Source organism: Dendrobates tinctorius, unplaced genomic scaffold (assembly GCF_039654945.1).
Source record: "Dendrobates tinctorius isolate UK_male_01 unplaced genomic scaffold, ASM3965494v1 ptg000157l, whole genome shotgun sequence".
NCBI classification, from domain to species: domain Eukaryota; kingdom Metazoa; phylum Chordata; class Amphibia; order Anura; family Dendrobatidae; genus Dendrobates; species Dendrobates tinctorius.
In genome coordinates, this window is record NW_027361824.1 from 3,014,560 (window position 1) to 3,158,738 (window position 144,179).

A 144,179-nucleotide genomic window follows, 5' to 3' on the forward strand; every position below is an offset into this window, starting at 1 on the left:
CCCTCATTATACCCAAGACACCCCCCAAATCCCACCAGTGACCCCCTCATACCCCACAAGACACCCCCCAAATCCCACCAGTGACCCCCTCATTATACCCCACAAGACACCCCCCAAATCCCACCAGTGACCCCCTCATTATACCCCACAAGACACCCCCCAAATCCCACCAGTGACCCCCTCATTATACCCCACAAGACACCCCCCAAATCCCACCAGTGACCCCCTCATTATACCCCACACACGGTACAGAAAACTCTTCCTGTGGGCGGGGTCCCGGTGCAGAGTCCAGACATACATAGACTACGCCGCGCCTGCAAAGCGACCACGTGACCATAGACGTCACACCTGCCATCCTTTCCAGCATTGCCGGAGAGCGCGGCGCTGACGGCTGGCAGCACTGAGGCGGGAGCCGCAGAGGATGCTGGGAGTCGTAGTTTACAGAGGACAGGAAATGCTGCTCCAGGACTGAGGAGAATGGAGGCGACAAATCTCATCACAGCCCCCGGAACCTTCCCCCGGAGCTCGGAGGAGACGCAGTGACCGCAGCGCCGGTATATGTGTGTTTCCTCCTCTGTCCGCGCACAGTCCTGACTTGCGCTCCGCTCCTCTTATGCTGGCGCTATGGAGCTGCGTGTATGAAGAGGGCGACGGGCTGTGTGTATGTATATATATATATATCTAGCTGTGATGTCATCTGTGTGTATAATATATATAGATATATACTAGCTGAAGAGCCCGGCGCTGCCCGAGCATAGTAACTAACTGCGGTTATAACAAATGAGATATATATATATATATATAGCTGAGTGTAGAGCCCCGCCCACTCCGCATAGCCACACCCACTATAATATCCCACATCATCCCGTCAGCCAGAGCCACCGGACTACTACCCCTAATATCCCACATCATCCCGTCAGCCAGAGCCACCGGACTACTACCCCTAATATCCCACATCATCCCGTCAGCCAGAGCCACCGGACTACTACCCCTAATATCCCACATCATCCCGTCAGCCAGAGCTACCAGACTACTACCCCTAATATCCCACATCATCCCACCAGCCAGAGCCACCGGACTACTACCACTAATATCCCACATCATTCCACCAGCCAGAGCCACCGGACTACTACCCCTAATATCCCACATCATCCCGTCAGCCAGAGCCACCGGACTACTACCCCTAATATCCCACATCATCCCGTCAGCCAGAGCCACCGGACTACTACCACTAATATCCCACATCATCCCTTCAGCCAGAGCCACCGGACTACTACCCCTAATATCCCACATCATCCCTTCAGCCAGAGCCACCGGACTACTACCCCTAATATCCCACATCATCCCGTCAGCCAGAGCCACCGGACTACTACCACTAATATCCCACATCATCCCTTCAGCCAGAGCCACCGGACTACTACCCCTAATATCCCACATCATCCCTTCAGCCAGAGCCACCGGACTACTACCCCTAATATCCCACATCATCCCGTCAGCCAGAGCTACCAGACTACTACCCCTAATATCCCACATCATCCCACCAGCCAGAGCCACCGGACTACTACCACTAATATCCCACATCATTCCACCAGCCAGAGTCACCGGACTACTACCCCTAATATCCCACATCATCCCGTCAGCCAGAGCCACCGGACTACTACCCCTAATATCCCACATCATCCCGTCAGCCAGAGCCACCGGACTACTACCCCTAATATCCCACATCATCCCTTCAGCCAGAGCCACCGGACTACTACCCCTAATATCCCACATCATCCCTTCAGCCAGAGCCACCGGACTACTACCCCTAATATCCCACATCATCCCGTCAGCCAGAGCCACCGGACTACTACCACTAATATCCCACATCATCCCGTCAGCCAGAGCCACCGGACTACTACCACTAATATCCCACATCATCCCGTCAGCCAGAGCCACCGGACTACTACCCCTAATATCCCACATCATCCCGTCAGCCAGAGCCACCGGACTACTACCCCTAATATCCCACATCATCCCGTCAGCCAGAGCCACCGGACTACTACCACTAATATCCCACATCATCCCGTCAGCCAGAGCCACCGGACTACTACCCCTAATATCCCACATCATCCCGTCAGCCAGAGCCACCGGACTACTACCACTAATATCCCACATCATCCCGTCAGCCAGAGCCACCGGACTACTACCCCTAATATCCCACATCATCCCGTCAGCCAGAGCCACCGGACTACTACCCCTAATATCCCACATCATCCCCTCAGCCAGAGCCACCGGACTACTACACCTAATATCCCACATCATCCCGTCAGCCAGAGCCACCGGACTACTACCCCTAATATCCCACATCATCCCGTCAGCCAGAGCCACCGGACTACTACCCCTAATATCCCACATCATCCCGTCAGCCAGAGCCACCGGACTACTACCCCTAATATCCCACATCATCCCGTCAGCCAGAGCTACCGGACTACTACCCCTAATATCCTGCATCATCCCGTCAGCCAGAGCCACCGGACTACTACCCCTAATATCCCACATCATCCCGTCAGCCAGAGCCACCGGACTACTACCCCTAATATCCCACATCATCCCGTCAGCCAGAGCCACCGGACTACTACCACTAATATCCCGTCAGCCAGAGCCACCGGACTACTACCCCTAATATCCCACATCATCCCCTCAGCCAGAGCTACCGGACTACTACCCCTAATATCCCACATCATCCCGTCAGCCAGAGCCACCGGACTACTACCCCTAATATCCCCCATCATCCCGTCAGCCAGAGCCACCGGACTACTACCCCTAATATACCACATCATCCCGTCAGCCAGAGCCACCGGACTACTACCCCTAATATCCCACATCATCCCGTCAGCCAGAGCCACCGGACTACTACCCCTAATATCCCTCATCATCCCGTCAGCCAGAGCCACCGGACTACTACCCCTAATATCCCTCATCATCCCGTCAGCCAGAGCCACCGGACTACTACCCCTAATATCCCACATCATCCCGTCAGCCAGAGCCACTGGACTACTACCCCTAATATCCCACATCATCCCGTCAGCCAGAGCCACCGGACTACTACCCCTAATATCCCTCATCATCCCGTCAGCCAGAGCCACCGGACTACTACCCCTAATAAACCACATCATCCCGTCAGCCAGAGCCACCGGACTACTACCCCTAATATCCCTCATCATCCCGTCAGCCAGAGCCACCGGACTACTACCCCTAATATCCCTCATCATCCCGTCAGCCAGAGCCACCGGACTACTACCCCTAATATCCCTCATCATCCCGTCAGCCAGAGCCACCGGACTACTACCCCTAATATCCCTCATCATCCCGTCAGCCAGAGCCACCGGACTACTACCCCTAATATCCCTCATCATCCCGTCAGCCAGAGCCACCGGACTACTACCCCTAATATCCCACATCATCCCGTCAGCCAGAGCCACCGGACTACTACCCCTAATATCCCTCATCATCCCGTCAGCCAGAGCCACCGGACTACTACCCCTAATATCCCTCATCATCCCGTCAGCCAGAGCCACCGGACTACTACCCCTAATATCCCTCATCATCCCGTCAGCCAGAGCCACCGGACTACTACCCCTAATATCCCACATCATCCCGTCAGCCAGAGCCACCGGACTACTACCCCTAATATCCCACATCATCCCGTCAGCCAGAGCCACCGGACTACTACCCCTAATATCCCTCATCATCCCGTCAGCCAGAGCCACCGGACTACTACCCCTAATATCCCTCATCATCCCGTCAGCCAGAGCCACCGGACTACTACCCCTAATATCCCTCATCATCCCGTCAGCCAGAGCCACCGGACTACTACCCCTAATATCCCTCATCATCCCGTCAGCCAGAGCCACCGGACTACTACCCCTAATATCCCACATCATCCCGTCAGCCAGAGCCACCGGACTACTACCCCTAATATCCCACATCATCCCGTCAGCCAGAGCCACCGGAATACTACCCCTAATATCCCACATCATCCCGTCAGCCAGACCCACCGGACTACTACCCCTAATATCCCACATCATCCCGTCAGCCAGAGCTACCGGACTACTACCACTAATATCCCACATCATCCCGTCAGCCAGAGCCACCGGACTACTACCCCTAATATCCCACATCATCCCGTCAGCCAGAGCCACCGGACTACTACCCCTAATATCCCACATCATCCCGTCAGCCAGAGCCACCGGACTACTACCCCTAATATCCCACATCATCCCGTCAGCCAGAGCCACCGGACTACTACCCCTAATATCCCTCATCATCCCGTCAGCCAGAGCCACCGGACTACTACCCCTAATATCCCACATCATCCCGTCAGCCAGAGACACCGGACTACTACCCCTAATATCCCACATCATCCCGTCAGCCAGAGACACCGGACTACTACCACTAATATCCCACATCATCCCGTCAGCCAGAGCCACCGGACTACTACCCCTAATATCCCTCATCATCCCGTCAGCCAGAGCCACCGGACTACTACCCCTAATATCCCACATCATCCCGTCAGCCAGAGACACCGGACTACTACCCCTAATATCCCACATCATCCCGTCAGCCAGAGCCACCGGACTACTACCACTAATATCCCTCATCATCCCGTCAGCCAGAGCCACCGGACTACTACCCCTAATATCCCACATCATCCCGTCAGCCAGAGACACCGGACTACTACCACTAATATCCCACATCATCCCGTCAGCCAGAGCCACCGGACTACTACCACTAATATCCCACATCATCCCGTCAGCCAGAGCCACCGGACTACTACCCCTAATATCCCTCATCATCCCGTCAGCCAGAGACACCGGACTACTACCACTAATATCCCACATCATCCCGTCAGCCAGAGCCACCGGACTACTACCACTAATATCCCACATCATCCCGTCAGCCAGAGCCACCGGACTACTACCCCTAATATCCCACATCATCCCGTCAGCCAGAGCCACCGGACTACTACCACTAATATCCCACATCATCCCGTCAGCCAGAGCCACCGGACTACTACCCCTAATATCCCTCATCATCCCGTCAGCCAGAGCCACCGGACTACTACCCCTAATATCCCACATCATCCCGTCAGCCAGAGCCACCGGACTACTACCCCTAATATCCCACATCATCCCGTCAGCCAGAGCCACCGGACTACTACCCCTAATATCCCTCATCATCCCGTCAGCCAGAGCCACCGGACTACTACCCCTAATATCCCACATCATCCCGTCAGCCAGAGACACCGGACTACTACCACTAATATCCCACATCATCCCGTCAGCCAGAGCCACCGGACTACTACCCCTAATATCCCACATCATCCCGTCAGCCAGAGACACCGGACTACTACCACTAATATCCCACATCATCCCGTCAGCCAGAGCCACCGGACTACTACCCCTAATATCCCTCATCATCCCGTCAGCCAGAGCCACCGGACTACTACCCCTAATATCCCACATCATCCCGTCAGCCAGAGCCACCGGACTACTACCCCTAATATCCCACATCATCCCGTCAGCCAGAGCCACCGGACTACTACCCCTAATATCCCTCATCATCCCGTCAGTCAGAGCCACCGGACTACTACCCCTAATATCCCACATCATCCCGTCAGCCAGAGCCACCGGACTACTACCACTAATATCCCACATCATCCCGTCAGCCAGAGCCACCGGACTACTACCCCTAATATCCCACATCATCCCGTCAGCCAGAGCCACCGGACTACTACCCCTAATATCCCACATCATCCCGTCAGCCAGAGCCACCGGACTACTACCCCTAATATCCCACATCATCCCGTCAGCCAGAGCCACCGGACTACTACCCCTAATATCCCACATCATCCCGTCAGCCAGAGCCACCGGACTACTACCCCTAATATCCCACATCATCCCTTCAGCCAGAGCCACCGGACTAATACCCCTAATATCCCTCATCATCCCGTCAGCCAGAGCTACCGGACTACTACCCCTAATATCCCACATCATCCCGTCACCCAGAGCCACCGGACTACTACCCCTAATATCCCACATCATCCCGTCAGCCAGAGCCACCGGACTACTACCCCTAATATCCCACATCATCCCGTCAGCCAGAGACACCGGACTACTACCCCTAATATCCCACATCATCCCGTCAGCCAGAGACACCGGACTACTAACCCTAATATCCCACATCATCCCTTCAGCCAGAGACACCGGACTACTATCACTAATATCCCACATCATCCCTTCAGCCAGAGACACCGGACTACTACCCCTAATATCCCACATCATCCCGTCAGCCAGAGCCACCGGACTACTACCCCTAATATCCCACATCATCCCGTCAGCCAGAGACACCGGACTACTAACCCTAATATCCCACATCATCCCTTCAGCCAGAGACAGCGGACTACTATCACTAATATCCCACATCATCCCTTCAGCCAGAGACACCGGACTACTACCCCTAATATCCCACATCATCCCGTCAGCCAGAGCCACCGGACTACTACCCCTAATATCCCACATCATCCCGTCAGCCAGAGCCACCGGACTACTACCCCTAATATCCCACATCATCCCGTCAGCCAGAGACACCGGACTACTACCCCTAATATCCCACATCATCCCGTCAGCCAGAGACACCGGACTACTACCCCTAATATCCCACATCATCCCGTCAGCCAGAGACACCGGACTACTACCCCTAATATCCCACATCATCCCGTCAGCCAGAGACACCGGACTACTACCCCTAATATCCCACATCATCCCTTCAGCCAGAGACACCGGACTACTAACCCTAATATCACACATCATCCCGTCAGCCAGAGACACCGGACTACTACCACTAATATCCCACATCATCCCTTCAGCCAGAGACACCGGACTACTATCACTAATATCCCACATCATCCCTTCAGCCAGAGACACCGGACTACTACCCCTAATATCCCACATCATCCCGTCAGCCAGAGCCACCGGACTACTACCCCTAATATCCCACATCATCCCGTCAGCCAGAGCCACCGGACTACTACCCCTAATATCCCCCATCATCCCGTCAGCCAGAGACACCGGACTACTACCCCTAATATCCCACATCATCCCGTCAGCCAGAGACACCGGACTACTACCCCTAATATCCCACATCATCCCGTCAGCCAGAGACACCGGACTACTACCCCTAATATCCCACATCATCCCTTCAGCCAGAGACACCGGACTACTACCCCTAATATCCCACATCATCCCGTCAGCCAGAGACACCGGACTACTACCCCTAATATCCCACATCATCCCGTCAGCCAGAGCCACCGGACTACTACCCCTAATATCCCACATCATCCCGTCAGCCAGAGCCACCGGACTACTACCCCTAATATCCCACATCATCCCGTCAGCCAGAGCCACCGGACTACTACCCCTAATATCCCACATCATCCCGTCAGCCAGAGCCACCGGACTACTACCCCTAATATCCCACATCATCCCGTCAGCCAGAGCCACCGGACTACTACCCCTAATATCCCACATCATCCCGTCAGCCAGAGCCACCGGACTACTACCCCTAATATCCCACATCATCCCGTCAGCCAGAGCCACCGGACTACTACCCCTAATATCCCACATCATCCCGTCAGCCAGAGCTACCGGACTACTACCCCTAATATCCCACATCATCCCGTCAGCCAGAGCCACCGGACTACTACCCCTAATATCCCACATCTTCCCGTCAGACAGAGCCACCGGACTACTACCACTAATATCCCGTCAGCCAGAGCCACCGGACTACTACCCCTAATATCCCACATCATCCCGTCAGCCAGAGCCACCGGACTACTACCACTAATATCCCACATCATCCCATCAGCCAGAACCACCGGACTACTTCCCCTAATATCCCACATCATCCCGTCAGCCGGAGCCACTGGACTACTACCCCTAATATCCCACATCATCCCGTCAGCCAGAGCCACCGGACTACTACCCCTAGTATCACACATCATCCCGTCAGCCAGAGCCACCGGACTACTGCCCAAAATATCCCACATCATCCCGTCAGCCAGAGCCACCGGACTACTACCACTAATATCCCACATCATCCCGTCAGCCAGAACCACCGGACTACTTCCCCTAATATCACACATCATCCCGTCAGCCGGAGCCACCGGACTACTACCCCTAATATCCCCCATCATCCCGTCAGCCAGAGACACCGGACTACTACCCCTAATATCCCACATCATCCCGTCAGCCAGAGACACCGGACTACTACCCCTAATATCCCACATCATCCCGTCAGCCAGAGACACCGGACTACTACCCCTAATATCCCACATCATCCCTTCAGCCAGAGACACCGGACTACTACCCCTAATATCCCACATCATCCCGTCAGCCAGAGACACCGGACTACTACCCCTAATATCCCACATCATCCCGTCAGCCAGAGACACCGGACTACTACCCCTAATATCCCACATCATCCCTTCAGCCAGAGACACCGGACTACTACCCCTAATATCCCACATCATCCCGTCAGCCAGAGACACCGGACTACTACCCCTAATATCCCACATCATCCCGTCAGCCAGAGACACCGGACTACTACCCCTAATATCCCACATCATCCCTTCAGCCAGAGACACCGGACTACTACCCCTAATATCCCACATCATCCCGTCAGCCAGAGACACCGGACTACTACCCCTAATATCCCACATCATCCCTTCAGCCAGAGACACCGGACTACTACCCCTAATATCCCACATCATCCCGTCAGCCAGAGACACCGGACTACTACCCCTAATATCCCACATCATCCCGTCAGCCAGAGACACCGGACTACTACCCCTAATATCCCACATCATCCCTTCAGCCAGAGACACCGGACTACTACCCCTAATATCCCACATCATCCCGTCAGCCAGAGACACCGGACTACTACCCCTAATATCCCACATCATCCCGTCAGCCAGAGCCACCGGACTACTACCCCTAATATCCCACATCATCCCGTCAGCCAGAGCCACCGGACTACTACCCCTAATATCCCACATCATCCCGTCAGCCAGAGCCACCGGACTACTACCCCTAATATCCCACATCATCCCGTCAGCCAGAGCCACCGGACTACTACCCCTAATATCCCACATCATCCCGTCAGCCAGAGCCACCGGACTACTACCACTAATATCCCACATCATCCCGTCAGCCAGAGACACCGGACTACTACCACTAATATCCCACATCATCCCGTCAGCCAGAGACACCGGACTACTACCACTAATATCCCACATCATCCCGTCAGCCAGAGACACCGGACTACTACCACTAATATCCCACATCCTGTCAGCCAGAGCCACCGGACTACTACCCCTAATATCCCACATCATCCCTTCAGCCAGAGCCACCGGACTACTACCCCTAATATCCCACATCATCCCGTCAGCCAGAGCCACCGGACTACTACCCCTAATATCCCACATCATCCCGTCAGAGCCATCGGACTACTACCCCTAATATCCCACATCATCCCGTCAGCCAGAGCCACCGGACTACTACCCCTAATATCCCACATCATCCCGTCAGCCAGAGTCACCGGACTACTACCACTAATATCCCACATCATCCCGTCAGCCAGAGACACAGGACTACTACCACTAATATCCCACATCATCCCGTCAGCCAGAGACACCGGACTACTACCACTAATATCCCACATCCTGTCAGCCAGAGCCACCGGACTACTACCCCTAATATCCCACATCATCCCTTCAGCCAGAGCCACCGGACTACTACCCCTAATATCCCACATCATCCCGTCAGCCAGAGCCACCGGACTACTACCCCTAATATCCCACATCATCCCGTCAGAGCCATCGGACTACTACCACTAATATCCCACATCATCCCGTCAGCCAGAGCCACCGGACTACTACCCCTAATATCCCACATCATCCCGTCAGCCAGAGTCACCGGACTACTACCACTAATATCCCACATCATCCCGTCAGCCAGAGACACAGGACTACTACCACTAATATCCCACATCATCCCGTCAGCCAGAGACACCGGACTACTACCACTAATATCCCACATCATCCCGTCAGCCAGAGCCACCGGACTACTACCCCTAATATCCCACATCATCCCTTCAGCCAGAGCCACCGGACTACTACCACTAATATCCCACATCATCCCGTCAGCCAGAGACACCGGACTACTACCCCTAATATCCCACATCATCCCGTCAGCCAGAGACACCGGACTACTACCCCTAATATCCCACATCATCCCGTCAGCCAGAGCCACCGGACTACTACCCCTAATATCACACATCATCCCGTCAGCCAGAGACACCGGACTACTACCACTAATATCCCACATCATCCCTTCAGCCAGAGCCACCGGACTACTACCTCTAATATCCCACATCATCCCGTCAGCCAGAGCCATCGGACTACTACCCCTAATATCACACATCATCCCGTCAGCCAGAGACACCGGACTACTACCACTAATATCCCACATCATCCCTTCAGCCAGAGACACCGGACTACTACCACTAATATCCCACATTATCCCGTCAGCCAGAGCCACCGGACTACTACCACTAATATCCCACATCATCCCGTCAGCCAGAGACACCGGACTACTACCTCTAATATCCCACATCATCCCGTCAGCCAGAGCCATCGGACTACTACCCCTAATATCACACATCATCCCGTCAGCCAGAGACACCGGACTACTACCACTAATATCCCACATCATCCCTTCAGCCAGAGACACCGGACTACTACCACTAATATCCCACATTATCCCGTCAGCCAGAGCCACCGGACTACTACCACTAATATCCCACATCATCCCGTCAGCCAGAGCCACCGGACTACTACCCCTAATATCACACATCATCCCGTCAGCCAGAGACACCGGACTACTACCACTAATATCCCACATCATCCCTTCAGCCAGAGACACCGGACTACTATCACTAATATCCCACATCATCCCTTCAGCCAGAGACACCGGACTACTACCCCTAATATCCCACATCATCCCTTCAGCCAGAGACACCGGACTACTACCCCTAATATCCCACATCATCCCGTCAGCCAGAGACACCCGACTACTACCCCTAATATCCCACATCATCCCGTCAGCCAGAGACACCGGACTACTACCCCTAATATCCCACATCATCCCGTCAGCCAGAGACACCGGACTACTACCCCTAATATCCCACATCATCCCGTCAGCCAGAGCCACCGGACTACTACCCCTAATATCACACATCATCCCGTCAGCCAGAGACACCGGACTACTACCACTAATATCCCACATCATCCCTTCAGCCAGAGACACCGGACTACTACCACTAATATCCCACATCATCCCGTCAGCCAGAGACACCGGACTACTACCACTAATATCCCACATCATCCCGTCAGCCAGAGCCACCGGACTACTACCCCTAATATCACACATCATCCCGTCAGCCAGAGACACCGGACTACTACCACTAATATCCCACATCATCCCTTCAGCCAGAGACACCGGACTACTATCACTAATATCCCACATCATCCCTTCAGCCAGAGACACCGGACTACTACCCCTAATATCCCACATCATCCCGTCAGCCAGAGCCACCGGACTACTACCCCTAATATCCCACATCATCCCGTCAGCCAGAGCCACCGGACTACTACCCCTAATATCCCCCATCATCCCGTCAGCCAGAGACACCGGACTACTACCCCTAATATCCCCCATCATCCCGTCAGCCAGAGACACCGGACTACTACCCCTAATATCCCACATCATCCCGTCAGCCAGAGACACCGGACTACTACCCCTAATATCCCACATCATCCCGTCAGCCAGAGACACCGGACTACTACCCCTAATATCCCACATCATCCCTTCAGCCAGAGCCACCGGACTACTACCCCTAATATCCCACATCATCCCGTCAGCCAGAGCCACCGGACTACTACCCCTAATATCCCACATCATCCCGTCAGCCAGAGCCACCGGACTACTACCCCTAATATCCCACATCATCCCGTCAGCCAGAGCCACCGGACTACTACCCCTAATATCCCACATCATCCCGTCAGCCAGAGCCACCGGACTACTACCCCTAATATCCCACATCATCCCGTCAGCCAGAGCCACCGGACTACTACCCCTAATATCCCACATCATCCCGTCAGCCAGAGCCACCGGACTACTACCCCTAATATCCCACATCATCCCGTCAGCCAGAGCCACCGGACTACTACCCCTAATATCCCACATCATCCCGTCAGCCAGAGCCACCGGACTACTACCCCTAATATCCCACATCATCCCGTCAGCCAGAGCCACCGGACTACTACCCCTAATATCCCACATCATCCCGTCAGCCAGAGCCACCGGACTACTACCCCTAATATCCCACATCATCCCGTCAGCCAGAGTCACCGGACTACTACCACTAATATCCCACATCATCCCGTCAGCCAGAGACACAGGACTACTACCACTAATATCCCACATCATCCCGTCAGCCAGAGACACCGGACTACTACCACTAATATCCCACATCCTGTCAGCCAGAGCTACCGGACTACTACCCCTAATATCCCACATCATCCCGTCAGCCAGAGCCACCGGACTACTACCCCTAATATCCCACATCTTCCCGTCAGACAGAGCCACCGGACTACTACCACTAATATCCCGTCAGCCAGAGCCACCGGACTACTACCCCTAATATCCCACATCATCCCGTCAGCCAGAGCCACCGGACTACTACCACTAATATCCCACATCATCCCATCAGCCAGAACCACCGGACTACTTCCCCTAATATCCCACATCATCCCGTCAGCCGGAGCCACTGGACTACTACCACTAATATCCCACATCATCCCGTCAGCCAGAGCCACCGGACTACTACCCCTAATATCCCACATCATCCCGTCAGCCAGAGCCACCGGACTACTACCCCTAGTATCACACATCATCCCGTCAGCCAGAGCCACCGGACTACTGCCCAAAATATCCCACATCATCCCGTCAGCCAGAGCCACCGGACTACTACCACTAATATCCCACATCATCCCGTCAGCCAGAACCACCGGACTACTTCCCCTAATATCACACATCATCCCGTCAGCCGGAGCCACCGGACTACTACCACTAATATCCCACATCATCCCGTCAGCCAGAGCCACCGGACTACTACCCCTAATATCCCACATCATCCCGTCAGCCAGAGCCACCGGACTACTACCCCTAATATCCCACATCATCCCGTCAGCCAGAGCCACCGGACTACTACCCCTAATATCCCACATCATCCCGTCAGCCAGAGCCACCGGACTACTACCCCTAATATCCCACATCATCCCGTCAGCCAGAGCCACCGGACTACTACCCCTAATATCCCACATCATCCCGTCAGCCAGAGCCACCGGACTACTACCCCTAATATCCCACATCATCCCGTCAGCCAGAGCCACCGGACTACTACCCCTAATATCCCACATCATCCCGTCAGCCAGAGCCACCGGACTACTACCCCTAATATCCCACATCATCCCGTCAGAGCCACAGGACTACTACCCCTATTATCCCACATCATCCCTTCAGCCAGAGCCACCGGACTACTACCCCTAATATCCCACATCATCCCGTCAGAGCCACCGGACTACTACCCCTAATATCCCACATCATCCCGTCAGCCAGAGCCACCGGACTACTAACCCTAATATCCCACATCATCCCGTCAGAGCCACCGGACTACTACCCCTAATATCCCACATCATCCCGTCACCCAGAGCCACCGGACTACTACCCCTAATATCCCACATCATCCCGTCAGCCAGAGCCACCGGACTACTACCACTAATATCCCGTCAGCCAGAGCCACCGGACTACTACCACTAATATCCCACATCATCCCATCAGCCAGAGCCACCGGACTACTACCCCATATATCACACATCATCCCGTCAGCCAGAGTCACCGGACTACTACCACTAATATCCCACATCATCCCATCAGCCAGAGACACCGGACTACTACCCCTAATATCCCACATCATCCCGTCAGCCAGAGTCACCGGACTACTACCACTAATATCCCACATCATCCCATCAGCCAGAGACACCGGACTACTACCCCTAATATCCCACATCATCCCGTCAGCCAGAGTCACCGGACTACTACCACTAATATCCCACATCATCCCGTCAGCCAGAGACACCGGACTACTACCACTAATATCCCACATCATCCCGTCAGCCAGAGACACCGGACTACTACCACTAATATCCCACATCCTGTCAGCCAGAGCCACCGGACTACTACCCCTAATATCCCACATCATCCCTTCAGCCAGAGCCACCGGACTACTACCCCTAATATCCCACATCATCCCGTCAGCCAGAGCCACCGGACTACTACCCCTAATATCCCACATCATCCCGTCAGAGCCATCGGACTACTACCCCTAATATCCCACATCATCCCGTCAGCCAGAGCCACCGGACTACTACCCCTAATATCCCACATCATCCCGTCAGCCAGAGTCACCGGACTACTACCACTAATATCCCACATCATCCCGTCAGCCAGAGACACAGGACTACTACCACTAATATCCCACATCATCCCGTCAGCCAGAGACACCGGACTACTACCACTAATATCCCACATCCTGTCAGCCAGAGCCACCGGACTACTACCCCTAATATCCCACATCATCCCTTCAGCCAGAGCCACCGGACTACTACCCCTAATATCCCACATCATCCCGTCAGCCAGAGCCACCGGACTACTACCCCTAATATCCCACATCATCCCGTCAGAGCCATCGGACTACTACCACTAATATCCCACATCATCCCGTCAGCCAGAGCCACCGGACTACTACCCCTAATATCCCACATCATCCCGTCAGCCAGAGTCACCGGACTACTACCACTAATATCCCACATCATCCCGTCAGCCAGAGACACAGGACTACTACCACTAATATCCCACATCATCCCGTCAGCCAGAGACACCGGACTACTACCACTAATATCCCACATCATCCCGTCAGCCAGAGCCACCGGACTACTACCCCTAATATCCCACATCATCCCTTCAGCCAGAGCCACCGGACTACTACCACTAATATCCCACATCATCCCGTCAGCCAGAGACACCGGACTACTACCCCTAATATCCCACATCATCCCGTCAGCCAGAGACACCGGACTACTACCCCTAATATCCCACATCATCCCGTCAGCCAGAGACACCGGACTACTACCTCTAATATCCCACATCATCCCGTCAGCCAGAGCCATCGGACTACTACCCCTAATATCACACATCATCCCGTCAGCCAGAGACACCGGACTACTACCACTAATATCCCACATCATCCCTTCAGCCAGAGACACCGGACTACTACCACTAATATCCCACATTATCCCGTCAGCCAGAGCCACCGGACTACTACCACTAATATCCCACATCATCCCGTCAGCCAGAGCCACCGGACTACTACCCCTAATATCACACATCATCCCGTCAGCCAGAGACACCGGACTACTACCACTAATATCCCACATCATCCCTTCAGCCAGAGACACCGGACTACTATCACTAATATCCCACATCATCCCTTCAGCCAGAGACACCGGACTACTATCACTAATATCCCACATCATCCCTTCAGCCAGAGACACCGGACTACTACCCCTAATATCCCACATCATCCCTTCAGCCAGAGACACCGGACTACTACCCCTAATATCCCACATCATCCCGTCAGCCAGAGACACCCGACTACTACCCCTAATATCCCACATCATCCCGTCAGCCAGAGACACCGGACTACTACCCCTAATATCCCACATCATCCCGTCAGCCAGAGACACCGGACTACTACCCCTAATATCCCACATCATCCCGTCAGCCAGAGCCACCGGACTACTACCCCTAATATCACACATCATCCCGTCAGCCAGAGACACCGGACTACTACCACTAATATCCCACATCATCCCTTCAGCCAGAGACACCGGACTACTACCACTAATATCCCACATCATCCCGTCAGCCAGAGACACCGGACTACTACCACTAATATCCCACATCATCCCGTCAGCCAGAGCCACCGGACTACTACCCCTAATATCACACATCATCCCGTCAGCCAGAGACACCGGACTACTACCACTAATATCCCACATCATCCCTTCAGCCAGAGACACCGGACTACTATCACTAATATCCCACATCATCCCTTCAGCCAGAGACACCGGACTACTACCCCTAATATCCCACATCATCCCGTCAGCCAGAGCCACCGGACTACTACCCCTAATATCCCACATCATCCCGTCAGCCAGAGCCACCGGACTACTACCCCTAATATCCCCCATCATCCCGTCAGCCAGAGACACCGGACTACTACCCCTAATATCCCCCATCATCCCGTCAGCCAGAGACACCGGACTACTACCCCTAATATCCCACATCATCCCGTCAGCCAGAGACACCGGACTACTACCCCTAATATCCCACATCATCCCGTCAGCCAGAGACACCGGACTACTACCCCTAATATCCCACATCATCCCTTCAGCCAGAGCCACCGGACTACTACCCCTAATATCCCACATCATCCCGTCAGCCAGAGCCACCGGACTACTACCCCTAATATCCCACATCATCCCGTCAGCCAGAGCCACCGGACTACTACCCCTAATATCCCACATCATCCCGTCAGCCAGAGCCACCGGACTACTACCCCTAATATCCCACATCATCCCGTCAGCCAGAGCCACCGGACTACTACCCCTAATATCCCACATCATCCCGTCAGCCAGAGCCACCGGACTACTACCCCTAATATCCCACATCATCTCGTCAGCCAGAGCCACCGGACTACTACCCCTAATATCCCACATCATCCCGTCAGCCAGAGCCACCGGACTACTACCCCTAATATCCCACATCATCCTGTCAGCCAGAGCTACCGGACTACTACCCCTAATATCCCACATCATCCCGTCAGCCAGAGCCACCGGACTACTACCCCTAATATCCCACATCTTCCCGTCAGCCAGAGCCACCGGACTATTACCACTAATATCCCGTCAGCCAGAGCCACCGGACTACTACCCCTAATATCCCACATCATCCCGTCAGCCAGAGCCACCGGACTACTACCACTAATATCCCACATCATCCCATCAGCCAGAACCACCGGACTACTTCCCTTAATATCACACATCTTCCCGTCAGCCGGAGCCACCGGACTACTACCACTAATATCCCACATCATCCCGTCAGCCAGAGCCACCGGACTACTACCCCTAATATCCCACATCATCCCGTCAGCCAGAGCCACCGGACTACTACCCCTAGTATCACACATCATCCCGTCAGCCAGAGCCACCGTACTACTGCCCAAAATATCCCACATCATCCCGTCAGCCAGAGCCACCGGACTACTACCACTAATATCCCACATCATCCCGTCAGCCAGAGCCACCGGACTACTACCCCTAATATCCCACATCATCCCGTCAGCCAGAGCCACCGGACTACTACCCCTAATATCCCACATCATCCCGTCAGCCAGAGCCACCGGACTACTAACCCTAATATCCCACATCATCCCGTCAGAGCCACCGGACTACTACCCCTAATATCCCACATCATCCCGTCAGCCAGAGCCACCGGACTACTACCACTAATATCCCGTCAGCCAGAGCCACCGGACTACTACCACTAATATCCCACATCATCCCATCAGCCAGAGCCACCGGACTACTACCCCATATATCACACATCATCCCGTCAGCCAGAGACACCGGACTACTTCCACTAATATCCCACATCATCCCTTCAGCCAGAGCCACCGGACTACTACCACTAATATCCCACATCATCCCGTCAGCCAGAGCCACCGGACTACTACCACTAATATCCCGTCAGCCAGAGCCACCGGACTACTACCCCTAATATCCCCCATCATCCCGTCAGCCAGAGACACCGGACTACTACCCCTAATATCCCACATCATCCCGTCAGCCAGAGTCACCGGACTACTACCACTAATATCCCACATCATCCCGTCAGCCAGAGACACAGGACTACTACCACTAATATCCCACATCATCCCATCAGCCAGAGACACCGGACTACTACCACTAATATCCCACATCATCCCGTCAGCCAGAGCCACCGGACTACTACCCCTAATATCCCACATCATCCCTTCAGCCAGAGCCACCGGACTACTACCCCTAATATCCCACATCATCCCGTCAGCCAGAGCCACCGGACTACTACCCCTAATATCCCACATCATCCCGTCAGAGCCACCGGACTACTACCCCTAATATCCCACATCATCCCGTCAGCCAGAGCCACCGGACTACTACCCCTAATATCCCACATCATCCCGTCAGCCAGAGCCACCGGACTACTACCCCTAATATCCCACATCATCCCGTCAGCCAGAGCTACCGGACTACTACCCCTAATATCCCACATCATCCCGTCAGCCAGAGCCACCGGACTACTACCCCTAATATCCCACATCATCCTGTGAGCCAGAGCCACCGGACTACTACCCCTAATATCCCGCATCATCCCGTCAGCCAGAGCCACCGGACTACTACCCCTAATATCCCACATCATCCCGTCAGCCAGAGCCACCGGACTACTACCACTAATATCCCGTCAGCCAGAGCCACCGGACTACTACCCCTAATATCACACATCATCCCGTCAGCCAGAGACACCGGACTACTACCACTAATATCCCACATCATCCCTTCAGCCAGAGCCACCGGACTACTACCACTAATATCCCACATCATCCCGTCAGCCAGAGCCACCGGACTACTACCCCTAATATCCCACATCATCCCGTCAGCCACAGCCACCGGACTACTACCACTAATATCCCGTCAGCCAGAGCCACCGGACTACTACCCCTAATATCCCACATCATCCCGTCAGCCAGAGACACCGGACTACTACCCCTAATATCCCACATCATCCCGTCAGCCAGAGACACCGGACTACTACCACTAATATCCCGTCAGCCAGAGCCACCGGACTACTACCCCTAATATCCCACATCATCCCATCAGCCAGAGACACCGGACTACTACCACTAATATCCCACATCATCCCGTCAGCCAGAGCCACCGGACTACTACCCCTAATATCCCACATCATCCCGTCAGCCAGAGCCACCGGACTACTACCCCTAATATCCCACATCATCCCGTCAGCCAGAGCCACCGGACTACTACCCCTAATATCCCCCATCATCCCGTCAGCCAGAGACACCGGACTACTACCCCTAATATCCCCCATCATGCCGTCAGCCAGAGACACCGGACTACTACCCCTAATATCCCACATCATCCCGTCAGCCAGAGCCACCGGACTACTACCCCTAATATCCCCCATCATCCCGTCAGCCAGAGACACCGGACTACTACCCCTAATATCCCACATCATCCCGTCAGCCAGAGCCACCGGACTACTACCCCTAATATCCCACATCAGCCAGTCAGCCAGAGCCACCGGACTACTACCCCTAATATCCCACATCATCCCGTCAGCCTGGCGTCAGAACCAGAGCGCTGAGGGGATTTGCCCTGACTTCCATACCAATGATCCCTTTAAAGGCAATCTGTCACCTATTTTTTCGCATATAAGCTGCGGACACCGCCATCAGGGGCTTATCTCCAGCGTTCTGTAATGCACTCATTAATGCTGTAGATAAGCCCCCGATGTAACCTGAAAGATAAGAAAAACGAGTTAGATTATACTCACCTAGGGCCGTCCGGGTCCGGCGCCTCCCATCTTCTAGCGATGATGTCCTCCTCCTCACTTTTGCTGCGGCTCCGGCGCAGGCATATTATGTCTGCCTTGTTGAGGGCAGAGCAGAGTACTGCAGTGCGCAGGCGCCGGACCAGGTCAGAGATGAGCCGCAACGGGAAGGAAAGAAGAGGACTTCATCGCTAGAAGATGGAAATCGCCGTACCGCGACACCCATCGGACCGGACAGGACCCCCGGGTGAGTATAAGGCTAGTTTCACATTTGCGCTTTTGAGCGCAGCGACTGCCTGCGCACGGCCGCCGCTAAGCCCCGCCCCCTGCTGCGCCTCTGTCGGTAGCTCCGCCTATCGGCGCATGACGCTGCATGCGTCCTGCATCCCTTATCTTTATCACTGGGGGGCGCAGGCCGTGCGCAGTATGCGTTTGGCGGCGCATACGTCCTTTTCATGGTGCGCCGAGCGCAACCAAACTGCAGCAGGTTGCGTTTGGCGCCTGTCGGCGCACCGTGAAAAGGACGCATGCGCCGCCAAACGCATATTGCGCACGGCCTGCGCCCCAGTGATAAAGATAGGGGACGCATGCAGCGTCATGCGCCGGTAGGCTGAGCTACCAGTGGAGGCGCGGCAGGGGGCGGGGCTTAGCGGCGGCCGTGCGCAGGCCGTCGCTACGCTCAAAAGCGCAAATGTGAAGCTAGCCTTATATAACTCGTTTTTCTTCTCTTTCAGGTTACATCGGGGGCTTATCTGTAGATAAGCCCCTGATGGCAGTGGCCGCATCTTATATGCCAAAAAATAGGTGACAGATTCCCTTTAATAGAAGCCTGGGGTGAGAATCAGAGCGCTGAGGGATTTACCCTAATTTCCATACCGGAGATCCCTTTAACAGAGGCCTGGGGTCAGTACCAAAGCGCAGTTTGGATTTGCCCTCACTTCCATATCGGGGATCCCTTTAAGAGGGGCCTGGGGTCAGAACCAGAGCACTTCGTGGAATTGCCCTAACTTCCATACCAATGATCCCTTTAAGAGACCCTGGGGGTAAGAACCACAGCGCTGAGTGGAACGGTCCTCACATACCGGGGATCCCTTTAAGAGAGGCATGGGGTCAAAACCAAAGCGCTGGATGGATTTGCCCTGACTTCCATACCAATGATCCCTATAATAGAAGCCTGGGGTCAGAATCAGAGCGCTGAAGGATTTGATCTAACTTCCATACCGGAGATCCTTTAAGAGGGAAGATGTGCCTATGGGATGGAAAATGTGTGATGGGTATATGGGCACGGGCCTATGGGATGGAAAATGTGTGATGGGTATATGGGCACGGGACTATGGGATGGAGGATGTGTGATGGGTATATGGGCACGGGACTATGGGATGGAGGATATGTATGATGGGTATATGGGCACGGGACTATGGGATGGAGGATGTGTGATGGGTATATGGGCATGGGACTATGGTATGGAGGATATGTATGATGGGTATATGGGCACTGGACTATGGGATGGAGGATATGTATGATGGGTATATGGGCACTGGACTATGGGATGGAGGATATGTATGATGGGTATATGGGCACTGGACTATGGGATGGAGGATATGTATGATGGGTATATGGGCACGGGACTATGGGATGGAGGATATGTATGATGGGTATATGGGCACGGGACTATGGGATGGAGGATATGTATGATGGGTATATGGGCACGGGACTATGGGATGGAGGATGGGTATATGGGCACGGGACTATGGGATGGAGGATGTGTGATGGGTATATGGGCAGGGAGGGGGTGATTCATTTCTGTCATGTGCTCTCTGCTCCTTTCTGGGGGGGTAGACAATGGCTGGGAGCTTATGTTCCCGGGGATGCTAGATTTCTCCCACCCGGTCAGTGTCTGCAGAGGTTTTGTCGTGTAGTGGGAAAACTGTTGCTCATAGCAACCAATCACAGCTCAGCTTCTATTAAACCGCTCTGATGAAATGAAAGATGCTTCGAGATTGGTTGGTGATACACACATACATTCAATTTTATATGTGTGTGTATATATATATATATATATATATATATATATATATATATATATATATATATATATATATATATATATATATATATATATATGTATATATATATATGTATATATATATAGCTGTGATGTTGTGTGTATAATATATATATATACACACACACACACACACACACACTGGTGTTCAAAAGTCCTGCATAGGATAAATTGATTTTTCAAGTTTTAAACGTTTTCGGTCAAATATCTTCGATGCTAATATGACATATTATATATGGTTTTGTTCAGAATACAATTTTGCATTCTCTCCCTGTAATAATTTTAGCTTTTGAAGCAGTTTTGCCTGAAATTATTGCAACAATATGGGAATTGAAATCTGGTCGGCCCAGAAAGTCAACCAAAAGGGAGGATAGAGTACTGATAAGAACATCCCTTGCCAATCGAAAGCTCACCTCTCCTCAGCTTCTGCGAGAATGGCAAGAAAAGTGCAATATTAAGGTAGCAACATCAACTGTTAGGAAGAGATCTTTGGAAGCAGGATTGAGAGGGTGCAAGGCCCGAAAGAAGCCATTGATGACAGCCATACAAAGACAAAGGCGAAAACTGTGGGCATTGAAATATTTAAAATGGAGGAAGGAGGAGTGGGAAAAAGTGCTATTTAGTGATGAAAGCACTTTTTGCATTTTAGGATATGATGGCAAGTCTTATGTGAGAAGGTTCCCACATGAAGAGTACAAGCCAGAGTGTTTGAGCTTCTCTGTGAAACATCCGATGAAAGTAATGGTCTGGGGCTGTATGGCAGCCAATGGTGTTGGAAGGCTTCATATTGTGGAGGGTATATATGGTTAATGCAAAAAAATACGTAGACATCCTTAATAAGAAAATGCTGCCTTCTGCTCAACACCTGTTTTCAGGGGATTATATCTTCCAGGATGATAATGCTCCTTGTCACAGAGCTAAGACAGTATCGGAATGGAAAAAAAGAACAAGGTGGCTACTATTGACTGGCCAGCTCAGTCCCCGGACCTCAATACAATTGAAAATTTGTGGCACAAGTTATCATTAGAGATATCTAGAAAACAGCCAAGGACCAAGAGTGAGCAGATTGAGGCTCTGATACAGGCCTGGAACCACATCATCACTCCTGAACATCTGCAGAAGCTTGTGCACTCAATGCCACAGAGATGCAAGCTGGTGCTCAAGTGCAAAGGCTGGCCAATAAAGTATTAGAAGATAAAGATGCACTCAAAAGGCCCTTTTCAGGACTCTGAATTAAATAGAAAATAATAAATCTTAAAAAGTAAAATTTAAGTCTGTGTGAACTTGCATTGGAAGTTAATGAACTTAGAAACCTGTTCATCATTCTACACACTGTACTGGTGTAGGTATGGTTATGCTGTAAAAAAAAGAATAAAAAGGTGCATACCATAACAATTTATACACTTGGGACATTCAAAAATGAATATGGCATACAATGAGGGATTACAAAAACATATATGTTCCACCAGTTTCACTGTAGAGATGCAGAAGTATGAAACATAGTTTTCTTCACGCCTATGCAGGACTTTTGAACAACACTGTGTAATATATATATATATATATATATATATATATATATATATATATATATATATATATATATATATACACTGCTCAAAAAAATAACGGGAACACTTAAACAACAGAATATAGCTCCCAGTAAATCAAACTCCTGTGAATTCAAACTGTCCACTTAGGAAGCAACACTTATTGCCAATCAATTTCACATGCTGTTGTGCAAATGGAATAGATAACAGATGGAAATTATTGGCAATTATCAAGACACCCTCAATAAAGGAGTGGTTCTGCAGGTGGGGACCACAGACCACATCTCAGTACCAATGCTTTCTGGCTGATTTTTTTGGACACTTTTGCTTTCTGGCTGATTTTTTGGTCATGTTTGAATGTTGATTGTGTTTTCACACTTGTGGTAGCATGAGACGGACTCTACAACCCACACAAGTGGCTCAGGTAGTGCAACTCATCCAGGATGGCACATCAGTGCAAGCTTTGGCAAGAAGGTTTGCTGTGTCTGTCAGCGTAGTGTCCAGAGGCTGGAGGCGCTACCAGGAGACGTGGAGGGGGCTGTAGGAGGGCAACAACCCAGCAGCCGGACCGCTACCTCAGCCTTTGCGCAAGGAGGAACAGGAAGAGCACTGCCAGAGCCCTGCAAAATGACCTCCAGCAGGCCACAAATGTGCATGTGTCTGCACAAACTGTTAGAAACCGACTCCATTAGGATGCGCGACATGGTGGATAGTTTGATTGTCACTGTTAATGAGACTCTTAACACTAAAGACTCTGAATTTTCTCCTTCTGAACAGACCGTGTCTTTCAGGAAAGAGAATCATCCTTCCCAGGTTTTTGCCAACCACGACGAGTTCAACAGGACCTTCGTGGTAGAATGGCAGCACCCAGACAAGGGTTTCCAGAGAAAAAAAATGCATGAGCGTCCTGTATCCTTTTCAGCCTGACCTACTTAACAAGTGGGCAGCGGCTCCTTCGGTAGACCCTCCGGTCTCCTGCCTGACTACAAGACCTTGCTTCCTCTGTCTGACAGTTCCTCTTTAACGGAACCCTCCGACAGACACATCGAGTCTCTGGCCAAGGCCGCGGGCTCTTCCCTCTGCCCATCCTTCACCGCTACCTGGGTGACCAAGGCAGTCTCCGCCTGGGCGAAGCATCTCCACCAAGGTATCGTCGCTGGGTCCCCGGACGGCGAGCTGGCAGATCTAGCTGACCAGATCGGCCACGAGGGAAAATATCTTTTAACCGCCTCTCTTGATGCAGCCGCCTGCTCGGCCATAGCATCCGGCAATATCATCTCTATCCGCAGGGTCATGTGGCTTAAAGACTGGAACGTGGACTCCGCATCAAAGAAGTCCCACACAGGTCTTCCCTTCCACGGTTCCCACCTATTTGGAGAAGCCGTGGACAAGATAATTGCCAATGCCACGGGAGGAAAGAGTACGCTTTTACCACAACAGAGGGTTAAACGTACACCCCGTCGCACTGCTCCTTTTCGCTCCTTTCTGAGGTTTCAACCACAGGGTAACCCCAGACAGGATAAGGCGTCAGCGCGTCGGCAAAGGAAAAGCCCTACCCAACGCCGGTCTTCCAGGTCAGGCAACAACAGATTTTCTTCAGCATGACGGGTTGCCACCACCTGGGAAGCCTCTCAGGTTGGGCGGTCTTCTCCTTCAGTTTCGGGACGAGTGGCTATCCGTAGCCAACGACGCCTGGGTCCGAGCCGTAGTCGACGACACCTGGGTCCAAGACGTTGTCTCCTACGGTTACAAGATAGCATTTTCTACTTTTCCTCCAACCTGCTTTTTCGAGTCCAGTCCACCAAAAAATACCTCTCTTGTTCCGGAGTTTTTCAAGGCTATCGATTCCCTCCTCAAGACCGGCGTCATCGTCTCCGTCTCCACATGAGCGCTTCTCAGGTTTTTATTCCAACCTGTTCGCCATTCCAAAGAAGGACTGCTCAGTTCGTCCCATCCTGGACCTCAAGCTCCTGAACAGATATGTACAACTGCGTCACTTCAAGATGGAATCCGTTAGATCTGTGATAACCTCCATGGAACCAGAGGAATTCCTATGCTCGGTGGATATTCAAGATGCCTACCTGCACGTTCCCATCTTTCATGCGTACCAGAGATTCCTTCGTTTTGCCATTCAGGGGCTTCACTTCCAATTCACGGTGCTACCGTTCGGCTTAGCCACTGCCCCCAGGGTTTTTACCAAAATCATCGCAACAGCGATGGCCATTTTACGCAGCAGGGGCATCCTCATCATTCCCTATTTAGACGACATTTTCATAAAGGCCGCAACCCCCACGGCATGTCAGGAAAGGCTACAGATCACCCTGGACACTCGCACCACGAAGTCCTCTCTAATCCCGGTCCAACCTCTTGTGTTTCTTGGAATGCTCTTCGACACCGCCCAAGCAAAGGTCTTCCTTCCCAAGGAAAAATCCTAGCTCTCCTGTGCACAGTACAGTCTCTCAGAGGTTACTCTCCCCGCTCCCTACGTTTTTGCATGAGTGTACTAGGCAATTTGTTGCTTCAATGGAAGCAGTTCCATTTGCTCAGTTTCACACGCGCCCTCTCCAACTTTTCCTTCTGGCGCGATGTGACAAATCGATTCATTCCCTGGAACGGGTGGTCTCGATTCCACTGTGGATAAAACAGTCTCTGCTATGATGGGAGCGTTCTCGGTTGGTCCAACTCGGGAGGTCCTTTCTTCCCATTCATTGGAAGATAATAACAACGGATGCCAGCCTCCTCGGCTGGGGAGCAGTGTTCCAAGACTTGACGGTCCAGGGTCGGTGGTCAGCTCAGGAATCTTCCTTTACCATCAACATTCTAGAGCTTCGAGCAATATTTCTTTCCCTGCTACATTGGCAGGAGATCCTTCACAGTTGTCCGATTCGAGTCCAGTCGGACAACGCCATGGCGGTGGCGTACATCAACCACCAAGGGGGGACTCTAAGTCGGGCAGTGATGTCAGAAGTCACTCGGATCTTGTCCTGGGCCGAGCAGCATGTTCCAGCAATCTCCGCAGTGCTCATACCAGGAGTCAAAAACTGGGCGGCAGATTTTCTCAGCCGAGAAGGCCTTGCCACAAGCGAATGGTCTCTGAATCCGTCAGTCTTTCACAGGATCTGCCTCAGATGGGGAATTCCTGATGTCGATCTAATTGGTGTCCAGACTCAATCACAAAGTTCCGCAGTTCATGTCCATATCTTACGACATGCTAGCAATCGGATGCGATGCGCTAGCTACTTCTTGGGCACAGTACTCCCTTCCATACCTGTTTCCACCTCTACCGCTGATTCCCAGGGTAGTCAATAAGATCCAAGCAGAGGGAATTCCCGTCATCCTCATCGCCCCGGACTGGCCAAGAAGACCCTTGTACGCGGAGTTGGTCAACCTTCTAGCGGACACTACATAGAGACTTCCGGATCGCACGGACCTTTTGTCGCAGGGGCCCCTCTTCCAGTTCTCAGTCGCTTAATTTAACGGCATGGCTGTTGAAGCCACATTTTTGAAATCAGCTGGTTTCTCCGATCATGTCATCCAAACTATGATTAAAGCAAGGAAGTGTTCGTCTTCCCGAATTTACCACCGAACATGGAAAGTTTACTTCCGCTGGTGGGAAGCCCACCTAACTGCTCCAATGGAGTTTCATCTTCCTCCAATCTTGTCCTCTCTACAGTCGGGTCTGGAGTCCGGACTGTCCCTTAGTACTATTAAGAGACATGTTTCGGCTCTGTCTGTTTTGCTCCAGAGGAATTTGGCCATTCGCCGACAGCTCAAAACATTCATCCAGGGAGTTGCTCACTCCGTTCCCACTTACCAGCAACCAGTGGATCCCTGGGATCTTAATCTGGTACTTGACGTCTTACAGGAGTCTCAGTTTGTACCACTGCGTGAGATTTCTCCCAGATTCCTTTCCTGGAAGGTCACTTTCTTGGTCGCTATCACTTGGATTAGACGGGTCTCCGAGCTTGCAGCACTCTCTTGTCGTTCTCCTTACATGATCTTTCGCCAGGACAAGGTGGTCCTATGCCTGGTCCCATCCTTTCTTCCCAAGGTGGTTTCCGGTTTTCATCTGAATGAGTACATTGTGCTTCCATCTTTTTGTTCGTCTGTCTCACCCCCGAGAACGGTCTTTGCACAAACTGGATCTAGTAAGAGCTCTACGAGTTTATCTGTCCAGGACTGAGCCTTTTTGGTGCTCAGATTCCCTGTTCATTATCCCAGAGGGTTCACGAAGGGGTTTCCCTGCGACCCGATCTACCATTGCTCGATGGATCCGTTCCACCGTTATGGAAGCTTACCGTCTAAGAGGTAGAGCACGTCCACCGAGGATTACGGCACACTTCATCCTTTTGGTGGGGGCCTCCTGGGGCAGTTCACCATCAGGCATCGACCTCGCAGCTCTGCAAAGCTGCCACCTGGGCTTCCATTCATAGTTTCACCAAATTCTAGAAGGTTCACACTCATGTGCTTCATCTGTTTCTCGGAGCCTTCATTGGGGGACACAGCACCCACCCTTGTTTACTGTTTGTTTTTATCAGGTTCTGCTGTTAACTGTTACGTTCATTCTGTTATGTTCTCTGCTTTCTCACTAACTGAATAGCTTTCTGCCAGTTGGTGGGCATATACTGCTGCGGAGGAGCTAACCCTTTTTTTTGCATAGTGTCAACCTCCTAGTGGCAGCAGCATACACCCATGGTTTCCTGTGTCCCCCAATGAAGGCCCCGAGAAACAGATTTTACGGTGAATACCCAAAATCTTGTTTTCCGTGTGTGGTTCCACTTTTACTCCCCAGCAACTTGCCCACTGTCTTGGGGTCATACTCCGAGCTTTCATTCGCCCCCCCCACATCCGATCACTGGCTCGCTCTTGTTATCTACACTTCAAAAACATTTCTAGAATTCGATCTTTTCTTACTTTCAACTCTGCAATAACTCTTACTGTTTCTCGTATTCATTCTCGTCTGGATTATTGTAACTCTCTACTAATCGGCCTCTCTCTAACCAAACCCTCCCCCCTCCAATCTGTCTTGAATGCTGCAGCCGGAATCATATTCCTCACCAATCGTTACACCGATTCCTCTACCTTGCACCAATCATATATACATGTTGTGTGTAATGTGCATATATGTCTGATTTATATTTGAGTGTAATGTCTGTATATATGATATTGGGCAACTCTCCCAGAATATTCTGGAGCCTCCTGGAGAAGAGATGCCTCCAGGTGTTTTGGTAAATATCCCGGAATTGTCTGAGTATTTACGTTGTCTGATGCCAGGTCGCTTCGTCATTGGGAGGAGGCTCGTAGCTCTCCCCAGGGGGTGTAGAAGGAGCACTGATGGACCGTGGTCCAGATGTTGTAGAATGAGCGTGGTCATGGCGTGGTCCAGGGGGTTTAGAAGGCGCATGGGCGGGCCGTGGTCCAGGGGGTGTAGGAGTGTGGAAGAACCGCGGTCCAGGGGATGTAGAAGGCGCGTAGTCAGACCGTAATACAGGGGGTGTGGAAGGAACTTGGTCAGGCCGCAGTACAAGGGGGTGTAGAAGGAGTGTGGTCGTGCCGCGGTCCAGGGCGTGTAGAAGTAAAGTAGGCGGACCATGGTCCAGCAGGGGTATAGAAGGAGCTTGGGCGGGTTGTGGTCCAGGGGGGTGTAGAAAGAGCTTGGGCGGGCCACGGTCCAGGGGTGTACAAGGAGCGTAGTCGGACCTTGTTCTCGGAGCTTCTGGTGATCTATATCTCACATCAATGCCCGGCCCATACAAGATAAGAAACAATTGCACTAACCATGAGTGAGAGACGTCCAGGAGAGCGGCCCCACAGGAGCTGACAATCTACCAGGGAAGGGTAGAGCTGTCAGGTGAAAGGGAGAAGCTGCATCTGGTGGTTGTCGGCTTTTCTGAAGAGGAGAGATGTCAGGTCACTTTTGAAGGTGGGAGAAAGTCTGACGGGATGAGTGAGATTCTGAGTACAAGGGAAGCACAGGAGAAACCTTGTAGATGTTCATGTGAGGAGAGCGAAGAGGGAGATCTTATGATCATGCATGGGGAGGTATCAGGAGATCATGGAGGGATCAGGTTGAGGGTTATCTGGTATGAATTGAATTCTCTGAGTAGTGGAGGGACCTGTATAAGAGGTGGATTAACTGGGCAGCAGGATGGATCTGAGGGGCGCAAAAATTTGCAAGCTACAGAACAAACAAACTCATGGGCGAGGTGGATTTTCTAAGCCGTGCGTCAGTGTGAGCAGCACAGAACCGGGAACGGTGATACAGCAGAGCTGGACTATTGGGCAGCTGGATATGTAGGAAGCTCCAGATGTAGCAGAGCCAAATGTGCCTAATGCACTAGAATAGCAGAGTAGAAGATGCGGCAGCACCAGAGTAACTGAAGCAAGTTTGTTATTGGGTAACTAGACACTGCAGAGTTGTAGGTGCGGCAGGAAAGCAGAGATGAGTTTACCTACAGCTGCCCGATGAGGGTGTTACGCTAGAGGTATCAGGACTGAGCTTGGTAATATTAGATGGTTGCAAGATAGCAATCTGGAGCAGCTGAGCCAATAATCGTGGGCCCGGCTGGAGCTGAACACAGTGGAGCAAAGCCCGGCGCTGGAGTCTGGACAGGTGAGTAGCAGAAATATCGTAGTGATGAGCAGATCTACCAAAGCTATAAAAAGTCAAATTCGCCAAATCGCACAGATTTTCCTGTGAAACTTTTTTGCCGCAAAGTTATTCTCTGCAAATGAAATGTCTGGAGAGACACCAGACACAAGATGTGAAAACACAACAACTTATACTTGCTTGTCTAGCCCCTCTGTTGTTGGGTCCTCAGAGCCGCCTCATCCTTCCGCAGTCACAATCTGCATCTCCTGGCCTGTTCACTCTAAGGTTGGGACTTCCGGGCCTTGGTGGTCGCTGCACGTCACACTTTGGGATGTCGTAGACTTGTGATGCACAGTAACATCTAACACCTGCTCAAAAGTGAAAAGTTTGTAGCCATGACAGCAGAAAGAAGAGGCCCTGAGGACTGTACGGTGAGCCGTGTGCTTGAATATAAGGCTTTATTTTTAACACTTTTGCTGATTGTCTATGGTTTATGCAATTAAAGAGGAAAGTGGAGTAACCATAAACCACAATAGAATGTAGAAAAGATAAAAAATAGATCTTTATTATCACACATTAAAACAATATCAAACATTTATAAACACATAGTAGAGGTAGATATAGAAGGAATAATCCCAGTGTAGCGCAAGGTAAGCATCCCTACATATAAGGTGACAGCAAGCAGAAGAACCATGTGCTGCAAATAAAATTAAGGCTTAATCTAGACACCAAAATGTACTGTGCAACTTATCCAGAGACAATGTCTCTATATTTATACCTAAAACATCCGGGTGCTATATATAACATAATGCCAAGATAATGTAAGCAGTTTCTGGCTCAAAGAGATATATCAATCAATTCTGGGATCATACCCAATATCCATAATGCTTATGCCACTTACCCATAGGGGAATAATAATGCAGGGAGGATACCGCGCTCAACCCCGACGCGCGTTTCTCCTCGGCTTTCTCAAGGGGAGGTGCCTATCTATCCTCAAGCACCCATATATAAATGCGGCGTTCCAGGTGTTGCTGATCAAAAGCGGCGCATGCCCGGTGTAGCCGCATGGTGCGTGTGTGGTGAAAAAGCACCACTAGACGTCATCAACACGCGCGCAACCCACAGTGTGATGACCGGAGCATTGCGACCAGTGACGGGCACACCGCACATGCGCTCAAGATCAGCGCCATTTTCTCAGAGACACGCTGCAGGCGGTCATAATGGTGGGGTCTGAACAAATCATCAGGCTGCTCACAAGCAAGATAATAGAGGGAGAGAGGGGAACGTCATATTAGGATAACAATCCATAATTACTAAGACAAGAAGGTCCAGAAAGTCCCCCAATATATAATTATAACAATATGCATCCAATCAAAAAAATGAAGTACCATAGTATGACGCCATATACAGAGGGACGATAATCTGGGTAAGCTCGCTAAAAAAGTGGTATTGAACATGGATCATAAGAAAATTCCGCCATCATAAAATACACTTTAAAGGGAAAAAACATTCTAAATACATATAAAGTAGAGACAAAATATACCCCAGATCATAAATATAAATGGCATTATGATACATGTATTAAACTTAAAATACAATAGATATCATGATATATAATACTACAGAGCATCATGCAATCGCTATTGAATAGCAATGTTTATGGTTTAGCAAAATTTACCTGAATCTGTTGAAAGCGAATTTTCAAAAGTCCATATAGGCAAAAAAGGCAGACTTTTTTTTGCATTCTAGTAGAATTAATTCCCACTCGTCTCTAATCGTTCTTCATGTTCTTCCATATATAATTTTCCATTCACTTCTTGTTTTTCTCTAATTCCTCAGGTTCACGACTTTCAAGGTTAAAGATTTCTTTGGAGGACAATGGTTCTTCTCATCGATGACCCCCTGAAGATGGAGCAGGACAGAAGCCACATGGCTGCTCGGATATTAGACCTCACCCTGGAGATGATCTACTGGATCACTGGAGAGGTGAGAGCTTGACATCACATCACTAGGAATAAAGCAGGGAAATGACAGGAAAGGTGAAGGATCCTTAGAATAGATGTAGTGATCGGCGTCTCCCCATACACAGGATCACACAGTAGTGAAGACGTCGTCTGGGGAGTGTGTGACCCCTCGTGTGTCAGGAGGACGGAGCAGGACCCCGAGTGACCTCACCGAGCCTCCACCTCATTCACTGATACATGAGCAGAAGATCCTAGAACTGACCCACAGGATCACTGAGCTGCTGAGCGGAGAGGTGAGCGCTGCCGGGAATGCTGGGACATTATATAATAACGCCGGGGGAGGGGTCTGCTAATGGCGGATTATTGTGTGTGTCAGGTTCCTATAAGGTGTCAGGACGTCACCGTCTATTTCTCCATGGAGGAGTGGGAGTATTTAGAAGGACACAAGGAAATGTACAAGGACGTCATGATGGAGGATCACCGGCACCTCACATCTCCGGGTAAGAGGAGACTACTGATCGTAGAGGAGAGGCCGGGTCTGAGGTCACCTGGACTCCCCCATCATCTGATCATCACATGTAGATGATGTATTTAGGCCTCTGTGTATTTTCTGTAGATGGGTCCAGTCCGAGAAATCCACCAGAGAGAAGTCCCAGTCCTCTGTATTCCGAGGAATGTGCAGAGGAGAAGCCGAATGTCCTGGATTATCAGGTAGATGGAGCTGAGGTTTCTGGAAATCCTCTATATATCGATGTAATGAAGTTTTCTACTAACCTCCAGCAGCAGTGGAGTGTAGGCGCGTGTTGGCTAGGGTCAGTAGGGTCTGAAAATATTTTCTGGTTTAGGAATGTCCACGTTAAAACTATATGTTTAAAAAAACATTGACGATGTCATAAAGTCGAAGACGCTGTCGTGGTAAAAAGAACTCGTCTTTCAAGTTGCAAAGTATAGTTGTTCTGTTTATTGTTCAGAGATCCAAAAACCTGACGACGTTCTGCTCCAATTATGACCTTTCCCAAACATCGCATGGCAGGAGCTGATAACAGTGCAGAAAAAAAGCGGAGTGAGTGGCGGTGTAATATAGTTATAGGATACGCCAGTATCAGAACATTTTCTAAGTCTTTGATTAGGATTAAATCTGTGTCGGCGACTTCCTGAAAAATTTTTTTTTCTGTTCTGTAAAAGATCATTTTATGCTGCACACTAAAACTCTTATGATGGTGCGTAGGATATTTGGTGGATTCTTGATCCCCGTCTGATCCCCACATGACGAGATTCTTCTTCTTTTAGGGTAGATTGATTGTTGACTCCTGGGGAATTTTGACCTTTTACTGGATATGATATTCTTTCTTTCTTTTTTTTTCTCTTAGGTCTTTAATATTGTGACCTTGCCGGAATCTCCTGATGGAACGACAGATGGATTCGAAGAACCTGTATCAGAATCCACGAATGGTAAGAGCCTTTCGTAGATCCATGTAAAGCGCCATGAAATAAATGGCGCCATAATAATAAATGACATTAATGTATTTTTGGGATCATTCTTATTCGTTCTGCTGGTTTTCCTACAGATCACATGTCTATGGCAGAGAAACCGGCTGATCTTTTGCTGAATTCCTTGTTTAGTGAGTTGGATTAGTTTATTTCATTTTCTTGTTTTACTACAAAGTTAAGAGAAATATTTATTAAATATTAGAAAATTTATTAAATTTTTATACTGTTACCTGTACAAAGTTATATTATACAGCCGAGGTTTACAAGCTGTGGTACTGAAACCTCATGTACCAGTCTCTAAGCAGTATTGGGGTTTGTAGACTTGTCTTTTAGGTTGTTGGCATCCATGTTCCAATATGTAGAGGTATCGGGATCCATGGATCGGTCTGTAGGAGGTATCGGGGTCTATGGACCGGTCTGTAGGAGGTATCGGGGTCCATGGACCGGTCTGTAGGAGGTATCGGGCTCCATGGACCGGTCTGTAGGCGGTATCTGGGCTCCATGGATCGGTCTGTAGGAGGTATTGGGGTCCATGGACCGGTCTGTAGGAGGTATCGGGGTCCATGGACCGGTCTGTAGGAGGTATCTGGGCACCATGGACCGGTCTGTAGGAGGTATCTGGGCTCCATGGACCGGTCTGTAGGAGGTATCTGGGCTCCATGGACCGGTCTGTAGGAGGTATCTGGGCTCCATGGACCGGTCTGTAGGAGGTATCCGGCTCCATGGACCGGTCTGTAGGAGGTATCGGGCTCCATGGACCGGTCTGTAGGAGGTATCGGGCTCCATGGACCGGTCTGTAGGAGGTCAGATTTGGAGGAGTTCCCAGTAACTATTGAGACACCACAGGATCCAGTTTTGGGCTTTTTATTTTTTGTTACATTCGGAGTGACATACTAGACTGTAGGTCATGTAGAACAAAAAGCTGCCCACTTGTGTGGTTTGTACACGACGAGGCTTATCCACCCTCATTCATCAGAACTGTCTTACAGGAAAACTGTCGGTGATGTTCGTAACAATTACAGATAGACTTTGATTTGTCCAGAGCCGCCAATAGCAGCTCAGCTTTTATTATAGGAGAGCAGTGTAATAAGTCACCGGGGCCCATGGTATCCTCTGAGGGCTATTGTGTGACAGCAGTAACGTTTTAGATGACTGTTTCCATTATGCGCATTAGATTCAATAAAGTCTTGTGATCGCGGAGGTCTCTGAACGCACAGACTCATTCACAGGAACACTCTGCTGTTTTGCTGTTTACATACTTTAATGTGGAAGGTACAGTGATTTGCGAAAGTATTCATCCCCACTCAACCCCTTGGCTTTTTACCTATTTTGTTACATTACAACCTGTGTGTAAATATTTTTGTAGTCCGATTTGTTTGTGATGTATACCCACTAAATAATCCAAGTTAGTGAAGTGAGCAAAATGTAGGCATAAATTAAATTTATGGGATCAAATGCCGAAAAATTGGCATGTGCATGTATATCCACCCTTTTTTCCCCTCAAGCCCTTAAATATTTCTGGTACAAGCCGTTACCTTCATAAGTCTCATTCTTAGTGACAGGACGTCCCCATGTGTGCAATCTAAGTGTCACATGTCTTTCAGTATATACACTTTACCTTCTCTGAAAGGCCACAGAGGCTCCAACACCATTTTCAAGAGGCACCTTCAAACATCACCATGAAGACCAAGGAGATCTCCAGAAAAAAACATGAAGACCAAGGAGATCTCCAAACAATACCATGAAGGCCAAGGAGATCTCCAAACAACACCATGAAGACCAAGTAGATGTCGAAACAACACCATGAAGACCAAGTAGATGTCGAAACAACACCATGAAGGCCAAGGAGATCTCCAAACAACACCATGAAGGCCAAGGAGATCTCCAAACAACACCATGAAGGCCAAGGAGATCTCCAAACAACACCATAAAGACCAAAGAGATCTCCAAACAACACCATGAAGACCAAGGATATCTCCAAACAACTCCATGAAGAGGAGATCTCCAAACAACACCATGAAGACCAAGGAGATCTCCAAACAAGTCAGGGACAAAGTTGTTGAAAAGTAAAATTCAGGGGTTGAGTTTTAAAAAACAAATCTCCCAATTTCTGATGATTCCCTGGAGCACAATCATATCCATTATCATCACATGGAAAGAACATGGTACCACAACAAACCTGCCAAGAGTGGGTCGCCCACAAAAACTCGCAGCCTGGGCAAGGAGGACATTAATCAGAGTGGAAGCACAAAGACCAAAGGTAACCCTGAAGGAGCTGCAGAGTTCCCAAACAGAGACTGGAGTGTCTGTCCCATATTTTTTTGGCACCAGGAACAGGGAAAATGGTTCATGTTGAGGGGTAGATGGATGGTGCGAAATACAGGGATATTCTTGAGAAAAACCTGTTTCAGTCTGTCAGTGATTTGAGACTGGGACGTAGGTTCACCTTCTAACAAGACAATGACCCAAAGCATACTGCTAAAGCAATAGAAGTTGTGGAGCGGCCGAGTCACAGCCCAGACCTTAATCCAATGGAGAATCTGTGGTCAGATTTGAAGATCGCTGTTCACCAGAGGGAATCCTCTAGTGAGTAGGAGCTTGAGCAGTTTTACCTTGCGGAAAGGGCAAAAATAACAGTGGCAAGATGTGGAAACTTCAGAGACTTATCCCAAGCGACTTGCAACTGTAATTGTCACAAAAGGAGGCTCTACAAAGTACTGACTTTAGGGAGGTGAATAGTTATGCACACTGAAGTTTACGGTAATTTTGTCCCATTTGTTGTTTGCTTCACACTCAAAAGAAAATCAAATGTTCACAGTTGTGGAACATATTCTTTACATGAACTAATGCAAAACCTCAAAAAAAAAAAAAAAAAAAAGATTCCAGGTTGTAGGAGGTGTGTGTGAATACTTTCACAAGCCACTGTACGTAACCAAGGTTCCATAGTTGCTGGGGGAAAAAGAATAAATACCATGTATTTGGACACTTCGTTGTTGTAGGCATCTAGGTGAGGAGATTCTGAGAAGCTCGAGGAAATCAACTTAAAAAATTATCACAACGGGAGGGCGTCAGCAGAATGACATGCCGCCATGTAGTGAAATCGCCTCACCTGAAGCTGCCGAGTGTCAGCAGTGAAGGGGTTAAAGGAGGGGGATGCACAGCAGCGAGCGGCGGATGGTGTCTAAAAGATAAGGTTGAAGATGGTCATTTGGACCTCTTGAAAAACATCTTTTCTGAGAACAGCTCCGTATGACCGGATGTGTTAATTCCTGGAACAATGGGCACTGGCAGGCAGATTATTCCCATGAGCTGATCCAAAAGTCCCAGCATAGCCACAAGTTTTGGTGCTTGGGTATGATGTAGATGTGAATACAGCCGTGCGCGGGACGGATTCTGTGCCCAGTTAAATAATCACAAGCGTGAGAATTTTTTTTTTTTTAGTAAGAAACTAGTTTAAGTTTTTCGAGACCCGCGCTGTAGAATTTCAGTGTTTGCCGATGTAAACTCAGAAGTGATCAACACCGAGGAGGATAATCTAATATTACAGACCAACTTGGGAATTATAAGCCTCTGTTAGGCAGGGAATAGAGCTAGGGAAGCAGAGGCTTGGGAAGTACTTCGGCACCCCCATAGCACTTAAGCGTAATTTTGAATATTAATTTTTCAGTCAAGGAGCAATATGTGCATGACAATCTTTCAGAGAGCTACATGACCATGTAAATGTTTGGGGAGGTAGATTGGTGGTGAAGGATTCTCTTTAAGCAGAAATGTGGTGTTGATTGAGTATGGGAAGGGTAGGACTCGCTTTCCAAGACCCTTTTTTGAGTTTATCATGAAAACAACCATTATTCATATGGTTTATCATGGGCAAAGATCTCTTAGATTGGAGTCATTGCTTGGGCCCCTGTCTATCAGCTTGAACATAAAGACTTTCACCCAGTGGAAAAAGCGGATCTTCAAAGAAACCGCCAAACCATGCTCTGTGAAATCAAAAACGCCCAGCTCGCTTCACGAAAAGAAAGACCTCCCCAAAAAAAGAGCGTTTCCCAAAGCAGTTTCCACTTGAAAAACCTGTGGTTTAGTTAAACTCTGTGTGAACACGGCCTTAGACTATGTGCACACAACGTCTTCTAAACGCCGTTGTTTGCCACGAGTGCTCGGCACCGCCTAAGGCTATGTTTTCACATATGAGTTCTAAGGCTAAGTTCACACGTTGCGGAAAATTTCTACTGCCGATTTGGTTATAAATCCACAACAAAATCCCCAAGTAACACATGCAGATTTAGTTGTGGGTTTGGCTGCGGTTTTCTCCCTGCTCCATTTACTAAATATTGATTAGGGTGAAAACCGCAATGAAAATCCCCATAATTGGTGCCGAAGATTTACTCGTAGTGTAAATTGCTGCGAATTCTCGGTGCAGAATCCGCACGGTAAATCCGTGAAATTGGCGTTCAAAAACCACAAGTGTAAACTTTAGGAAATTCTAATTTTTTGGGGAAGTCTTTCTTTTCCTGAAGCATTGACGTTACCTAGTTTTCAGAGGTTTGTTTCAGGATTCGCATCAGAGAAGAGCCTTGTACTTTGTTTTTGCACCGTGCGACTTTCAAAAACTTTTTAGGAAAAATAACTCGTATGAACCGCAAAGTGGATTTACTGGAGAAATACCCTGTGTGAACACAGCCTAGATTGCATCTACTGGCATGTCGCAGCCGTTAAGCAGTCGGCTTAGCCGATCGCCAGTCGTTTAGAAAGGCCGACTGCACTTTCATGCCCACAAAATGATTGTCATTGTGTGCTCATATAAAAATCTCATTGTTCTCGGTAGCACGTCTTCTTTACACTGGATAATGTGGTGCCGAGAATGACCCCTTAACCCCATCAGCCCTCAAGTCTGTTTTCATCTTCATGACAAGCTCAAATTTTTCAATTCTGACCGGTGTCACTTCATGATGTAATAACTCTAGAACGCTCGAACAGATTGCAGTCATTCTGAGAAATGTTTTTTCATGACATATTGTACTTTATGGTAGAGGTATATTTTGATCGATATCACTTGTTTATTTCTGAAAATATCGGAAATTTGGCAAAAATGTTGAATATTTTTTTAATTTTTAAGACCTTAAACCAGAGTCGTGCCACATAAAATACTTAATAAATAACATTTTCCACATGTCTACTTCACATCAGCACAATTTTCAAAACCAATTTTTTTAGGGACCGCATCACAGTTGGTGACTTTGATGTCCCTATGTAATAGAAAATGCCCACAAGTGACTCCATTTTGGAAACTAGACTCCTCGAGGAATTTATGTAGACTTGTGGTGAGCACCTTGAGCCCAAAGGTTTTTCACAGAATTTTTCAACATTGAACTGTGAAAATTACATTTTTTATTTTTCCCACAAAAATGTTGTTAGCCTTGCGATCTTTGGAAGGCAGGATGAACAAATCAACAGCAAGTAAAGAATTGGTTTCATTTATTTTCTACGCCATTCCTCGTGCGGTATAATTGATTAGGCGACTTTTGTCTGAGTCGTTGCGATTACATTGATAACAGATTTATATTTGGTTTTTATGTTTGGCACCTGTTACACACTAAAAGATGCTTTTTATTGCAAAAACTAGTTTTTGCATTGCCATATTTTGAGAGCTATAATGTTTCCGTATTTCTGCCGACAGTCATGTGAGGTCTTGTTTTTTGCGGGACGAGTTGACGTATTTATTGGTCCCATTTTCGTGCACGTGACAATTTTGGATCTCCCTTTCTATTCAGATTTTTGGGAGGCAGAATAAACAAGACCCAGCAATTCAATAATAGTTTTTTGTGTTTTTTCTATGTCGTTCCATGTGTGGTAAAATTGATAAGGCAGATTTATTCTTCTGGTCAGTACGACTACAGCGATACCTCATTTGTATTGATTTTTTTTTTTTTTTTTTTAATATTTTGGTGCTTTTACACTAACTTTTTTATAGAAAAAATTTTTGCAAAAAAAAAAAATCTCAAAAAAAAAAAAAAGAAATAATCTATTTTAAATCTTCTGTCTGAGAGTGTGAACGAGCTTAGTGTGATCTGAGCGTTAGTGCTAACTGTGGTAAGTGTGTGACTTGTGATTCAGTGACTTTGGATTCAGGGAGTTTCCAAGGGAGGTATTACTGAATTGCTGTAATATTTTATTAATACTTTTTATTTTTGCTTATCTTTTCTGTCTGGTGCAATCCCCATTAGGATGTGCTCCACTATTGCCAATGCCATCCAGTGCACGTCTTGCCGCATGTATGAAATCCTTTAACAGCCGGTCGAGGGTGCATACTGCTGTGCGAGATGTGAGCACGTTGTGCATTTGGAAGCCCAGATACTGGATCTAAATGTGCAGCTGGCAACACTGAGATCCATTGACAATATGGAAAGGAGTCTTCTGCTCACTGAGCAGACGCTCAATGGGATAGATGAGGGGGGGGATGCTAGGTTGGAGCTGCAGGACAATGAAGCAGCTAGCTGGGTGACAGTTAGAAGGCGGGGTAGAGGGAAGAGCACCAGGGAGGCTAGTCCTGATCTGGCACACCCCAATAAGTTTGCTAAGTTGGCAGATGAGGGGAGTGTTAGTGCAGGAGTAGCACTGCTGCAGCAAGGCATGTCCTCTGAAAGCCGGAGGAGTGTCTGCTCCAGTATGGGGGGAAATAGGAGAGCAGGGCAGGCCAGACAGGTTCTGGTAGTGGGAGACTCAATTATTAGGGGAACAGATAGGGCAATCTGTCACAAAGACAGGGATCGTCAAACGGTGTGCTGCCTACCTGGCGCTCGAGTCCGACACATCGCTGATCGGGTTGACAGATTACTGGGAGGGACTGGTGAGGATCCAGCGGTCATGGTGCACATTGGCACAAATGACAAAGTTAGAGGTAGGTGGTCCTTAAAGATGATTTCAGGGAATTAGGCTGCAAGCTTAAAGCAAGGACCTCCAAGGTGGTATTTTCGGAAATACTTCCTGTACCACGTGCCACGCCAGAGAGGCAACGGGAGATTAGGGAGATGCATAAGTGGGTCAGGAATTGGTGTAGGAAGGAGGGGTTTGGGTTCCTGCAGAACTGGGCCGACTTCTCAGTTGGCTACAGGTTCTACGCTAGGGACGGGCTGCACCTCAATGGGGAGGGTGCAGCTGTGCGGGGGGGAGAAAATGGCTAGGAGGTTGGAGGAGTGTTTAAACTAGGGACGGGGGGGGGAGGGTATTCCTTTTATAGGAGGGGAAGACAGTGCAGATAGAGACCTGGGCACAAATAATGACATTGGGGGTGGGGGTGGCATGGGGGGTGGGGTTAGAACACTTAATAATTTAAGAAAGAATAGAGGTACAGAGAGATACATAAAGTGCATGTATACTAATGCCAGAAGTCTCGCCAACAAGATGGAGGAACTGGAGTTAATGTTGTTGGAACATAATTATGACATGGTGGGGATATCTGAGACATGGCTGGATGAGAGCCATGACTGGGAAGATAATTTACAGGGCTATAGTCTGTTCAGAAATGACCGTACATATAAGCGAGGGGGAGGCGTGTGTTTATATGTAAAATCATCCTTAAAACCCATCCTTCGTGATAATATATATGAATCTAATGAGAATGTAGAGTCCCTGTGGGTAGAGATAAGGGGAGGGGGGGGGGAAAATAATAAATTACTGATAGGGATTTGTTATAAGTCTCCAAAGATAATGGAAGCAACAGAGAATATCCTCATAAAGCAAATAGATGAAGCAACGACTCAAGGAGAAGTCATTATTATGGGGGACTTCAACTACCCTGAAATACATTGGGGAACCGAAACCTGCAGTTCCAGCAAAGGTAATAGGTGTCTGACCGCTATGAGAGACAATTACCTTTCACAACTGGTTCAGGACCCAACAAGAGGGGGGGCACTGCTAGACCTAATATTAACCAACAGGCCAGACCGCATATCAAATGTAAGGGTTGAGGGTCACTTGGGTAATAGTGATCACAAGATAAGTTTTCATGTGTCCTGTAATAAGATGTGTAGTGGAGGGGTTACAAGGACACTAAACTTCAGGAAGGCAAATTTCCAACGGATGAGAGATGATCTTGGTGCAATTAACTGGGACGATATCCTGAGACATAAAAATACACAAAGACAATGGGAGACGTTTATTATCCTCCTGAATAGGACCTGTGCACAATATATACCGTATGGGAATAAACATGCGAGAAATAGGAGGAAACCACTATGGCTAAATAGAGCTGTAAGGGGCGCAATAAGGGACAAAAAGAAAGCAGAGAATTACAGCAAGTAGGTAGTGATGAGGCATTAACTAAATACAGAAGATTAAATAAATTCTGTAAAAAGCAAATCAAGACAGCAAAGTTTGAGACAGAGACTCATTGCCAGAGAAAGTAAAAATAATCCCAAAATATTCTTTAACTACATAAATAGTAAGAAGCTAAAAAATGATAGTGTTGGTCCCCTTAAAAATAGTCTGGGTGAAATGGTGGATGAGGAAAAAGCCAATGTGCTAAATGAATTTTTTTCAACAGTATTTACACAAGAAAATCCCATGACGGATAACATGATCAGGGATAAAAATTCTCCATTAAAGGTCACCTGCTTAACCCAGCAGAAAGTACGGCGGCGTCTAAAAATCACAAATTGACAAATCCCCGGGCCCGGATGGGATACACCCCGAGTACTGCAGGAATTAAGCACAGTCATAGACCATTATTTTTAATCTTTAAAGATTCCATAATAACAGGGTCTGTACCACAGGACTGGCGTATAGCAAATGTGGTGCCAATATTCAAAAAGGGGACAAAAACTGAACTCGGAAATTATAGGCCAGTAAGTTTAACCTCAACTGTGGGTAAAATCCTGGAGGATTTTCTAAGAGATACTATACTGGAGTATCTGAAGAAGAATAACCTCATGACCCAATATCGACATGGGTTTACAAGGGACCGTTCCTGACAGACTAATCTGATAAGCTTTTATGAAGAGGTAAGTTCCGGACTGGACCAAGGGAATGCAGTGGACATGGTGTACATGGACTTTTCAAAAGCTTTTGATACGGTGCCACATAAAAGGTTGATACATAAAATGAGAACAATGGGGATAGGGGAAGATATGTGTAGGTGGGTTAAGAGCTGGCTCAGGGATAGGAAACAAAGTGTGGTTATTAATGGAGCACACTCGGACTGGGTCACGGTTAGCAGTGGGGTACCACAGGGGTCAGTTTTGGGCCCGCTTCTTTTTAACATATTAATGACCTTGTAGGGGGCATAGAGAGTAGAATTTCAATATTTGCAGATGACACTATACTCTGCAGGGTAATCAATACAGAGGAGGACAATGTTATATTACAGGAGGATTTATGTAAACTAGAAGCTTGGGCTGATAAATGGCAAATGAGCTTTAATGGGGATAAATGTAAGGTCATGCACTTGGGTAGAACGAACAAGATGTATAATTATGTGCTTAATTGTAAAACACTGGGCAAAACTGTCACTGAAAAAGACCTGGGTGTATGGGTGGACGACAAACTCACATTTAGTGGCCAGAGTCAAGCAGCTGCTGCAAAGGCAAATAAAATAATGGGATGCATTAAAAGAGGCATAGATGCTCATGAGGAGAACATAATTTTACCTCTATATAAGTCACAAGTGCGATCACATTTAGAATACTGTGTACAGTTCTGGTCTCCGGTGTATAGGAAAGACATAGCTGAACTGGAGCGGGTGCAGAGAAGAGCGACCAAGGTTATTAGGGAACTAGGGGGTCTGCAATACCAAGACAGGTTATTACACTTGGGGTTATTTAGTTTGGAGAATCGAAGGCTTAGGGGTGATCTTATTACAATGTATAAATATATGCGGGGACAGTACAAAGACCTAATGATCTTTTTACTCTTAGACCTGTGACGGGGACAAGGGGGCATCCTCTACGTCTGGAGGAAAGAAGGTTTAAGCATACTCAGACGTGGATTCTTTACTGTAAGAGCAGTGAGCCTATGGAACTCTCTGCCATATGATGTTGTAATGTGTGATTCACTACTAACATTTAAGAAGGTACTGGATGCCTTTCTTGAAAAGTATAATATTACAGGGTATATACACTAGTTTCCTTAATATTGCGTTGATCCAGGGAGCTAGTCTGATTGCCGTATGTGGAGTCGGGAAGGAATTTTTTTCCCCAATGTGAAGCTTACTGTTTGCCACATGGGTTTTTTTTTTGCCTTCCTCTGGATCAACATGTTAGGGCAAGTTAGGATAGGATATGGGTTGAACTAGATGGACTTAGTCTCCCTTCAACCTTAATAAATGTTATTTTGATAGCTGTAACTTTTTAATTTTTTCTTCTGACAGCGGTATTAAGGCTTGTCGTTTTGCGGGACAAGATGACATTTTCAGCGGTACCATTATAATTTACTTTCAGCTTTCTGATCAGGTTTTATTCCACTTTTTTGTTCTGTGGTATGATTAAAAAGCATTGTTTCTTGGCCCCTTTTTTTAAAAAATTTTTTTTACGGCTTTCACTGAAGGGTTAACTAGCGTGACCGTTTCTGCTTCTTAGATTATGCAGTGCGCGCGGTCCAACTATCTTGTTAATGCCTGGTGATTCGGATGTTGTCTTGACGACCTCGGGTCACCATGGCAACGATTGGGCCCTCGTGATGACGTCATGCGGGCTCCGGTTGGAGAGGAGAGAGAACCTCCTCCCTCTCCCTGCCTTCTAAATGCTGCAATTGATAACAATTGCAGAATTTATGGGGTTAAAGTGCCGGGAGCGGTGCGGGCACTGTTCCTGCCAATGAGTGTCGGGTGGTAGCTGTTATGTTCTCTGAATACCTGGTGGCGATTGCGCATGCAAAATTGCCATGACATATCAATACGCCCAAGGTCGAGAAGTCCTTCTCAACGAGGATGTATGGATACGTCCAAGGTCGACAATGGGTTAAAGCAAATTTTGAAATAATTACACCCAATGAATGAGCGTTCTGCTCGTTTAGTGGGTGATTGGCGACCTTTTTAGACAGGCCAATAATTGCGGAAACAAGTTATTATCAGCGAGTGGCCAATTTTTAAGGACTTAGGGCTCCATAATTGACACTGATGGTTTAATCAATGTTTTTGGTAATTTCTATTAGTTTGAAGAAAAATAATTCTAGTGTGATTTCTTGACTGTACTCTGATACATCTTGCTCATTATATAGACATTTTTTATGGAATAAAAAAAAATACTAAAAATATTTAGTTTGGGCAAAATGTTATTTCTTTTTCCAGGTACCGACAAGATTAGTGCTGAGAGTCCAACCTTTTATGAATATAATCAATCACGGATCAGCAATAAAAGTTCTAAACATGGAAAACAATGTCAAAAGGAATCCAAAGATGACGGCCCATTTTCATGCTTAGAATGTGGGAAATGTTTTACCCTTAAATCAAATTTTGTTAATCATTTACGATATCACACAGGAGAGACGCGGTTTTCATGCTCAGAATGTGGAAAAAGTTTCACCCGTATATCCTATTTGGTTGATCATGTAAGAATTCATACAGGGGAGAAGCCATTTTCATGTTTGGAATGTGGAAAATGTTTTAGCCAGAAAAGGTCTCTTACTGTACACCAAAGAAGCCACACAGGGGAGAAGCCATATTCCTGTCCTGAATGTGGGAAACACTTTATGCATAAAGATTCCGTTGGACGACATCGGAGACTTCACACAGGAGAGAAGCCTTTTTCATGTCCTGAATGTGGCAAAAGTTTTATCCAGTACTCGGCTCTTGTTGAACATCTGAGAATTCACACAGGGGAGAAGCCATTTTTATGCTCAGAATGTGGAAAATGTTTTAGCCAAAGTTCAGGACTTTTGGAACATCAAAGAATTCACACAGGGGAGAAGCCATTTTCATGCTCAGAATGTGGGAAATGTTTTTCTCATAAAAATGGTTTTATTAGACATAAGAGAAACCACACTGGCGAGAAGCCATTTTTATGCTCAGAATGTGGGAAATGTTTTACCCTGAAATCAGATCTTGCTATACATCAAAAAACTCACACAGGTCAGCAGCCATTTCCATGTTCAGAATGTGGAAAGTATTTTACCAATAAAACAAGTTTTATTAGACATCAGAGAAAAAAACACAGGGGGGAGAAGCCATTTGCATGCTGTGAATGTGGCAAATGTTTTACTTTGAAATCAGATTTTGTCACACATAAGAGAACTCACACAGGAGAGAAACTGTATTCACACTCAGATTCTGGGAAAGAGGAAAACCCCGTAGATCAAAACTTGTTGATCACCTAACTACTCGCTTAGTAGGGAGGACATAAATGTGGAAAATGTCTCACAACCCAAACACATTTTAGATATCAGAGAAGTAACACAGAGCAGAAGCCATCTTTATGCTTAGAACGTGAAAAATGTTTAGGTCAAAGCTCTTGACTTTTGGACCATTGACAAATTCACACAGGGGAGAAGCCATATTCGTGTGCAGAATGTGGGAAATGTTTTTCTCACAAAAATGGTTTTGTTAGTTTCTGATGTCTAACAAAGCCATTTTTGGGAGAAAAACATTTCCCACGTTCTGAACACGAATATGGCTTCTCCCCTGTGTGAATTCGTCAATGGTCCGAAAGTCAAGAGCTTTGACCTAAACATTTTTCATATTCTAAACATAAAAATTGTTTCTGCCTTTTGTGAATCCTCTGATGTCTATTTTTATGTTTAGAATGTGAGAAATATTTTACCAATAAAGCAAGTTTTATTAGACATCAGAGAAATCACAGAGGGGAGAAGCTGTTTTCATGCTCTGAATATGGCAAATATTTTACTTTGAAATCAGATCTGGTCACAGATCCCAGAACTCGCAAGGAGAGAAACCATATTTCCGCTCAGATTCTGAGAAAGGGGAAAACCCCGTAGATCAAAAGTTGTTGATCACCCAAGTATTCCCTTAAGAGGGAAGATAAGAATGTGGAAAAACCTTACAGGTGAAACACATTTTAGATATCAGAAGCCACACAGGGGAAAAGCCGTTTTCACGCTCATTCAGAACTTATTCAATGTTTATAAAATATCACTTGTGTTTATTTGGGACAGCAACTGAAGTTTCACTTTGCAGTGGTACGGCCGAGCCCTGGGAAGGTCGTGGTAATATACAGCAGTGGTCACGGGGAGCACACAGCAGCACCACAATGTTGTGTTCACATCCTAGACCAATAGCAACCACACAACATTTAGGTGGTTATGGCAGCGGGAGGTCAAAACAAAAAAAGTCCCCCCCCCCCCAGGCCTTCCATGGCTGTATGCCTTAATAGACCATGCCAAGGATACAAACTGCCTTTTTATTTCTGACAAAGAATAATGGATTAGTATAAACTTTATTAAAAAAAAAAAAGACATTATTTTCCATCAATAAGTGCTTTTATTTTGCAATAATAAAAATAAAAAAGGTATATATTGTATTACTGCAACTGTAATGATGTGTTATTTAATCCACATAATAATAATCTTTTTATATAGCGCTAACATATTCCGCTGCGCTTTACAGTTTGCACACATTATCATCACTGTCCCCGATGGGGCTCACAATCTACATTCCCTATCAGTATGTCTTTGGAATGTGGGAGGAAACCGGAGTACCCGGAGGAAACCCACGCAAACACTGGGAGAACATACAAACTCCTTGCAGATGTCGTCCTTGGTGGGATTCAAACCCAGGACTCCAGTGCTGCAAGGCCGCAGCGCTAACCACTGAGCCACCGTGCTGCCCCATAGTGAATGACTTACATGTAGAGTCGTTGCAGATCACTTCACACGTCCCATTTCATCAGCCACAACAAAAGTGGTTTATGGCCCCTGCTCGTTGGAGGAAGCAGCGCCTCTTACCGGCTGACGTTCGCGATTCTTCTTTTGATCAGCCGGCCTTTGGTTGTAAGCGTGACCCACATGTGACACCGTGGCAAGCCAGCCTGAAGAGTCGCGGATGCCTGCAGGTAAGAGGCGCTACTTCCTCTGACGAGCATTGGCTACAGACGACTGTGGTGGCAGATGGAGTGTGACGTACGAATAAGCACCAACTCGAGAAAACAGAAAATGATGGCCGACGTGGCCTTTTTTCCTCTATTCTCTAACCCACCCCCCAATAATAAAGATAAAGCAAAAACTAAGGCCACCAGTGGTCACGTACGGCACTAGAAGGAATATATTTTTTTTTTTTTCAGTTAAAAAGACCTTTTTGTTTTGCAAAAGTAGTAAAGTATTAAAAGCAATGCAAACATTTGATATCACCATAAGCCAATCGGTAATGGAGGAGTCTGGTAGGTCCCAAGAAAACATTTCAGACCATTAATCGAGCGCCAAATGGCTATTAAAGTCGTTCTGTGCTCGATTCCCGGCCTCTGTCCTAGAGGCTGATGAGGACAGAACAGTTACTCAGATCCTTCTGTCTCCATGCATATCATATCATGTTATCAGCAGCACATCTCCTGGGAACACTCGGCGATGTGCTGCCGAGAACAATGGTTTTTGTTCCTGATGATTAAGCATAATTTTTCTTGTTCTTCGGGTGATTGCTGACATGTTTACATCTACGAACTCTCATATACAGTGCAGGGATTTATAAATGTGAATTCCACACACACACCCACATCTATTCTATGATCAGTATATACAGTGGAATGTAAAAGTTTAGGCACCCCTGGTCAAAATTACTGTTATTGTGAACTTTTTTTTAGGCCAACAAAAAAAAAAATTCATGTTTTACATTTTAAAAATTACAAAAAGGAAAATGGGCTGATGCAAATGTTTGGGCACCCTGCATAGTCTGTCCCTAGTATTGCCCCCTTTTGCAGGTATCACAGCTTGTAAACGCTTTTTGTAGCCAGACAACAGTCTTTCAAATCTTGTCTGAGGGATTTTCCTCCATTCTTCCTTGGAGAATTCCTCCAGTTCTGTGAGATTCCTGGGGCGTCTCGCTTCCTCTGCTATTTTGAGGTCTAGTCACAGATTGTCAGCGATGTTCAGATCCAGGGAACTGTGAGGCCATTGTAAAACTTTCAGCTTGCGCCTTTTGAGGTCGTCTATTGTGGATTGTGACGTGTGTTTAGTATCATTCTCCATGTGTAGCAGCCGTCCTCTTCCTCTTTTCACCTTCAGCTTTTTTACAGATGGTGTTAGGTTTCCATCAAGAATTTGTTGAAATCTCATTGAATCCACTGTTCCCTTTACCCGTGACATGTTGGCTGCAACACAACTCCAAAGCATGGTTGATCCTCCTCCATGCTTAAAGGTTGGCGAGATGTTCTTTTCCTGAAATTCTGTGCCTTTTTTTTCTCCACACATACCTTTGATCATTGTGGTCAGATACTTCTATTTTATCCTCATCGGTGCAAAGGACTTGTTTCCAAAATGCAACAGGCTTTTTTAGATGTTCTTTTGCATACTTCTGCCGCTGAATTTTATGGTGAGTACGCAGTAGAGGTTTTCTTCTGATGACTCTTCCATGAAGGCCATATTTGTGCAGGTGTCTCTGAACAGTAGAACAATGTATCACAACTCCCCAGAGTCTGCTAAGTCTTTTTTTTTTTTTTCAGAAAATATTTATTAAAGTTTTTTAATAACAAAGAAAGGGTACAATACAATAGACCATAAACTACCATTATCTGAGTAATTAAACATTATTTAAGTATGGAAGTAGAGAAAAGAAGAGAAAGACATGAGGGAGAAGACATAGTAGTAAGAGTAAGGAAAAAATAGGTATGGGGATATAGGGTAAGGGAAGGAAGAAGGGGGGGATTATAGCCCATCAGTAAAAAATAATAATTTAACTTATTTAACTCAAATCATCTAAATTACTCGGGAGCTAAATATGTATCCAGTTGGCAAATTCCGGACTCTCTTTGAATGAATGCCAAGGAAACCAAGTGTGTCCCTGTCTAGATGTGGAGCCCCTATCTTGGGACATCAGTGATTCCATACGCTCCAATCTGTCCATCTCCACCACCCATTCCATCACAGAAGGGACCCTCATGGATCTCCAATGCCTGGGTATGATCATTCTTGCTGCTATTAGGCAAAATCTCCAGAGGCCCCTTTTAATTGTTTTTAATGGGCCAGGGATTAAAGAAAGGAGAGCAATCTGAGGAGATGGTTCATACCTGATTCCAGAAATGATATAGAAAATCTGGAAGATCGCCAACCAAAATGGCTTCAGCAGACGACAGGACCACCAGACATGTAGCATGGAGCCCCCGTCCTCTCCGCATCTCCAGCATAAATCAGGGACCCCCGGATAAATCCTGTGAAGCATGTCAGGGCATCTATACCATCTAGTCAAGATCTTGTAGTTCTTCTCCTGTGACTCACAAGAGATAGACAACTTATGAGTCAGGGTGAAGATTTTATGGCGATCCGCATCGGAAAAGTTAATCTGCAGATCTTTCTCCCATGCAGTGATGAAGCGGGGCGTGTCTGTAGATTCCAAATCAGAGATCAGGCCATAGAGGAGTGAGATCACATGAGCAGGGCCCTCCGTTAGCTGCATAAGGGTCTCAAATGGTGTCGGCAGGCCAAGATCTATCTTTGAAAAATAGCTCTTGAGCTGAATAAATTCAAGCCAGGGTATCGATCTCCCCGGGCAGGCCGTCCTCATATCCCCCACCACAGGGAATCCTGCAATCTTGTCTGCAGCCTGGCCCAGACTAACCCGGTCGTCAGAGTCCCAACAAAGAAATGAAGTCCGTGTCGTGGCAGGAGGGAAGTCTATGTTATTAAAGAGGGGGCCTAATCTACTTGGTCTGTTAATGATTTTCATTTTGGTGCTATATTTGTACCAGAAATTTATTACCACTTGTGTGAGCGGTGGGAATTCAGAAACTGTGTAGTTCCGAGGATCATAGGTCCAAGGGAGCCAATACAATGAATGCGGGGACATCAGCTTTTCAATGATCACCCATTGTTTATACAGGTCACCATATCTCCAGTCCACCAGTCTGGAAAGAAGAGCAGACCGGTAATATGTTTTAAAATTAGGAAGACCCATGCCACCCCTCGACTTAGGTCTAATCATAGTGGAGAACCCAAGTCTTGGTTTTCTTGTGCCCCAAACAAAACTGTTAATTGCTGACGGTTAAAGAAATGGTCAGGAACAAAAATAGGGACTGTCTGGAAAAGATAAAGAAAACGGGGAAGAATGTCCATTTTGACTGCATTAATACGGCCAAACCAGGAAAGTTGGGATCTATTGTATTTCTTCAAGTCAGCTAGAGTAGTATGGAGGAGTGGGATATAATTAAGATTGAGTAGATCATTGGAGTTTTTAGGAATCATAACTCCCAGATATTTAAGTGCCCTGTCCTCCCACCTAAAAGGGAAGGAAGATTGGAGTCTATGGGCCTCTTCCTCGGGGAGAGTTATGTTCAAAACTTCTGTTTTGGAGTAATTAACTTTAAAGTTAGATACCTCCCCAAATTTTAGGAACTCTCGCATGAGCACTGGAAACGCAATTGTAGGGTTTGTCACGTATATTAATAAATCATCTGCGTATATTGATAGTTTAAAATTATTATGGCTAATCTGTCAGGGCTGTGGAGTCGGTAAGCCAAACCTGCGACTCCGACTCCTCAATTTCCCTTACACCGACTCCGACTCCCACACATATTGCTTATATTTAAGTGAAAAATTTATTGTAGTACAATGTGAACCTCAGACATTTAATCATTTTTATGATCCAATAATCAAGATATTTAGATAGAACAGAATATATATTGGTGTACTACCCGGTTTTCATTCTTTTTGGTACAGATACGATATGGATAGACAGATATGGATAAATGGATATATAGATAGAGGAGATTTCTAATCTGCTTTTGCTATTGAAAACATTATCTATGAGTTCAAAAACCTTTCAGGTGATGCAGTTTTTTAAAAAGATGATCAGCTTTTGCAGCTGAAAAACGTATCCTCAAAAAACACAGGAAAAACGTTGTGTGTGAATGTAGCCTTAGATCAGGAATATAACAGCCAGTTATAGGACATTTCATAACTTTCCCAAACTCCTATGAAAAAATATTCAGCACATCCTGCATTGAATTACTGTACCCAATTTATTATATATTTTAGGAGTCGGAGTCGGTCCATTTTATACCGACTCCAACTCCGACTCCATCAAAATGAGCACCGACTCCGACTCCACGACTCCGACTCTGACTCCACAGCCCTGCAATCTGTATGCCCTTAATGTCAGGAGCGCTCCGCAGTGCAACTGCCAGGTGCTCCATGGCAATTATATAAAGCAGAGGGGACAATGGACACCCCTGTCTGGTACCATTAGATATGCTCAAACAAGATGAAAGAGTACCGTTGACTCTAATACGAGCCGTGGGGTTTTGGTACAAAGCGAATATTCTCCCCAACATTGTAGACCCCAGTCCCAGTTGTGTCAAAGAAGAACGTAAAAAGGTCCACCCAAGGCGATCAAAAGCCTTCTCGGCGTCAATAGATAAAAGGCAAGCTGGAATCTTGTGTCTGCGTACATAAGATGCGAGCAGTAGTGTTTTAACCGTGTTGTCTTTGGCCTCTCGTTTCTGCACGAATCCGGCCTGATCACCATGGATGGAACCCGGAAGTAGAGGGCTCAACCTGTTAGCCAACGCCTTAGCAAAGACCTTCATATCCACATTAATAAGTGAGATGGGACGATAATTTGAACACATCGAATGGTCCTTACCAGGTTAAGGTATCACCGTAATTGTGGCGGCCAAGGTCTGTCTGGAAAAAGGACAGGTCTCTGAGATAGAATTGAATAGTTTAGTTATAATGGGTACTATATTAGGTGTAAATAATTTATAAAAGGAAGCTGGGAACCCGTCGGGTCCGGGACTCCTACCATTAGCCATAGATTGAATAGTATCTGAGATCTCCTGATCTGTGAATGGTTCCTCCATGGCTGCTGTATCTGCCACTGGAAGAGGAGGGAGCGGGGTGTTGTTAACATAGTCGTCCACCCTGGCCTGGAAGTTAGTCGGGGACATATCAGCTATTGGCCCCCTGAGATTGTATAAGGAATCGTAATATTCTTTGAAGGAAGCCGTGATTTCTTCTGGATGATGTAATAGTTTACCAGTTTTAGATTTTATGGTAGGGATGTAAGTAACAGGAATACGTGGGTGCAGGAATCGTGCTAAAGCCTTACCAGGCTTATTGGAGAATTCATATAAATATCTCCGAAAACGGTCTCTTTGCCATGCTGATGCCGTATCCAACAGGGAGGTAAGGTCTTTCCTGGCCTTTAAGAGGTCAGCCAAGGTTTGAGAATTGTGGGTATGCTTATGATCTAGCTCCAGCTTTTGAATGCGTGTGAGTAGATCGTTGATTGCGAATGCTCTTTCTTTCTTTAACCGCGCTCCCTGTTGGATAAACACTCCTCTAATTACTCCCTTTAAAGCCTCCCACTGATAGGGAAAGGCTGTGTGGTCTGATTTGTGGAAGTCTATGAAGTCAGTGATGGCCGTTCGGATTGCTGTCTGGCATGTGGGGTCTTTAAGGAGGCCAGGGTGTAACGACCACGTCCATTCCGTAGGGGCCAGGTCCGGTAGTCGTATGGACAACAAAACAGAGGCGTGATCTGACCAAATCATCGGTCCAATCTGAGTCTCTGGGTGACATGTTAATAGTTTGTGACTGATCAGGAAGAAGTCTATCCTACTATAGGAGTCATGTATAGCTGAGTAGTAGGTGTAGTCGCGTGTAGTGGGATGAGTCAGTCTCCAAACGTCCACTAGTCTAGACTCCACTAATTTGGTCTTTAGGCTCTCCAGTTGGGACGGGGGTATGGACGACCTACCAGACGATGAGTCCACGGACCTGTCAAGTACAAGATTGAAGTCCCCACCGGCAATCACCAAGCCCTCGGCGAACGTTGCGAGGCAATTCAAATATGCTCTACATGTCCGAGCCTGATCCTGATTAGGAAGATAAAAATTAGAAATAGTGAACACACCAGCAGCCATTTTCAATTTTAGAAATAAGAACCTGCCATGGGGGTCCAATTTAGAATCCAGTACCTGAGCCTGAAGGGATTTATGAAGTGCAATACTGACCCCCTTTGATTTAGATTCTGGGTTGGTACCATGGAACCACTGTGTGTAGTACCTATTCTTAAGGGCCGGTATGCGGTCTGATCTGAAGCGGGTTTCCTGCAGCAGGAGTATATGGATATGTTTCTTATGCATATGGTAGAGCACTTGGGAGCGCTTTTCAGGAGTGTTAAATCCCCTAACATTCAGTGAACACAGATTTAAAGTTGCCATATCAATATGCTATCCGAGCCGAGGGAATAGTAACAGCGGTGGTTGGTAAAAGGTTGGAGGGGGAAGGTTTACACAAGAGGGAAGAAGAAAGATGGGAAGAAGTGGAAAGAAAAAAGAAGTAGTAGATATTAACAGACGAACAGCAAGAAATTTTCAGACAGGAGGAACTTTCCTGTCAAGACAGCTCCCAGGTCACTATGCCTGGGAACTGGAAACTATACAGAGGATACTCTGTAATGTAGTGTCCTTAGACACTCCCTAAAGTGGGGACTGACTGGACCAGGGCACTGAGACTCAGCCAAGCCCCCGCAGCAATTCAATAAGACGTTTAAACATAAACACGATTAACTGTAGACCGGCATAAAGGCAAACTGTGTTAGTAACTGTTCCTATTAACAAATATCAGAGAGCTATGAAACAAAACCACAGTCTAAAGTAAGTAACGGGGCCGCAAGGTGATCTACAGATCATATTAGTATATGGAGACTATATAATAACCAGAAAATATAAAATTGGTAATAAGATAGCATAATAATAATAATTATCAGCTCTTCTCTGGTCACCAGCAGGAACAGAACATCTGTATTGCTCCCGATTTATCAGCCCAGGGTATAATTCCACCAAACAGAGCGTAGTTCGAGATCTTCAGGTAAGGTGGAGAAGAGGGGTCAATGGGGGGAGAATTCCCCTTGAGTCGATCTAAATAAAGTCAAGGGACCCCATCTTGGGCTCCAAAATCGTGCCTCGGGCCACGTCTCCTCTTCCTATTAGGTCCCGATGGTGGTCTCCCCCCTCCCTGTCCTCCCCACAACAATAAAGGTGATGGTCGAGGCCACTCTCCCAGCTGCACCAAGGGTAAATCCAGAGCAGAAGAAAAGGTTGATAAGTCCGCCGGTGTCCTCAATATCACTGGGCCAGCTTCTCCGCGTACTTGTAGTTGAAAGGGGTATCCCCATGAGTAGTTGATGTCTTTAGTGCGAAGAGCCTCCAGGAGTGGCCTGAGCGCCCGTCGTTTGGCCAGGGTCAGGCGAGAGAGATCTGCCATAAGCTGAATGTTAGAGTCATTGAATTCAATAGCCTCTTTCTCCCTGGCCCTTTGCATAATTTCTTCCTTTTGTCGATAGAAGTGGATTCTGCATATCACATCTCTTGGTTTGTTGGAGTCAGGATTTTTGGGGCCAAGGGACCTATGTGCTCTGTCCATTTCAATATGATCGCCTCCAGGTTTGCCTAGAAGCGAATTAAAGATGTTTTGGATGGCAGGGACCAGGTTTCTATTAGTCACTGTTTCCGGAAGTCCACGGATACGAATATTATTCCTCCGGTTCCTATTTTCGGAGTCTTCCATCATATCAAACACCAGCTGGAATGTCTGGGAGTGATGATCTAGGAGTTCATGTTGGTTATGTAGTTGAGATGCAAGATCCTCCACTTTAGATTCCAAGGTAGTGATTGTACCCTTAAGCTGTGACACTTCCTCTTTAAGTGAGCTAATTTCACCTCTATATACTGCTTCAAGGCGCTGGATATAACCCTCCATGTCAGATTTAGTAGGTATAGCATTCAGCCGGGCATATAGAACCTCATAGCTCATGTCACAGGATGGGAGTCCTCGAAGTGTCTCTGGAGTGATTGAGGATAGCACCATCGGGTCCACAGACTGCATATCTGATATGTCGTGGTTAGGGGACTGTAAATTCTGCATCTCAGTGGTGTTTTGCAAATGAGCCAGGGCCCCAATAATGGGCTGAGGAGGCAAAGTTACCTCCTGCTGGACTGGGGAGGAAGGGGTTACACTGCTTGCTTCTTCAATTGCGAAATGGCTGCCTCCTCCCTCCTGCTCTCTGAGACCTGCTGCAGACATTGAATGTTTAAGTGATGAATATGTGGCAAGGGGGGGATGGGAGCCCCCACTCACTTCATGGGGCTGTTGCTTACAAACTTCTCTGGCCTTTCCCGGGGAGAGCCCTGTCAGAAAGGAGGTCTCTGGGGACCCTCGTAGATCTGGGGAGGGTCGGGACATGCCGCTCACCTTTCCCTGCTTATGCTGAGCATTCTCCCTGAGCGATCCATAATGGGTTTCTCCAGTCACGATTGAGGTACGGCTGGTGACTTTTCCAGAGGACTGGCGTCGCTCTGCACTGCTGCGCTCCCCTCCTTTGTCCACAGGAGAGGAGCGGACCCCTCCTGTTTGTCCTGCTTTTAGTGTCGCTCCAGGAGCCATCATGGCCGCACGGGTAGTAGTTTTTCCCGCTCTCCCCGAGGATGCCAGAAAGCGGGTAATATCTCCATTTGTGGTCCCCGTCGGTGGTTCCTGTGATGCCTGGGATCTGAGGCCACCTTTGCCCTTCATTTGGGAAGGTTAATGTGTAAATTAGTGCTAGATTTCAGCTGCAGGGGCTCAGAAACTGAGGAGCTCTCAGAAGGCTCGTCCTCCCAGCACCATGTCCAGGCCACGCCCCCCTGCTAAGTCTTTTTGAAGGTCTTTTGTAGTCAAGCAGGGGTTCTGATTTGCCTCTAGCAATCCTATGAGCAGCTCTCACTGAAATTTTGCTTGGTCTTCCAGAACTTATCTTGACCTCCACTGTTCCTGTTATCTGCCATTTAATTACATTTCAAATTGAGGAAACGGCAACTTGGAAATGCTTTGCTAGCTTCCTATAGCATTCTCCTGCTTTGTGGGCCTCCACCATTTTCCTTTTCAGAGTGCTGTGCAGCTGCTTAGAAGAACCGACGGCTGCTGTGTTTTTGCACAAGGTTAGAGGAGGCTGGGTGTTTATAAAGCTGTGAAATTTTCATCACCTGACCTTTCCTAATGATGATAGGGAACAAGCTGTAGCCCTAACAGGCTAATGGGTGCACAAACTTTTTCCTCGGCCTATTTCTCTTTTTGTAATTTTATAAAATGAAAAATAAAAACTTTTTTTTTTTGCCTAAAACACAAAGGAAATGTGTCCTCTGTAACTTTAGGCCTTTTAGAAGTCATTTCATCTTTAACTTGCTTCACTGTTTACAGTGAGGCTGAGTTCACACGTGGCGTTTTTTTCGCGTGTCCGCGGCGGTTTTAACCGCGCGATTTTGCCGCGAAAAATAAGCATCCCATGCATTCCTATGGGATTCCGCAATGCTGTGCTAATGCTGCGGTTTTTACCGTGGCGGAATCGCTTCGCGGTAAAAACCGCAGCATGCTCATTAATTTTGCGGAATCGCGGCGATCCCGCACCCATAGGAATGCATTGTTCTGCTTACTTCCCGCATGTGGCTGTGCACACCATGCGGAAAGTAAGCAGAACATTTGTGGATGGTACCCACGGTCCGGAGGAGAGAAGACTGTCCTCCGGGCTTTGGGTACCATATCCCTGTAAAAAATAGAATTTAAAATAAAAAATATTGTTATTCTCACCTTCCGGCGTCCCGCTCAGCCTTCCCGCCTCTCTCCACGCTCTCGTTCCCAGTAAGCCTTTGCGAAAATGCCCGCTATGGAGTCCGTTCTCGCGGGATCGCGAAGTCTCGCGGTCATTCGCGCGACGTCATCGCGAATGACCGCGAGACATCGCGATCCCGTGAGAACGGACGTCATCTCGGGCATTTTTGCAAAAGGATTACTGGAAACGGCTGCGTGGGACATCGGAAGGTAAGAATAACACCATTTTTAATTTTTTTTTTTCATTTTATCTTTTACTACTGATGCTGCATAGGCGGCCTCAGTAGTAAAAAGTTGGTCACACTTGTCAAACACTATGTTTGACGAGTGTGACCAACCTGTCAATCAGTTCTCCAAGTGATGCTACAGATCGCTTGGAAAACTCTAGCATTTTGCAAGCTAAATACGCTTGAAAAATGCTAGCTTTTCCGCGGGAAAATCGTGGGAATTTAAAATGTGATTTTCCCGCAGAATGGAATTCCGGAATTCTCGCTGTAATTTCCGCGAGAGTTCCGGTACGTGTGAACTTAGCCGAACAGTCATTTTGACCAGGGGTGTACAAATATTTACATGCCACTGTAACACACACACAAGTCCAGCATACTGCAGTAACAGATGAGTGGAAAAACCAAAGTGCGATTCGCAATAAGAATGATCAGCCCCATGATAGGGTGATGAATCGGAAATATAAAGAAGTGCGATGTAGAGCGTGCATATAGGAGTGTGTGTATAAGGCGAGTCACACTAGCGATGAATACAGACGAGTGCTTTGCGATAAAACATCACATAGCGCTCGGACCAGTATTAATCTAAGGGGCGGCTCCCATCACCGGTTTTTTTTTCTCGGCCGTATTCTACGTGCGAGTGAAATTGCAGTATGTTGCGATTGTCACCGACACTTGGCCGAGTCTCGCCGGACTCGCACCCATATATTTTAGACACACGTACTGAACTCAACAGTAGATGTTCTAACGCAAGTGCAAAAAAAAAAAAAGGAACGTGGTATGGTAATTATATACACCGACAAGTGTCAAACATCTGTTGTATAGAAGGAATGAGCGACCATTCGGAAATTAGCATAAACCTTCAGATAAAACCCCCCCGAACATAAGGTCAGTAAGTAATAGGACAGATAAAGAAATTGTAGTACTATTTAGGTATTTTATTCATTACAAACACATGTAGTGCCCGCACAATATATTAACACGTGATACAAAAATAGAACACAACAATATATATATATATATATATATATATATATATATATATATATATATATATATATATACATATACATACACAGTACAGACCAAAAGTTTGGACACACCTCATTCAAAGAGTTTTCTTTATTTTCATGACTATGCTAAGCATCTCTGGGAACTCCTTCAAGACTGTTGGAAGACCATTTCCGGTGATTACCACTTGAAGCTCATCAAGAGAATGCCAAGAGTGTGCAAAGCGGTAATCAAAGCAAAAGGTGGCTACTTTGAAGAACCTAGAATATAAGACATATGTTCATTTGTTTCACACTTTTTTGTTAATTATATAATTCCACATGTGGTAATTCATAGTTTTGATGCCTTCAGAATGAATCTACAATTTTCATAGTCCTGAAAATAAAGAAAACTCTTTGAATTAGAAGGTGTGTCCAAACACATATGCAGCAGCAGCTACATGGATGAAAACATAGTGAGGAACAATTGTGATAATCAAATGTGCCAAAAATATATAATAAAGGACATTATAATTTCTAAAAGTCAAATGAAATCTAGAGTGACAACCTCAAACAATGTGCCAATCTAAGTGAAGTTGTAAACAATATTGGAAATAGCTGTTTCCAAAATCATATGCAGTCAATCACAGTGCAGCATACTGTTGCATAAAAGTTATATATATGTTAGGCAGGGTCCTGCGAGCTAATAAGGTCAATTTACCTGGGTGTCAGCGGTCAGAATAGTGTGGCACGTGCCCTGATGGGCGTTTCGGAAGTTACTCCTTCATCAGTAACTTCTCTGCCTCCTCCGTAGCGGTGCTCTGATCTGCTCTGTGCGAGAGACTCCAAGCACGGTAGCATGACACTCGGCTCCCGCACACAGCAGAGCAGGAGCCGAGGGTCATTAGCATATTGCATCTGATGCTCTAGTGTGACCCCAGCCTAATGAAGGGGCTGATTGATCAAAAGGCTGGATAGCTGAAAACAACGATCGTGTAGGCGGACCCCTATTTAGGAAAAACATGGCAGTTAATAAGAAGTCGTCACTCTGAATGTTGGCATTGGTGGGTCACTATAGAAAGTCTTGGATGGAATGAATGTCTTTCTCATATGGAATATTGGAATATAAGGATGCCACATCAAGGGTGACCTTTTTATTTTAATATAAGGGTCCAAAACGTCATAGTAGGTGTCATTCTGTTCACATGCAGTCATTAAGCGGGTTGTCCACTACTAGGACAAGCCCTCTGGCCCCATAGAATAACGCTTATACTCCCCTTCCGTGCCGGCGCCGTTCCCATGGGGTCAGCACTCGCTCTCTGCGGAGCTCTCGTGCGGGGTTGTGACACATGACGCCTGTTCCCAATCAGCGCTGGCGTCACTGCCCCCTTCTTCAGAGAAATCGAACATGAAGAGGAAGTCCGGGCTGCGGCTGATCTCTGACTTTCTCTTCGTGTTCAATTTCATTGCAAACATCTTAAAAAGTGGGATAATGTAAAAAAAAACAAAAAACAAAAAACACCTGTATCTCTTACCGTAATTGTAAAATGGTCAATAATATAGTCACATCCAATAGGCCCAAACCTAGGAGTAAACAATACATTATAGAGACTCCATCCTTGCTGCCCTCTCTTCGGGGGAGTTGCCGGTGTAGCCTAAAACCTGCAAGTGCCAATAACAATCTAGCCAACCGTACAGGTACTTTTACCAGCACTTCTACTGGTGAGCTCCTCCAAGGCAAAACCTTCCTCCACCTCTCTACTGCGTCTGCTATATACCTTATAGAGGGCACATGTGGGTCGCCTCATTCAACAACTATGAACTCAAATACCATTCTAATAGTTGCACTAAACATCTCAAGGCTCGCGCTACCGACACATAAGCGGGACTCCTCTGTGTGAACACAGCCACGAGTCCACCATTAATCTTTGTGAAGCGTGAGCTGTGCTGGATACATTATATAGACTGCCTGTGCATTAATGAGGGACTAGAGAGTAACTTTTAATGTAGTTTGTTCTGAGTTTTTTTGTCTAATTTTTCATCCTAAATAGGGGTCCACCACCAAATCCAACAGTCCACCATATGGCTCCATCAGCCTCAACATCATACACGTTCCTATATACGTCCTCTCCATCTCAAGCATTCCTGTATGAAAGCAGTCATATACAGCCTTATCCAGGGGCTGGTCATTCATATCATTAATCGCACTTTGGTTTTTCTCTCATCTGCTACATCAGCACGTGAAGTCATTCATTCCTACACATATCGTTCCCATCACACAACAGGATGGGTTCCAGGCATGCCCGGAGTAGCTTCTCATTGTCTAAACTCTATTACGCATGCTGTAGGCGTCATGTCGCCTAGGATGACGAGTCTCTCGTGTCTCTTCCTATTGTCTCCTTAACCACTGATCTTCAATTTAGTTCTGCGCAGTCGGGAGCTGGGTTGGTGAGTCGCCCTGAAAACAGTAAATGTGCAAGACAGCCTCTCTATAGGGAACCCCATGTCTCATCCTGGTTAGCATCCCACCTCCACCGTGACACGTTAGACGCATTTATGCACTTTACTATATGTTTTGTATAGTTTTATTGTATATCTAAGTATATATGTTATCGGGATATTTTGGTCGAGACTGGTGCCCTTTTTGAAAGTATTTAAAGTCATCCGACATGCTGTGATAATATAGGTGTCTAATACTTGACACAGAGGTCCGTGAGCCACGAAATGCATTATATGCATTGAGACCTTGTCAGTAAAGGAGAAAGAGACAGCGTCCAATTCGGGTGGAAAAAAACTTCAAGGTTCCATTTACTCTGCCGTAGATGCGGTGTTTCGACCAGCGACGATGAAGCATGCTTGAAATAGACCTGGCCAAAATGTTGCATCTATGGCAAAATAAATGTAACCTTGACTTTTTTTTTCACCTGAATTGAATGCTGTCTCGTTCTTGTATTGAATTTTTTCCAAGTGGACTCATTGGAACTTTTTTTGATGGTGCTTCCTTTCTGTGCCTATGTGCCTTTTGTAATTGTCCAATATTTCAGTGCTGCCAGTTAACTTCCTTTTTATGCTTGTCAATAAAAGGAATCTTCCCCAATGTCTTGCATCATTATATAGTCAACTACTCCAATTATAGTTATGAGGGTATTCCTTGTCATGGGGTTTCCATACATATCCTTCCTACTTCTTTGAAGAAAACATTCCCAGCATCATTACTGCACCTTCATCAGGCTGGCAGGAAGGGCTCATTCATCCACAGGTATCAGAGAAGCCACCAGCGTGTGCCAGGAAAACATTCCCAACACCATCAGGCTGGCAGGAAGGGTTCATCCATCCACAGGTAACAGAGGAGCCAGGGTGTACCAGGAAAACATTCCTGACACCATAAGACTGGCAGGAAGGGTTCATCCATCCACAGGTAACAGAGGAACCAGGGTGTGCCAAGAAAAGATTTCCGACACCATCAGGCTGGCAGGAAGGGTTCATCACAGGTATCGGAAGAGCCAGGATGTGCCAAGAAAAGATTCCCAACACCATCAGGCTGGCAGGAAGGGTTCATCACGGGTATCGGAAGAGCCAGGGTGTGCCAAGAAAAGATTCCCGACACCATCAGGCTGGCAGAAGAGCTCATCAATCTGCAGATATCATAGGAGCCAGGGTGTGTCAGGAAAACCTTCCCGACACCATCTGGCTGGCGGGAAGGGCTCATCCATCAACGGGTATCAGGGGAGCCAGGGTGTGCCAAGAAAACATTCCTTAAACCCAAACTCCAACTTTACCAGCTTGCACTGTTGACACTTGAGGGTTCATAGCTTTACGCTGCTTGCTACTGATGCCTTACCATCAGTAGAGTGCAGCAGCACTCTGGATTCATCTGACCAGGCGTTGTTTTTCCACTGCACAGTAATATGAAGTCCTTTGCCCTCTGGAGTCCTGTGTTTCTGTTTTGCTTGACCACACTGAGACTCCGTGCTAAGAAAGGACATGTTCTGCTTTCAAACAAGTTGGAGCACCGGCAGTATTTAGCTGCAATGTTCTCTGTCCACTATTTGTTTGTGAGATTCGTGACATCTAACGCCGACCTCTTTCTTGACTGGTGGTTTATGTCCACAAGATCTTGTGCTGGATGTTTTTCTTGAAGTCATGACCGAAATTTCATTGCACCATTGTAGGAGGAAACCACACAAGGTCAACAGGTTTTCAGCTACTGACCCCACTAGTCTATCATCGATGACTTCTGGAAGAATGAATGCATACACAATAAATCTTTACAGCTGCATATTTCACTAATGCAACTAATGTAAAAAATAGCATGGAAGCAGAAGATACAATGAAGGCTGTTTGCAAAATTGCTTTATTCATTTTGTATAGATGTATTCTAGCAATAAATATTGGTTTAGGAGGTGAATAGAGCCTTTAATTAGACGAACAGATCCTGTAATATTTAAGCATTATATCATATCATCTGTTCAACAAGACTGACCCATAATAAATATGGAGACAAAAAGTGAGCCGGGAAACTACAGGCTCTGCAACTTTCCCTACATCATTGGGGAAATGTGTGGTGTGCAAGAGGGTCTCCTCGATAGAGGCTGATGATAACCTTCTCACCCAGAGTCAGATTGGGCTCAACCAGTGATCAAAACTAATCTGGTTAGCTTCTGTGATGAAGATCAGCAACTTCCTGCACTACAGCTGCTGTCAATCTACAACTCCAAACTTGCCTGGACAGCTGCGTGACAGCCATGGAATGCAGGGAGTCATCGTTTTACAATAGCTAAAGTTTCAGATTTCTTTTCAGTGACGAGGTATGTCCCAGATTAGCCTGGGGTAAAGCTGTCACTGTTGTATTACTGGATTTATCATGGGCGTTGGATACTGCGGCACATAAAATGAGCATGCCGTTCATTTTCTCATGAAGATGACCTGAATCCATGAGGCTTTTAAGGGAAACTGCATCATAGACTTTTGCTCAGGCTCCACATGCTCTTTGGGAGGTTTTCTTGGCACAGATGATTTTTTTGCTAGTAAATAAAGGGGTTATCCACTACTAGGTAAGCCCCTTCTTGATCAAAACGTTTGACACCCATAAAGTGATAAATCCTATGCTCACCTACTGTGTTGACGTTCCAATGGTGTCGGCACTCTCTCTCCTCAGGGCTTTCATGCGGTGTTGTAACACGTGACGCTGGCATGTCCCACCGTCGGACAAATTCAGACATGAAGAGGAAGTCCGGGTAGCAGCTGATCTCGGACTTCTTTTTCCTCCTCAATTTGACAGGAGGCAGAACTGATGCCGGCGTCACGTGTCACCACAACAGCACGGGAGAGCGAGTGTCGGCACCGTGGGAATGTGAAAAATGAGGATGAATGAACTCATGGAGATCAACATCCAACACTGCGGAGAAACCATCACATGTTTCTCAACGCAGTGATTCTAGAGCAATGCCTCCATCCCTTATGGGAAATATGCAAAAACATGCAAAACACAAGCCGCGGAGACACCATCACATGTTTCTCAACGCAAGCATGACTAGCCAGGTCTTTCCCCGGGAAGGAACAACCACGGGAAGGGCAGTCTCCAATGAAGGAAACCACCTATGCCAAAACATGGTATCCATCCACAGACAGCTGTTTCGGGGTATTGCCCCTCATCAGTGTGGAGTAGGAAACTGGCTAGTAGGAGCAATGCCTAGTAAAAGACTGAAAAATGAGGATGAATGAACTCATGGAGATCAACATCCAACACTGCGGAGACACCATCACATGTTTCTCAACGCAGTGATTCTAGAGCACTGCCCCATCCCTTATGGGAAATATGCAAAAACATGCAAAACACAAGCTGCGGAGACACCATCACATGTTTCTCAACGCAGTGATTCTAGAGCAATGCCTCCATCCCTTATGGGAAATATGCAAAAACATGCAAAACACAAGCTGCGGAGACACCATCACATGTTTCTCAACGCAAGCATGACTAGCCAGGTCTTTCCCTGGGAAGGAACAACCATGGGAAGGGCAGTCTCCAATGAAGGAAACCACCTATGCCAAAACATGGTATCCATCCACAGACAGCTGTTTCGGGGTATTGCCCCTCATCAGTGTGGAGTAGGAAACTGGCTAGTAGGAGCAATGCCTAGTAAAAGACTGTGAAAAATGAGGATGAATGAACATGGATACCATGTTTTGGCATAGGTGGTTTCCTTCATTGGAGACTGCCCTTCCCGTGGTTGTTCCTTCCCAGGGAAAGACCTGGCTAGTCATGCTTGCGTTGAGAAACATGTGATGGTGTCTCTGCGGCTTGTGTTTTGGCACCGTGGGAATGTCGCCACCACGGGAGGTGAGTAGAAAGAAGCTTTATTATTTTATGATGGCAAAGTGTGAAGTATGAGAAGAAGTTATCCAAGTAGTGGACAATTCTTTACGGTAAATAAAATAATTGATTTAAGTACATTTAAGGGGGTTTTACACATAGCGATATCGCTAGCAATATCGCTAAAACGTCCCCGATTTTGTGACGTTATAGCGATATCGCTATGTGTGATACTTACCTCTGACCGGCTCTCCCGCTGTCCATCGCTGATCGCGTGAGATCGGGCGGCTCCATTTCTCGTCGGGCGGTTCCTGCTGTGCTTCCTGCTGTGGAGACGAGCGACGCTGGACGCGGGCGGGAGGACGTCAGGATCGTCGCGTCTGAAAGGTAAGTATTGTCCGCTGTATCGCTGCTATGTCGCTGGTGAGATCTGCCTGTGTGACAGCTCACTAGCGACCATTTAGCGATGCACCAGCGATCCTGACGGCGTCATATCACTGGTCGAGATCGCTGGTGCATCGCTAAATGTAAAAGGGCCTTTACTTAGGTATGTATAGATTAGATTTCATTACCTACTGCTTTATTTGATACTTTTGTGTGTAACTAAGAAAAAGAAAAGCCATCTTGATTTGTTAATTACTGATACTTGTTCCCATTCTGGACTTTTTACATAGAAATTAGTAAAGTGTGAAATAATTTAGGAATTGTTTTCTATTTTCAGGTGAAGACAGTAGGAGAGATTCCCAAACAAATGTCCTTTTACCTCTCCGCGATGAAGTGGAAGATAAGGAATCACCGATTGACAAAAAAGGAGCTGAACATGGACTGGATAAATCTTTTACATGTTCTGAGTGTGGACAACATTTTCAAAAGAAGTCTCATCTTTCCAAGCACAAGTGCATTTACAAAGATATAAAGACATTCTCATGTTCAGAATGTGGGAAATGTTTTGCCTATCAATCACTTCTTGCTATACATGAGAGAGTTCACACAGGAGAGAAGCCATTTTCATGCTCGGAATGTGGGAAACGTTTTTCGCAGAAAGCAAGTCTTAGTATGCATCAGAGAACTCATGCGGGGGTGAAGCAGTTTTCTTGTTTACATTGTGGAAAACTGTTTACTCGGAAATCAAAATTAGTTGATCATTTAAGAACGCACACAGGGGAGAAGCCATTTTCATGCTCAGAATGTGAAAAAAGTTTCACCCGGAAATCATATTTGGTTGATCATGTAAGAACTCACACAGGGGAGAAGCCGTTTTCATGTTCAGAATGTGGAAAATGTTTTAGCCAGAAAACGTCTCTTACTCTACATCAAAGACTTCACACTGGGGAGAAGCCATATTTATGTCCTGAACGCAGTAAAGATTTTAGACATAATACCGGTTTAATGGAACATCTAATAAATGAAACACCGGAGAGGCCATTTCCGTGCTCAGAATGTGAGAAAAATTTTACTCAGAAATCAAGTCTTTTGGAACATGTAAAAATTCACACAGGGGAGAAGCCGTATACATGTACAGAATGTGATAAAAGTTTTAGGCACAAATCAAGTCTTGTAAAGCATCTAAGAACTCACACAGGGGAGAAGCCATTCTCATGTCTACAATGTAAGAAATCTTTTGCTTATAGAAAAGGTTTGGTCTTACATCAGAGAACTCACACAGGGGTGAAGCCATTTTCTTGCTCAGAATGTGGAAAATGTTTTACCTACAAATCCAATCTCATTAGACATCAGAGAAGACACACGGAAGAGAAACACTTTTAATGTTTGTTAGAGATGGGGCAAATGCTTAGCTAAAATATAGAAAACCATCACTGCTTAACATCAAGAGATTAGACTGTTAGATTAATACTTTAAGTACCATGATTGGTAGATTAATACTTTAACTACTATGATTGGTAGCAATCACGTCTAAGTGGCTAAATGGGGGAGGTAGTCAAGTCTTGCCATGGCTGTCGGACGGTCTAAGAAAGGCAAAGAGTAAGGCCGGTTTCACACATCCATGAAACATGAACTGTTTTTGAATCTGAAGACCTCCGTCTCGCCCCTCAATCTGAGTGAACTGTTTTATATAGACCTATGAAGCTCAGGTCAGAAGACCCGGCTTTGGGATGAATCTATAAATGCAAGAACTGTTCATGTTTCACAGATGGGTGAAACTGATCCAAAATGTTGTCTGTCAGTTTATCGGTGACTGACAATAATGCTTTGTCATACCAAGCATATCAAAGCATTTTAGAAGAGATCAAGTGATCACATTGTTTGCTGCCCCGAAGGGAAATAAGAGATACAGAATTTAAAAAAAATCACTGTAAAAAAATAAAAATATATATGTTTATCATAAGTAATTTTATATTTCAACAATAAAAAAATATTTATAATATCACTGCACGTGTTATTTAAATTGCACAGTAAACAACTAAAAAAAAGCCTTTTGTAGTTAATGCTGTTTTTATCTCTCGTTAATATCTCCCGCAACCCGAAAAAAATAATGTACTCAAATACGTTTGTAATAAAAATATAACTTTTAAAAAAATGAAACAATTCCGCAGATAGACGAGGACAAAAATTGTTGGCACCTTCTGTTAAAGTAAGAAAATCGCACAATGGTCGCTAATTTTCTATTTAATTTGAATAAATAATGATAATCAGGCATTGTGCCTGAATTGTGGTTCTACAGGAAAATTTTAAAGCGGGCTCTTCAAATTTTTCTTGTTGAACTAAACTCTCCATGTAATAGTGGCGGCAGAGCGGAATAAAAAAGGTTTTTTTTTTGCCTCTCTATTGTAAAGATATTGGCAAATGTTTGGCAACTAATGAGTTAACTTTAGTTAAACAAAGTGGGTTTTATCAGATAGTTTTCAGTGGGGCCGTGTACTTCTTTTCCCAGTATGATGCTGACCAATCATATGCAGGCATCATCACACATCCTGCACTTCTATGTTGCTACCTCCATATGATTGGTCAGCATCACACAGGGAGAAGTAACCACGCCCAGTGATAGCACCCACTTAAATTTAACTAAAGTTAACTCATTAGGTGCCAAATATTTGATAGCTAGGATCTTCACAACAGAGAGGCAAAATCAAAATGATTAAAAAAAAAAAAAAAAAAAAAAATGTTCTGCAGCCCATATTACATGGCTTGTCCAATTCAACATTAAAAAAACTGATGAAAGGTAATCTTTAAAAGAAATGGAAAGAAACTAATAAAAATGCCCTGGAATAAAATGATGGTTCCCCTAGAAAAGAATGAAATTAATTTGACCATGTGGAGAAGGGAAACTTCAGTGTGTCCTGTAGTTATCACAAGTGTCTACAGACTTGCAATCGGTCAGTCGCTTATTTACACGGTAAAAAGTAGTCACTGTGCTGTTTGTTATCATGGTGTTGACAGAACAAGGGGCAAAGAAAACTGAGGAGAGAGTTGTCTCAGGACATTAGGAAGAACATTGTACACAAATATGATACAGATAAAAGGCTATAAGACGTATTTACACAACTGGATGTTACTGCAGCTGCACATATCCAGAAGTGTAAGGTCTATGGGGCTGTAGCCGACTTCTCTGGAGGCAGATACACAAGGAAATAGGTCACAAATTGAAGAGACAGCTAATAAGGAACGTGTACCACAGAGCCCAGAACAAGTTTGAAAGAAATTAGAGGAGAACTCCAAGTCCAACAGTGTCAGGTCGCAACAAGTGGGAAAATTCAACTCAGACGCAGTCACCATAACATTTTTCACCCCCAATTTTTTTAAGAAATGCGAGTTTGCTGTGTTAAAACATTTGCTGCACAAAATACAATAAATTTTGGTTAAAAAAATGTGCTCAAACCTGGTGGAGAAGGCTTTTTGGTACAATAAATAATGGCGGCTATGTATCTTCCATAGAGTCTGAGCACATGGCTGCCACTATGAATTTCAGGGCCCCATTAAGACTCCGCTCCGCCTCCACTCCTCGAACTGTCCACGGTCCCACCGCTCTCTCTTGGAAAATCTCCAATTTTAACCAATCACACATTAACAGTTGCCATCACCAGATCACACATATAGCCAGCAGCTTTTGTTTTGGCCAAAAGATTTTTTAAGCCACCACCACGACAAGGTAGACTCTTTTGGCCGAGCCCTACTCTACTCTATCCTATTATTCATTTGTTAAAATATCCAATACAATTTAGCTATCTTTGTATTTATTTTTCAATTTTTAAAATGACCAATAATATCACATACAAGGAAAAAATACCAAAGCACCATGACCGGACAACATATTACCACTAGTGATGAGTGAATATGCTCCTTACTCAAGATTTCTGCGCATGCTCGGGTGGTCTCTGAGTATTTTTGGCGTGCTCGGAAATTCAACTTGAGTCCCCGCAACTGCATGATTTGCTGCTGCTAGACAGTCTGAATACATCTGGGTATTACCTAACAAACAGGCAATCCCCACATATATTCAGGCTGTCCAGCAGCTGCAAATCATACAGCTGCGGGGACTCAAACTGAATTTCTGAGCACGCCCAAAATACTCGGAGACCACCCGAGCATGCTCGGAAATCTCGCGTAATGAGCATGCTCACTCCACTAATTACCACCACATAGTGACTGAATACTACAATACTGATCATTAATAAAAACAATATTAATATCACCATAAGTGCCATTAGACACGGGAGATCTGTACTTAACATACAGTGTCTGTGTACAGGTAATACAGTAATTACTGGTGGCACTATATACAGGAGCCCTGTATACAGTATCAGTGTACAGGTAATACAGTGACATTATACACACGAGCGCTGTGTATAGTGTACAGGTAATACAGTGATCACCAGTGACACACGAGCGCTGTTTAGTACAGGTAATACAGTAATCAATGACATACACAGGAGCTCTGTATATAGTGCCAGTGTAAACTTAATACAGTGATCATTGGTGACATTGTACACAGGACCTCAGTATACAGTGTATAGTGTCAGTGTACAGGTAACACACTGACTCACCAGTTAAGTCTCTAGGTGAAGTCCTTTATCTTTGCTTTTCATCTTCATCCAGCACAGATCGCCATCACGTCCAGCCAGGGTTCGTCTCTGCAGGAAATAACACAGTTATCTAGAGCTCCGCTTGCAGAACACATTACTTAATTTTTTCCCAACGTCTAAACTACACCAGATGAAGAAAAAAAGGCAACATAGTGTCGCACTGTACAGTAACAGGCCCGCTCTCCATTTAAAACAGTATCCTCAAAAAATAAAATAAATACATCACTGCAGTAATAATAAACCTTAATTAGCCCCTATGGTAATAATATTCCCCATCATGGCCCCCGTGTGTCTCATTACTGGCTCCAGCCATATATTCTCCCATCCTGCCCTCATTAGTATCCATTCTGCCTCCCATGTGATGTCCCATTCTGCCCCATCTGTCCCATGATCCTGCACAATCTGTCCTGTTATCCTGCCCAATCGGTCCTGTTATCCTGCCCCATCTGTCCCGTGATCCTGCCCCATCTGCCCCGTGATCCTGCCCCATGATCCTGCCCCATCTGCCCCGTGATCCTGCACCATCTGCCCCATGATCCCGCACCATCTGCCCCACGATCCTTCCCCATCTGTCTCCATTGTATCCCTCCTGCCCATGATCCTGCACCATATGTCTCCATGCTGCCCCATGTGGCTCCATCCTGCCCCATGATCCTGCACCATGTGGCTCCATCCTGCCCCATCTGGCTCCATCCTGCCCCATCTGTTTCCATCCTGCCACCGTGTCTCCCATCCTGCCCTCGTGTCTGCCATCCTGCCCCCGTGTCTGCCATCCTGCCCCCGTGTCTGCCATCCTGCCCCCATGTCTCCCATCCTGCCCCGTGTCTCTCATCATGCCCCTGTGTCTCCCATCCTGCCCCCATGTCTTCCCTCCCATCATGCCCCCGTGTCGCCCATCCTGCCACTGTGTCTCCCATCATGCCAACGTGCTGCTTTCAATAAGAAAAAAAAAACTTTATCCTTATCTGACTGCGCTCCTGTGCCGATGCTCTCTCCATGCAGTTCAAACGCGCACCCCAGTAAGAACCACATCATTATATCTGCACTACAAGACCCAGCAATCCCTGGCAGCAGGACCCCATCATATCTGCACTACAAGACCCAGAAATCCCTGCCAGCAAGACTCCCCCATCATTATATCTGCACTACAAGACCCAGCAATCCCTGGCAGCAGGACCACATCATTATATCTGCAATACAAGACCCAGCTATCCCTGGCAGCAAGACTCCCATCATTATATCTGCACTACAAGACCCAGCAAACCCTGGCAGCAGGACCCCAATATATCTGCACTACAAGACCCATCAATCTCTGGCAGCAGGACCCCCATCATATCTGCACTACAAGACCCAGCAATCCCTGGCAGCAAGGCCCCCATTATTATATCTGCACTAAAAGACCCGGCAATCCCTGGCAGCAGGACCCCCATTACCATATCTGCATTACATGACCCAGCAATCCCTGGGAGCAGAACCCCCATCATTATATCTGCACTACAAGACCCAGCAAACTCTGGGAGCAGGACCCCTTCATTATAACTGCACTACATGACCCAGCAATCCCTGGCAGCAGGACCCCATCATTATATCTGCACTACATGACCCAGCAATCCCTGGGAGCAGGACCCCTTCAATATAACTGCACTACAAGTCCCAGCAATCCCTGGCAGCAGGAACCCATCATTATATCTCTACTACAAGACCCAGCAATCCCTGGCAGCAGGACCCCCATCATTATATTTGCACTACAAGACCCTGCAATCCCTGGCAGCAGGACCCCCATCATTATATGTGCACTACAAGACCCAGCAATCCCTGGCAGCAGGAACCCCATCAAATCTGCACTACAAGTCCCAGCAATTCCTGGCAGCAGGACCCCATCATTACATCTGCACTACAAGTCCCAGCAATCCCTGGCAGCAGGACCCCCATCATTATATGTGCACTACAAGACCCAGCAATCCCTGGGAGCATGAACCCCATCATTATATCTGCACTACAAGTCCCACAAATCCCTGGCAGCAGGACCCCCATCATTATATCTGCACTAAAAACCTAGCAATCCCTGGCAGTAAGACCATCATCATTATATCTGCACTACAAGACCCAGCAATCCCTGGCAGCAGGACCCCATCATTATATCTGCACTACAAGACCCAGCAAGACCCCCATCATTATATCTGCACTACAAGACCCAGCAATTCCTGGCAGCAGGACCCCATCTTTATATCTGCACTACATGACCCAGCAATCCTTGGCAGGAAGACCCCATCATTATAACTGCACTACAAGACCCAGCAATCCCTGGCAGCAGAACCCCAATCATATCTGCACTACAAGACCCAACCATCCCTGCCAGCAGGACCCACATCATTATATCTGCACTACAAGACCCAACCATCCCAGGCAGCAGGAACCCCATTATTATATCTGCGCTACAAGACCCAACAATCCCTGGGAGCAGGACCCCATCACTATACCTGCACTACAAGACCCAGCAATCCCTGGCAGCAAGACCCACATCATTTTATCTGCACAACAAGACCCAGTAATCACTGGCAGCAGGACTTCTATCATTATATATGCACTACAAGAACAATCAATCTCAGTTTGCAGGACCCCATCATTATATCTGCACTACAAGAACCAGCAATCCCTGGCAGCAGGACACCCATCAATATATCTGCACTACAAGAACCAGCAATGCCTGGGAGCAGGATCCCATCATTATATCTGCACTACAAGACCCAGCAATCCCTGGGAGCAGGACCCCCATCATTATATATGCACTACAAGAACCAGCAATCCCTGGCAGCAGAATCCCTATCATTACATGTGCACTACAAGAACCAGTAATCCCTGGGAGCACGACCCCATCATTATATCTGCACTACAAGACCCAGCAATCCCTGGGAGCAGGACCCCCATCATTATATATGCACTACAAGAACCAGCAATCCCTGGCAGCAGGACTTCTATCATTATATATGCACTACAAGAACAAACAATCTCAGGCAGCAGGACCCCATCATTACATCTGCACTACAAGACCCAGCAATCCCTGGCAGCAGGACACACATCAATATATCTGCACTACAAGAACCAGCAATCCCTGGGAGCAGGACCCCATCATTATATCTGCACTACAAGACCCAGCAATCCCTGGGAGCAGGACCCCATCATTATATATGCACTACAAGAACCAGCAAATCCCTGGCAGCAGGACACCCATCAATATATCTGCACTACAAGAACCAGCAATCCCTGGCAGCAAGACTCTTATTGTATATGCACTACAAGACCAGAAATCCCTGGCAGCGGGACCACATTATTATACCTGCACTACAAGACCCAGGAATCCCTCGGAGCAGGACCCCATTATTATACCTGCACTACAAGACCCAGAAATCCCTGGAAGCAGGACCCTATCATTATATCTGTGCTACAAGACCAAGCAATCCCTGGCAGCAGGACCCCCATCATTATATCTGCACTACAAGAACCAGCAATCCCTGGCAGCAGGACGCTGTCATCACTTCTATCATGGAAATGCCCCTCTGACAAATGTTCTCATCCATCTAATAAACTGTGTGAGGAGATGAGGTCCTGGTGATGGTCGGCCTGGAATCAGAGGATGTCACAAATCCCAGAACGCTGCCCCCTGTCAGTGGAAATGTGAGAAAATCCTATAATGACACCAAATGTTTGAAGCCTTTATCCTGAGCACTAGATGATATAGTTCAATGTATCTTTCTAGAGAGAATGAGAAGATAAAGGAAACTGTCAAAAAAGATGAAATGTGTAATAATGTCATATGATGAGAATTGGAAATAGGAAAAGCTCGGCCAAACCTCTGTATCCACCGGCTGTCATCTATTACCTGCAGAACCGCCAGGATATTATTTCCTTCCTCCCTATTTGTGCCTCCATCATTATCAGCTGCTTTATAAGGGGCAGATAGTGAGAGAAAATGTATTGGTTATTAGGCTGCATTGTGACATCATCACTTACCTTATATGGACGCGAGCAGTGATGTCACACAGGTGATGTCACAATGGAGCGGAACCTAGTAACCCTCCGTTCCGTCTCACTGGCTCAGACTTGGTATTTGTTTGTCTGCTGACTGCACTTACTTAGATCTTTTCCTTGTGAAATAGCGATTTACTTGTGAATTTCTTGTGGATTAGTGAAATATTTCTGTATTTGCGGATATTTCTGTATTACGGATTATTTCTGTAGTTTTTCCTGAAGATCACTGACTGAGGACTTCTCCATCTGGAGGTAAATCTATTGTGTGCTGTTATTTATCAAACTAGAAGCTTTTATCTCATTATTTTTTCATCTGTTCATGAAATTTGTAAGAAAAAACCTTTGTGTTTCTGACCATTTTCGGACACCTGTAGAGTTTTCATTTTTCGTGATTTGGGGCTGGTGATGGATTATTTTTTGCGCCCTGAGCTGATGTTTTCACTGATACCGTGATGGGGCAGACACGATGTTTTCATCGCCTCTTATTGAATATTATTGCAATATTGCAGCGGCCAAAAAAACCAAATTTTGCAGTTAGATTTTTTTTCTTGTTGCGCCGTTACAGGAGATTCACAATGACAGGTATGGGGGTCTTCTGCAGACCCCCGGCTATTATAGCAGCCAATAGGTGCCCCGCAATCACGTAACACGGGCGATGATGGGGGCGTCCAGCTATTTACATGGGGGGCGCTGATGTGCACCCAGTTATTTCCATGGGGAAGGGGGTGATAATGTGTAATATGTGTCCTCCGCTATTTACCGGGGGGATAATGAGGACTATATAAATATATAAACCCTCTACACTTGTGCAGCGCTCCGGAATTAAAGGGGTTGTTTGGTCTTGAGCTACAAGTCTACAGTCCCTCTATGATTCTCCGGCGGTGGGCGTCACCACAATAATGTGACTTGCATACATGAGGTCACGTGCAGACTAGATGGCTGCGGCCTGGACTAATGCAAGTGTATAGAGCAAGGTCAGATACAGTCTAGTCGGAATGTGGCAAATCGCAGACATGGAATCACATGACCCCCTGCTCCCGGCACCGGAGAATCGGCAGAGCGCACAGTGCGTGTGGTGTGAGCATTCATAAGTCTCCATCACATAGAGTGAATGCAAACTTCTAGCTTAAGGGCAGACAACCCATTTAATGGGGCTTTAAAGGGAACCTGTCACCTGATTCCTGCTGCACCAGTCACAGCCAGCATGAATCACAGCTGGCAGCACAATTGCAGGAAGGTATATTATTCTCTGAAACGCTCCAGCTAGCCAGGGACCAAAGCCGGAGACAGGACTAGTCCAGCACCGCACCTGGCCGGCTCTTCCCAGCACCACAGCAGGTGATTATCAGGTCTCTCCTTATGTACACGTGAGGGAGAGACCTGTCAATCACTGGCTGCAGAGCTGGAAGCAGACGGCCCAGTGCGGTGCTGGACTAGTCCTGTCTCCTGTGATGGTTCCGGCTCGCTATTCATACTACATAATGCTCCTTGCTGCAAGTCATGGTCCCGTGGCTCGGGAGCAGGAATCAGGAGACAGGTTCCCTTTATAAATCAGTAATAGTAATAATAATGGCAGCCGGCTCTCTACCTGTATGGGGCATGGCGCGCTGCACCAGGGATTATGGCACCATGTAATATGGCTCCAATGTTCTCTCATCCCCTTCAGATCTCCCTCCTGACTCTGTCTGGTCCAGGACCACAGAGGGGACGTCAGTCACCACCGACATAAGCTGAGAAGAGAACGTCAGCGTGTCCAGGACCCCGCAGAGCCGGACATCTTTAGAGTGAGTATAAAGGCGGAGGTGGCGGCTCCGGGGTCCTTCTTCTTACACTAATTAGATAAGTGGAGGAGGCCGGACCCCGGCTGTCGGCACCGACCACTGAGTTAGGCCAGGATTGCACCTGACAACCTGCCGCATTTAACCACTATCAATCGGCTACTTGTTGGCGGATTGTCGGGGGTCTGATGGCCATTAAGGCATTTCTTACTGCTGTAAAATACTGACCAAATACTGAGCGTGTGAACGTAGCCTAAAGCTGACGATTATTTGGTTTAGATCTGAAATAAACCTGTGTGAATTTCTAGGTTTGTGGTGATCGGGTATACCCAGGGGCAGCCTTGGTGGCAGGCACACTAGGCAGCTGCATTGGGCCCCCACTCACCCAGGGCCCCCAGCCAGTGGTGTGCTATAAATAGAGGCACGCCACGCAGCTGCTATGGGGCCCGTGAGTAAGAGGGACCCGGCCCCTTGCCCCCTTCCCCGCATTCAACTTATTGGCATCATAGACGCAGATACAGATGAAAGAAAGCAGTGATGGAGGAGAGACGTCACATGATGCTCCCTCTCCCATCATTCCCCTTCTGCTCCTTATATTACAGGTGGAATAACGCTCTACTGCCGGAAGGTTCTCACAGTTTTACTTGTGGAGCGTTGGAAGCTCCAAGTATAAACTTCGTTTTGGATTAGAAATCCCATTTCCATCGTGAATTCACCAGATATCACTAAGTATTCTGAGGAGATAAACATTTCCTGCCTAAAAATAAAGAATAAAATCTGACCGATCTATTGATCACTTTAGGGTTGATAAACGATTCCAGCGCCGAGATCCTGACGAGAAGATCCCTGTCTATTACTGAGATCCCAGCTGGATTCTGTAGCACTACTACTGACATCACATTTCTTGGATCAACTAGAAGAGTAAAGTAGATAAAGGGTAACGATACTTTTATGTAACATTGAAGAATAAGCTGCAATGTGTGTACATGATGAGAGGAATAGCGCTATTTCCGGCCATTATGGGGCTCGCATGGCATTTTGCATTGTTCTCCAGTTTTTATCCTACCGGCTCTATCTCTAATCTGCAGTTGGCTTTGATGCAATGTCTCCCATACACTAAGTATTTTAGCTCTTTCCTTGGGTAGCACAGAGGCTTGGATACTATTATATGTCAGTACTGAGCATTGTAGCTGTGAATCCAGATCTGATATTAGCTAATGCACCTGCTAGAATCCTGCAAGACAATGTTTCTGTGCTTCCTCCTGGCTGTGCTCCTCCTTTCCCTCCTAATTTGTGAAACGACTGTGCTGAGCAAGACGGACTTGTACCGTTTATTCAGAGTAAATGAGATCAGGAGACGGGGAGGGGAGGAATTGACCCATAGAAATAGATTAAAGCCGATTTCTCGGATATGATATGTTACAGTTTCTTATATTCCCTTATACTATTGGTTTATACAATTTGTTGCTGGCGCAGTTCCCATGTAAACACTTTCTTGATGTTTTGTGACTTCATCTTCTCATCCCGCCATACTACTTATGGTCACTACTTTTTGGCTTTTGAGGAGCGAGCTGTTGCTTGTGCTATAACTTTTATTTCCATGTGTGGATTATTTTGCAGGTCTTCTCGCCCACTGAGTGAGTTCTGCGTGTAGCGCTGCACTGTGAAATCCGCGACTATTGTGCGCCGGACGAGAACTTCTTTACTGAACACTTCTGAGGAGTGAGAAACCATGAGTTCTCGGGAATTGATGCAGCTGATCATGGACAACACTGCATGGATGAACCGGCCAGAAAATCAAAGTAAGTGAACCTTTACAATGTAAGGGGTGTGGGGGGATTATACCGGGGGTCTTTTTCACATTATCCCAGTAACACCGCTTTCCACTCTCTAGCTCTTTCCATAAGGGAAGTTAGAAATATTTCTGCCCGTATACTGGGTACAATGTTAGACGGGGAACGAAACTATTAACTCTGTGTATTGTAGTAGTGACGATCGGTGGGGTCCGGGCCCTCCGACCTGCACACATCGCTCACACCAGGGGCCCAAGTGCTTAGATTATACTTTGGAGTGTGCAGAGCGATGTTCCGGCCCAATAGAAAGCTATAGATAGATAGATAAATAAGGTAAATATATAAATAGACAGATGATAGATACATAGATACATTTGTACCTGTCATTTATGACATTTTCTGTAATTCTAATACATGGTTTTCTCTTTAGATCAGAGCCCTGTGGTTGGAAGACTCAGGTCTTCCCAGACAGGAGGAGGAAGGAGAGAAATGATGACGAGGCAGCGTACAGAAGATAACAGAGATCCTGTACCTGCTCCAGAGACAAGAAGAAGAGCTAGAGACCCATCCAGGCGCTCGGTGCCAGAGGAGACCAGACACAGGAGCCGCTCGCCACATAGGCCGCTCCCTGACCGTCCCAGATCTCCTGAGGCTTCACCACAGAGGACGCTCCCTGACCGACCAAGCTCTCCTGAGGCTTCACCATCGAGCACGTTCTCTGACCATCCCAGCACTGCTGAGGCTTCACCATCGAGCAGCAGTGATAACAGGATTGGTGGAAATGAAGCAGCAACCACCACCGCTGCCGATCCTCAGACAAGTTCTATTCCACCATCCGTCGGCATAGATGCCACGAATCAGGCCGTATTCGATTCAGATCCTGATATAACACAATGTAAGTGGAGTGTGGGGGGATTATACCGGTGGTCTTTTTGACTTGATCCCAGTAACACCGCTTTCCACTCTCTAGCTCTTTCCATAAGGGAAGTTAGAAATATTTCTGCCCGTATACTGGGCACAATGCTAGACCGGGAACTAAACTATTAACTCTGTGTATTGTAGTAGTGACGATCGGTGGGGTCCGGGCCCTCCGACCTGCACACATCGCTCACACCAGGGGCCAAAGTGCTTGGTTTATTCTTGGGTGTGTGTAGAGCGATGTACCAGCCCGATAGAAACATATAGATAGATAGTTAAGATAGTTAACAGATAGATACATTTGTACCTGTTATTTATGACATTTTCTGTAATTCTAACACATGGCTTTCTCTTTAGATCAGAGCCCTGTGGTTGGAAGACTCAGGTCTTCCCAGACAGGAGAAGAAAGGAGAGAAATGACGAGGAGGCAGCGTACAGAAGATGACAGAGATCTTGTACCTGCTCCAGAGAGAAGAACAACAGCTACAGACCCATCCAGGCGCTCAGTGCCAGAAGAGATCAGACACAGGAGCCGCTCGCCACATAGGCTGCTCCCTGACCGTCCCAGAGCTCCTGAGGTTTCATCACCGAGCATGCTCCCTGACAGTCCCAGCACTGCTGAGGCTTCACCACTGAGCACGCTCCCTAACCGTCCCAGGTTTCCTGAGGCTTCACCATCGACCATGCTCCCTGACTATCCCAGCTCTCCTGATGCTTCACCACCAAGTACTCTCCCTGACCATCCCAGCTCTCTTGAGGCTTCACCATCGAGCATGCTCCCTGATCGTCCCAGCTCTGCTGAGGCTTCACCACCGAGCACAGTCCCTGACAGTCCAAGTTCTGCTGAGGCTTCACCACCAAGCAGCAACGATAACAGGAGTGGTGGAAATGTAATGGCAACCACCAGCGGTGCCGATCTTCAACAAAGTTCTATTTCACCATCCATCGGCATAGATGCAGAGTATCAGGCCGGAACCGTTTTACATGTGGATACAAGACGACGAGTGGCTGCAATCCTGCGGAGGAGAAGAAGGCAGAGAGAAATGAGAAGGACACGGGAAATCCAACGCCTTCCTACCAGGAGCGCCACAGGCCAGGAGGAGATTCCTTGTGTCATCTGCCAATGTGATTATGAAATAGCTGAGCAGCTTATTGTGCTGCCCTGCGGACATCTTTATCATCAGATCTGCATTACAGAATGGCTCCATGAAAACCGCTCCTGTCCTATCTGCCGCCAAAACTGTTTCCAAGGGAACAGACATAGAAGAGCCTAAATCCCAACATGTGCTCGTGTGTCCATCCCCATCTTGTAAAGAGGACACTAACAACTAGAATTCCTTTTCTTACAACATAAAAACATTCTGTAAATAAAACCTTTTATTCTTTGATCTGAGAACTGATATGGCAGCCATCCATCTCCTGGCGGACATACCGGCCTTGGAAGCGGCTCCAGCACCAATCTGCTATGTACCGCACGGCCACGGAGGAGACCTTGTGTACCTACACGGGGCTCTGACCACCACCCAGCATCAACATGGCCGACTACACCCGAGCCGGAACCATAGGGACCGAAAACTTCCCCTATTATCCGATTCAGAATATAAAGTGCGAGAAAAGGAAACCAGATGAATCTAACTGAAATAAAAAATGATAAATAAATACACGAGATTTCCAATATTTTCTGACTATAATAAACAGTTTGGTGTCGTAGGATTGAGAACAGGGGTTCAATGGCGCAAAATGAGAGGGATCAGCGCTGTGCCAGCGGGAAGGAGGTAATGACTGACGACTTGAAGCTTTGGGTATAAATACATAATTGGGTTTATGGCCTCATACACATTAGATAAAAGTCATCCAAACCCGGCTCTCTCATAGAGAACACAGAAACGTTCCTGTATATGGGTTAGGGATCGGATTGATCTTTCAGCCTGATAGGGAGAGGATTAAATTAACCCTTCACGGTTGATGCAGTGAATTCCAAATTATTCCACTGAGTGTTGCTAGCAACTGGGAATGACCACACGGAGACGGGGGTCTCTGTATGGGAGGATCAAGACAGATCACTAGTCCCGTTTATTTTAGTCACTTCTTTTATAATATTTTTCTTAATTATGCAAAGTTCTCAACTACCAATGGCATCATGGTAATGCTTCACTTTGTAAGCCAATAATATTGCAAGAAAACCAGGAACTACTGTAGGGATTCGCTCTGGTAGGCAATAGCTGGGCGGCAGTAACGAGGCAACACACAGGCATAAAGTCCAATTTCAGTGGTTTTAATGTCACTCAGTAACCAGCAGTTTAACAAAACATAAGGGAAATAAAACTCATACTCCAGCTTGGAGAACCACTGGTCCCAGACTCACCCCTTGCACGGGACGGGCGTAACTAAGCGGCTGCCAGGTCCTGCGGCATCCGTCAGGTGCCATTCCCAGGGTTCTTCCGAGTCTTGCTGCGATAGTCCTGCAGCACGGGAATCCTATATACAAGTTCCAGTCTGAGTCCACACAAGTTCCTGTAGCTTCCAGAAACACACTCACACTGTGGCATTTACCAACCTCCATTACATAGGGCCTAACCCCTCCCACCAGTGAGGTACACATCACTTGGGCTGATCACGTGACCCTGACATCATCGCAGGTCCCGTCTTTAAGGAAAAACCCGACCAAACATTAATCTGCTAGGAGAAACATATCTTCCATCCAGTAAAACACCCTTTACTGTACCACACTACATATATGTCCGTATCCAAAGAGGATATAAAGTAGTATAATGGCATATTCTTCAGAGTAATACACCCCCGGGTCCCTTATCTTGCACCTGATGAGGAACAGCCTGGTTTTATGACAGCCTGAACTTTTACCCCAATTACAAACATTTATCTTAAAGCAACAAAAATGGAGAAACAAAACCTTCAGAGAATGGAGAAAATGAAACTTCAGCTCTGATTTTAGTTTTAACCCTTCACAATCCACCCTAGATAAATTTTTTAACATATGCAGCATCAGAGGTGCTATCCCAAGCAAAAAGCTTGAGGGGTACTGGTCATCACATGACTGATGCCCTGTTACCAGTCATGGCTGTCGCGGCGCACCCATCCCCCTGTATACTGCAATTCACGAATAACAATTTTTGATGACGGTGGTGGAGATCTTTTGAAACTAGCCATGTGCTTGGCTTCAACATCTTCATCAAGTAGCCTTTTGAGATCGGTGCAGAGAAGAGTAGGGGCAACAACGCCTTTGGTCTCATCATTAGCTGTCTTAGTGCAGAATTTCCTAATACATAAATACACCAAAAAACAAGTTTTAGTATCACATATACAACAAGGATACAGGCAGTAATATGCAACAAGCTTTGTAAGATCCCAGCTATCTAGCCCCCAATTCCCTAAAATCAATTGGCTGGATTGAGAAAGGAGAAGGTGTCTGACCACCAACTGTCCTTATTACAATCATTATCTATCATATTGATCTCTGAGTCTTTGAATATCTTGGAACTTTACCTTTTAACTTCTACCAATAATAATATGGAAAATGCGAAACACCAAAACATTATTCCGCCTTTATTTGTTATTGGCTTGTTGGGTTATGAGGAGAACTTGATAGGGACCGTCATACAAGGGTTCTAAGTCTGTGCTTCCTGACATGCCTTTTCACGACTACCAAATCACCTGGCTTCAGGTTATGACAGGTGTCGACTTCTGCTGAATCTGGAAGAGAAGAAGAAACTAGAGCATGGGTGTTAGCAAGATTTTTACTAAGCTGAATAACACATTGAACAGCAGTCAGTTTCTTCTGATAACTGCTGAGGCTGGAAATTTGCAACTGGGGGCCTAGCACCAAACAATATCTCATATGGGAACAGGCCATGTTTTGCAATAGGGGTAGTACGAATGTGGTATAGTACAATGGGTAGGAGCTCTGGCCATGAAGCCATAGTCTCCTGCATCATTTTGGTCAATTGTCCCTTCAGTGTGCCGTTTAGCCTCTCAACTTTCCCACTGGAATGTGGGTGGTACGGAGTATGGAGGGCTACAGTGGATCCAAGCATTGCCAGAACTTCTTGGTACACATGAGAAGAAAAGGCCGGACCTTGATCACTTTCAACAACTTCTGGAAACCCATTTCTGCATATGACTTCCATCACCAGTTTCTTCACTGTGGTTTTTGCGGTCATGTTGGTAACAGGGAATGCTTCCGGCCAACTGGAGAATATGTCAACAACCACCAAACAGTATTCATACCTTCCAGACTTAGGCAACGTGATATGGTCCACGTGGAGCCTTTGGAAAGGATAGTCAGGCTTAGCAGGATACTTCAGGGGTACACGTTGAAGTTGACCGGGATTACAAGTCTGACAGATATTACAGGCATGGTTGAGCGCTGTCAAAACTGTGGAAATTCCTGGGGCCCAGTAGAATTTTTGCACCAGGGCGAGGGCCTGATTCTTTCCTCGATATGTAGACCAATATGGCAATAGCAGGGTACAACCGCTTAGGGAGACACGAGTTGGTCCTTTTTCCAGAGACCATTATCCATATGTGGTGCCCCAAGAGTATGGCCGCCACAGTGACTTTGCCTTCCTCCAGAGAGGGTAATGCCAGGCTTGGAAGCAGTAAAGGGTCTCTCGCAGTTAACCTATGCATGCAACACAGTTCCCACTTCAGGCCAGCAGGGGGAACTCTGAACCGGAATTCAGGGGAGGAGTGCTCTCTGAGGGCCAGGAGGAAGGAGTGGGTAGTTAGTCTGAGGAGGGTGAAGTGTGCAGACGTGAGGAAGGAGCGCGGAGATTGAGCAAGGAAAGAAGGCTCATCTCCATCGAGAGCATGAACAGGAGCCTTGTCTCCACAGTTGTATGGATACTAATGGTCCTGCAACAGACACCAGAGGAGTAGGAGGCTGTAAATGCACTACTCCCATCTAAGACTCGGAGGCACAACAGCACGGAGTGAGCCAAGAGAGGAATAGCGGCTACAGCTGTCTGCCATATGAGGAGTGCTAGGAAGAGAATTAGGAGGAACTTCAGTGTAACTCGTTACTGGAGATACCTCAAGTAAGCGCTGTCATGGTCACGCGTGTGTCTGGTCGCAGCGACTACCGCAAGGTGAACCCATAACACACGTGACCCTGGATACACCGCCTCCAATGGGGCGAATTTAAATAATAAAACGTGCAGCTGGATACGCCGCCTCCAACTGGCGAATTTAGGTAATACACGTTATGTACTATAGTCTGGAAACCCCGCCTCAAGTAAGGCGAGTTTAAATAGTAAGGGGGAACCTGGGTAACATTAACAATGGTGGGCCCTGCGATAGGGAATAGGGAAGTGGAGACCTCCTGTGCTCCCCTGAGCCAGTGTCCCTGCACTCCTAACGTTCCCTATGCCGGTTCCGCACCAGGCGACGCACAGGAACCTAAAAACCCTAGCTCGCCCTGAACCTAAACCCTCACTAGGGAATTGGTCGGTGCAGAAGCTAATCCCACCACTACACTAAACACACTTGAGGGAAAATGACAATACAAGGGAAACACCACTTAGCTTTGCTCTGTTGCGTACGCTCCTAGCAACAGAGCCCACCACCTGTGTGCATCTTCTCCTCCACCTGGATCCATCACCATAACTGGATCCTTCACCATAGTGTAGCCTTGGAGCAGAGTCCACCACCAATTGCAGAAGTCCAGTAACAGAGTCCCAAAGATGAGTTCAGCTCCTGCCCAAAAAGGCAAGCATGCTTGAGTCCAGCTCTCAGCAACCAGGTCCCGCATGCTGAGTGCAACTCTCTCCATAGTCGTCACTCCACCACGCCATGCCAGCCCTTCTTGCAGACCACATAGCTGCCACTCGTCCCCTCTGGCTGGGCTGCGCAGGACTCATGTTCAGCTCCTTCCTCACCCAGGCTTCCTTCCCAAATGACGAACACACAATATCACCAACAGTCATTAAACCCACCTGAACTCTTTTAAAGAGCCTCACACCTGATTTATAATTACGTGCACTAAACCAAAGAAACTAAAGTGCACTACCACTCACCACCACCGGGGCAACTTAGAATGAACGACACCACGTGTAATAATTCTAATGGCCACCGGGGGCAATCACATCACTTTGGCACCTAGCCAAAGGAAAAAAAGTTCACTTATCCATTTAATCTGTCAGATCCACGCTGGATCATGATACATTTGTTGGGAATCTCTCTCAGGCAAAACTAACTGTTAGGAATCTGGTGTCCACAATACCTATGCAGGAACACAGATCCTCACATTTGTCTCCAGAGGCTAAGTCCTTCGTCCCTTCTTCTGAGCATGCTCATGGGATTAGCTCCCATTGGACTTCAGGAGTCAGGTGCTCAGGTCCTGCTCCTGATTCCATTGGTTACGCTCAGGGCTCTGGAGATTTCCGGCAGGTCCCGCACGCTATAAAAAGTGCGCATGGCCGTTTCCGCCATGCGCTAGTATTTTTCATACTGCTGCTGTGTGTATGGTAATGGATGCTTGGACTGGTGGATGACTTATTATGAAACCCCTTCCCTCTGACATTACGATTGTGTGAGTGATTGGGCAGCAGCCAGTAGCAGCGCTAGCGCCAGCGCGCTCCAGCCATACCTTTTGCAGCAGCTAAGCGTCCTGCATGGCGCCAGCGTCCTTGCAGCGCCTTGCTTGCGGCTCTGTTCACGCTGCACTGTGGTTGCAGCCTCCCGGGTGTTCGCAGTTGCGACACCTCGTACCTTAAGTTTTACAGTAGGTCTAGTGGGGATAGTCCTGGTATTTAAGGCTATTTCTGTGACCTTTAATACCGTGTCCACATCGCTGAAGTCTGTGACCCTAAACAGATTCAGCGGTATTTGTGTTGTGTTAGCAGCTCTGTGCATATAACAGTCTGCTTTGGTGCACTGACTGCAGCTAAAGTCCTGTGCACATCACCGCCTGAGTGCCCTGCCTCTTTCAGCAGCGGTTTTGTCATCTACCGCACGGTGGACCCCGAGCGGTGAATGTACTTTATTTTAATTTTATTTAGTGCGTTCCACCGCTCATAACATAATACTAGCGCCAGGGTCTGGCTGGAGATGGCAGATCCGCAGCAACTGTTGCAATGCGTTAAGCAGCTCAGCGACCGGGTGGCTGCTCTTGAAGGAGACTGCACAGCTCATCTGCCGAGAGAGAATCCCTGAGTTGCTTCCAGGCTAGCCTGCTCCGGTACCATCTGTAATCAGGACCCTGGACTGCATTTATCAAGTAAAGGTACAGAAACTGCACCCCCCGCTGTGTCTTTGTCTGCTTCCTACCCTTCCGGCACCGCTACATCCCCGTGCCAACCACTACTACACTGCCCTGGGACTACAGCTTCACCTGTGGGGAGCTTAAACATCTTTGCTGCACCATACCATCAGTCCCAGAGGATCTGCATGCAGCGTCGGCTTAACACCTCCCTTGCCAAACACCACAGGTGGCGTCACGAACTATTCATCTAATCCATTGCATTTCCACCATTCAATCTCCCCTATTACTTGGGCGCCCAGGGCCATGGACCGGGTCACTGCTGCTGTGACACATCCTGCTGATACCGACCCGGTACCGAATACCCCACAGCCCTGGGAGGGCGACCCAACTTGTCGACACGAACAGGATTACGGAGCCCGGTACCCCCGGGTCCTGTGTGCCATAGACTATGTTTGTGCAAAAAGACTGTGTTGTCGCCATTGCCGCCATTATCCCGCTGTTTGGCGCGCACGGGAAACCAAAAAGGCGGGCCTTCATGGGCGGAGCCCCTCCAAGAGCGCGAAGCAGTGAAGTCCCGCGCGGGAAGAGGAAAAGCGCTCGAGAGGTGGGAGGAGCTGAGGCCTGCGGCCTGATCATCCAGCCTGCAGAGCGGCAGCCAGTAAGCTTGCTTAACCCCCGGCCCTGGCTAACACTAACTGGGGGGGAGAGGATGTCAGAGTCCCGCGCCAATGCAGCGGCGGACGCCGCCGCCAACCGCTCAGCGCCGCAAGATGATGGATCCAATGTGGCTGCGGCTCAGATAGCGCCCACCGCAGCAGTCCCCATAATGCAGCTATCCATGCCCTACCTAACGGGAGCAGCGTGGCTACCGCAGTATTCAGGGGAGTCACATACCCTGAGTGAATTCAAAGAGAGACTGTAGTTTGTTTGAAGTATGCCCTCTGTCTGAAAGCCAGAAAGTGAACAACTTTATTGGGCAGCTAACAGGTGCAGCACAGAGAGAAGTAAAAGCCTGGCAGGACACTGATAGACAGTTAAAAAGATTGTGGCCAAGCTAAGAAGCACCTTTGACACTCACACCGCAGCAGAGATCAAGATGAGGTTCTTTGGATGTAAACAGAAGGCGCAGGACAGTATAAGGGACTAGGTTCTTAACCTGCAGGAGGCGCTGTGAGCCATTAAGCAAATTGATCCTGACAGTGTGAAGGAGGAAGACAAACTGTTAAAGGAGCAGTTCATTGAAGGACTCCTATTCAGTACCCACCGAGGACAGTTGCGCATCATAATCCTGCAAAACCCTGATTTGGACTTTGCTGATTTCAAGGACAGGGCTATTCGGGTACTGCAGGAACCAACTGTAAGCCGTCCAGCGCCCCCTAGGCGCCCAGCGATCACCTACCACCAGGAAGCAACATCTTTTCCTTCCATCCCTGTGGAGGCTGATGCTCAGACTCTGGCTAAAGACCCAGCTGCAGATCTACGTCTACAGGTCCAGGAGTTGACCAAAGGAATGGCTGCACTTACTAAAACTGTGCAGTCCCTGCAAGTGTCCTGCAAGGAGAAGATCCAGCTTGCCTCCAGTACAGAGGATGTCCCGTGGTTCCGGAAGAAGAGGATTCCACCACTCCGAGGGAGAACCAACGATCGCTATGACCAGGTCGGACGTCCCATCTGTCGTAACTGCCGCCGGACAGGCCACATCGCCAGGTTCTGTCCTTTAAGCGAGCAACCCCTGGGGCAGAGGGCCAACCCCCAGGAATAGGATCCCCAGGCCCAAAGAACTGGAGAGCCAAGTATGTTGGAGGGAGACCAATCCTTCCAGTGGTGATTGATGGCATCCCCCTGAACGCTTTGCTGGACACTGGCTCCCAGGTGACCACCATGCCGTACATTCTTTACAAGAGGTACTGAGCTGACTCTGAACTCACTCACGGCCCAACTGATGAACTGACAGTAGTTGCCAGTAATGGCCAGTCTTTACCCCAAGTAGGATGTAAAGAAATTACTGTTAAAGTGGGTAGAGTAGAATTAAAATCTCAAGGTCTGATAGTTGTGGATATTGATCGTCGTGAATGTAATCTAATGATGACTCTTGGTACAAATGTAATTGAAAACTGTCTTTCCGAGGTTATTGTCTTGTTGCAACAGGTGGCTGAGACTGCTGGTTCCAGTGAACAACGAGTCCTGTAGAAGGAGATCAAGGCCCTGATGCAAAGGTAACAGGTGGAACTCTCTGGCGGAGAATTTGGCAGCGTCAGAGTGAGTGATGCTTTCCCCATTGCAATACCCCCCAGATGTGAAATGTTGATTTGGTGTCGGGCAGCCATGGGCCTCAGAGGTAAAGATTACCAGGCATTGTACTCTGAGAGCCGGCCCACCGTCCTGACAGCCCGGGGGGTAGTTGATGTCAGAAAAGGGAGAGTACCTGTACGCCTTTTGAATTGTGGGGAGGAGGAGGCCACAAATCCTCGGTATGCCACAGTTGCTAAGCCGCTCACTGTTAATAACAACTTATTGCAGGCAGCAGAGTCCTTGGTCTCATCTGACCAGGTGGAGGCAATGGCTCTGTAAGGCAGCTGGAGGAGTGGTGTCAGCAACTGCAGGTAGGAACCGATTTAACCCCTACCTACCAAAAGAATGGAGTTTACAGAGTGACACAAGAGTATGAGCGGGTATTCAGTTAACACCCACTAGATTTTGGGCAGGCAAAAGGGGTTCAACATCATATCCCCACTGGAGACCATCCACCCATTAAAGAAAGGTACCGGCCTATACCCCCAACACAATACCAATGTGCTAAAGGTATGTTGAGAGAAATGAAGGAAGCTGGGGTTATCAGAGACAGTTGTAGCCCATGGGCAGCTCCCATAGTTTTTGACAAGAAGAAAAAGGATGGTACCATGAGAATGTGTGTTGATTACAGAAAAATTAACAGCATTACACATAAAGATGCCTACCCATTACCTAGGAATCATTAGCTGCACTTAAGACTGCTAACTACTTTTCCACCTTGGATCTCAGTAGTGGGTATTGGCAGGTTCCCATGGCAGAGGCAGACAAGGAAAAGACAGCCTTTACAACACCAATGGGTCTCTGTGAGTTCAACTATATGCCATTTGGGCTCTGCACCGCTCCAGGGACATTTCAACGGCTGATGGAGTGCTGCCTGGGACACAAGAACTTTGAGACAGTCCTCTTGGACCTGGATGATGTCATTGTTTTCTCCAAAACCTATGAAGATCATCTGGAACATCTGGCTGAGGTGTTTGAAGCTTTGTCCAATTTTGGCCTAAAGGTGAAGCCTTCCAAATGCCACCTCCTGAAGCCCAAGGTACAGTACCTTGGTCACGTGGTCAGTGCAGAAGGTGTGGCACCGGATCCTGACAAGGATCCATGAAGTACACCAGTTCCTTGGACTGGTAGGCTACTACCGAAGATTCATCAAGGGCTTTACAGAAATAGCCACCCCGATGCAAAATCTTCTGGTGGGGCAGTCCAAGAAAGCCAAGCAGAAAAGTTCCACCTTTAAATGGACTGGGAATTGGAGAGATCCTTCACTCGACTGAAGATGACTCTCACAGGAGATGAAGTTCTGGCCTACCCAGATTATGACAAACCATTTGTGTTGTACATGGATGCCAGCAACGTGGGCCTAGGAGCAGTACTGTCACAGGTGCAGAATGGCAAAGAAAGTGATCTCTTATGCCAGTAGGAAGCTTCGTCCTACAGAGAGGATCCCAGACAACTACAGTTCCTTCAAACTGGAGTTCATTGCCATAGTCTGGGCTGTCACTGAAAGATTCATGCATTACCTGGCTTCAGCCAAGTTTACTATCTTCACGGAGAACAATCCATTGACCCACTTGGAACCTGCAAAACTAGGTGCACTGGAGCCGCGATGGATGGCTCAGCTGTCTAACTATGAGTTTACCATCAAGTACCAAGCAGGGCACAAGAATGCCAATGTTGATGCGCTGTCCAGGATGCATAATCTGCCAGATGCAGGAGAGGACCCTGAAGCTCTTGAAGAAATAGAGCTACCTCCCTTCCATCGGCCAATTGCGGCCCAACATGCTCAAGGGGTGAGGAACAGACGGTCTGGTTTGAAAGAGGTCACCTTAAATCCATTGCCCCATCATTACTGGGCAGAAACGCAGGATAGCGACCCCACAGTCCGCCTGGTGAAGGAGCTGCTGTCACAAGCTGACTCACGCCCAGAGTCGGATGCTCCTGAAGAAACCCAGCAGTTGTGGAAGGAAAGAGGCCGGCTGTTCATCTATGAGGGAAAGCTGTGTCGGAGGAGTATCAATGCTCGCACTCATGAGCTGGTCTGGCAGGTGGTAGTCCCAAAGAGACAGGCATCAATGGTCCTGGAAGCATACCACAATGCAGCTGGACACTTCAGATGGAAGAAGTTGGAAGCATTGCTCCGGGAGAGATTCTACTGGGCTGGTATGAGGAGAGCCATTGATAAGTGGTGCCGGGAGTGTGGACAATGTAACCTGCGCAGAAAGGACTGTAACAGCCAGAGAGCTCCTCTACAGCCCATAATAACCAAACAACCACTTGAGTTGGTCACCCTGGACCATGTGAAGCTGGTTCCAAGCCGGTCAGGCTACATCTATGCTCTTACCATCATAGACCACTACTCAAGATTCCTGGTAGTTGTGCCTGTCAAAGATCAAACAGCCAGCACAGCAGCCAAAGCATTCCAACAGCACTTCTCATGAATATCCTGAGCGAGTGCTCACTGATCAAGGTCCCGCTTTTGAGGCAGAAGTGTACCAGGAATTCTGTAACTTGTACGGTTGTAAGAAGATCCGGACAACACCCTACCATCCACAGACCAATGGCATGTGTGAAAAGATGAACCAGGTAGTGATTGATCTACTGAAGACTTTGCTTTTGGAGGAGAGAAATCTGTGGCCAGAAAAGTTGCCAGATCTGGTAGACCTCAACAACCATATTCCAGTGAATTCCACCAACTGTACCCCAGCCTACTTAATGAGAGCAAGGCCTGGTAAACTGCCTATTGATTTTGACATGGGAGTCCTTACGCCTGAAGTAACATCACCAGATGCTGACTGGGATACTGAGAGACAACAGTACAGAAGAATACAAGAGTGTGTGGAGAAGAGTCTAGCTCAAGCAAGACGAAAGCAGGAGAAGCTCTATAACCAACATGCACCTGCCGTTCCCTTGTCACCAGGAGAACAAGTCTTAAAAAGGAACAGAAGACTTGAGAAGAGAAGATATACAAGAGGGAAATGAAGAGGTGGAGTCTCTATGGGTGGAGATACAAGGAGAGAAAAGTAATAAAATCCTCATAGGGGTTTGTTATAAGCCACCAAATATAACAGAAACCACTGAAAATGTATTAATGAAACAAATAGACAAAGCAGCAAATCACAATGAGGTGATTATTATGGGGGACTTCAACTACCCCGACATAGACTGGGAACTGAAACCTGCAGATCTCAGAAAGGAAACCAATTTCTGTCAGTGACCAAGGATAATTATCTGTCACAACTTGTGCAGGGCCCAACTAGAGGGACAGCCCTTCTGGACTTAATTTTAAGCAACAGGCCAGATAGAATAACAGAAGTACGAGTCGATGGGCACCTAGAGAACAGTGACCACAATATAACACAATTCCACTTGTCCTTCAGTAAGGTGCCCTGGAAGGGGGTTACAAAAACACTGAATTTCAGGAAAGCAAAGTTTGATCAGCTTAGAGAGGACCTTCGCCGAATTGATTGGGACAATGTCCTCAAAAATAGGAGCACAGAAAATAAATGGGAAATATTTGAATCAGTTTTACACACCCACTGCGAGCTAGCCATACCGTACAGAAATAAAAGGGCTAGGAACAGGAGAACACCAATGTGGCTAAATAAGGATGTAAAAAGGGCAATAAATAACAAGAACAAGGCATTTAAGAAGCTAAAACAAGAAGGCAATGAAGAAGCATTAAAGAGTTATAGAGAAAAAAATAAAGTGTGTAAAAAACAAATACATTTAGCAAAAGTGGAAACGGAGAGACTCATTGCTAAGGAAAGTAAAACAAACCCCAAACTCTTCTTTAATTATACAGTGGGGAAAAAAAGTATTTAGTCAGTCAGCAATAGTGCAAGTTCCACCACTTAAAAAGATGAGAGGCGTCTGTAATTTACATCATAGGTAGACCTCAACTATGGGAGACAAACTGAGAAAAAAAAATCCAGAAAATCACATTGTCTGCTTTTTTTTCATTTTATTTGCATATTATGGTGGAAAATAAGTATTTGGTCAGAAACAAGCAATCAAGATTTCTGGCTCTCACAGACCAGTAACCACTTCTTTAAGAGTCTCCTCTTTCCTCCACTCATTACCTGTAGTAATGGCACCTGTTTAAACTTGTTATCAGTATAAAAAGACACCTGTGCACACCCTCAAACAGTCTGACTCCAAACTCCACTATGGTGAAGACGAAAGAGCTGTCAAAGGACACCAGAAACAAAATTGTAGCCCTGCACCAGGCTGGGAAGACTGAATCTGCAATAGCCAACCAGCTTGGAGTGAAGAAATCAACTGTGGGAGCAATAATTAGAAAATGGAAGACATACAAGACCACTGATAATCTCCCTCGATCTGGTGCTCCACGCAAAATCCCACCCCGTGGGGTCAGAATGATCACAAGAACGGTGAGCAAAAATCCCAGAACCACGCGAGGGGACCTAGTGAATGAACTGCAGAGAGCTGGGACCAATGTAACAAGGCCTACCATAAGTAACACACTACGCCACCATGGACTCAGATCCTGCAGTGCCAGACGTGTCCCACTGCTTAAGCCTGTACATGTCCGGGCCCGTCTGAAGTTTGCTAGAGAGCATTTGGATGATCCAGAGGAGTTTTGGGAGAATGTCCTATGGTCTGATGAAACCAAACTGGAACTGTTTGGTAGAAACACAACTTGTCGTGTTTGGAGGAAAAAGAATACTGAGTTGCATCCATCAAACACCATACCTACTGTAAAGCATGGTGGTGGAAACATCATGCTTTGGGGCTGTTTCTCTGCAAAGGGGCCAGGACGACTGATCCGGGTACATGAAAGAATGAATGGGGCCATGTATCATGAGATTTTGAGTGCAAACCTCCTTCCATCAGCAAGGGCATTGAAGATGAAACGTGGCTGGGTCTTTCAACATGACAATGATCCAAAGCACACCGCCAGGGCAACGAAGGAGTGGCTTCGTAAGAAGCATTTCAAGGTCCTGGAGTGGCCTAGCCAGTCTCCAGATCTCAACCCTATAGAAAACCTTTGGAGGGAGTTGAAAGTCCGTGTTGCCAAGCGAAAAGCCACAAACATCACTGCTCTAGAGGAGATCTGCATGGAGGAATGGGCCAACATACCAACAACAGTGTGTGGCAACCTTGTGAAGACTTACAGAAAACGTTTGACCTCTGTCATTGCCAACAAAGGATATATCACAAAGTATTGAGATGAAATTTTGTTTCTGACCAAATACTTATTTTCCACCATAATATGCAAATAAAATGAAAAAAAAACAGACAATGTGATTTTCTGGATTTTTTTTTCTCAGTTTGTCTCCCATAGTTGAGGTCTACCTACGATGTAAATTACAGACGCCTCTCATCTTTTTAAGTGGTGGATCTTGCACTATTGCTGACTGACTAAATACTTTTTTTCCCCACTGTATAAACTGTAAAATGATTAAAATTGATGGTGTCGGCCCTTTAAAGAACAATGAGGGTGAAATCATAGAGAGCAATGTGGGAAAAGCAAATGTTTGAAATACTTTTTTCTCAACAGTTTTCACACAGGAAAAGGATTTGCTAGGGGAAATGCAGAGTGATCATGTAAACTCCCCATTAAGTATTACCTGCCTAACCCAGGAAGAAGTGCAGAACCGCCTTAGTAAGATTAAAATTGACAAATCACCAGGCCCTGATGGCATTCACCCTCAGGTATTAAGGGAGTTAAGTAATGTGATAGACAGGCCTCTATTCCTTATATTTAAAGACTCTATAGAAACAGGGTCTGTTCCTTTTGATTGGCGGCAATCAAATGTGGTACCAATATTCAAAAAGGGGTGTAAAAGGGAACCTGGAAACTATAGGCCGGTAAGCTTAACATCTGTTGTGGGTAAAATTGTTGAAGGGTTTCTAAGGGATACCATTATGGAATATCTCAATGTTAATAAAGGTTTAACTCCATATCAACATGGACTTATGAAGGATCGCTCCTGTCAAACTAACCTGATCAGCTTCTATGAGGATGTAAGCTCTCAAATGGACCAAGGAGAATCATTGGATGTCATTTATCTCGACTTCTCTAAAGCATTTGACACTGTCCCACATAAAAGATTGGTAAGTAAGATGAGAATGCTTGGGCTAGGGGAAAATGTGTGTAGATGGGTAGGTAGCTGGCTTAGTGATAGAAAACAAGGAGTGGTTATTAATGGGGCATCCTCAGATTGGGCCAGGGTTACTAGTGGGGGACCACAGGGGTCTGTATTGGGCCCCCTACTATTTAATATATTTATTAATGATCTAGTGGATGGCTTACACAGTAAAATATCAGTATTTGCAGATGATACAAAACTATGTAAGGTAGTTAACACAAAGGAGGACAGTTTGCAACTACAGACAGATTTGAGTAAATTGGAGAATTGGGCTGAAAAATGGCAAATGAGGTTTAACCCAGATAAGTGTAAGGTTATGCACATGGGAAGGAGAAACAGATGCTACAATTACTAAATGGGAAACTGCTGGGGAAATCAGACATGGAAAAAGACTTAGGCCTCTTTGTCAATAAGAAGCTAAATTGGAGTGCCCAGTGTCAGGCAGCTGCCACCAAAGCAAATAGGGTCATGGGATGCATTAGAAGAGGTCTCGGGACACGAGATGAAAACATAATTCTCCCTTGGAGGATTGTGTTCAATTCTGGACGCCGGTGCTCAAGAAAGACATTACTGAACTTGAAAGGGTTCAAAGGCAGGCTACTAAAATGATAAATGGAGTTGGTTCACTACAATACCCAGAAAGGTTATCAAAATTAGGTCTATTTACTCTAGAAAAGAGAAGACTTAGGGGAGACTTAATATATATGTACAAGTATATCAGAGGGCAATACAGCGATCTCTCCAATGATCTGTTTGTACCAAGGACTGTGACAAGAACAAGGGGGCATTCTCTTCGTTTGGAGGAAAGACAATTTCTGCACCAGCATAGAAGAGGGTTCTTCACGGTAAGAGCAGTGAGGCTCTGGAATTCTCTTCCTGAGAAAGTGGTGATGGCCAACTCAATGAATGAACTTAAGAAAGGAATGGAGGCTTTTCTTGTGAGTAACAGTATAGAAGGTTACGAATAACAGAATATTATAGGTAGATGGTTGACCCAGCTTAGGGGAAGGAATTTTTTTCCCTATGGAGAAAATTGGCTTCTACTCTGTGGGTTTTTTGCCTTCCCCAGGATCAACAATGCAGAACAGCTGCACTAAAAATAGGCTGAACTAGATGGACATAAGGTCTTCCTTCAGCCTTCAAAACTATGTTACTATGTTACTGCATAAATTGGATGACCAATGGGAAGCTGAACCTTACACCATTCTACCCTCAAACTTTGACAAAATCAAAGTATGCCTTATTAGTAGTGTTGAGCGATACCATCCGATACCCTAAAATATCGGATCGGCCCGATACGAAAAAAGTATCGGGTATCGCCGATTCCGATACCGGAAGTCCCATTCAAGTCTATGGGACTTCCGGTATCGGAATAAGAAAAACCCTTTTCTGTCCTTGTACAGCCTCTCGGGGGGTATACGGACCTTCCGGGGGTCTGTGCGGACTGCCGGGGGTCTGTACCGGCCTGCCGGGGGGCTGTACCGACTGTCCGGGGGGCTGTGCAGGCTGCGGTGGGCTGTGCCGACCTGCCGGTGGTCTGTACCGACTGTCCAGGGGTCTGTGCAGGCTGCGGGGGTCGGTACCGGCCTGCCGGGAGGCTGTGCCAGCCTGCCGGTGGTCTGTGCCGACTGTCTGGGGGTCTGTGCAGGATCGTCCGATGGGACTACAAGTCCCATCAGGCGATGCCTGCTACCATGATGGTGATTGACACATTAGCCAATGATGGGACAGTAGTAGTCCCATCATCCGGCTAATGTGTTGAATGTACAAAAAAAAACCAAACATACTACATACATACTACATGCTACATACTACATACATGCTACATACATACTACATATATACCACATGCATGCAACAAGCATACTACATATATACTACATGCAACATGCATACTACATATATACTACATGCATGTAACATACATATATACTACATATATACTACATGCAACATACATACTACATGCATGCAACATACATACATATATACCACATGCATGCAACATGCATACTACATATATACCACATATATACTACATGCATACAACATACCTATATACTACATGCATGCAACATACATATATAATACATGCAACATACATACTACATACACTCACTGGCCACTTTATTAGGTACACCATGCTAGTAAGGGGTTGGACCCCCTTTTGCCTTCAGAACTGCCTCAATTCTTCGTGGCAGAGATTCAACAAGGTGCTGGAAGCATTCCTCAGAGATTTTGGACCATATTGACATGATGGCATCACACAGTTGGCGCAGATTTGTCGGCTGCACATCCCTGATGCGAATCTCCCGTTCCACCACATCCCAAAGATGCTCTATTGGATTGAGATCTGGTGACTGAGGAGGCCATTTGAGTACAGTAAACTCATTGTCATGTTCAAGAAACCAATCTGAGATGATTCGAGCTTTATGACATGGCGCATTATCCTGCTGAAAGTAGCCATCAGATGTTGGGTACATTGTGGTCATAAAGGGATGGACATGGTCAGCAACAATACTCAGGTAGGCTGTGGCGTTGCAACGATGCTCAATTGGTACCAAGGGGCCCAAAGAGTGCCCAGAAAAAATTCCCCACACCATGACACCACCACCACCAGCCTGAACCGTTGATACAAGGCAGGATGGATCCATGCTTTCATGTTGTTTACGCCAAATTCTGACCCTACCATCCGAATGTCGCAGCAGAAATCGTGACTCATCAGACCAGGCAACGTTTTTCCAATCTTCTACTGTCCAATTTCGATGAGCTTGTGCAAATTTTAGCCTCAGTTTCCTGTTCTTAGCTGAGAGGAGTGGTACCCAGTGTGGTCTTCTGCTGCTGTAGCCCATCTGCCTCAAAGTTCGACGCACTGTGCGTTCAGAGATGCTCTTCTGCCTACCTTGGTTGTAACGGGTGGCAATTTGAGTCACTGTTGCCTTTCTATCAGCTCGAACCAGTCTGCCCATTCTCCTCTGACCTCTGGCATCAACATGGCATTTCCGGCCACAGAACTGCCGCTCACTGGATTTTTTTTCTTTTTCGGACCATTCTCTGTAAACCCTAGAGATGGTTGTGCGTGAAAATCCCAGTAGATCAGCAGTTTCTGAAATTCTCAGACCAGCCCTTCTGGCACCAACAATCATGCCACGTTCAAAGGCACTCAAATCACCTTTCTTCCCCATACTGATGCTCGGTTTGAACTGCAGGAGATTGTCTTGACCATGTCTACATGCCTAAATGCACTGAGTTGCCGCCATGTGATTGGCTGATTAGAAATTAAGTCTTAACACACAGTTGGACAGGTGTACCTAATAAAGTGGCCAGTGAGTGTATATACTACATGCATGCAACATGCATACTACATATATACTACATGCATGCAACATGCATACTACATATATACTACATGCATGCAACATGCATACTACATATATACTACATGCATGCAACATACATACTACATATATACCACATGCATGCAACATACATACTACATATATACCACATGCATGCAACATACATACTACATATATACCACATATATACTACATGCATGCAACATACATATATACTACATGCATGCAACATACATATATACTACATGCATGAAACATACATATATACTACATGCAACATGCATACTACATATATACCACATATATACTACATGCATGCAACATACATATATACTACATGCATGCAACATACATATATACCACATATATACTACATGCATGCAACATACATATATACCACATATATACTACATGCATGCAACATACATATATACTACATGCATGCAACATGCATATATACTACATGCATGCAACATACATATACACTACATGCAACATGCATACTACATATATACCACATATATACTACATGCATGCAACATACATATATACTACATGCATGAAACATACATATATACTACATGCAACATGCATACTACATATATACCACATATATACTACATGCAGCATGCATACTACATGCATGCAACATACATACTACATATATACAACATACACTCACTGGCCACTTTATTAGGTACACCTGTCCAACTGTGTGTTAAGACTTAATTTCTAATCTGCCAATCACATGGCGGCAACTCAGTGCATTTAGGCATGTAGACATGGTCAAGACAATCTCCTGCAGTTCAAACCGAGCATCAGTATGGGGAAGAAAGGTGATTTGAGTGCCTTTGAACGTGGCATGATTGTTGGTGCCAGAAGGGCTGGTCTGAGTATTTCAGAAACTGCTGATCTACTGGGATTTTCACGCACAACCATCTCTAGGGTTTACAGAGAATGGTCCGAAAAAGAAAAAAAATCCAGTGAGCGGCAGTTCTGTGGCCGGAAATGCCATGTTGATGCCAGAGGTCAGAGGAGAATGGGCAGACTGGTTCGAGCTGATAGAAAGGCAACAGTGACTCAAATTGCCACCCGTTACAACCAAGGTAGGCAGAAGAGCATCTCTGAACGCACAGTGCGTCGAACTTTGAGGCAGATGGGCTACAGCAGCAGAAGACCACACTGGGTACCACTCCTCTCAGCTAAGAACAGGAAACTGAGGCTACAATTTGCACAAGCTCATCGAAATTGGACAGTAGAAGATTGGAAAAACGTTGCCTGGTCTGATGAGTCTCGATTTCTGCTGCGACATTCGGATGGTAGGGTCAGAATTTGGCGTAAACAACATGAAAGCATGGATCCATCCTGCCTTGTATCAACGGTTCAGGCTGGTGGTGGTGGTGTCATGGTGTGGGGAATTTTTTCTTGGCACTCTTTGGGCCCCTTGGTACCAATTGAGCATCGTTGCAACGCCACAGCCTACCTGAGTATTGTTGCTGACCATGTCCATCCCTTTATGACCACAATGTACCCAACATCTGATGGCTACTTTCAGCAGGATAATGCGCCATGTCATAAAGCTCGAATCATCTCAGATTGGTTTCTTGAACATGACAATGAGTTCACTGTACTCAAATGGCCTCCTCAGTCACCAGATCTCAATCCAATAGAGCATCTTTGGGATGTGGTGGAACGGGAGATTCGCATCAGGGATGTGCAGCCGACAAATCTGCGCCAACTGTGTGATGCCATCATGTCAATATGGTCCAAAATCTCTGAGGAATGCTTCCAGCACCTTGTTGAATCTCTGCCACGAAGAATTGAGGCAGTTCTGAAGGCAAAAGGGGGTCCAACCCGTTACTAGCATGGTGTACCTAATAAAGTGGCCAGTGAGTGTATATACTACATGCATACTACATATATACCACATGCATGCAACATACATACATACATACATACTACTAGTGTTGAGCATTCCGATACTGCAAATATCGGGTATCGGCCGATATTCGCTGTATCGGAATTCCGATACCGAGTACCGATATTTTTTCAATATCGGATATTGGAAGTTCCCATAATGCAAAGAGCCACTGCTGTGGCTCTGATTGGCTGCCGAAATGATGTCATCATGATGCGCGGTCTGTGCGCCGTCAGTTCGGGCCTGCCGGGGGTCTGTGCCGACTGCCCGGGGCTCTGTACCGGCCTGCCGGGGGTCTGTGCCGACTGCCCGGGGGTCTGTACCGGCCTGCCGGGGGGCTGTGCCGGCCTGCCGGGGGGCTGTGCCGACTGTCCGGGGGGCTGTGCCGACTGTCCGGGGGGCTGTGCAGGCTGCGGGGGTCTGTACTGGCCTGCCGAGGGGCTGTGCTGGCCTGCCGAGGGGCTGTGCCGGCCTGCCGGTGGGCTGTACCGGCCTGCCGGTGGTCTGTACTGACTGTCCGGGGGTCTGAGCGGACTGCCGGGGGTCTGTACCGGCCTGCCGGGGGGCCGTGCCGGCCTGCCGGGGGGCCGTGCCGGCCGGCCGGGGGTCCGTGCCGGCCGGCCGGGGGTCCGTGCTGGCCGGCCGGGGGTCCGTGCCGGCCGGCCGGGGGTCCGTGCCGGCCGGCCGGGGGTCCGTGCCGGCCGGCCGGGGGTCTGTGCATACTCACCATCACTTGTCACTTTGATCCCCGAAGCCATTGTCATCTTTGGAATAAATATTAAAATAACAAAGCACCAATATACTTACCCCTGATCCGCAGAAGTCCACGAGTGTCCCACGACGATCTTGCGTGGAGAACAGCAGCATTAGCTGATGCTACCATTCTCTACGGGCTCCAGGAAACCAGTGTTGGGAGGTAGGTATCCTTCCGTCCTGTATTCCTCCGCCACTGTAAAAAAAAAAAAAAAAAAGTCCCTAGTCTCACTATGACAAAAGCTGCGTGGGAAGTTTCTCACACAGCAATGCCATAAAATGAGACTAGGGACTTTTTTTTTTTTACAGTGGCGGAGGAATACAGGGAGCAAGGATACCTACCTCCCGACACTGGTTTCCTGGAGCCCGTAGAGAACGGTAGCATCAGCTGATGCTGCTGTTCTCCACGCAAGATCATCGTGGGACACTCGTGGACTTCTGCGGATCAGGGGTAAGTATAATGGTGGTTTGTTATTTTAAGATTTATTCCATAGATGACAATGGCTTCGGGGATCAAAGTGACAAGTGATGGTAAGTATGTACTCTATGTTATATGTACTGTATGTCTATATGTATGTATTGTATGAATGTATTGTATGTAGTATATATGTATGTTGCATGCATGTAGTATATATGTAGTATATATGTAGTATGAATGTTGCATGCATGTGGTATATATGTAGTATATATGTATGTTGCATGCATGTAGTATATATGTATGTTGCATGCATGTAGTATATATGTAGTATATATGTAGTATGCATGTTGCATGCATGTGGTATATATGTAGTATGTATGTTGCATGTAGTATATATGTATTATATATGTATGTTGCATACATGTAGTATATATATGTGGTATATATGTAGTATATGTATGTTGCTTGCATGTAGTATATATGTGGTATATATGTAGTATGCATGTTGCATGCATGTAGTATATATGTTGTATATGTATGTTGCATGCATGTAGTATATGTGTTGTATATATGTATGTTGCATGCATGTGGTATATATGTAGTATGCATGTAGTATATATGTGGTATATATGTAGTATGTATGTATGTTGCATGCATGTAGTATATATGTAGTATGCATGTTGCATGCATGTAGTATACATGTAGTATGTATGTTGCATGCATGTAGTATATATGTGGTATATATGTAGTATGCATGTTGCATGCATGTAGTATATATGTTGTATATATGTATGTTGCATGCATGTAGTATATATGTAGTATGTATGTAGTATGTATGTAGCATGCATGTAGTATATATGTAGTATGCATGTTGCATGCATGTAGTATATATGTAGTATATATGTATGTTGCATGCATGTAGTATATATGTAGTATGTATGTTGCATATAGTATATATGTTGTATATATGTATGTTGCATGCATGTAGTATATGTTGTATATGTAGTATGCATGTTGCATACAGTATATATGTTGTATGTATGTTGCATGCATGTAGTATATATGTAGTATGCATGTAGTATATATGTATGTTGCATGCATGTAGTATATATGTGGTATATATGTAGTATATATGTGGTATGCATGTTGCATGCATGTGGTATATATGTAGTATGCATGTAGTATGTATGTTGTATATATGTTGTATGCATGTGGTATATATGTAGTATGCATGTAGTATATATGTGGTATATATGTAGTTTGCATGTTGCATGTAGTATATATGTATGTTGCATGCATGTAGTATATATGTAGTATGCATGTAGCATGCATGTAGTATATATGTAGTATGTATGTGCATGTAGTATATATGTAGTATATATATATGTTACATGCATGTAGTATATATGTGGTATATATGTAGTATGCATGTTGCATGCATGTGGTATATATGTAGTATGTATGTTGCATGCATGTAGTATATATGTAGTATGCATGTACTATATATGTTGTATGTATGTTGCATGCATATAGTATATATGTAGTATGCATGTTGCATGTGGTATATATGTAGTATGTATGTATGTTGCATGCATGTAGCATGTATGTAGTATGTATGTAGCATGTAGTATGTATGTAGTATGTATTTTTTTTATTTTATTTTTTTTACATTCAACACATAGGCCGGATGACGGTACTACTACTGTCCCTTCATTGGCTAATGTGTCAATCACCGTCATGGTAGCAGTCATCGCCCGATGGGACTTGTAGTCCCATCGGACGATGCCTGCACAGACCCCCGCAGCCTGCTCAGACCCCCAGACAGTCGGTACAGACCACCGGCAGGCCGGCACAGCCCCCCGACAGGCCGGTACAGACCCCCGGCAGTCCGCTCAGACCCTCGGACAGTCGGTACAGACCACCGGCAGGCCGGCACAGCCCCCCGGCAGGCCGGTACAGACCCCCGCAGCCTGCACAGACCCCCGGCAGTCCGCACAGACCCCCGGGCAGTCGGCACAGACCCCCAGCAGGCCGGTACAGACCCCCAGGCAGTCGGCATAGACCCCCCGGAAGGCCCGAACTGACGGCGCATCATGATGACGTCATTTCAGCAGCCAATCAGAGCCACAGCAGTGGCTCTTTGCATTATGGGAACTTCCGATTCCGATATGGAAAAAATATCGGTACACGGTATCGGAATTCCGATACAGCGAATATCGGCCGATACCCAATATTTGCAGTATCGGAATGCTCAACACTAGTAGTATGTATGTATGTTGCATGTATGTGGTATATATGTAGTATGCATGTAGTATATATGTTGTATATATGTAGTATGCATGTTGCATGCATGTAGCATGTATGTAGCATGTATTTTTTTTTTACATTCAACACATAGGCCGGATGATGGGACTATTACTGTCCCATCATTGGATAATGTGTCAATCACCGTCATGGTAGCAGGCATCGCCTGATGGGACTTGTAGTCCCATCGGACGATGCCTGCACAGACCCCCGGACAGCCGGCACAGCCCCCCGGCAGGCCGGCACAGACCCCCGGACAGTCGGTACAGACCACCGGCAGGCTAGCACAGCCCCCCGGCAGGCCAGTATAGAACCCCGCAGCCTGCACAGACCCCGGACAGTCGGTACAGACCACCGGCAGGCCGGCACAGCCCCCCGGCAGGCCGGTATAGACCCCCGCAGCCTGCACAGACCCCCGGACAGTCGGTACAGACCCCCGGCAGTCCGCACAGACCCCCGGGCAGTCGGCACAGACCCCCGGAAGGCCCGAACTGACGGCGCATCATGATGACGTCATTTTGGCAGCCAATCAGAGCCACAGCAGTGGCTCTTTGCATTATGGGAACTTCCGATTCCGATATTGAAAAAATATCGGTACTCGGTATTGGAATTCCGATACAGCGAATATCGGCCGATACCCGATATTTGCAGTATTGGAATGCTCAACACTAGTAGTATGTATGTATGTTGCATGCATGTGGTATATATGTAGTATGCATGTAGTATATATGTTGTATATATGTAGTATGCATGTTGCATGCATGTAGTATATTTGTATGTTGCATGCATGTAGTATATATGTGGTATATATGTAGTATGCATGTTGCATGCATGTGGTATATATGTAGTATGTATGTTGCATGTATGTAGTATGTATGTAGCATGTATGTATTTTTTTTTTTTTTTTTTTACATTCAACACATTAGCCGGATGATGGGACTACTACTGTACCGTCTGCCTGCACAGACCCCCGCAGCCTGCACAGACCCCCGGACAGTCGGTACAGACCACCGGCAGGCCGGCACAGCCCCCCGGCAGGCCGGTACAGACCCCCGCAGCCTGCACAGACCCCCGGACAGTCAGTACAGACCACCGGCAGGTCGGCACAGCCCCCCGGCAGGCCGGTACAGACCCCCGGCAGGCCGCTCAGACCCCTGGACAGTCAGTACAGACCACCAGCAGGCCGGCACAGCCCCCCGGCAGGCCGGTACAGACCCCGGCAGCCTGCACAGACCCCCGTCAGGCTGGTACAGAACCCCGGGCAGTCGGCATAAACCCCCCAGAAGGCCCGAACTGACGGCGCATCATGATGCGCACAGACCGCGCATCATGATGACGTCATTTCGGCAGCCAATCAGAGCCACAGCAGTGGCTCTTTGCATTATGGGAACTTCCGATTCTGATATTGAAAAAATATCGGTACTCGGTATCGGAATTCCGATACAGCGAATATCGGCCGATAGCCGATATTTGCAGTATCGGAATGCTCAACACTATTTATTAGTAAAGATGGAGGAGAAACCTCAGCAGCAATATCAAGAGATCACCTGAAATTATGCCCTGATCTGTTAAAGGAAAGAATGGAAGAACAAAATAACATCCAACCCTTAGAGGAAGAAGAGAAGGTCAGCACTATACTTGGAGAATTCCCTGCAAATTGGACTAAAGTAAATGATGCCATAGTGGTGCCAGTGTTGACATTTCCCCAACTGGTAGTACAAGAAGAAGTGAGTCCAGAGAACTCTGAAAATCAGGAAGTTCAAGCAGCAGATGCTACACCAGCAGTGGAGTCAGAGAACCCTCGCCCTGCCAGTAGTGAATCTGTCGTGCCCACAGTGACTCTAAGATCTAGTAGACGCATACTACCCAGTTTACACGCAACACCAGTAGTTAGACCCAGACAAACAGTTCAGTCCATAACAACACCAGTGTTACGCAAATCTACCTGTACCAACCAAGGTATACCACCCATCAGATTCCATATTTAAAATACTGTAACTGTTAACATGTAAATAAGTAACTGTTTAAGTTTTGTGCCTACAGGTAATTTCCTTTGAATTTTCCAGTTTTTACCTTGTTTCATGGACACTGAACCACAGGACTGCATGTGGTCATCTCTGTTGTAAATAGTTCACCATTTGCTAACGAATGGACTATGGACATTGATGCTGGACTTATCATCATAGGACTATTTTTGGAGCACTTGATTTTTGTCGATTTTTCCTGTTTTTCAAATCTTGTACAATTATTATTGTTCACTTTGCTGATTAGTTGTATGTTTTGTATGTTTTTCATCAGCCCAGGAGTGCTGACTTGCACTAGGGGGGAATGTGGCGCCCCCAGGAGTATGGCCGCCACAGTGACTTTGCCTTCCTCCAGAGAGGGTAATGCCAGGCTTAGAAGCAGTAAAGGGTCTCTCTCGCAGTTAACCTATGCATGCAACACAGTTCCCACTCCAGGCCAGAAGGGGGAACTCTGAACCGGAATTCAGGGGAGGAGTGCTCTCTGAGGGCCAGGAGGAAGGAGTGGGTAGTTAGTCTGAGGAGGGTGAAGTGTGCAGACATGAGGAAGGAGCGCAGAGATCGAGCAAGGAGAGAAGGCTCATCTCCATCGAGAGCGCATGAACTGGAGCCTGGTCTCCACGGTTGTATGGATACTAATGGTCCGGCAACAGACACGAGAGGAATAGGAGGCTGTAAATGCACTACTCCCATCTAAGACTCGGAGGCACAACAGCACGGAGTGAGCCAAGAGAGGAATAGCGGCTACAGCTGTCTGCCATACGAGGAGTGCTAGGAAGAGAATTAGGAATAACTTCAGTGTAACTCGTTACTGGAGATACCTCAAGTAAGCGCTAGGAAGGAGACTGCACAGCTCATCTGCCGAGAGAGAATCCCTGAGTTGCTTCCAGGCTAGCCTGCTCCGGTACCATTTGAAATCAGGACCCCGGACTGCATTTATCAAGTAAAGGTACAGAAACTGCACCCCCGCTGTGTCTTTGTCTGCTTCCTACCCTTGCAGCACCGCTACATCCCCATGCCAACCACTACTACACTGCCCTGGGACTAGAGGTTCACCTGTGGGGAGCTTAAACATCTTTGCTGCACCATACCATCAGTCCCAACGGATCTGCATGCAGCGTCGACTTAACACCTCCCTTGCCGAACACCACAGGTGGCGTCACGAACTATTCATCTAATCCATTGCAATTCCACCATTCAATCTCCCCTTTTACTTGGGAACCCAGGGCCGCGGACCGGGTCACTGCTGTTGTGACACATCCCGCTGATACCGGCCCGGAGTACCTCACAGCCCTAGGAGGGCGACCAACATACGTGCCCCATCAGTCTTCCATTGCTTCACCTCTTCCTTTGGAGACATTCTATGCATCGTCATTAAGCGGTCTAGCGGGGTCCGACAGAAAAATTCAGTCTGTTGTAGATAATCAGGTTCTTGTAGGGTCAATGCTTCTTGTAACTGTTTATGCTGAGAGCGTGTGGTCACCATAGTTGGTATGGTTGGTTCAACGGGTAAGAGAGCGGCGGCTTTTGCTTGCATATAAGCAAATGAGTTGCCAACAGTCTGTGGACTGTTCCTAGGACCGTGCGCTTTAACTTTGATAATAGCCACCTGAGTAGGTAATTTGATTGAGTCCATGAGAGTTTTAACAGCTTCAGCATTTTTCACTGGGGTTCCGGCAGTAGTAATAAACCCTCGATTGGCCCATAGAGCCCCAAAATCGTGAGCAATACCAAATGCATACCTTGAGTCCGTGTATATATTAGCCCGTCTGTTCTTGGCCAAAGTACATGGAGTAGACAGAGCCTGGAGTTCTGCTTCTTGTGCCGACTGTGAGGGCGGGAGTGCAGCTGCGTGCACTACAGTGTCCTCTGTGGTAACAGCATACCCCGTGTGGAATCTACCAAACTCGTCAGCATATCTTGAACCATCCGTGTATAACACCAGATCGGGATTTCGAAGTGGATTCTCACTTGCATTTGGTGGAGTAGCTGTTTCTTCTATCAGAAGTTGGGAACAATCATATTGGAGGTAATCCTCATCACTGCCATCTTTCCTTATAATTCAGTATACCGTCTTTCAAGGCATTGTAAAGGGGTTGCATTATGCGGGATGCATCCAGTATCCACTGACAACAATAAGTGCATAGTCCAAGAAAACATTTGAGTTCAGTTTAATCTTTTGGGAAAGGAAGGGAGCTGACAGCTATTTTTCTTTCTTCTGCGAGGTGTCTGGCACCCTGAAGGAGAGAGTGACCCAAGAACATCACTTGACCAAGGCAGAACTGAAGTCCCGAGGCCGAAACCCGACAGTTCAGTGCTGCCAGATGCTTGAGGAGGCTAACAATGGCAGCAATGGCAAAAGACACTCCCTCATATTTTTTTGCAAACTGGTTGGGACTGTTTTGGGCCCCTTGTGGCATAACTGTGGGAAAGGCATGCAAAATACAGATTTCCTCACTGTCTTCATCTGCATAGGGGTTATGTAACGTAAGAACCATCTGACCATTATCTTGGAATTGTATTCTGGAGTGGAACTGTGAAAATAAATCAGCACCCGGTAAATTTACTGGACATGTGGGGGAAGGGTCCCACAGGGATGGGTTTTGTAAGAGTATGTTTATTGGGTCTGCCATCTATTCCAATTAAAACAAGCTCTTGATCTGAGAATGGAATAGAGATATCCGTAGGTACATCTGATGATTTGATTATAGAATTGGCCGCCCCAGTGTCTACCATGAACTTAACAAGGGTGTCCCCTACAGGGAGCGTGATGGATGAGTATGCCCCAGGTTTGGTGGAGGACATTGTGATGGCAGACCCTGGTTGGCCACCCCTTCAGTATGGACAATTATCAGGATTTTGTGGCTGTCCGAAACCGGGGTATCCTCTAGGGTTCCCAGTATTTAGATTACGATTAGAAGAGGGAACTTGAGGGTAGCATCTATCAGTGGGAGTGTGACAGTCTCTCTGAAAGTGACCGAGTCTGCCACAGCGCCAGCATTGCAGATGAGAATTGGCATGGCGGATCTGGGGAGTAAGTTTCCTAGTCATAGGATTAGGAGAGTAGGGAGCTGAAGTCTGAGGGGGGGCCAGAGTTTGCTGTGTGCTCCACTGGTAAAGGACTGGCTCTGTACTCGCAGCCACGTTGGGCGTGATGGTGGGGACTGCTGTTAGAGCAGGAGCTGTCACAGCTGCCGCTGTTGGTTTATCTTTCTGTTTCCCTGCTGCTGCAGAGCGGGATAAATTCTTCTGAAAACTTTATTACTTTCAATGCATCATCCGGAGTGGAATTATCGACGTCAGGTCTAACTGGCATTATTGCCTCTTGCAATTCGGGTTTAAGGCTGGACATCACAGCTGCCACAAATAGATGTGTATGGGCTTTATTATACAGTGAGAATCCCAGATCTCTAAATACTACCATAAGACGCCCATAGAACTTCTCGGCAGTCTCCAACTTGTCCTGTGTGACATCTGTGAGAGAGGTAGCTTGGTCCGCTAGTCTATCTTGTGCCCAAACCTTTAAAGCATTGCAGAAATCAACACCACTCTCATAGGTTCCCCCATCCAAGTTCACATTATACATTATGCCACCCTCAATAACTGGAAAATACCCCTCCCCAGCTTTTACTTGAAGTATGTGTAATAGATCTCTTCGGGGAGTAGAATAATTCTCCAATTTGCTGCAATTTGCCTGTAGAAAGCCATGGGGGAAGTCTCTGGATCGGGTAATTGATTGCAAAGAGTGCCTATTTGGGATGGGGTAAAGGGGGTATACTCATAACCACTAGCAATATTAGGCATAGCGGTGACTGAGGCTGGCGGCGGATGATAATAGGTACCGTCAGCGTTTAACAAAGGAAAGGTGGGGGCTGCTACTCCCGGTCTCCTGGTACCACAATTGTAACAGACCTCTCTCCACTGAGGATTAGTAACTCCGCATACAGCACAAATCCACCCGGCAGGATCATAGGGTGGGGGCTGCTTTGGTAGTCCAGGATATATTGGTGCCTTAGGGTTAGGGGGCACAGAGCTTACAGTCGGGAGGAGAGGCTTGATTTCCTGGGGAGGGACCTTATCATCTAGCAGGGAAACTTCTTGTTTCAAATCATTTTTAACTATTTGTCTGCCTGACACATTAGTCTCGATCACAGTGTCTTCTTTAATCACTTCCTCAATTCTCTCCTGTACCGCAAAACTTCCAGTCCCTGTCATAATAGACAATTTTTCTTCTTCAACATAGCAGTAACAGAAACAATCAGAATTCACTTCCTCTGTTCTTCCTAACACCTTCGTCACACAATTCATGTGCCAAGCCACAAAATTCTTCTTTCCCTTCCACGGATTCTCTCATTTAGAGCTAAATATCCTTACTTCAGTTGTGCACAGATCTGGAGCGGCCGTACAGTCTGTTCCACAGGGTCAATCCCCCTCTGGGAGGCCCAAAATTCAACGCGGTACTCAGTGAAAGGAGGAGGGTGTCTCAGACTATCCCTCCAGACACCTCTGGTTATATATATATATTCCTGAGTTACATATCCTACCCAATCTTCGATCACTTCATCCATGCCTGATACTAACAGTGATCAGGATTTCAGGATATTTTGACTATAAAGAGAGTCACAATCACTGGTCAATCCGGGGTGTCAGTCCCTTATGAGGTACGGTCGAGCACTGGGCCCCCAACGGGACTGCACCTCTATATGATTCCACCCATGAATCACCCTGTGAAGGGTTAATACTAAAATCAGAGCTGAAGTTTCGTTTTGTCCATTCTCTGAAGGTTTCGTTTCTTCATTTTTGTTGCTGTAAGTTAAATTTTTGTAATTGGCAAGGGCTGTCGTGAAACCAGACTGTTCTCATCAGGTGCAAAGATAAGGGAGGCGGGGGTGTAAAACTGTGAAGAGTATGCCATTGTACTACTTTCTATTTGGATACGGACATATATGTAGTTTCCGGTTTTCTTCCAATATTATTGGCTTATAAAGTGAAATGATGCTATTGGTACTTGAGAACCTTGCATAATTAAGCAAACGATTATAAAAGATGTGACTAAAATAAAGGGGCTTAGTGATCTGTCTCGATCCTCCCGTACAGAGACCCCCGTCTCCGTGTGGTCATTTGAGTTGCTAGCAACACTGGAATAATTTACACATCACTGGCTCAACCGTGAAGGGTTAATTTAACCCTCCCTAAATAGCTACCTCGACAGTGGCGCCCAACGTGGGGCCCCCGAACAGGGACGCCTTTGCTCCCGGAGGACAACAACACAAAGGACCCTCAGAGCGGACACAGGTGCTGGAAAATTGGGACTGATCACCCCCCACGACAACCACGGTAAGTTGGCAGTTATACTGTTCAGACTGACCGTTGGTGTGGTTTTCCTGTGCTTGTTGCTGCAAAGAGGATCTGAGGTTTGTCCCCTGGTGGGGTGATTCATGGGTGGAATCATATAGAGGTGTAGTTCCGTTGGGGGCCCAGTGCTCGAACCGTACCTCATAAAGGACGGACACCCCGGATTGACCAGTGATTGTGACTCTCTTTATAGTCAAAATATCCTGAAATTCCCAATCATTATTAGTATTGGGCGTGGTGATGTGATCGAAGATGGGTAGGATACGTAACTCAGGTATATATAGATATATATAACCAGAGGTGTCCGGAGGGACAGTCAGATGCCCTCCTCCTTTCACTGAGTACCGCAAATTTTGGGCTTCCCAGAGGGGGATTGACCCTGTGGAACAGAGACTGATACGGCCGCTCCAGAGCTGTGCACAATTGAAGTCAGGGTATTTAGCTCTAAAGGAGAGAATTATGTTTCTGTGGAAGAAAAAGAAAAGTTTGGAATTGTGTGAAGGATCAGATACTGTTAGTCTTATGATTCAAAGACGAGGAAAGAAATGTGTCAGAAATGCAGGAAAAATATTTTCGATTCGGGGATTTCCTAAGGGCGGGAGGTTGCAGCCTACGCTATGGGACGAAGGAGTTAAAAAGAATAAAGGAAGGTTGACTGATGATGGATTACTTGAAGGCGCTGAGGAATTCCGTGGCTTGGCACATGAATTGTATAATGAAGGTTATGTGGACATTGAACAGCAAGTGAATTCTGATTATTTCTGTTACTGCTATGTTGAAGAAGGAAAATTGTCTATTATTATGGCAAAGACGGGATGTATTGTGGTTCAAGAAAGTGACTGTGGTGTGAGAAAGTGATTGATTAAAGAAGGAACTAAGATCCAGACAATGTGTCAGGCAGTCGAATAGTTAAAAGTGATGATTTGAAAGAAGCGGTCTCCCTGCTAGATGACATTGTACAAGGAGACCGAGAGTTGCAGCTCCCACCTCTGCTGACGGCACCTATTATCATTCACTGCCAGCCTTAGTCCCCGTTATTGCTAGTGGTTATGAGTAGCCACCCCTTCCATTTACCAGATCCAGATGAAAAAAAAAAAAGTTTTGAGAAGACTTTAACCCGCTCTGTTCAGTAGAGAGAGAAAGAAAAGAAAAAAAAAGAGCAAACACCAGCCTCTAGCCCCCACCGCAGCTGCGAGCACACAGTGTGCCCTTCAGCCCACACAGCAAACTCTCGCCCCCCCCCCTCAGACTTCAGCTACTGGGAACCCTGCTCCTCAGCCCCTCCCTGCTAATTCTTGTTACTCCTGGCTGATTGCTGCAGTTCATCGGATCCTACCCATTTGTGCTTATGGTTGTTGTGTTTCACACAACTGAACCAGGTGAGTGGATCCATATCTGTGAAACGTTTATATCACTGGATAAGACCCTATTGTGCGCTTCTGTCTCCCCCTTTTTTATAATTCTTGTTACTGCTCAGTTCGTGATCTCGCCCACATGTCCAGTAAATTTACTAGGGGCAGATTCATTATCACAGTTCCGCTCCGGAATACAATTCCAAGATGATGGTCTGATGGTTCTTACGTTATATAATCCCTATGTAGACGAAGACAGTGAGGAAATCTGTATTTTGCATGCCCTTCTTACGGTTATGATGGCCCTGATAGGCTCAGATCCACCCCCAATATTGCCTGAGGATCGATGACTCACCCCATACCTCTCAGAGATACTATCTAAACTCTGGTCAAAAGGGCCAAATGATATGGGGAAAATGTCTGTAGAACCAGTAAAAGTGTTTCTCAAACCTGGTACCTAATCCTCATACTCCTTTGTCCCAAATACCCCAGGATGCTGCTTGGTTCACAGTTATTGATCTTACCAATGCCTTCTTTAGCATTCCGTTAAACCCAGATTGCCAGTTTCTATTTGCATTCACTTAGCAGGGACGCCAGTTAATATGGACAGTTATGCCACAAGGGGCCCAAAACAGTCCCAACCTGTTTGCAAAAAATATGAGCAGGTGTCTTTTGCCATTGCTGCCATTGTTAGCCTCCTTAAGCATCTGGCAGCACTGAACTGTCGGGTTTCGGCCTCAGGACTTCAGTTCTGCCTTGGTCAAGTGATCTTCTTGGGTCACTGTCTCCTTCAGGGTGCCAGACATCTCACAGAAGAAAGAAAAATAGCTGTCAGCTCCCTTCCTTTCCCAAAAGATGAAACTGAACTCCAGCGTTTTCTTGGACTATGCACTTATTATCGTCAGTGGATACCGGATGCATCCTGCATAATGCAACCCCTTTACAATGCCTTGAAAGACGCTATAATGAACTATAAGGAAAGATGGCAGTGATGAGGATTACCTCCAATATGATTGTTCCCAACTTCTGACTGAAGAAACAGCTACTCCACCAAAGGTCAGTGAGAATCCACTCCCAAATCCCGATCTGGTGTTATACACGGATGGTTCAAGATATGCTGACGAGTTTGGTAGATTCCACACGGGATATGCTGTTACCTCAGAGGACACTATAGTGCACGCAGCTGCGCTCCCGTCCTCACAGTCAGCACAAGAAGCAGAACTCCAGGCTCTGTCTACTGCATGCACTTTGGCCAAGAACAGACGGGCTAATATATACACGGACTCACGGTATGCATTTGGTATTGCTCACGATTTTGGGGCTCTATGGGCCAATCGAGTGTTTATTACTACTGCCAGAACCCCAGTGAAAAATGATGAAGCTGTTAAAACCCTCATGGACTCAATCAAATTACCTACTCAGGTGGCTATTATCAAAGTTAAGGCGCACGGTCCTAGGAACAGTCCACAGACTGTTTGCAACGCGTTTGCGGATATGCAAGCAAAAGCCGCCGCTCTCTTACCCGTTGAACCAACCATACCAACTATGGTGACCACACGCTCTCAGCGTAAACAGTTACAAGAAGCATTGACCCTACAAGAACCTGATGATCTACAACAGACTGAAGTTTTCTGTCGGACCCCGCGAGACCGCTTAATGACGATGCAGAGAATGTCTGCAAAGGAAGAGGTGAAGCAATGAAAGAGTGATGGGGCACGAATGGATAATGGTCTCTGGAAAAAGGACCAACTTGTGTGTCTCCCTAAGCGGATGTACCCTGCTATTGCCACATGGGCCCATGGACCTATATATCGAGGGAAGAATCAGGCCCTCGCACTGGTGCAAAATTTCTACTGGGCCCCGATTCTCCAGTTGGCCGGAAGCATTCCCTGTTACCAACATGACTGCAAAGACCACAGCGAAGAAACTGGTGATGGAAGTTATATGCAGATATGGGGTTCCAGAAGTTGTTGAAAGTGATCAAGGTCCGGCCTTTTCTTCTCATGTGTACCAAGAAGTTCTGACAATGCTTGAATCCACTGTAGCCCTCCATACTCCGTACCACCGACAATCCAGTGGGGAAGTTGAGAGGCTGAACGTCACACTGAAGGGACAATTGACCAAAATGATGCAGGAGACTACGGCTCCATGGCCAGAGCTCCTACCCATTGTGTTATACCATATTCGTACTACTCCTATTGCAAGACATGACCTGTCCCCATATGAGATATTATTTGGTACCAGGCCCCCAGTTGCAAATTTCCAGCCCCAGCAGTTATCAGAAGAGACTGACCGTGTTGTTCAATATGTTATTCAGCTTAGTAAAAATCTTGCTAACACCCATGTTCTAGTTTTCTTTTCCAGATTCAGCAGAAACCGACACCTGTCATAACCTGAAGCCTGGTGATTTGGTAGTCGTGAAGAGGCATGTCAGGAAGCACGGACTAGAACCCTTGCATGACTGTCCCTATCAAGTCCTCCTCATCACCCAACAAGCCAATAACAAATAAAAGGGGGCATAATGTTTTGGCTTTTCGTATTTCCCATATTATTATTGGTAGAAGTTAAAAGGTAAAGTTCCAAGATATTCAAAGACTCAGAGATCAATATGATAAAGATAATGATTGTAATAAGGACAGTTGGTGGTCAGACACCTTCTCCTTTCTCAATCCAGCCAATTGGTTTAAGGGAATGGGGGCTGGATAGCTGGGATCTTACAAAGCTTGTTACACATTGCTGCCTGTATCCTTGTTGTAAATGTGATACTAAAACTTGTTCTTTGGTGTATTTCTGTATGTATTAGGAAAGTCTGCACTAAGACAGCTAATGATGATACCAAAGGTGCCGTTGCCCCTGATCTTCTCTGCACCGATCTCAAAAGGCTACTTGATAAAGATGTTGAAGCCAAGCACATGCCTACCTACAAAAGATCCCCACCACCGTCATCAAAAATTGTTATTCGTGAACTGCAGTATACAGGGAAGGACGGGTGCGCCGCGACAGCCATGACTGGTAACACGGCATCAGTCATGTGAAGACCAGTACCCCTCAAGCTGTTAGCTTGGGATAGCACCTCTGATGCTGCATATGTGTTAACAATTTATCTAGGGGGGAATGTGAAAGGTTAATAATAAAATCAGAGCTGGTTTCGTTTTGTCCATTCTCTGAAGGTTTCGTTTCTTCATTTTTGTTGCTGTAAGATAAATTTTTGTAATTGGCAAGGGCTGTCATGAAACCAGACTGTTCTCATCAGGTGCAAAGATAAGGGAGGCGGGGTTGTAAAACTCTGAAGAATATGCCATTATACTACTTTCTATTTGGATACGGACATATATGTAGTTCCCGGTTTTCTTGCAATATTATTGGCTTATAAAGTGAAATGATGATATTGGTACTTGAGAACCTTGCATAATTAAGCAAAAGATTATAAAAGATGTGATTAAAATAAAGGGGCTTAGTGATCTGTCTCGATCCTCCCGTACAGAGACCCCCGTCTCCGTGTGGTCATTTGAGTTGCTAGCAACACTGGAATAATTTGGACATCACTGGCTCAACCGTGAAGGGTTAATTTAGCCCTCCCTAAATAGCTACCTCGACAACCCCACCATCAAGGACAAACCTCAGATCCTCTTTGCAGCAACAGACACAGGAAAACCACACCAACGGTCAGTCTGAACAGTATAACTGCCAACTTACCGTGGTTGTTGTGGGGGATGATGAGTCCCAATTTTACAGCACCTGTGTCCAGTCCTAGGGTCCTTTGTCTTGTTGTCCTCCGGGGGCAGAGGCGTCCCTATTCGGGGGCCTCACGTTGGGCGGAAGCTGATAGGGAGAGGATTATATTAACCCTTGACGGTTGATCCAGTGATTTCCAAATTATTCCACAGAGTGTTGTTAGCAACTGGGAATGACCACACGGAGACGGGGGTCTCTGTACGGGAGGATCAAGACAGATCACTAGTCCCGTTTATTGTAGTCACTTCTTTTATAATATTTTGCTTAATTATGCAAAGTTCTCAACTACCAATAGCATCATGGTAATGCTTCACTTTATAAGCCAATAATATTGCAAGAAAACCGGAAACTACATATATGTCTGTATCCAAATAGCATAGAAAGTAGTATAATGGCATATTCTTCAGAGTAATACACCCCCGGGTCCCTTATCTTGCACCTGATGAGGAACAGTCTGGTTTCATGACAGCCTGAACTTTTACCCCAATTACAAAAATGTATCTTAAAGCAACAAAAATGGAGAAAAGAAACGTTCAGAGAATGGAGAAAATGAAACTTCAGCTCTGATTTTAGTTTTAACCCTTCACAAGCCAACAGCTATATAATGTGTATGGCCAGGTTTAGTCCCTGGCTGTATAGAAGGGCACAATAGAGCCATAAAAATCATCTAAAATATGATAAGATAGATAATATAGATACAGTATGTGATAGATAGAAATAATGTCTGTAAAGCGCTGTGGAATATGATGGCGCTATATGAGCAAGTGTAATAAAAAAAAATACAGGGAGAAAAGTATTGGGACACATGTTTCATGAATTGATTGAGGTTTTACATCCAGTCTTCCAGCCCCCGTGTAAAACATCCAGCCCCTCACCCCCCCACCGTGTATAACATCCTGCCCTTCACCCCTGTGTAAAATATCTGGCCCCTCATCCCAGTGTATAAAGTCCAGCCCATCACTCCCAGTGTTTAATATCTAGTATCTAGGCAGCACGGTGGCTCAGTGGTTAGCACTGCAGCCTTGCAGTGCTGGAGTTCTGGGTTCAAATCCCATCAAGGACAACATGTGCAAGGAGTTTATCTGTTCTCCTCATGTTTGCGTGGGTTTCCTCTGGGTACTCCGTTTCCTCCCACATTCCAAAGACCCAAATCCAGATTATATATTGTATTATAATAAGTACATGGGGATTGTAGATCTCTCAGATCAGGTCCTCAAACCATACAGTGTCATGTGAAAAGCCAAAGTATAGTACAAAAAAGTTATCCGTGCACATTGTATGGATGGAACTGTACAATGTTTTTGTGCTGTTTCGATCTGCTGGCAATACCAGGACGTAGTCATCAAGGCCCTAATGTTTGGCACCCAGGAAGGTGAGGGTCCCAGTACTTCTGAAACTGATGGTGCCCGTGTAAAGTGGCCTCGGGCTGTTCTGATCCCACACCCTGGCACCCCACAGATGAAATATAATGTCTTTTCCGCTGCAAGTGCAGCGTGCACAGCAGTACACTCACATTCATTGTCAGAGTCCCCTTGGCTGCTGGCAGAACCAGCTCTGCATCCATGAGTTCCACAAGCCACTTCAGAGACAATGTCCTTTTTCAAGGGTTCAACTTTACTGAGCAGTAGGGCATCCATCACACATGCAGCACAATCTACACAGAGTGGCATTTTCTCAACTGTCCCTGTTCTTCCTGCAATCTCTTTCTCCTTCCGACAATCCCTGCCTTGCTTATGGACAAATCCTGTCCCACTTCTGGACAATCCCTGTCCCATCTGTGCTCCATGCCCACCAGCTTCCTACCATTCCCTGGTCCGGGCTTCAATAGGAAAAAGTGCCAGGTTCACCATCTCAGCTTCACCTTCCCCAGTCATAGACCCCGAATCCTCTTTGGGTTGGTTCCTAGCCGAGCTGGTGACAGCCCACACGCCGCTCAGCCTGGGGGCCCTTTCCTGCCGTAGATTTATCCCCATGGCTAGCAAACTCTCACTGACCACTGGTGCATCCTGACTGCACCGAATCCTCACCAGGAAGTGCCCACCTATATCTTGCTGCTCTGTGCTGCACTGCTCTGTAGCCCCTCCCTACTGGAAAACCCCTATACTAACTAAAACTAAGCTAATAATCCTATTCCCTATCTCTAATGTGCCCCACTAATCTAACCCCACTATTATCCTACGCTATCTTCTATTCTACCCCTATTCATATACATAACACATATTCAAGACATCCACATTACATCAATATTAGCAGATGACAAGGTGCCGCACGTGATAGACGTGTACAGTGTCCACAGGGGGGAAGACACCTGATGGACGCTGTCACCTCCTTACACCCGTATCATACCAGGTCAACATTTTCCAGCAGAGGTTCCCCAAACAGTGAAGAAAGGAAGATCACAAAAAAGGTGCAGCGTAAGCTCCAAGAGGGGAATCCGAAAGGACACAACTGACCATTGTGAAAGCTGCCCTGAGAAGCCTGGCCTTTACATTAAGGATTGCTTCAAAGAGTACCACACCTCCATAAATTACCGTATATACTCGAATATAAGCCGAGATTTTCAGCCCATTTTTTGGGGGCTGAAAGTCCCCCTCTCGGCTTATATTCGAGTCATATACACCGGGGGGTCGGAGGGGGAGGGGGGGGCGGATGTGTCAGGTCATACTTACCCGTCCTGACGCTGTCTCTTGAGCCCCCAGCTTGTCCGCGCTCTCTCGTCCTGCGTTCAGCGGTCACGTGGTACTGCTCATTAAAACTCATGAATATGCGCATATTCATGAGTTTTAATGAGCGGTATCACATGACCGCTGAACGCAGGAAGAGAGAGCGCGGACAAGCTGGGGGCTCAAGAGACAGCGTTAGGACGGGTAATTATAGCGATACTCACCTGTCCTGCATCCATGGCTGCTTGCTGCTGTCTGTCATCGGTCAGTGAGTTCAGACAGCAGAGGGTGCGGTGACGTGCCCCCTGCAGTCTGAACGTCACTGACCGATGACGTAGCAGATAGCGGTGAGCAGCCATGGACGCAGGACAGGTGAGTATATGACACCCAGCGACGGAGAGGTGAGTATGTCATTTTTTTTATTTTTACATGCAGCAGCAGCACATTGGGGAATAATCTAAGGAGCTTCTTATTGGGTCAACATATGGGGGAATAATCTAAGGAGCTTCTTACGGGGTCAGCATATGGGGGAATAATCTAATTAGCTTCTTACGGGGTCAGCATATGGGGAATAATCTATGGAGCTTCTTCTGGGGACATCATATGGGGGAATAATCTATGAAGCATTTCCCACCCTAGGCTTATACTCGAGTCAATAAGTGTTCCCAGTTTTTTGTGGCAAAATTAGGGGGTCGGCTTATACTCGAGTATATGCGGTAATCCAATTTGATTTTACCTGTTGACCCAACACACTTTTATAATCTGATGTACCCCACACACTTACACATACACTACCATTCAAAAGTTTAGGGTCACTTAGAAATTTCCCTATTTTTGAAAGAAAAGCACAGTTTTTTGCAATGAAGCTAAAATTAAATGATTCAGAAATACACTCTACACATTGTTAATGTGGTAAATGACTATTCTAGTTGCAAACGTCTGGTTTGTAATGCAATATCTTCATAGGTGTATAGAGGTCCATTTCCATCAACCATCACTCCAGTGTTCTTAAGGTACTTTGAGTTTGCTAACTGTGTAAGAAGGCTAATGGATGGTTAGAATACCCTTGAAAACCCTTGTGCAAGTATGATAGCACAGCTGAAAACAGTTTGGCTGATTAGAGAAGCTATAAACCTGACCTTCCTTTGAGCTAGTTGAGAATCTGGAGAATTACATTTGTTGGTTCCATTAAACTCTCAAAATGGCCAGAAAAAAAGAACTTTCATGTGAAACTCGACAGTCTACTCTTGTTCTTAGAAATGAAGGCTATTTCATGCAAGAAATTGCCAAGAAACTGAAGATTTCCTACAACGGTGTTTACTACTCCCTTCAGAAGAGAGCACAAACAGGCTCTAACCAGAGTAGAAAGAGAAGTGGGAGGCCCCGCTGTACAACTGAGCAACAAGACAAGTACATTAGAGTCTGTATTTGAGAAATCGATGCCTCACAGGTCCTCAACTGGCAGCTTCATTAAATAGTGCACACAAACTCCAGTGTCAACGTCTACAGTGAAGAGGCGACTCCGGGATGCTGGCCTTCAGGGCAGAGAGGCAAAGAAAAAGCCATATCTGAGACTGGCTAATAAAAGGAAAAGATTAATATGGACAAAAGAACACAGACAATGGACAGAGGAAGATTGGAAAAAAGTGTTATAGACAGACGAATCCAAGTTTGAGGAGTTTGGATCACACAGAAGAACATTTGTGAGACGCAGAACAACTGAAAAGACGCTTGAAGAGTGCCTGACGCCATCTGTCAAGCATGGTGGAGGTAATGTGATGGTCTTGGGTTGCTTTGGTGCTGGTAAAGTGGGAGATTTGTACAAGGGAAAAAGGATTTTGAATAAGGAAGGCTATCACTCCATTTTGCATCGCCATGCCATACCCTGTGGACAGCGTTTGATTGGAGCCAATTTCATCCTTCAACAGGACAATAACCCAAAGCACACCTCCAAATTATGCAGGAACTATTTAGGGAAGAAGCCGGCAGCTGGTATTCTATCTGTAATGGAGTGGCCAGCGCAGGCACCAGATCTCAACCCCATTGAGCTGTAGTGGGAGCAGCTTGACCGTATGGTGCAAAAAAAGTGCCCATCAAGCCAAACCGACAAGTGGGAGGGGCTTCTGGAAGCATGGGGTGAAATTTCTCCAGATTACTTCAGCAAATTACCTGCTAGAATGCCAAAGGTCTGCAATGCTGGAATTGCTGCAATGGGGCATTCTGTGCCGAAAGCAAAGATTGAAGGAGAAAATTATTATTTCAAATAAAAATCTTTTTTTTCAAACCTTGTCAATGTCTGGACGAGATTTTACATTCATTTGGCAACTCATTGGATTAATAAAAGAATGAGTTTTCATGGAAAACACAAAATTGTCTGGGTGACCCCAAACTTATGAACGGTAGTGTAACACTACATTATAAATTCATACAGCAGTAAAACCACAAGCATTATCATAATCATTACTATCTACAGAATAGCTAGAGTTTGTGTAAAGCTGAGATTTATGACCTTTCAGCCAGGATTTGATGATTATTTTCTTCATTTCTTTTTGGCGGTATAGATCTTATATTAGATTTTATTGCCATTAATACTACTAGTTGGTAATACTAAAGAAATAATTGTCTTTATTATGCTCATGCTTACATTAGCTCCCTGTAAACTACAGTCTGACTGCTTGACTGTCGATCTGCTATTAGGAGAATTTAGTGAAAGGGTTTGATTTAAAATACAGTATACACTCATGTATAAGCCGAGATTTTCAGCACTTTTTTTGTGCTGAAAATGCCCTCCCCCCCCGACTTATACATAAGTCATTGTCCAGCATGCCGGCGGGGTGGGGAGCAGCGGCAGGAGCCGGCAGCTGTGACATACTCACCCTCCTGATGGCGTCTCTGCAAGTCCCTGCATCACCGTGGTCCCGAGCCATCAGCTTCTTCCTGTGATCAGCGGTCATGTGACCCCGATCATTAACCCCTTTCTGACCTTTGATGTACTATCCCGTCCATGTGCCCAGCGCCTATCTGACCATGGACGGGATAAATGACAGAAAAAAATGACGACACATCCTAGTCTGAATAGCTGCATACCAAAAAAACAGCTTACATATCAAAATATGGAAATGGTTGCACTCAATTGCATTAAGGCATATCAAATATGAAATGTGAAGCGTGAATAGCATAATGGCTTTTGGAATTTAGAAAAAAACATATGAAATACTTAGCACAAAATTTGGCCAAAAAATGTGAGTCCATTCACCAACGTCAAGGTGATCTCATTGAACAGGTCCCTATTCTAACTGCCTCATGTGATGGCCATGGAACAAGGAGGGGGAATAAGATTCTGCAGGTGAACAACTGGTTACGTCGATGGTGCCGTCAGCAACGATTTGGATTTCTGGATCACGGAGTGAATTACCTATACGATGGACTACTTGCTAGAGATGGGGTGCACCTTACGAAGACTGGAAAGCAGGTATTTGGAAGTCGCCTTGCTACACTTGTAAGGAGAGCTTTAAACTAGAACAACATGGGAAGGGAAGCAAAAGACCAGAAAAAGCCATACACCTGACAAATGCTATTGAGAACTCTGCTATTAGAAGTGGAAAGGAAGAACAAAGACAAAAGTATCTAATCAATAAAAATATTGGAGAAAGAGAAACCAATCACAAACTAAAATGTTTCTATACTAATGCACAAAGCATGGGCAACAAACAAGGAGAATTGGAACTACTAACACAGGAAAAGAAATATGATGTCATTGGAATCACTGAAACTTGGTGGGATGCTACACGATTGGAATACAAGACTAGAAGGATACAACTTATTTGCAAGAAACAGACTTGATAAACGAGGAGGAGGTGTCGCATTGTATGTTAGAAACGCGTATATCTGCACAGAGATTGAAGCTTCAGAGACTGGGAGTTCTGTGGAAACTGTTTGGGTAAGAATACAAGGACAGAACAATGGAAAGGACACCATTGTAGGCATTTACTACAGGCCGCCTGTGCAAGCTGAAGATATGGATGAACTCTATGCATCAAATGGCCAAGTTCTCCAAAAAATATGACATAGTTGTCATGGGAGATTTCAACTATCCAGACATTTGTTGGGAATCTCTCAGGCAAAACTAACAGGTCAAGGAAATTCTTATCCTCTCTTGCTGACAACTTTATCTTCCAAAAGGTAAGGGAGAAAACAAGGGGAACTGCTACCTTGGATCTAATCCTTATAAACAGGGAGGAAATGGTTGAGGAGGTAAAAGTGGCTGGGACCCTAGGAGGTAGCGACCATGCTATTTTAGAATTTTGGATAACTAGAGGAGGAAGACCTGTGAAGACTCATCAAGGTTAGATTTCAGAAAGGCAGATTTTAAGGGATTCAGAAAGAGAATTGGAGGGATCCAATGGCTGGATATCCTTAAAGACAAAAATGTCCAGGAAGGATGGGAAATCTTGAAAAATGAAATTCTCAAAGCACAGTTAACAATTCCGAAAAGAGGGAAGAATAGGAAGCATTTAAGGAAGCCAGGATGGATGAACACAGAACTTAAGCACATGCTAAAAAGGAAGAAAGAAATGTTTATAAAATGGAAAGAGGGAGGCATATCTAAAGAAGAATATAATGCTGTCTGCAGAACCTGCAGGACACAAATCAGATTACCTAAAACTGACAAAGAATTGAGGCTTGCAAGAGATGTCAAAAGCAATAATAAAGGATTTTGGGGATATGTCAAAAGTAAAAGAAAAGTCAAAGATGCTATAGGATTTTTACAGGATGAAAATGATGAAATGGTAAGACAGGATGTTGAGAAGGCCGAACTTTTAAATTCCTATTTTGCATCTGTTTTCTCTCAGAAAGGAAATGTAACATCAACTGTTCTTCACTGTCCTATTAAGGGAATAGAAGAATCCAGGATATCTATAAACAGAAAGATAGTGAGGAAACACTTAGCTAACCTAAATTAATTCAAGTCTCCAGGTCCAGATGAATTACACCCCAGAGTACTGAAGGAGATAGCAGAAGAAATTTTTGAACCCCTCTCCATAATCTTTGAAAATTCTTGGAGAACAGGAGATGTCCCAGAAGACTGGAGAAGAGCTAATGTTGTTATTATCTTCAAAAAGGGGAAGAAGGTGGACCCAGGCAACTATAGGCCGGTGAGTCTGACTTCTATACCAGGAAAGATCTTTGAACAAATTATTAAACAACATGTATGTCAGTACCTGGATAAGAATGAAGTGATTAAACAGAGTCAGCATGGGTTTGTAACTAGTAAGTCATGTCAGACTAACTTAATTTCCTTCTATGACAGAATCACTGATTGGGTGGATCAAGGAAATGCTGTAGATATAGTATATCTTGACTTCAGCAAAGCATTTGACAAAGTCTCTCATACAATCCTTATTGAAAAAATGACTAAGTATGGAATGGACAAGGCAACTGTTAGGTGGATTCATAACTGGCTTAGTGATCGGACCCAAAGAGTGGTCGTAAATGGCTGCACATCCAGTTGGAAGAATGTCTCAAGTGGGGTACCACAGGGCTCTGTCCTGGGCCCTGTATTGTTCAACATCTTTATCAACGATTTAGATGAAGGAATTGAGGGTAAACTGATTAAATTTGCTGATGACACAAAGCTAGGAGGGATAGCTAATACTAGAGAAGAGAGAGAGAGGATTCAAAAAGATATAAATAAACTGGAGCAATGGGCAGCAACTAACAGAATGGTTTTTAACAAGGAAAAATGCAAAGTACTACATCTGGGCAATAAAAATGAAAAAAGCATATACAGAATGGGAGGAATAGAGTCAACAGTGTGATGCAGCAGCAAAAAAGGCAAATGCAATTCTAGGATGTATTAACAGAAGCATACAGTCTAGATCACGTGAAGTCATTATTGCCCTCTACTCCTCTTTGGTCAGACCTCATCTGGAATATTGTGTCCAGTTTTGGGCACCACATTTTAAAAAAGACATCAAGAAACTGGAGCAAGTTCAGAAAAGAGCGACCAGAATGGTGACCGGTCTGCAAACCCTGTCTTATGAGGAAAGGTTGCAGGATTTGGGAATGTTTAGTTTGCAAAACAGAAGACTGAGAGGAGACTTAATAGCTGTCTACAAATATCTAAAGGGCTGTCACATTGTAGAAGGATGATCTTTATTCTCATTTGCACAAGGAAAGACTAGAAGCAATGGGATGAAACTGAATGGGAGGAGACATAGATTAGATATTAGAAAAAACTTTTTGACAGTTAGAGTGATCAATGAGTGGAACAGGCTGCCACGAGAGGTGGTGAGTTCTCCTTCAATGGAAGTCTTCAAACAGAGGCTGGACAGACATCTGACTGGGATGATTTAGCAAATCCTGCTTTGAGCAGGGGGTTGGACCAGATGGCCCAGGAGGTCCCTTCCAACTCTATGATTCTATGAACTACTGGCTAATAACAAGATAAATATTAATAGGAGGCTAGGAACCAAAAAGTGATTGGATGTAATTAAAATCACAGCTTGATGAAGGGCGGAGTGCTCAGTCAGAAAGCTAACATACAAATGACAGATGACCCGTTCATTGAGATCACCTTGACGTTGGTGAATGGGCTCACATCTTTTAGCCAAATTTTGTGCTAAGTATCTCATATGTTTTTTCTAAATTCCAAAAGCCATTATGCTATTCACATTTCATATATTTCATATTTCATATGCCTTAATGCAATTGAGTGCAACCATTTCCTTATTTTGACAAGGACGGGATAATACATCATGTGCGATCGGCCGTCCTTCGGGGAGAGTGCGGACGATCGTGGCCGGGTGTCAGCTGATTCTCACAGCTGACACGGCACTAAGTGCCAGGAGCGGTCACGGACCGCTCCCGGCACTTTAACCACCGAAACACTGGGATCAAACATGATCGCAGCGTACATGAGCCGGCACAGGGGCTGACAGCCTCTATGCCTTTGGATCGAAGATCATGCCACGGAGTCCCGATCGCTGCCATGGAGACCTGATGTTGTCATGACGACATCCGGGTCTCCAGTGCTAAGAAGCTTCCTGTCATGTGCAGTGCATGTCAAGAAGCTGCTCAGGTCAGTGTGCATAAAGTGCAGTGCTGACAGCTTCTATAGCATGGGGACGCTACTTCATCTGCATGCTATAGAAGCGATCAGCCTGCACAAAATGATTGTCCCATAGTGGGACAAAGTGTAAAAGTAAGAATTAAATTAAAAAAAAAATATCTAATAGTAAAAATATTTTAAATAATCAAAAATAAAAAAATAATCAAAAATAATTAAGAAATCAATATTTATTAAATCACTAAATAAATATTTGAATTTAAAAGAAAATCTACAATAAAAGTACACATATTTGGTGTCGCCGTGAACACCATAAAAAAAGGCAAAAAACAATGCTTTATCATCATGCTGCCGAACAAAAAGTGAAATAACACGCGATAAAAAACATATAAATAACCATGGTATCACTGAAAGCGTCATCATGTCCCGCATAAAACGAGCCACAATACATCGTCATTAGTGAAAAAATAAAGTTATAGCTCGCAGAATAAAGCGATGCCAAAATAATTATTTTTTTCTATAAAATAGTTTTAATTCTATAAAAGCTCAAAATTTTTGCTCATTCTGTCTCTCAAAAATCGGAATAGAAAGTGATCAAAAAATGTCACGTGCCCGAAAAAGGTACCAACAATTGGTACCGCAAAAAACAAGACCTCACATGACTCGGTGGGCCAAAATATGGAAAAATTAAAGCTCTCAAAATGTGGTGATGCAAAAACTATTTTTTACAATAAAAAGCGTCTTTTAGCGTATGACAGCTGCCAAATATAAAAACCCGCCATATATAGTAAATCAAACCCCCTGTTATCACCCCCTTAGTTAGGGAAAAATAATAAAATTAAAAAAATGTATTTATTTCCATTTTCCCATTAGAGTTAGGGCTAGGGTTGGTGCCAAAGTTAGGTTTGGGGCTAGAGATATGATTGGGATTAGAGTTAGGGGTGTGTTGGGGTTAGGGTTGGAGTTACAATTGGGGGGTTTTCACTCTTTAGGCACATCAGGGGCTCTCCAAACGCGACATGGCGTCCGATCTGAATTCCAGGCAATTTTGCATTGAAAAAGTCAACCTGCGCTCTTTCCCTTCTGAGCTCTGCCATGCGCCCAAACAGTGGTTCCCCCCACATATGGGGTATCATTGTACTCAGGACAAATTAGACAACAACTTTTGGGGTCCAATTTCTCGTTACACTTGATCAAATAAAAATAATTGGTTCTGAAGTAAAAAAATTTATTAAAAATTATTGATTTTTTTTTTTTTTTTTTTTTTTTTTTAACATTCCAACAATTCCTGTGAAGCACCTGAAGGGTTAATAAACTTTTTGAATGTAGTTTTGAGCACATCGAGGGATGCAGTTTCTAGAATGGTGTCACTTTTGGGTATTTTCTATCATATAGACCCCTCAAAGTGACTTCAAATGTGATGTGGTCCCTAAAAATAAAATGGTGTTGCAAAAATGAGAAATCGCTGGTCAACTTTTAACCCTTATAACTTCCTAACAAAAAAGATTTTGCTTCCAAAATTGTGCTGATGTAAAGTAAACATGTGGAACATTTTCTTAAGTATTTTGTGTGCCATATCTCACTGATTTAAGGGCATAAAAATTAAAAGTTTGAAAATTGCGAAATTTTCAAAATTTTCTCCAAATTTCCATTTTTTTCACAAATAAACGCAAGTTATATGAATGAAATTCTACCACTAACATGAAGTACAATATGTCACGAGAAAATAATGTCAGAATCACCAGGATCCATGGAAGCTCCAGAGTTACTACCTCATAAAGGGACAGTGGTCAGAATTGTAAAAATTGGCCCGGTCATGAACGTGCAAACCACCCTTGGGGGTAAAGGGGTTAAAGTAAAAGTAATGAATATTTTTGTTTTGGTTTATAAACCGGAATTATACATACAGGAAAGGGACTGGAGAGTAGTGATGAGTGAGCACTAAAATGCTCAGATGCTCGTAGTTCAGGTTGAGCAAATTGGAATACTCGGGTGTTCGACCCGAGCAACGAGCCCAATGTTAGTCTATGGGAAAACCAAGCTTTTATGCTGCGACCCCCCACCCTCCTCGGAGGTGTTTCTAGGGCAACAAAACTTCTGAAATGTATGAGGACAGTGCACAAATGACATGGGAACATGGTGGGGATCGCCCATAGAAGCATTTCTGACTCCCAGGTCACTGCTGTGTCCAATGATGTCAGAGTCTTACTCCACTTGTACAGACTCACAATAAAACATACAAAAACTAAGCCAAAACGGATTTTACAGGGAAATGTTAGGTGGCCCGCCCTCCCAGGGCTGTGGGGTACTCGGTACCGAGCCGGTATCAACGGGATGTGTCACAGTAGTGGTGACCCGGTCCGTGGCCCTGGGCGCCCTAGTAATAGGGGGATTGAAAGGTGGAATGTAGTGGTTTTAGGTGAATAGTTCGTGATGCCACCTGTGGTGTTCGGCAATGGAGATGTTAAGCCGACGCTGCATACAGATCCTCTGGGACTGGTGGTATGGTGCAGCAGAGATGTTATAGCTCCCCACAGGTGGAGCTGTAGTCCCAGGGCAGTGTAGTGGTTGGCACAGGGATGTAGCGGTGCCGGAAGGGTAGGAAGCAGACAAGACACAGCGGGGTGCCATTTCTGTACTTTTACTTGATAAATGCAGTCCAGGGTCCTGGTTACAGATGGTACTGGAGCAGGCTAGCCTGGAAGCAACTCAGGGATTCTCTCTCAGCAGATGGGCTGTGCAGTCTCCTTCCTAGCGCTTACTTGAGGGATCTCCAGTACTGAGTTACACTGAAGTTCCTCCTGATTCTCTTCTTCTAGTACTCCTCGTATGGCAGACAACTGTAGCCGCTATTCCTCTCTAGGCTCACTCAGTGCTGTTGTGCCTCCGAGTTTTAAATGGGAGTAGTGCATTTACAGCCTCCTACTCCTCTGGTGTCTGTTGCAGGACCATTAGAATCCATACAACCATGGAGACCAGACTCCAGTTCATGCGCTCTCAGTGGAGATGAGCCTTTCCTCGTTGCTCGATCTCCACGCTTCTTCCTCACGTTTGCCCACTTTACCCTCCGCAGACTAACTCCTCACTCCTTCCTCTGGGCCCTCAGAGAGCACTCCTCCCCTGAATTCCGGTTCAGAGTTCCCCCTGCTGGCCTGGAGTGGAACTGTGTTGCATGCATAGGTTAACTGCGAGAGAGACCCTTTATTGCTTCCAAGCCTGGCATTACCCTCCCTGGAGTAAGGCAAAGCCACTTGCTTTGCGCATGCACGAACTATGGAGTAGAACTACTAGAATTCTGGAAAAGATCGCGGATGAGGGCCACGGATGGGGTGGAGAAAAAAAAGAAGAAGAAACACGGCCCATGGACCGGACACAGGCCATTTACATAGGCTGCCAACTTCCGATGACAGATTCCCTCTAAGGGATAGCAATATCCGCTACAGATGGGGTTTCCCCACCAAATTATTGGCTTCTTTTAGGGGGAAAATAATCCCTCTTAATAATCCTAGGGAAGGTTTAGAATTTATTTTGTCATTTTCAGGTGACTAAAGATTTAAATATAAAGAATATTCGTCTTTTCTAAACTTTCATATAGGTCTTTCTTCTCTATAGACATATCGTTACTTAAGGGCGACAATTTAAAGTATGAATATCCTTGCTGACATTTAGATGTGACACCATTCACACTTGGTGTAAAATATTATATAAATAAATTTATGCTATTTGGTCAAATTTTTGTATAAAACCTCCTTTTGACAAAGGGTTTCATGTGGGACTCTAATCACAAACTGTTTTTCCCCAACCTAGGAGAGAATCACGAAACTTTGAAACCCTCCAGGAAAACTCTCTCTTTTTTTTCAGAGACTTGTTGTAGAAATTTTGTTAAAATTGTATTAATATTGTATTGTGTGTAATTTTATTAATCTTTTAATCTTCATATATTATCTCTGCCATCAGATATCGATTAGCCATGAACATCAAAATTATGTCACACAACGTCAGAAGATTAAACACGGCAGTCCTAGGAAAAGATTTGCGGTTTGGAAAGAAATTAGATGATATCAAGCAGACGATATTTGCTTACAAGAGGTTACATTTTCAAAAGGAAACTTTCCAAAATTTGAACACAGAAATTATTCAAATATTTTTACTTCTCTAAGGCTGAGTTCACACGTGGCGTTTTTTTTTGCATTTTCGGGAAGGTTTTAAACGTGCGATTTTACCACGAAAACGAGAAAAATAAGCATCCCATGCAATTCTATGGGATTCCGCAATGCTGTGCTAATGCTGCGGTTTTTTCCGCGGCGGAATCGCTTTGCGGTAAAAAACGCAGCATGCACATTAATTTAGCGGAATTACGGTGATTCCACCCACATAGTAATGCATTGCTCTGCTTACTTTCCGCATGTGGCTGTGCCCACCATGCGAAAAGTAAGCAGAACATTTGCGGATAGTACCCATGGTCCGGAGGAGAGGAGACTGTCCTCTGGGCTTTGGGTACCATATCCCTGTAAAAAATAGAATTAAAATAAAAAATATTGTTATTCTCACCTTCCGGCGTCCAGGCGCAGCCTTCCCACCTCTCTCCACGCCCCCGATCCCAGTAGTCCTTCGCGAGAATGACCGCGATAATGTCGAGGTCTCGCGGGAGCGCGGCGTCTTGCGGTCATTCTTGCAAAGGATTACTGGGACCGGGAGCTTGGTGAGAGGTGGGAAGGCTGCGTGGGATGCCGGAAGGTGAGAACAACAATATTTTTTTTATTATTTTTTACATTTTATCTTTTTAGTACTGATGCTGCATAGGCAACCTCAATAGTAAAACGTTGGTCACACTCGTCAAACACTATGTGTGACAAGTGTGACCAACCTGTCAATCAGCTCTCCAAGCGATGCTCCAGATCGCTTGGAAAACGATAGCATTCTGCATGCTAATTACGTTTGCAAATCGCTAGTTTTTCAGCGGGAAAATCGCAGGAATTTAAAATGCGATTTTCCCGCGGAATGGAGTCCGGAGTTCTCGCGGTAACTTCCGCGAGAGTTCCGCTACGTGTGAACGTAGCCTAAATGAGAAAAAAAAGCCGGGGTTATCACCATAATTAAAGACTCTTTATCATTCAAGTTGATTGAAGAAATAGGCGACTCTCAGGGCACGTACCGCATCTTGATATGTTATCTCAATAAGAAACTATACATAAACCTTTATTGGGACCCCGTATGGCAGAGCGCTCTGTCCACAGCACAGCTTGCATTACTACTTCCATAGCGCTGATCTCTCTGGATCCCCAACTATTCAAAGTATTCGCACTTTTGAATGGGTGTCTTTTCTGCATCTCCAACATTTCAAACATATGGGGTCCCACTAAATGTTTATATCTTGTCTGAAGAAGGTCTAAGCAGAGACCGAAACGATACATGAACATAACCTTTGGGACTGTTATACTTTATAGTAATATTTTTTGATGCTGAATGGGAGTGCCAGATTTTTTTTTCAAACAACCAATTCTTAAATAAACTACAGAAAAAAAATCCAGACTTGTAAGAAAGGAGACCTAATTGTTTTAGGAGATTTCAATATGGGACCTGACGGCCGTCTGGATACAACTTCTTCTACTCGTCACTCTTTGCCTGGTTTAAGTAAATGGTTACTTCATAATGAGCTATTTGATACGTTCAGACGTCTCATTACAACATCCAGAGAATGTACGCATTATTCACAAGACCACAAGACTTCTTCTCGAATCGACTTAATCTTGTCTGACGTTTTTACTTTGAAAAAATTTAAAAGCGAAACTATTCTAGACCAAACTTTCTCAGAACCCTGTCCTGCTGTAGGAGAACTCTCCTTGGTCCCACCCATTATCAATACCTTCTTATGGAAACGTCACTCGTTAATCCTAAAGACTCCCGAACACCAAAGAGAACATGAAAAGGATACAACTCACCATCTTCAAGAAAATGCATCGAATAATTCCGACCCTTTCTTAATTTGGAACGCATACAAGGCTGTGATAAGACGACAAGTTAGATTATACTGACCCAGGGGTGGTCCGGTCCGATGGGTGTCTCAGGTCTGGCTCCTCCCATCTTTATGCGATGAGCCGATGACGTCTTCTTCCTTGCTTCTGTCGCGGCTCATGCGCAGGTGCATTTATCTGCCCTGTTGAGGGCAGAGCAGAGTACAGCAGTGGATTAGATACACGGCTCAGCAGTCAGTATCACACAGGATAGGATTAGATACACAGCTCAGCAGACAGTATCACATGGGATATGATTAGATACACGGCTCAGCAGACAGTATCACACAGAATAGGATTAGCTACACAGCTCAGCAGACTATCACACAGGATAAGATTAGATACACGGCTCAGCAGTCAGTATCACACAGGATAGGATTAGATACACAGCTCAGCAGTCAGTATCACACAGGATAGGATTAGATACACGGCTCAGCAGTCAGTATCACACAGGAAGGGATTAGATACATGGCTCAACAACAGGATGTGATAAAGGAGAGGACATTTTCATTCCCAGAATTCCACTCATTGCATCTGATTTGTTTTTTGATTTTAAACGTCTCCAGTTTCCACTTCGCCTGGCATTTGCAATGTCCATTAACAAGTCTCAGGGACAGTCCTGGAAAGTAGTAGGGATCGATTTGCAATCTCCATGCTTTTCTCATGGTCTACTTTACGTGGCCTGTTCAAGAGTTGGAACTGCCAAAAATCTGTTCATCTTTGCACCGAAAGAAAAACCAATAATGTTGTTTGTCAAAAGGCTCTTGAATGAGTTGAAAATAAAATACTATCAATACTTGGGTAATCGTTTAGTTAATTTGTGTTGCAAATCTGTAGTGTTGAATATGTGATGTGAAATGTTTTTATGTGCAATATAATCATTATAATTTGTTATAACTAACCACAGTTACTATGCCCGGGCAATAAAACTGTCAGAAATCAAAAGGTTTATTTTTTTCTTGACCATCAAACTATTAATAACTTAATCACCGTGACAAATTTTGAATGGATGGAGAATGAGATCAGCTATTTAGGCATATCTATCTCCAAGAGTTTACATCACATCATATCCCCTAATATGGATCTCATTAATAAAAAAATCTCTAATGATTGAAATGGTTTTAAATTTCTTGAAATTTCATGGATGGGGAAGATACTGATTATCAAAACTTTGATATTACCTAAAATGTTATATATCTTTAGAACTCTTCCTTTAATTATTCCCGCACAGCATTAGGAAAGAATTCAAGCCACTATTAACTCTTTCATATGGAATTGGAAAAAGCCTAGGGTAGCGACAGATATTTTATATGAAACTAGAAGAAATGGAGGGATTGGCCTTCCTAACATTAAAGAGAACCTGTCACCTCCTTTTTCAGCTAGGAGCTGTGGCCACTGCCTTTCAGGAACTATCTACAGCATTCTGTAATGCATTCTGTAATGTAATAAGCCCCCGATGTAACCTGAAAGAGAAGAAAAACAAGTTTTATTATACTCACCGTGGGGCGGTCCGGACCGATGGGCGTCGCAGGTCCGGGTCCAGCGCCTCCCATCTTCATACGATGTTTGTCGTCATCTTCCTTACTTCGTGTCGTGGCTCCTGCGCAGGCGTACCGATTTGCCCTGTTGAGGGCAGAGTAAAGTACTGCAGTGTGCAGAGAAAGGTCAGAGAGGCCTATATCCTATATCTTTAATAGCTCTTACTTTCGATTTTCCAGACAAATGGAAACTATCCGGCGTTAAAAAAAGAAAAGATGTATTTGATGGTAATGACTTTTTACCTTTTAATGTGATTAAGGAAAAGTTTAATTTAACGCCTTCGGATTTCATGTTCTACATAATATTAAAAGATAACATCCGAGAGTTTATCAGCAATAAGACATTGAATGCGGAAATAATACTACTACTAATTAACATCAGTAACAAATATGTGGAGCACTAAAAACCTATATAATTATTTTAACAAGGATACTACATTTTGTAAGAATGTATATGTGGCGCCCCTGAGGCTCAGTCGCCACAGAGGTACTGCACCTTCCCCTAAGGTGTAGAGCCCCGCCATCCCGGTAAGTTGGGAACTCCTTTCCACACTCCAACACCTGCATCCCACACACAGGATAGTTCAACAGGGGCACATTGCGGCTCTTGGCTCAGAGGGTAGCAGAGCACCTCTAGCGGATCCCTGCTTCGAAACTCGAGATGTGCTGGGAGGTGGGTGGAGTTAGATATAAAAGATGGGGAAAGTGTAGAATTACAGGTCAGTCTGTCAGGAGGACAGAGGAGAAGTTCAGTCTGACGGGAGGTCAGCCGGGGGAAGACAGTTAGTCAGGAGAGACTGAAGACTGGTCTTTGGAGAAAGAGATCCCTAGAAGAGGGATAGAAGGAGTGCCGCAGCTGCCTCAGTGACCTGAGCTAGCTGGCACGGGAAGGGGAGAAGAAGGAGAGAGACGTAGAACTGTAACCTAACTTTCCATAGAGAGTGAAGAACAAGTACAGAACGAAGGAGAGAGAACAGAGAGGAGACGTGGGTTGGAAAGAGGAACAATGCCTATAGGTTCTCAGCGCAAGGCCTGGGGCCCGGTCCCCGAGGTTGTATGGACACTTATGGTTCTGCAGCAGACACCGGTGGAGTAGTTGGCTGTAAACGCACTACTCCCATCAAAGACTTGGGACACAACAGCAACACGGATAGAGAGCCGGGATCCAGGAGGTCCCCGAGCAGGCTACAGCTGTCTGTCATACAAGTAGAGTTCTAGGAACATCTGTCAGGAGGCATTCCAGGGTATCTGAGTACTGGAGTGCTTCACACTTAAAGGCGCACTGGAGGAGTCGTTCAGAAAGGCACATGTTGGAGGAGTGTTGGAGAGGAGAGCCCTGACTAGCCGGGAGGTTGATTGAGCCTCAGCCCCGGAGGACACGGCACGGAGGCAGGCACTAGTGTGCACCACGAACTGTGAGTAAAGCTTTGAAACTGCAAGCCTGGTGTCCTCCATTCATTCGTGCGCAACATCTTCAGCACCGCTACATCTGGGTATCAGCATCCACACTGCCTGTACCTCTCCTCCAATCCCCTATTCACACTGCCCTTTGATCACAGCTCCACCTGTGGGGAGCTACACCATCTTTGCTGCACCATACCATCAGTCCCAGTGGATCTGCAAGCAGCGTTGGCTTAACATCTCACTTGCCAAACACCACAGGTGGCATCACGAACTATTCACCTATCCATTACATTAAACCACCATTTTATTGGGTGCACAGTGCCACAGACCGGGTCACCGCCACCGCAGCACATCCCCCTGACACTGGCCCGGTACCGAGTACCCCACAGCCCTGGGAATGCGACCCATATACTTGTCCCCTTGGGAAAAAGATTTAAATACTCCATTAGGCTTAGACAAATGGGAAAAAGCTTTAAGACTTGTAGTAACTCTCGACTCTGCCCTGTCCTTCAACACTGTCCTCTGTGGCTTCCCTGCCAACTCTCTTGCACCACTCCAGACTGTCCTCAACTCTGCTGCCCGACTAATCCACATCTCTCCTCGCTACTCCCCTGTTTCTCCTCTCTGCAAATCCCTCCACTGGCTCCCAATTCCCCAACGAATCCAGTTCAAACTACTAACACTGACCTACAAAGCCATCCACAACCTGTCCCCTCCCTTTATCTCTGAACTAATCTCCCAATATCTACCCTCACGTAATCTTCGATCCTCCCAAGACCTCCTTCTCTCCTTCACACTTATTTGCTCCTCACACAACCGCCTCCAAGATTTCTTCTGAATATCACCCATCCTCTGGAACTCCATGCTTCAACACGTCCGATTATCCACCACCCTCGGATCCTTCAGACAGAACCTTAAAACCCATCTCTTCAGGAAAGCTTAGACTGCAATAACCATTCTGCCACCTCACCACCGCCCGAGCTGCTGCACCCCCAACCTTCTGTCTCTTCCCCACTATCCTGTAGTTCTCATGTACAGCACCATGGAATTAATGACACTATATAAATAAATAATAATAAGACTTTCATATTCATCGAATATATCAATGATATTACATGAGTCTTATTACAAAATACTAGTAAGATGGTACTATACCCAAACCAGGCTTGCACATATTGACCCAGATAATTCTCCTCATTGTTGGAGAAACTGCGGTTTGCCTGGAAATCTATTCCACATTTTTTGGGGCTGACCAAAAATAAAACATCTTTGGAACTAAATGTCATTATACATAGACACGTTAATTAAAAGACGTTTTCAGATCTCCCCACAATCCGCTCTTCTCTCAATTGACTTAGACGAACTTGTTCCTTCAGTCCGCTTTGTAGTTACACAGATTTTTTTTAGTAGTTAAAAACTCTTTAGCTTCGTATTGGAAACATCCAGAAGTTTCTAAATTTTCAGAAATCTTGAAAAAGATTTATCTACACAGCTCATTGGTATTAAGATTTGCCATTAATAACGCCCTTACAAAATACAACAAGTAATGGGATACATGGAACACGATATTTAAGAAATCTTAAATTTTAAGACATTTAATGGCAACTAATTGGATATTCATTTGTTCGATATCTGATTGATGGACACTACAAGACTTGGCTACTTCTTAATTCTCTTGTGCTTAAATATAATAATAGCTTAAACTAATAATATTGTGTTGGTACAGGTTAATCTACATTGATTGCCAAGTTCTGATGTTTTCTTTTATATTCTGTATTGGTAGAGTTTTTCTAATGTTATTGTCTTTTCTTTTAACTTTCCTAAGTTTTCCCCCCCTTTTTTCCTTGTTTATTTGTATTTTTCCCCATTTAAAATTTTAATAAAAACATTTGAAATATAATCATTACTATAACTGTGCCTCTAGATAATTCTATGAGAGGAGTAGTTTCCACTCTTAGTAGTTTTGGGGTCACTTGTGGGGGATTTCCACTGTTTAAGCACATCAGGGGCTCTCCAAGCGCAACATGGCATGTGCAGACCATTCCATCAAAATCTGTACTCCAAAACATCACTCATTCCCTTCCAAGCCCTGCCATGCGCCAAAACAGTAGCTTTTGAGCACATATGGCGTTATCAGCGTACTCAGGAGAAATGGCACAACAATTATTGAGGTCCATTATCTCCTGCCACCCTTGCAAAATTAAGGAAATTGGGGCTAAAAGAACATTTTTGTGGAAATTTTTTTTTTTATTTTCATGGCTCAACGTTACAAATTTCTATGAAGCACATGGGAGTTAAAGCTGTTCCCCATAAATCTAGATATATTCCTTCAGGGTTCAAGTTTACAAAATGGGGTAATTTGTGGTAGGTTTCTACTGTTTAAGCACATCAGGGGATCAGACGTCTGCTCTGGATTCCGGCCAATTATGCATTCAAAACGACAAATGGCGCTCCTTCCCTTCCAAGCCCTGCACTAAAACAATAGTTTTCCCTTACACATTCTGTATCGGTGTACCTAGGAGAAATTGCACAACCAATTTTGGAGTCCATTTTCTCCCGTTACCCTTGTGAAAATACGAAATTTGGGGCTAAAGAAACATTTGCTAAAAATTTTAATTTGTTTCTTCCACATTGCATTAATTCCTGTGAAGCACCTGAAGAGTAAATAAACTTTTTGAATGTGGTTTTGAGGATGTTGAGAGATGACGTTTTTTGAATGGTGTCAAGCTTGCGTGTATTCTCTCAGAAAGGCACAGTTCAAATGTGAGGTGGTCTCTCTCAAAAAAGTTTTGTACATTTTGTTGTAAAAATGAGAAATCGCCGGTCAACTTTTAAGTCTTATAACTGTCTAACAAAAACAACATTTGTTTAAAAAATTGTACTGATGTAAAGTAGACATGTGGGAAATGTTATTTATTAACTATTTTGTGTGACATAAATCTCTGGTTTAAGAGCACAAAAATGAAAAGTTTGAAAATTGGGAAACATTACAAGCTTTCACCAAATCGTCAATATTTTCCCAAATAAATGCAAATCCTATCGATCAAATTTTACCACTATCATAAAGTACAATATGTCACGAAAAAATAGTCCCAGAATCAGTGGGATAAGTTGAAGTGTTCCAGAGTTATTACCACATTAAGTGTCACTGGTCAGAATTGAAAAAATTGTCCTGGTCATGCAAGTGAAAACAGGCTTTGGGGTGAAAGGGGTTAAAGGTTAAATACACATAATAAATGTGGTATGAGCCATGCAATATGGTTTTTCCACAGGAATTAAAGAGGTAATTCACTCCTCAGACAGCCCCTTCTTAAATATCATATTTCCCAGTTTAAAGTACAAGTAACAGACTTTCTCCTCCCGCTTCGGCACCGTTTCAGCGACGTTGACCCCATGCCCTCCCCAACACTATCTCTGCACTACAAGACGCAGCAATCCCTTGCACCAGGACGCCGATCATTAAATCTGCACTATATGACCCAGCAATCCCTGGTGACAGCAGTACCCCCATCATTATATCTGCACTACAAGTCCCAGCAATCCCTGGTGACAGCAGGACACCCATCATCATATCTGCACTATAAGACCCAGCAATCCCTGGTGGCAGCAGGACCCCCATCATTATATCTGCACTACAAGACCCAGCAATCCCTGGCAGCAGGACGCTGTCATCACTTCTATCATGGAAATGCCCCTCTGACAAATGTTCTCATCCATCTAATAGACTGTGTGAGGAGATGAGGTCCTGGTGATGGTCGGCCTGGAATCAGAGGATGACACAAATCCCAGAACGCTGCCCCCTGTCAGTGGAAATGTGAGAAAATCCTATAATGACACCAAATGTTTGAAGCCTTTATCCTGAGCACTAGATGATATAGTTCAATGTATCTTTCTAGAGAGAATGAGAAGATAAAGGAAACTGTCAAAAAAGATGAAATGTGTTATTATGTCATATGATGAGAATTGGAAAGAGGAAAAGCTCGGCCAAACCTCTGTATCCACCGGCTGTCATCTATTAGCTGCAGAACCGCCAGGATATTATTTCCTTCCTCCCTATTTGTGCCTCCATCATTATCAGCTGCTTTATAAGGGGCAGATAGTGAGAGAAAATGTATTGTTATTACGCTGCATTGTGACATCATCACTTACCTTATATGGACGCGAGCAGTGATGTCACACAGGTGATGATGTCACAATGGAGCGGAACCTAGTAACCCTCCGTTCCGTCTCACTGGCTCAGACTTGGTATTTGTTTGTCTGCTGACTGCACTTACTTAGATCTTTTCCTTGTGAAATAGCGATTTACTTGTGAATTTCTTGTGGATTAGTGAAATATTTCTGTATTTGCGGATATTTCTGTATTACGGATTATTTCTGTAGTTTTTCCTGAAGATCACTGACTGAGGACTTCTCCATCTGGAGGTAAATCTATTGTGTGCTGTTATTTATCAAACTAGAAGCTTTTATCTCATTATTTTTTCATCTGTTCATGAAATTTGTATGAAAACCTTTTTGTGTTTCTGACCATTTTCGGACACCTGCAGCGTTTTCATTTTTCGTGATTTGGGGCTGGTGATGGATTATTTTTTGCGCCCTGAGCTGATGTTTTCACTGATACCGTGATGGGGCAGACACGATGTTTTCATCGCCTCTTATTGAATATTATTGCAATATTGCGGCGGCCAAAAAACCCATAAATTTTGCAGTTAGATTTTTTTTCTTGTTGCGCCGTTACAGGAGATTCACAATGACAGGTATGGGGGTCTTCTGCAGACCCCCGGCTATTATAGCAGCCAATAGGTGCCCCGCAATCACGTAACACGGGCGATGATGGGGGCATCCAGCTATTTACATGGGGGGCGCTGATGTGCACCCAGTTATTTCCATGGGGAAGGGGGTGATAATGTGTAATATGTGCCCTCCGCTATTTACCGGGGGGATAATGAGGACTGTATATATATATATATAAACCCTCTACACTTGTGCAGCGCTCCAGAATTAAAGGGGTTGTTTGGTCTTGAGCTACAAGTCTGCAGTCCCTCTATGATTCTCCGGCGGGGGGCGCGTCACCACAATAATGTGACTTGCATACATGAGGTCACGTGCAGACTAGATGGCTGCGGCCTGGAATAATGCAAGTGTATAGAGCAAGGTCAGATACAGTCTAGTCGGAATGTGGCAAATCGCAGACATGGAATCACATGACCCCCTGCTCCCGGCACCGGAGAATCGGCAGAGCGCACAGTGCGTGTGGTGTGAGCATTCATAAGTCTCCATCACATAGAGTGACTGCAAACTTCTAGCTTAAGGGCAGACAACCCATTTAATGGGGCTTTAAAGGGAACCTGTCACCTGATTCCTGCTGCACCAGTCACAGCCAGCATGAATCACAGCTGCCAGCACAATTGCAGCAAGGTATATTATTCTCTGAAACGCTCCAGCTAGCCAGGGACCAAAGCCGGAGACAGGACTAGTCCAGCACCGCACCTGGCCGGCTCTTCCCAGCACCACAGCAGGTGATTATCAGGACTCTCCTTATGTACACGTGAGGGAGAGACCTGTCAATCACTGGCTGCAGAGCTGGAAGCAGACGGCCCGGTGCGGTGCTGGACTAGTCCTGTCTCCTGTGATGGTTCCCGGCTCGCTCTTCATACTACATAATGCTCCTTGCTGCAAGTCATGGTCCCGTGGCTCGGGAGCAGGAATCAGGAGACAGGTTCCCTTTATAAATCAGTAATAGTAATAATAATGGCAGCCGGCTCTCTACCTGTATGGGGCATGGCGCGCTGCACCAGGGATTATGGCACCATGTAATATGGCTCCGATGTTCTCTCATCCCCTTCAGATCTCCCTCCTGACTCTGTCTGGTCCAGGACCACAGAGGGGACGTCAGTCACCACCGACATTAGCTGAGAAGAGAACGTCAGCGTGTCCAGGACCCCGCAGAGCCGGACATCTTTAGAGTGAGTATAAAGGCGGAGGTGCCGGCTCCGGGGTCCTTCTTCTTACACTAATTAGATAAGTGGAGGAGGCCGGACCCCGGCTGTCGGCACCGACCACTGAGTTAGGCCAGGATTGCACCTGACAACCTGCCGCATTTAACCACTATCAATCGGCTACTTGTTGGCGGATTGTTGGGGTCTGATGGCCATTAAGGCATTTCTTACTGCTGTAAAATACTGACCAAATACTGAGCGTGTGAACGTGGCCTAAAGCTGACGATTATTTGGTTTAGATCTGAAATAAACCTGTGTGAATTTCTAGGTTTGTGGTGATCGGGTATACCCAGGGGCAGCCTTGGTGGCAGGCACACTAGGCAGCTGCATTGGGCCCCCACTCACCCAGGGCCCCCAGCCAGTGGTGTGCTATAAATAGAGGCACGCCACGCAGCTGCTATGGGGCCCGTGAGTAAGAGGGACCCGGCCCCTTGCCCCCTTCCCCGCATTCAACTTATTGGCATCATAGACGCAGATACAGATGAAAGAAAGCAGTGATGGAGGAGAGACGTCACATGATGCTCCCTCTCCCATCATTCCCCTTCTGCTCCTTATATTACAGGTGGGATAACGCTCTACTGCCGGAAGGTTCTCACAGTTTTACTTGTGGAGCGTTGGAAGCTCCAAGTATAAACTTCGTTTTGGATTAGAAATCCCATTTCCATCGTGAATTCACCAGATATCACTGTAAGTATTCTGAGGAGATAAACATTTCCTGCCTAAAAATAAAGAATAAAATCTGACCGATCTATTGATCACTTTAGGGTTGATAAACGATTCCAGCGCCGTGATCCTGACGAGAAGATCCCTGTCTATTACTGAGATCCCAGCTGGATTCTGTAGCACTACTACTGACATCACATTTCTTGGATCAACTAGAAGAGTAAAGTAGATAAAGGGTAACGATACTTTTATGTAACATTGAAGCATAAGCTGCAATGTGTGTACATGATGAGAGGAATAGCGCTATTTCCGGCCATTATGGGGCTCGCATGGCATTTTGCATTGTTCTCCAGTTTTTATCCTACCGGCTCTATCTCTAATCTGCAGTTGGCTTTGATGCAATGTCTCCCATACACTAAGTATTTTAGCTCTTTCCTTGGGTAGCACAGAGGCATGGAGAATATTATATATCAGCACTGAGCATTGTAGCTGTGAATCCAGATCTGATATTAGCTAATGCACCTGCTAGAATCCTGCAAGACAATGTTTCTGTGCTTCCTCCTGGCTGTGCTCCTCCTTTCCCTCCTAATTTGTGAAACGACTGTGCTGAGCAAGACGGACTTGTACCGTTTATTCAGAGTTAATGAGATCAGGAGACGGGGAGGGGAGGAATTGACCCATAGAAATAGATTAAAGCCGATTTCTCGGATATGATATGTTACAGTTTCTTATATTCCCTTATACTACTGGTTTATACAATTTGTTGCCGGCGCAGTTCCCATGTAAACACTTTCTTGATGTTTTGTGGCTTCCTCTTCTCATCCCGCCATACTACTTATGGTCACTACTTTTTGGCTTTTGAGGAGCGAGCTGTTGCTTGTGCTATAACTTTTATTTCCATGTGTGGATTATTTTGCAGGTCTCCTCGCCCACTGAGTGAGTTCTGCGTGTAGCGCTGCGCTGTGAAATCCGCGACTATTGTGCGACGGACGAGAACTTCTTTACTGAACACTTCTGAGGAGTGAGAAACCATGAGTTCTCGGGAATTGATGCAGCTGATCATGGACAACACTGCATGGATGAACCGGCCAGAAAATCGAAGTAAGTGAACCTTTACAATGTAAGGGGTGTGGGGGGATTATACCGGGGGTCTTTTTCACATTATCCCAGTAACACCGCTTTCCACTCTCTAGCTCTTTCCATAAGGGAAGTTAGAAATATTTCTGCCCGTATACTGGGTACAATGTTAGACGGGGAACTAAACTATTAACTCTGTGTATTGTAGTAGTGACGATCGGTGGGGTCCGGGCCCTCCGACCTGCACACATCGCTCACACCAGGGGCCCAAGTGCTTAGATTATACTTTGGAGTGTGCAGAGCGATGTTCCGGCCCAATAGAAAGCTATAGATAGATAGATAAATAAGGTAAATATATAAATAGACAGATGATAGATACATAGATACATTTGTACCTGTCATTTATGACATTTTCTGTAATTCTAATACATGGTTTTCTCTTTAGATCAGAGCCCTGTGGTTGGAAGACTCAGGTCTTCCCAGACAGGAGGAGGAAGGAGAGAAATGATGACGAGGCAGCGTACAGAAGATAACAGAGATCCTGTACATGCTCCAGAGACAAGAAGAAGAGCTAGAGACCCATCCAGGTGCTCGGTGCCAGAGGAGACCAGACACAGGAGCCGCTCGCCACATAGGCCGCTCCCTGACCGTCCCAGATCTCCTGAGGCTTCACCACAGAGGACGCTCCCTGACCGACCAAGCTCTCCTGAGGCTTCACCATCGAGCACGTTCTCTGACCATCCCAGCTCTGCTGAGGCTTCACCACCAAGGACGCTCCTTGACCGTCCCAGATCTCCTGAGGCTTCACCACAGAGGACGCTCCCTGACCGACCAAGCTCTCCTGAGGCTTCATCGAGCACGTTCTCTGACCATCCCAGCACTGCTGAGGCTTCACCATCGAGCAGCAGTGATAACAGGATTGGTGGAAATGAAGCAGCAACCACCACCGCTGCCGATCCTCAGACAAGTTCTATTCCACCATCCGTCGGCATAGATGCCACGAATCAGGCCGTATTCGATTCAGATCCTGATATAACACAATGTAAGTGGAGTGTGGGGGGATTATACCGGGGGTCTTTTTGACTTGATCCCAGTAACACCGCTTTCCACTCTCTAGTTCTTTCCATAAGGGAAGTTAGAAATATTTCTGCCCGTATACTGGGCACAATGCTAGACCGGGAACTAAACTATTAACTCTGTGTATTGTAGTAGTGACGATCGGTGGGGTCCGGGCCCTCCGACCTGCACACATCGCTCACACCAGGGGCCAAAGTGCTTGGTTTATTCTTGGGTGTGTGTAGAGCGATGTACCAGCCCGATAGAAACATATAGATAGATAGTTAAGATAGTTAACAGATAGATACATTTGTACCTGTTATTTATGACATTTTCTGTAATTCTAACACATGGCTTTCTCTTTAGATCAGAGCCCTGTGGTTGGAAGACTCAGGTCTTCCCAGACAGGAGAAGAAAGGAGAGAAATGACGAGGAGGCAGCGTACAGAAGATGACAGAGATCTTGTACCTGCTCCAGAGAGAAGAACAACAGCTACAGACCCATCCAGGCGCTCAGTGCCAGAGGAGACCAGACACAGGAGCCGCTCGCCACATAGGCTGCTCCCTGACCGCCCCAGAGCTCCTGAGGTTTCATCACCGAGCATGCTCCCTGACAGTCCCAGCACTGCTGAGGCTTCACCACTGAGCACGCTCCCTAACCGTCCCAGGTTTCCTGAGGCTTCACCATCGACCATGCTCCCTGACTATCCCAGCTCTCCTGATGCTTCACCACCAAGTACTCTCCCTGACCATCCCAGCTCTCTTGAGGCTTCACCATCGAGCATGCTCCCTGATCGTCCCAGCTCTGCTGAGGCTTCACCACCGAGCACAGTCCCTGACAGTCCAAGTTCTGCTGAGGCTTCACCACCAAGCAGCAACGATAACAGGAGTGGTGGAAATGTAATGGCAACCACCAGCGGTGCCGATCTTCAACAAAGTTCTATTTCACCATCCATCGGCATAGATGCAGAGTATCAGGCCGGAACCGTTTTAGATCTGGATACAAGACGACGAGTGGCTGCAATCCTGCGGAGGAGAAGAAGGCAGAGAGAAATGAGAAGGACACGGGAAATCCAACGCCTTCCTACCAGGAGCACCACAGGCCAGGAGGAGATTCCTTGTGTCATCTGCCAATGTGATTATGAAATAGCTGAGCAGCTTATTGTGCTGCCCTGCGGACATCTTTATCATCAGATCTGCATTACAGAATGGCTCCATGAAAACCGCTCCTGTCCTATCTGCCGCCAAAACTGTTTCCAAGGGAACAGACATAGAAGAGCCTAAATCCCAACATGTGCTCGTGTGTCCATCCCCATCTTGTAAAGAGGACACTAACAACTAGAATTCCTTTTCTTACAACATAAAAACATTCTGTAAATAAAACCTTTTATTCTTTGATCTGAGAACTGATATGGCAGCCATCCATCTCCTGGCGGACATACCGGCCTTGGAAGCGGCTCCAGCACCAATCTGCTATGTACCGCACGG

General features: G+C 46.2%; 1 protein-coding gene and 1 long non-coding RNA gene across 5 annotated transcripts; both read left to right on the top strand.

Annotated features, from left to right (window-relative positions):
- The first annotated feature begins 301 nt into the window (after positions 1 to 301).
- LOC141051511 (uncharacterized) lies at positions 302 to 67,197 on the top strand. Of its 4 annotated transcripts, none has more exons than XM_073548449.1 (8): positions 302 to 560; positions 31,936 to 32,082; positions 32,186 to 32,353; positions 32,437 to 32,560; positions 32,677 to 32,771; positions 33,431 to 33,512; positions 33,629 to 33,682; positions 65,535 to 67,197. In XM_073548449.1, exons 2-8 carry the CDS (start codon positions 31,975 to 31,977, stop codon positions 66,578 to 66,580), a joined length of 1,677 nt encoding a protein of 558 aa, XP_073404550.1. In that variant the 5' UTR covers positions 302 to 560; positions 31,936 to 31,974; the 3' UTR covers positions 66,581 to 67,197. The 4 variants fall into 4 exon arrangements, with proteins under 4 accessions (XP_073404550.1, XP_073404549.1, XP_073404548.1 ...); XM_073548448.1 differs by having other exon boundaries at positions 303 to 554; XM_073548447.1 differs by having other exon boundaries at positions 304 to 661.
- An 8,358-nt stretch (positions 67,198 to 75,555) lies between these two features.
- Positions 75,556 to 78,349, top strand: LOC141051405 (uncharacterized). The gene is made up of 4 exons (XR_012220643.1): positions 75,556 to 75,668; positions 76,265 to 76,599; positions 77,283 to 77,464; positions 77,886 to 78,349. It is a non-coding gene; the product is annotated as an uncharacterized lncRNA (long non-coding RNA).
- Positions 78,350 to 144,179: the final 65,830 nt, after the last annotated feature.

Coding starts and splice junctions, on each gene's coding strand:
- LOC141051511 (XM_073548449.1), top strand. CDS start 31,975: ATGGTTCTTCTCATCGATGACCCCCTGAAGATGGAGCAGGACAGAAGC. Junction 32,561..32,676: donor CCGGCACCTCACATCTCCGG/GTAAGAGGAGAC, acceptor TATTTTCTGTAG/ATGGGTCCAGTCCGAGAAAT. Junction 33,683..65,534: donor TTTGCTGAATTCCTTGTTTA/GTGAGTTGGATT, acceptor TTCTATTTTCAG/GTGAAGACAGTAGGAGAGAT.